Genomic DNA, 144,179 nt, shown 5'->3' with positions numbered 1-144,179 from the left:
ACAACATTTGGAAGGATTAAGAATCTCATCTACTTCTGGCCCTATTTCCCATTTACAATTTTAAGTTGATGTAATGATAATCTAAAAGAAGTTGAAGCAATAAAAAATGCCACTGAAATATTAAGAGACCCACGAGCCAAACCATTTGCCATTAACATAAACAAATCAACTTTTTTCTAGGATTAAAAAGACAAATCCTAACAATGTTGGAGAAAACTACAGCAACAATTTGTTTTTAATTTTTTGGTTGGGAAATGCATCATTAAGCTTCTAATTTAATACCTCACCAATCCCCCAAATCAAAACCTAGTTTTGAGCACTTTCAAAAAATGACCTAAAAAACCCAATACATTTTACCTGTTTTACAAAAAAAAAATCAGATCTGACTTTTTTTCACTTTTTGAGGAAAAGGAAGCCACCACCATGTTTCTAATTATCATGCTCATCGATCTAATAAATCAGAATTGAAATCCCAACACTTTCAAAAATTGACATTTTTGTATCGGCTAGTTTCTTGCCTCCTTACCCAACCCATGACTTGACCTTTCCATTTTCCACCATGTCCACTTGCAAAACACTCTTACCTTATCCCCATGAAGTATCCATAGTGGTCACAACTCCAATAAATGGTGATTTTATGGAGTCTTTGTGACTGCTACAAGAAACTCTATTTCTTGTAGCAACCTTCAAGGGCCCAAAAAAACCACCATTTACCATCACAAATTGAAGGACAAAGGCTAGGAGGGCCTCAACATCACCAAATTGATTGAATAAGGACCCCAACAATGAAAATAAGGTTGGACGGTAATGAAAGAAACATATCTCTAACAATAACCAACCATGAAGATATAGTCTTTGCCTCCATGAAACACCTATAAAACAAGTCTTCAAATCCAAAGCATTGAAACTGTAACTCCATAGGTAAGCAAGGTATGAAAATCAAACCCTTTGGATTCCATGAAACACTATGTAATTTCTCTTGTGTGTGTCTAAGTATCGAGGGTCACTTCTCAACTAAAAAAAGTGTCTATCTACCTCAACTCCCACATGAGGGGACATGAAGAGACAAAATAGGAAATATCATGCAAAAAGGTGTTTGTTGACTTATGTGGTGAGGTGGCATGATCTCATGATCTCGTAATCTCATGATTTTAATTTTAAATTATGAGTGATAGATGAGACAACTACTCTTGCATGTTGAGCCCACCTACCACCTCATATCAACAACTTGAGTTGTCATCTGCCACATGCACCACTAGCTCATCAATCCACTCATGCATGCCAACCTTAGAGTCATCACTAAGAAATGTGTGCTTCAAGTATGTGAGGCTAATATGATGCAATTTTTATGCATGCATGAGATTTTCACTTATGCATGGCTAGTTAGTTAAGGCTAACTCCATCGCATGGTCAGTTTAATTGAGACAAGTGATTTGCTAGATAATAAATTGCTAGTAGTTTGGGTTATTAAGATTAACACTCTTAGAAAAAATCATGTCTCATGCCCCATCGTCACAACATTTGGAAGGATTAAGAATATCATCTACTGTAGGTCCTATTTCCCATTTACAATTTGAAGTTAGTGTATTATTTCTAGGATATGTCTGATCTAGGTGGATATTGGTGGCCACCCGCCTATTGCACCTAGACCTCTAGTTGGTTTCATTTTTTTCCTTGTTTATTCCAGCATTTACTATTTTTAGCAGTTTTTTGGGTCCTGAACTTTCGAAGCAATTATGACCCCCTAAATGGTGTTTTTTTAGGTCCGTAGCAGACCCATAGCTATAGCTAAGAGCCTGTCGTAAATCATGTAGTACTCGAAGAGAATTTTCCAACAAGGTATCATACATGCCAAACAGAAATAATATGACCAAGTTACGACCCTAGGAAGTTGCCTGCCCAACTAACCCCAATGGGGCCCACAAACTCTTGCCATTACATCTCCTAGGGTTAGGGTTTTCGTTATTTATGGTTTTCCCTTGTTGTTCAATAATAAATAGGCCCTTGAGCCTCATTGTAACACAGTTCAGAAGCATGTAGCCGCCACATCTCTTCTCAGAGATAAACTACCATCGTCCGAACTAGTTTATTTACATTCTATTTGTAGGCATATTTCAGTGTTTTGATAATAATGAAATGAAGTGTTATTTTTGTTGTGTCTCTATATTTATGGTTATATCTGTAATTTGTTGCATTCATTTTTAATTTCATATTAGTGGTATCAGAGCGGGCTACTCTTTCTTTGTTTTTCTTTGCATGTCCCCAGTGAGGTCAGGGTATAAGGCGTTAGGGCTCGACCTAATTGAACCTTTGCAAGACTAGCCTCGCAAACCCTGGTGGCCTCCCATGGCAGAAGAAAAGAAAGATGAGGGGGCAGGATATCCTTTCAAAATATTGCTCGAGGAAGCTCTCGAACCACAGAGGAATGCGATGATGGATAACTTTGCCCAGATCCTTCGACGGCTACCCAAAGGCAACACATCTTCATCTAGCAGCCACTCTGGTGGCGCCACTCCTTTTAAGATACAATTTAGCTTTGATATTCCCATATGTGAGGGCAATATAGATGCAAATGTCATAGATAAATGGTTGAATCTATTGCAAGGATATTTTCATTTCATGACTTTTACAATCGGGAAAAGATTAATTTTGCACTTCTCAAAGCCGCACAACACGTACTGGTGGGAAACCTACTATAAACAAAAGGATGAGAGGGAATCCTCATTATTTTCAGCTGCACCCATTTAGGATTCTTTCCGAGATGCCATCAAGGAACAATATTACCCTTTCGGGAGTTATGAAGATAAATACATAAAATGGACCACACTCTAACAAGGAAGGGACCAAGATGTGTCAGAGTTCACAAATGTTTTCCATATCCTCTGCATGAAGTTGGGTATCAAGGATTCCAAGTGGCATTTGGTACTCAAGTATCGTGGTTGTCTGCACAAGTACATCCAGGACGAGATGGAGTTCCTAGACATCTCCTCGCTCGACACGACATACCGATACGTTGTCAAGATTGAGCAGAAGTTTAAATAGAAGAAGCGAGACTTTAGATCTGCGAATCCGAAGCAAGGAAAAGGCACCCCCAACCATAGAGAAAAGGCCAAAGCCAAGGAGGGGTGACCCAAGACAACCCGCCAAAGTCGCAACCAAAGAACAACACCACAAAGACAAAGAAGGACACGGGAAAATCGTGTGAGTTCCATAAGAGCTCCACTCACAACACAAGTGAATGTAGGGCCAAGCAGTCACTGGTGGCTGAATTGAAGGCTTTCAATACAGACGCATGTTCCGACTCTGAGTCAGAACCCGATAAGGAGAATGGAAAAGGGAAGAAGATCATTGACGCGAAGCCAAATGCTACCATGGCCACCACCAAGATCTAGAATAACGAGCTTGAATATCTATAGGAGGGGGAATGGCTCTTCCACTCACGGATGTGGGTGAAGGGTTCTTCGTTGCAGTTCATTATCGACAACGGGAGCCAAAAGAACTTCATTTAGGCAAAGGTCGTGAAGTGGTTGGGCCTACCAATGATAGCACATCCACAATCATACACCATCGGGTGGCTTCACCAAGGATGATATCTCCGTGTCAGCTAGCAATGTTGCCTTCCCTACAACAGTAAGCCCTTCATAGATGAGGTACTGTGTGATTTTTATCCACTTGAAGTTTGTGTTGTATTATTAGGAAAACCATACTTGTGGAAGTGAAATTTTGTATATGAGTCTAGACCTCGCTCTGTGATTATTCTTTTTGGCAATAAGTTGTACAGGATACCAAAGGTAGCCCCGCTTACCGCCCTCTCTTTAATCACTGCAAAGCAATGTAATAAGATCATTTCCCATACAAGGAAATTTTTTTTCCTTATGATTCACCCTCAGGGCAAGAAGAAGGTTGTGCCACAACTTCTAGACATGGCTCCTCCGCATAACAACAACATATGGACAAGGTCGTGGAGGAGTACAGGGACATTTTTGCCTCACCTACAAGAGTGCCTCTGCACTATCAGGTCAAGCACTCCATCGATCCAACCCCGGGCATGCCACTACCCAATGGACCAATCTATCGACGCTCTGTTCTAGATAACAATGAGATCAAGAGGCTAATTTAGGAGTTTTTGCAGAAAGGGCACATCAGGCCAAGCTCATCACCCCATGGGAGCCTGATTATATTGGTAGAAAAGAAGGATGGGACCTTGAGACTCTGTATTGACTATTGGGTGCTAAACGCGATCACTATTTGGAATCAGTACCCAATCCCATGGATTGATGACCTTCTGGACCAACTCAATGGGGACAAATATTTCAGCAAAATTGACTTGAAGTCCGGTTATCACCAGGTGCTTATCAAACCCTCTGATATGTGGAAGACTATCTTCAAATCCAAGGAGGACCTTTTCAAATGGTTGGTCATGCCTTTCGGGTTGACGAATGCCCCCAATGGATGACATCTTGTGAACCTTCATCAATGCCTTTGTGGTGGTGTTTTTAGATGACATCTTGATCTTCAGCCAGAGTTGGGAAGAGCACCTCGACCATATTCATCATGTCCTTCAAACCCTACGACAACACAAGATGTGTGTCAATTTGGATAAATTCACTTTTGGCATGACCCGGGTTCAATATCTGGGGTACATCATTCATGAGCAGGGTGTGCATGTGGACCTAGCCAAGATACAAGTCATTCAGGATTGCCCAACCCCAGCCACTCTAACAGAGCTCCGCAACTTTCTGGGTCTTGCCAATTTCTACCGTAGGTTCGTGTTGGGGTTCTCTCATATAACTTGGCCTTTAAGTTAAGTCACCAAGGGCGAAGCGAAAGCAATGTTTTTTTGGTTCAAAACCCAACATAAGGAATTTGTCGAGTTGAAGCATCGCCTCTGCTCTGCACCAATGCTCACATTACCATACCTGCAACAACCATTTGAGAATGAGACAAATGCCTCTGACTATGTTATTAGTGCAATTCTTACTCAGCAGGGACATCTAGTGGCTTACCACAGTGAGACACTTTCAGACACAGTCTAAAAGTATCCTACTTACAACAAAGAACTGTATTCCATTGTGCAAGCATGTTGTAAATGGAAGCATTACATTTTGGGGAAGGAAACGGTCACCCACGTAGGCCACCGACCCCTGAAGTTCATACAGACACAAGGGAAATTGCAGAATGATTGCCATCAGAAATGGTCCACCTACCTGTAACAGTTCCATTTGAACATTAAGTACTAGAAGGGCAACATCAATAATGTTGCAGATTGCCTCAATCGACCACCAGTCATGGCGTTAATCAATGTGCTCGACTCTTGTGGGCATGAGCCTTTGGGGTGGTCGCATCTTTACCAGAGCAATACAGAATTCTGAAGCACATACCAGACACTTCTAGAAGGGAAGCAAGTTCTAAATTTTCACCTTCAGGATGCACTGTTATGCCACATGGGACACATTTGTGTTCCTTCAAGCGAGCGTGCCAGAAGACCAAAATGGAAATAAACTAGCTCGATATATTTGGTCATCGAAATATTTAAGGGACCCATAGGCCAGACCATCTACTATTAACATAGAAAAATCATTTTTTTTCTTAGGACTAAAAAGACAAATCCTGATAATGTTGGAACTTAAAAGAAGATATTTTGCATGCAGTTTATCTAGGCTTTCCTCTATAACATGGAAGACATATTGCAAAGTATTGAGAGAAATGTTTTTGATAAATTAAGGAATAAATAAACAATGTGGAAGAACAAATCATTATCCCTACTAGCTAGAATGAAAAGTATAAGGTGTCAAAGTATGCATTGTTTCTTCCCTAGCTAATTCACTTCTTTTACTCTCTCCAAAAACAAAAAAGCTTTTTTTTTTAAGGCTACAAATCCATCTTTTTTTCACCTTTTTTATGGAGGAAGGTACCCATAGCTTCAAAAAAAATTCCTACACCACCTCCAAGTGTTTTAAGAAAAAACTATAGCAAGAAGTTTTTTTCACCTATTTGGCTGGGGAATGTGTCATTAAGCTTCTAATTTAATACCTCGTTAATCTCTGGCAAGTCAAAACCGATATCCACCATAAATTTGAACTGAATGCTGCTCTTACTTTCAAGTTCTGAAAAAAATCACTCTTAAGAAATATCTATGCCTACACTACTCCCAGTGCTCACAAACTAAATCCTGTGTACAAGAATACTCTCCAACAAGTGTATGAAAGCCTCCTCATTGGCACGTGCAAAGAATTTATTCAAACAAGATGGTCAAAGTCATTGATATCTTAGAATTGAAGAACATGAGGATTAACCCAGTCTTTATTACCATCGATCCCTTGCGTGATACTCCTTCACAATTGTGTGCATATCTCAAAGAATTTCATGCAAAAATAATGGGGTTGACTGGACCTGTAAGTGCAGTAAGGCAGGTAGCCCAATTGTACCGTGTTTATTTCAAAAAAAACTGATGAAGAAGGATCGGATTACCTTATTGACTGTTCACATAATATGTACATGGAATTTGTAAGAATGTTTGGGCTGGAATATAATGCAAAGCAATTAACTGATGCTATAGCTTATGAACTTATATTTCTAATGACATAATGCGCGTGCGCAAGGAATAATGGATTGAGTAATCAAACACATATAAGACATGGGCAGATTTCTGCTGAGTAGAATTGTGATGGTATCAGAGCCAAATGTTTCTATTCTCGTTACCCCTTCAAGGGATTTTCCAACCTCCATTCCCACTCTTTATCCACCTCGCAAAGCCTCTTGGGATATGGACACACACCCAATCCCATCGGAGCAACGCATCGTTACAGGAACTGCTTAAGTTTACCGGTTTTGCATTTGAATAGTCATGTCTTCAAATATACAACATCATCAAATTCCAAAAAGAATGGAACTGAAACTAACCGTCACTTACTGCAGAATGGCTTGACATCAAGGCCATTGGCATTCAGGCTCGGCATTGTTCCAACAGCATTGTTGGTACTTATCAGTGCAGGCCTTCTGTTACACTACAATGATGAAAGGAGGGCTATACCAAAAAAAGAATCGTTATGCATTCACCATGTCACCGGTTCGAACCCGGTCGGGCCCTCCAACCGCGCCATTGCTGCAATGATATGATCCAGTGGGCCGCGGATAGAACTCTGCCTCTGCATTTAAAGAACCGGCTCAGAACTTGCAAAACCTCGGCAGAGGTCCTCTGGCCTCATCCATTCAACATCTCAGTGATTCTTCCAGTTTTCCAGCTGATCCGGACGAAGCATACGACTGGTTAGTTAATATCCATGACAATATATTCGAACGCGTCGACGTTTCCATGGACAAATTCAAGAGAGGTCGGCAGGAGCATCATAGCGGTAACCTGGTAGTGTGGACGACATAGAGAATGGTTTTCAGTTGGTTTATGGAAGCAGAATAAAATGCAGAGAGCGGAAGTTGGCTCTGGGTGCTAAGGCCACGGCGGCGGAGGGGGATATTTCTGGAGGCGTGAAAGTGCTTTCACGGGATAAGAAAACCAGTGGTGGGCGTAGCCGGGTGCCGTTTCACATTCCCAGCATACCTCGGCCTCAGGACATATACAATATAATTGTGGATAACAGTAACGTGCCTTTCAAGCATCCAGGATTGCAGAAGACTGAAGACGTTGCATTAAATCCCATTTCCAAGTTTCAAAAATGATCTCGAAGCCGGGAGGCGTTCAAAATGGATGCGAATGTCAGGACTGAGTCAATGTCAGGACAGAGGCGTTCAAAATGGATGCGAATGTCAGGACTGAGTCAATGTCAGGACAGAGGCGTTCAAAATGGATGCGAATATCAGGACTGAGTCAATGTCAGGACAGAGGCGTTCCAAAGGCAGCGCTGGAAAGGAATATGGCAGAGGGCCAGGACTGCTCACGACAGAGGAATGGCAGCGCTGTAACAGGTGGCTCACAGAAACAGGTGGCTCACAATGGAGCAGGGCAGGAGATCGCCCGCTCTGATACCATGTTAAACACACATGGATAGCTCAAACATATGAAAGATAAATCAGTGAGTGCATATTTTTATTAACATCAGATATACATTTATAGTACAATGTGTGACTCTTAGGTTTCAGATCCCAAGGTCTCTTGGACTGCTTAGTCTTTTCGGCTTCCACACTAACCCTTTAGGATTAGGTGTCCAACAGTTGCAGCACTTTCATTTACATTATCTTCGACCTTCATATCACTAAATTAGAAAATTTTAATTGCATTAATGTTAGTTATGAGTAAAACATACTCTCCAAGTTGAATCATTCAATTTGGCCTTGAAATGAAGGTTGAACATGCATTTTTGTGAAGCGGGCCAAAATTGCTTTGCTTCACTAAAATGCACATTCAAATTTCATTTCTTGGCCAATCTGATTGATTCAAATTGTATAATATTAAACTAGTAATAATACACACTAATTTGATTCAAGTAAGTTTTCGTTGTTCACAATTGTTGACACTTTTGGGGGGACACTGTGAATTACAATTGTTGCAAGACTTTCATTTACATTAACTTCAACCTTCATATCTCTAAAATAGAAATATTTAATTGCATTAATGTTACTTATTAGTAAAAAAATACTCTCCGAGTTGAATCATTCAATTTGGCCTTGCAATGAAGGCTAAGAGTGCATTTTTGTCAAGGAGGCCAAAATTGCCTTGCTTCACTAAAATGCATGACCATGCTTCATTTTTTGGCCAATTTGATTGATTGAAACCGTATAATATTTAATTAGTAAATTTTACACACAAATTTGCTTCTACTAAGTTTGTATTGTTCACAAATTGTTGGCACTTTTGGGGGGACATTGTGAACTGCGATTGCCTCAACACTTTCATTTACATTAACTTTGACCTTCAAATCAGTAAATTAGAAAAATTCAATTATATTAGTGTTACTTATGAGTAAAAAAAACTCTCCAAGTTTAATCATTCCATTTGGCGCCGAAATGAAAGTTGGGCGTGCATTTTTATGAAGTAGGCCAAAATTGTCTTGCTTCACTAAAATGCAAGCCCACACTTCATTTATCGGCCAATTTGATTGATTTAAATTGTATACTATTTAATTACTAATTTTACACACTATTTTGCTTCCAGTAATTTTTTGTTGTTCACAAAATAATCCTAACGACTATCCTTGTTCTCTCTATTTTCTTATTGGTTCAAATTGTATACCATTTAATTACTAATTTTACACCCTAATTTCTTTCCAGTAAGTTTCAGTTGTTCACAAAATAAGCCCAACGACTTTCTTTATTCCATATATTTTTGTGCGTTGACCCTTGGCTAACCTTCCTACGCAATATCCTTTTGTATAGTGCTCTTCTGCAAAAATCCCAAACATTGTAGCACAAAATCTTGCTCTGACATTAGGTCCGCATATGGCCACTTTTCTTCATCTACTATACATTCCCTACCATTAGGTATCATCTTCTAATTTTAGGAAGTCTATTTTTAATAGTGGATGCCACCTAGGATGATGTGTAGTAGTGAGGCTAGGTAGTGAAACTTTAGATCTGTGAATCTGAAGCAAGGAAAAGGCGCCCCCAACCATAGAGAAAAGTCCAAAGCCAAGGAGGGGTGACCCAGGACAACTCGCCAAAGTCGCAACTAAAGAAAAACACCACAAAGACAAAGAATGACATGAGAAAATCATATGAGTTCCATAAGAGCTCCACTGAGAACACAAGTGATTGTAGGGCCAAGCAGTCACTGGTGGTTGAATTGAAGGCTTTTGATTCGGATGCATGTTCCAAATCTAAGTCAAAACCCAATAAGGAGAATGGAAAAGGGAAGAATATCATTAATGCAGAGCCCAATGCTACCATAGCCACCACCAAGATCCAGAATAACGAGCCTGAATATCTAGAGGAGGGGGAACGCCTCTTCCACTCACGGATGTGGGTGAAGGGTTCTTCGTTGCAGTTCATTATATACAACGGGAGCCAAAATAACTTCATTTCGGCAAAGGTCGTGAAGCGGCTGGGCCTACCAATGACAGCACATCCACAGTCATACACCATCGAGTGGCTTCACCAAGGATGAGATCTCTGCGTCAGCTAGCAGTGTTTCCTTCCCTACAGCATCAAGCCCTTCACAGATGAGGTATTGTGTGATGTTTATCCTCTTGAAGTTTGTGATGTATTATTAGGAAAACCATACTTGTGGAAGCGAAATGTTGTATATGAGTCTAGACCTCACTCTGTGATTATTATTTTTGGCAATAAGTTGTACAGGATACCAGAGGTAGCCCCGCCTACCGCCCTCTCTTTGATCACTGCAAATCAATGCAATAAGATCATTTCCCATACAACGAAATTTGTTTTCCTTATGATTCACCCTCAAGGCAAGAAGAAGGTTGTGGCCACAACTTCTAGACATGGCTCCTCCGTACAACAACAACATATGGACAAGGTTGTGGAGGAGTACAGGGACATTTTCGCCTCACCTACAAGGGTGCCTCTGCACTATCAGGTCAAGCACTCCATCGATCTGATCCTAGGCATTCTGCTACCCAATGGACCCATCTATCGACGCTTTGTTCTGGATAACGATGAGATCAAGAGGTTGATTTAGGAGTTTTTGCAGAAAGGGCACATCAGGCCAAGCTCATCACCCTATGGGAGCCTGATTGTATTGGTACAAAAGAAGGATGGGACCTGGAGACTTTGTATTGACTATCGGATGCTGAACAAGATCACTATTTGGAATCGGTACCCAATCCCATGGATTGATGACCTTCTGGACCAGCTCAAGGGGGACAAATATTTCAGCAAAATTGACTTGAAGTTCGGTTATCACCAGGTGCCTATCGAACCCTCTGATGTGTGGAAGACTATCTTCAAATCCAAGGAGGGCCTTTTCAAATGGTTGGTCATGCCTTTCAGGCTGACGAATTCCCCCACAACCTTCATGAGATTGATGGATGACATCTTGCAACCCTTCATCAATGCCTTTGTGGTGGTGTATTTAGATGACATTTTGATCTTCAGCCAGAGTTGGGAAGAGCACCTCCACCATATTCATCACATCCTTCAAACCCTATGACAACACAATATGTGTGCCAAATTGGATAAATTCACTTTTGGCATGACCCAGGTTCAATATCTGAGGTACATCATTGATGAGCAGGGTGTGCATGTGGACCTAGCCAAGATACAAGTCATTCAGGATTGTCCAACCCCAACTACTCTAACAGAGCTCTGCAGCTTTCTGGGTCTTGCCAATTTCTACCGCAGGTTCGCGTTGGGGTTCTCTCATATCACTTGGCCTTTAAGTAAAGTCACCAAAGGCGAAGTGAAAGCAACATTTTTTTGGTTCGAAACCCAACATAAGGCGTTTGCCTAGTTGAAGCATCGCCTCTGCTCTACACCAATGCTCACATTACCAGACCTGCAACAACCATTCGAGATTGAGACAAATCCCTTCGACTATGCTATCAATGCAGTTCTTATTCAGTAGGGACATACAGTGGCTTACCACAGTGAGACACTTTCAGACACAGTCTGAAAGTATCCTACTTACAACAAAGAACTGTATTCCATTGTGCAAGCATGTCGTCAATGGAAGCATTACATTTTGGGGAAGGAAATGGTCACCCACGTAGACCACTGACCCCTGAAGTTCAAATAGACATAAGGGAAGTTGCAAAATGATTGCCATCAGAAATGGTCCACCTACCTGTAACAGTTCCATTTGAACATTAAGTGCTAGAAGGGCAGCATCAATAATGTTGCAAATTGCCTCAATCGACCACCAGTCATGGCGTTAATCACTGTGCTCGACTCTTGCGGGCACGAGACTTCGAGGTGGTCGCATCTTGACCAAAGCGATACAGAATTCAGAAGCACATACCAGACACTTCTAGAAGGGAAGCAAGTTCTAAATTTTCACCTTCAGGATGCACTGTTATGCCACATGGGACACATTTGTGTTCCTTCAAGCGAGCGTGCCAGAAGACCAGAATGGAAATAAACTAGCTCGAACTATTTGGTCATCAAAATATTTAAGGGACCCGTAGGCCAAACCATCTAATATTAACATAGAAAAATCATTTTTTTCTTGGGACTAAAAAGACAAATCCTGACAATGTTGGAACTTAAAAGAAGATATTTTGCATGTGATTTATCTAGGCTTTCCTCTAGTAGATGGAAGACATATTGCAAAGTATTGAGAGAAATGTTTTTGATAAAATAAGGAATAAATAAGCAATGTGGAAGAACAAATCACTAACCCTATTAGCTAGAATGAAAAGTATGAGGTGTCAAAGTATGCATTGTTTCTTCCCTAGCTAATTCACTTCTTTTACTCCTCCAAAAACAAATTTTTTTTTTTTTTTTAGGCTACAAATCCATCTTTTTTTCACCTTTTTTATGGAGGAAGGTACCCATAGCTTCAAAAAAAATTCCTACACCACCCCCATGTGTTTTAAGAAAAAGCTATAGCAACAAGTTTTTTTCACCTATTTGGCTGGGAAATGTGTCATTAAGCTTCTAATTTAATACCTCGTCAATTTTTGGAAAGTCAAAACCGATATCCAAGCACTTTCAAAAATTGGCCTAAAAAACCCCATACATTTTAGCTTGTTTTACAAAAAAAATCAGATCTGACTTTTTTTCACTTTTTGAGGAAAAGGAAGCCACCACCATGTCTCTAATTATCATCCTCATCGATCCAATCAAGAAAAATTGAAATCCCAACACTTTCAAAAATTGGCATTTCTGTATGGGCTAGTTTCTTGCCTCCTTGCCCAAGCCATGACTTGACCTTTCCATTTTCCACCATGTCCACCTGCAAAACACTCTTACCTGATCCCCATGAAGTATCCATAGTGGTAACAACTCTAAGAAATAGTGATTTTATGGAGTCTTTTTTACTTCTACAAGAAAATTTCTTGTAGCAGGCTTCAAGGGCCCAACAAAGCCACCATTTACCATCACAAATTGAAGGATAGAGGCTAAGAGGGCCTCACCATCAGCAAATTGATTGAAGAAGGACCCCAACAATGAAGAAGGATCCAATCAAGCAGAATTGGAATCATGTCATTTAATTTATGACCTACTTAAAAATTAAAAGAGAATAAAAGCCAAACCCCAAAACAAAAAAGTAAAAAAGGATCCAACCCAAATTTGAGCTAAATTAGATGAGATCCATCCAAGAATCGCAAAAGGAGCACAACCCCTAAGATATCCTATGGTCTCTTTCTCCTTTTGAATAAAGTATTATCTCCTACTCCAAGAAGATCAGATTGTGTTTTCATTAATGGACAAAGATTTGGGAACAAGCAGTCCATAGTCTCCTTGGAACCCACCTGTGTTAAAGAGGTATAAATTAAACTTCGATAATGCTTCTAGGGAAAACTTAAGGGAGGGTATTGGTGGTGGTATCATTAGAAATAATGAAGGCCAAATTATTTTTGATTATCTGAAATTCAAATGGGAAGGTAACAAATAACCAAGTAGAAATGATTGCATGGTCAATGGGGATTAATTTTTGCAAATCCAATATTCTTTGTTCAATAGTAATTGAAGGATATTCTAAAACTATAGTTTATATATTGAATGAAACAAAATCTAGTAAATATTGTTACACAAACTTTCAGACTTTCAAAGATAGCATAACGACACACATACATAATTTGTACACATTCACACTAACCCTCCTTAAATAGATTCACGTGATTTGGGTAGCCTCTCTCCAATGAAAAAATTGGGAGAAATGTATGAAGCCCAAGACTTGCAATTCTTTAATCTCTGAAATTGTAATCTGCAAGTTCCACAACTGAGATGGATCCTTCATTTGTAAATAAAAATTAGCAAAATATTGGCTTCATTGGGCATGTCATACAAAGGAAGCACAACTTTATTCACCTACTTCTAATGGGAGGGGTTTTGTTGCTGAGGATGAAGATTGTGGGTTAGAAATATCGTATCGATGGCCTTCAAGATGAAAAGGCTTCTCTGCAGGAGGAGAATGAATCTTTTATGAGTAAGTTTACTAATTTGGAAAAAAAATAGATGCGCAAGAGATCAACGTCAAATTTGATGGAGGTGCTAAAGGTGATTTGAAAAGGTCATGCTAAAGTCGACACTAAATACAACGCTAAATACGATGCTAAATTTAACGCTAAAGCCAGTTCTAAATCCGACGCTATTTAGCATCGACTTTTGCAATGACTGGCTATGATTAGTGAAAAACACAAAAAATAGCGCCATCCTGGTAGATAATGTCGTTTTTTAAAAAAAGTGGAGAAAAACACACTAAAGAAGTCAGTGGAAGCAAAAAAAGGAGCTAAAGAGGAAGATAATCACAGGGATTTGTTGTAGTGTATGGATATAGATAAAAATAATTATGATTTAACTTTAATATAAAGCAACAGTCATAGTATAATCCAAGCATAACGTAGATGCATTTTAAACCTTCTTGAAATTTTTCTAGAGAATAAAATTCTCAAATTTTATGTTAATATAAATGAAAAGTTATTCTCATTTTATAAAGGTGTTGTAAAGACAACCATTGTGGGTATAATCATGATATCTAACAATCCCATCAACCTATCATAATTTTATCCTGACATGGCCACTCCACAACACCCCCCCCCCCAACCAACCAAAAATAAATTGCCATAAAGACAATGTATGTTTCCCAACTAAAGATTTAAATTAAAATGGAACGGGCAATTGGGCGGTGTAGAGTGTCATGTTAAGCAATGATCAAGATAGTTCTCAGATAGAAAAGAGGGTTCTTATCATTTGGAATTGACCCTAAACCTTCATTATATCCTCAAGATCACTAAGAATTAATTTCTACCTATCATTTCATTGCTTAACCTTTACAAGATAACCTAAAGTGTTATCCACATTTAGGTTATAAAATCTCTCTTTAGTTATTTTAAGGTAAAAAATAGAGATACGCAATAGTGAAATATTACTAAAATCTAGGCTAAGAAGTTGCAAAAAAAAGGTTTAACCTCCACATACCAAGAGTGTTAATAGTTGTATTTGGTCACATGTATGGAAGATTCAAGTGCATGGAAAATATATCTCTTCTTACAAAGACTATCATTATAATGATCAAAGCAACAATGTCAATGTAATAATATAAAACCATGAAGCAATGCTTTGGTGAGAAGAAGGTAAGCCCCAAGTTTTATAAAAGTAATAATATAGTGGATTAATATCTTAAATCCAATAAGTTTAAAAAACATAAAATCAAACTCTTTTTATCATAAGATCAAATTGTTTATTGAATTTTAGTGCATCAATATCATATCCCTATAATAAAGTCAATGATACAACCTTTTAAAATATGTTCAACTCATATTGAACACCTTGAAACTAAAATAAGAGAGAAATTCCCAAGTCTCTGAAGAAGACCTAAAGTAGCACAATTGTTGTTGATTTCATTTTAAAAGCAAAGGTCATACTAAATGTTGTTCTATCTAACAACACAGTTGGATAAATTATATAAAATGTGGTATCATCTTTCTTTTATATAACATGAATACCAATCTATCTAATACACCTACTACCTCACATTGGTTGATAAAATTAGTCTATGGTCAAATATACAACCAAATATATCATGATTCTTATGCCAATTGAAGCAACCACAAAAGAAGTGATACCTCCTATTAATATAATGGTTAATTGGTTGTAAAGTGAGTATGCCTACATTCCTGGCCTAACCTCTACTTTCTTATGTATGCTAAAACAAATAAAAGAACTTGATTGCTAGATCCATTACACACATTTCAAGTGCTTTCCTAAAATATTCTTTTCACATATTCCGTTGAAACAAAATATATATATATATATATATATATATATATATATATATATATATATATATATATATATATATATATATATATATATATATATATATATATATGAACAATAACTATAAACTTTTTATTAGTGAAAGATTGTGCACTAGGTATATCGTATTCTAAATTTTGGAGGATAAAATTCTCTTAGATAATTCACAGAGATCCTAAATTTATATGCCCTTTTGCACCAAAATTCTACTGCATATATCTAGAGAATTCTATAGGTGTATTGTTTGTAGAAAATGCCTAAAAACTTAGGACATGTGGTTGGCATAGTCAAAACTTGGAACTAAAACTTGAAAACTAGTCATGAAGAACAATGATGTTGTCAATAGGAACTAACCAATTTAGACTTGGTATTTTGGAATTTATTGATTCGATTGAGTTGGGAGATGAAATTTGGATTTTGGAAACTTGGTCTCCTCCTCACTAGGTTGCATGAACCAAATCCAACCATGAATTTACTATGTTAGTTACCTCACAAAGCAATCACATCTAATTCCTTTGGTTTAGCATTGTCTTCAACATGACATCCATTTGTGTAGATAACCTATCTAATTTAAAACTAAATGAGGCTACCTCCATCTACTTTGTTATTTGCTTGTGATGCTACTCCATCTCAAGGGTTTTTTCACATTCATGCTTGCTCATCATTACTATGGCCACAAACAACATAAGGGGACCTACTAGATTGGAGCGGATAAGCTCTAAAAATGAGAATAAGGATGAGCCTGGAGATTAAGACAATGTAGGAGGAGGATGTGGCGAGTTAATAATCACTTTCACAGTAGCTTTGAGAGGAAAGCCATCCTTGAGGGAAGTGGGAATTGAAAGGCATATTTAAGTTATGATGACTTAGCACCGAACAACATTGCATGAACCCTCACACTCAGCAATTGCCATGAGAGATGTCATCCTATGAAACAAAAGAAGGGCATGGTTGGCGACGTGGAGAAAACCCAATTTTCTCACATGAAAAGAGTCTAAGTGACATCTGAAGACTCATCCTTGAACTATATGGGTTATCCTTTTGCCTGCATCTATCCTTGATTTGCTTGTGAGATGATTCATGGGGAGTTAATAGAAAGATGCACCCACATCCTCAAACACATGAGTTGTGTACATTGCCAATATCGCTTGCATTGCCAACCATGATCAATTTATATATGGAAAGTACATATGATTAACTTAAGGGATAGGGGCTTACCTTATTGAGCCATTAAGCATCAAGCTTCTAAGGGCAAGTGAGACAACATGATTGGCGAGATAATCAACCATAGAGTTTGGATTTATGAGTACATGTTTTGCCTAAACATTCGAAATCAAGGATGAGAAGGATAACATTATTTTAAAAAGATAATTGTTAATGCCCAAATTAAAGTGCCTAATAATATTGTTAGAGTCACTCACAATGTTTAGAGACTTAAAAAATAAAAAAAATTAGCTAGAATTATTCATGGTAGAAAATCATACATTTCCCCTTAATTATGGAAAACTTGATTCAAACTCCAAATCAATATAATTCAATTTATCATAAAAAAAAAACCCATAAAAATAACCTCCACACTTATTGTTGAAATCAATTTTATAACATAAATATATCTCTAAAAAATAATTTATAATATAAAATAAAATCCAATAAATCATATATTTATATTACCAATATTACTCCATTATATTCCTTCACATGCTTTCTTAAAATTACCAATATTTCTCCATTATATTCTTTCACATGCTTTCTTAAAATATCCATTAAAATGACTTTAACCACAAAGAGTTTCCTTGAAGTTGGTGAAAGAGTTTCATTGAAATTGGTGAAGGAAAGTTAGGTGTTATGCTAAGTGTGAGAAGTTTGGAATGATCCCGTGATTGCGGTAGAATCCAATCAATCAAGGTGCGGGACAAGGTATACATTCCAATCTGTCATGTAGCCTTAATAAGAATGCAAACCCCTAAGAGCCACCGGACCTCAAAATATTAGAAAATTCTAAAGCAAAGCATTGCACTTGGTTAAAATAAGAATCTCCTTAGATCCTTCCTTTACATTTGCGTCCTCTATGAGTATCGACGTACCTTTTATATAACTTTTTGTTAAAAATAAAAACAATGAATACCGAAAAGTGAACTGATGGCGATAAAACTTTAAATCAACTACCCCCGGTGGTCAGGCGAATAAGTACAAACGTAGAACATAATTTAACCAAAGTAAACGATAGGGATACTACATAAATAAATCATGTATTAATTTAAGGATTTATAAATGTTGTAGGGCCAGTGAGTAAATCATGTATTAATTTAAGGATTTATAAATTTTGTAGGGTTGGTGAATATCTAGTTGTTACAGGGATGAGATGACCGTAATAAACTTATAAAATTAATATAATAAGATTAATAAATATATTATAATAATAATATAACTAATTTAAAATTATTTTTATAAAATTTTTAATTTTGCAAAGCAAAATATTATATATATATTTTTTATATTAAAGATTTTGTAATATAAAATAAATGGTAATATAAATAATAATAGTTTAATTTTAAGGTTATATAGCCAAATCAGATACCAATGTGGTGTATGAAACTTTTTTTTGTTTGTAGGGGAAGACATCTCTTTCGTGCAATAATTTTGATTGTTAAATCAATTTGGTAATAATAATAATATATTTTTAAGGTCAGGGGTAAACTAAACACCAAATTAGTGTATGAGAAATTTATATATGAAATTTTATTTATTTGAATGTTTAAATTTGTGTTTCTATATTTTTATTATTATTATTATTATTTTAACTCAAATTTATATTAAGAAAAAGATTGAATATAGTATTAAATAACAATAATAATAAAATTGGTGCATGAGAATTTTATATATGAATTTTTATTTATTTGAATATTAAAATTTGTGATTGTATATTTTTGTTATTTTTTTAACCTTTTGGAAAAAAAGTTTATATTAAGAAAAAAGTTGAAGTTGAAGCTTATAATAGAAGCTACAAAAAGTGGTTGCTTGCCATGAAGGTGTGGTTATTTGCTCCATTATTTGTTCCCTGACAAAATTAGTTACAAAATCATGTAAAATAGGATACATGGTCCATTCAAAGATTCTGGTGTGAGTGCTAAAGGGAATGAAACATATATATACTACATGGACCAAACCAAACATGACAAATCTAATGAAAGATCGAACAATGAGAAGAGTTTTAGGTATTGTGTTGCCTTCATTGGTAATCTTCTTTGTGTTAGCTATATGAGAAGGACTCTTATGTTGTTCTCCATCCTTGGCAGGTAATGCTGACACTAGTTGAATTTAGTGTAGGTCTATTGATTATTCATCATGTAGTTTTTTTGGAGTAAATCCTTTTTGGAAATAGAGCTCCCGAAATGCTAATTCTAGAGCATCCAACTATTTTTTATGATGCAAAAACATAGCCTTTAAAATTTCAATCTCAAAGTTGGAGAGTGCTCTTGAAATGTTGAGGAAAGATCTGAATTAAGAATTTAGGGAATTGACCACATCGTCGTGCCCTTATAGAGTGAGTTGTGTTCCCCTTACTTTATTGAACTCCATTGGTTCTGTTTGTGAACTTCCAAGTTTGGAGTTGCAATTTTGAAAGGGAGAGGGTTCCAACTAGAGATGTAATATTAATTGACAAAGGCCAAACTTGTTCATGCTTATTCCTTCTCTTAGGATGGATCCATAGTTAGCGCCTAAGAAGGGAGAATCCAAGTTGAGTTTGATACAAGGAGCCGATGAGAATAATATCTCTGAGTTGGGGATGACAAAAGCCTTACTAGGTGTGCAATGATTGTTAACATTGAGTGAGAGAGGACTAAACTAGAGTGCCATCATAACTCACCAAAACCAAACTCTGCACCCTCCCAAATCTAAAGAAAGGCGATGGATTCCCCTTGAGAAAAAATGCCATAATCCCACCTTGGTTCCTAGTAATTGAAGCTAAGCATTCATTAAAAATTATGGGAGTTAATTTAAATATGTAACATGGATGGACAAGTGTTATCCCTCCTTTCTTGGCTACGTGGGAGTGGTTTGTCATGCTTGGCGCCAAATGCGTTAATGAGTCTATGACATGTAATGAGGAAAATATATTATGGTGTTGTTTGATCATAAGCTCAATCATCGGTCAATATTGTCCCCCACTTTTCTCTGTGATGCATTATGGGCATTTGAATATGTCGTGGCATTGTGTTCTTGAAGAATACAATGCTAATTCCCCACTGCAAAGTCACAACAACACTGGTTGATCCTTTCTAAAAATGAAAGATAGATGTGAATCTATTTGGGTTAGGGTTGTAAAGTGCATGTTTGATGATTAGAAGAAGGCCCCCCATCCTGATCAGATTTTTAATTTGAATATTGTTGGCCAAGGTGTGTCGTTGCAAGAGAATGTAAACTTTAGCTTTGTTATTTGTTATAACGTGAAGACTTCATTCATAAGCAAAAACCCTTTTCCCCTTGGGGCTATAAATAACCCTCCTACATCTACCTCCCTTATATTATATTATTATTCATAATATATAATAAATTTGAATTTAAAATTATTTACATTTAAAAACCAAAAATAATAATAATTAATTTAATATGTCAATATAACTAAGGTGTAATGAATTTGATAAATGAAAAAAAATATATATATATATATATATATATATATATATAATGTGTTATTTTTGTGTTGGGTTGTTGTGATGGAAGTTTTAAAATATAATCATATATATATATATATATATATATACACACACTTCATGAGAATCAATAGACATGTTGTTTGTTATCGAGGAGGTTCAAGTTCAAGTTGGAAAGATTGCCCCCATGCTCCTAAAGTTAACACAACCACTTATAGGTAAGCTATGCTAGTTAATTGAGTTTTGAACTTGGGCGAGGCCCCAATATTGGTCAACAAATGTTTTCGATGCAGGACTACCACTGTGATTACATAAATAGTTTGTATTAAGAGTATTTGAGGGTGTTAAATTTATTTTTATAATAAAAACAACAATTCCTAATAAAACTAAAAATGCATTTTTAGCAAAAAAAAAATACTTAATTTGAAGACAAGACAAAAGATTTCAAATTCATAAAAAAGTTTAGGCTCTTGTTTCTTTCTTTCTTTTTAAACTAGAATGAGAACAAGGTTTCTATTACTTCAATTCAGCAAAGGAGATGCAATTGCTACATTCTTGACACCATACAAAACTTGGGGCATGGACCTAATAGAGTTACCTTTAAATTGTTTTCTCAAAGGACCCATTTTCCCAAATTTTTGGAGGTTTTTTGGCTAACTTTCATACTATACATGTATGCATATATGCGTCAAAAAACTTTTAGAATTAGACACCATTTACAAAGGAACATACTTATAATTTAATGATGGGGACCACCTTTGCTCTTGGTTTCTTCTCATTTGGGAGACTCAATGACATTTAGATATGGTACTAGTTGAGCTATTGTAGATTGCTTGCTATAGGATAAGGTTGGTCCGGTTGGACCTCGATCCATTGTTAACTAGAGGTTTTCAATTTGTTGGTGTAGGCTACACATCTCATCCTCACTTCTTTGGATGATACTCAGTTGTTCAACCAATATGTCCATGACTGATGTTAGTTGTAGGGTGAGAATTTCATCATGTCATTGATTGATTTTATCCAAAAGGTGCTTGATTTAATCACTTATTGAATTAGCCATCTGTACACAAAGTTCAAATCCTCTTGCACACCAATATTTCCATTGTTCAATTCAAATTATAACACTTCCTTAAGCAATGAAAGGAGATTCCTAAGAGGATGGATCCAAGAATCCCCCTTGCTTAGAACCAACTCCCGACATCTAAGTTGGAGATCCCTTGATCTAGGCAAAGATCCCAAATATCCCAACACAACTTAATGCCGATAATATAATAGGTGACTTCCCCCTTTAGCTTCACAAGTTTCCTTTCACCCCTTTGAACACTCCATACTAGGCAACTATAATGGATTAGCGATGAGGGGTTGCTTGCTTGATCCAAAACAGCCCCTAGGAGTTATCCACTTGAATGATCAATGCACAACCAATTAACTATCTCCTACTATTAATTCTCAAAGTAGGAATATAGACATAATTCTCCTGCTCATAAACAAACTTGAAAATAACCCTTCCAACACTGTCTTTGAAGTGGCAGAACACCAACACAAAGCTACTATATTAATCTAAGATATTTATTGTCTTTATATATTTCGACCTTCCTCTATTAAAATTGGGTTCAAGATTTCCAAAATTGTAAGTAAGGGAACTAAGTAAGTGAGAAATACTCCTAGTCTTACCTTGTAAAGGATGCCTATACCACAATGGCCTAGAGGTCTTTGATGAAGTTCAAACTTTTCTCACCTTGCATTTGTTCCCTTTGTACCAATCAAGGATTTGAGTTATCAACGGGGAAAAAGTTAAGCATGTTGAATGGATGTTAATTTATTGTGCCATGATTTTTGGAAGAGCACCCTTAATTGTCTTGGTAGTTCTATGGATTCTCAAGCTAGAAGCTATCTCATTCCACACGAGTTCCCACCTTCATAAGTGATAGTAGTCTTCTACAGACCATATTTGAGCATGCTAAACCTCAAATGACATTGTGCCAACATTCTTCTCAAATGCCATTATCACCTTTGGATGTTGATTCGATGTCATGGAAGTGCACCTCCCCCATGCCAAACAAAGCACTTTGATTCATCATTACCGTGTACTTGTCTAACAAAGGGAGGACACTTAGCTAGTTTTTAGTTTCTATATAAGTGTTCTCTATTGCATGTTATGAGGGAGAGAGGTTTCCATTTGGCTCTCTCCATTTTGGGGAGTATTTCCCCTTAATTTTATATTATTATTCATGGGATAGTGTAAATTGTATTTGTGTTTTTCCTTAATTTTCCAAGGGATAATCCAACTCCTTCATTAGCCAACGAGAATGCAAGTTGATAATGTTGCTTGAGGATGTGATCTATTTCATTTTTATCAAGCCTTGATATAAGCCCCCTTACTTTTTAATGATAACTTTTAAATGAAGGTCTTTTGGAAGTGATTTCTTCTTTAGACTCTAAATGACTATTTGGGAGTCTCCCAAACTAGTTAGCCTTTGGATCACCTACTCTTTTGCTAGCCTCAACCCTTGATACAAAGTATAAACTTCTACATGGTACTTTGATCTTTTGCCAAGCCCTAGGAGAAGGTTAATTCTATCTTTTCATTAGGGCAAAAAATAACCTCTCCCACTCCTGCCACCCCTGTTCAAGCTCTTTTTTTTATGCACAAATAATGAATTGAATTTATATGTTAATGTTACATTTGTGTTGATTTAATATAATTTAGATATTAATGTTCATTGATGGTTAACTTTGTTCCTTGACATTGTAAAAAATATAATATGTAAAAACAAAAAATGGAAGGTGAAAACACATTCTTTTTTCTTTCAACAGAAAAAACCCGATGACCAAGCAAGAGTCGAGATGTCCCGTATTGACCATAAATGGAGTGAAAACTCCCTGGGACTGCTTACTCCTTAACTTAATCAATACAAGCTATAACATGCCTTCAAAAACTTATATCTGAGTGAATAGGATAACAAGCCACAATCCAACCACTCAAACTAAGAACCATTAACAAGTGAAAACACATTTTAAAGGAAAAAAAAACACTTAAAAAACAATAAAAAGTTAAAAAAATGACTCCCTCACTTAAAAAAAAAAATACAAATAAATGAGCAAAATTGCTCATTGTAATTATGATTTTGGTGCCTCATAAATCTATTATGAAATTGGACATTAACCATAAAATAATAAAAGTAAGAAACAATCAACCCAAAACAAATTGGTTTGAGAAATTGACTTTTGATAAATAATCTAGTAAAAATCAAAATAATTAAACATTTGTACTCCTCGCTTACTTTTATTATTCAAAAATATTTAATGGAATTAAAAAACCCACCTCCTAATCTTATATTAACAAAAACATTAAATATAATAATTCTTAACATCAAAATCTAAAAAGCAAATCAAATAAATATAATAATTCCAAGTAATAACCCGGATGTGGGTGATAATTATGCCATTAATGGCGATTAGACGGACGGGCGGCGGGAGGACTGGCCACATGGCTGCTTGCGTCCCCTCTCAAGCCAGCCTGAAAGGAATTCATGGCGCCTTGCAGGTGACATTAATTGGGTGCTCTAGTCGAGATCTCTCCATCATGCTCATAGCAATGGCCTCCACAGACCATAAAACTGTTCTTCCTCCTATGCTCCACAACATTTACCCTCCTTAGGCAGCCGAGCCTTGTTCTCGCACAGTCACGGGAAGTCGCTGTTGGCTGCTCAGCTGCGTAGATCTTGGTAATGGGTATCATTTCTCCCACACCAGGCTCTGCAATTTGACTCCAGCTCAGACTTCCTCCGCCCACTCCCTGCTTAGCCATTCCGTAATCTCCCCACTGGTAGCTCTAAGTCGAATACCACCATGGCTCGCATCCGCCACCGAATGCGTAGCAGATTAATTGTCTTGGTAGTTCTATGGATTCTCAAGCTAGAAGCTATCTCATTCCACACGAGTTCCCACCTTCATAAGTGATAGTAGTCTTCTACAGACCATATTTGAGCATGCTAAACCTCAAATGACATTGTGCCAACATTCTTCTTAGATGCCAATATCACCTTTGGATGTTGATTCGATGTCATGGAAGTGCACCTCCCCCATGCCAAACAAAGCACTTTGATTCATCATTATCGTGTACTTGTCTAACAAAGGGAGGACACTTAGCTAGTTTTTAGTTTCTATATAAGTGTTCTCTATTGCATGTTATGAGGGAGAGAGGTTTCCATTTGGCTCTCTCCATTTTGGGGAGTATTTCCCCTTAATTTTATATTATTATTCATGGGATAGTGTAAATTGTATTTGTGTTTTTCCTTAATTTTCCAAGGGATAATCCAACTCCTTCATTAGCCAACGAGAATGCAAGTTGATAATGTTGCTTGAGGATGTGATCTATTTCATTTTTATCGAGCCTTGATATAAGCCCCCTTACTTTTTAATGATAACTTTTAAATGAAGGTCTTTTGGAAGTGATTTCTTCTTTAGACTCTAAATGACTATTTGGGAGTCTCCCAAACTAGTTAGCCTTTGGATCACCTACTCTTTTGCTAGCCTCAACCCTTGATACAAAGTATAAACTTCTACATGGTACTTTGATCTTTTGCCAAGCCCTAGGAGAAGGTTAATTCTATCTTTTCATTAGGGCAAAAAATAACCTCTCCCACTCCTGCCACCCTTGTTCAAGCTCTTTTTTTTTTATGCACAAATAATGAATTGAATTTATATGTTAATGTTACATTTGTGTTGATTTAATATAATTTAGATATTAATGTTCATTGATGGTTAACTTTGTTCCTTGACATTATAAAAAATATAATATGTAAAAACAAAAAATGGAAGGTGAAAACACATTCTTTTTTCTTTCAACAGAAAAAACCCGATGACCAAGCAAGAGTCGAGATGTCCCGTATTAACCATAAATGGAGTGAAAACTCCCTGGGATTACTTACTCCTTAACTTAATCAATACAAGCTATAACATGCCTTCAAAAACTTATATCTGAGTGAATAGGATAACAAGCCACAATCCAACCACTCAAACTAAGAACCATTAACAAGTGAAAACACATTTTAAAGGAAAAAAAAAAAACTTAAAAAACAACAAAAAGTTAAAAAAATGACTCCATCACTTAAAAAAAAAAAATACAAATAAATGAGCAAAATTGCTCATTGTAATTATGATTTTGGTGCCTCATAAATCTATTATGAAATTGGACATTAACCATAAAATAAGAAAAGTAAGAAACAATCAACCCAAAACAAATTGGTTTGAGAAATTGACTTTTGATAAATAATCTAGTAAAAATCAAAATAATTAAACATTTGTACTCCTCGCTTACTTTTATTATTCAAAAATATTTAATGGAATTAAAAAACCCACCTCCTAATCTTATATTAACAAAAACATTAAATATAATAATTCTTAACATCAAAATCTAAAAAGCAAATCAAATAAATATAATAATTCCAAGTAATAACCCGGATGTGGGTGATAATCATGCCATTAATGGCGATTAGACGGACGGGCGGCGGGAGGACTGGCCACATGGCTGCTTGCGTCCCCTCTCAAGCCAGCCTGAAAGGAATTCATGGCGCCTTGCAGGTGACATTAATTGGGTGCTCTAGTCGAGATCTCTCCATCATGCTCATAGCAATGGCCTCCACAGACCATAACACTGTTCTTCCTCCTCTGCTCCACAACATTTGCCCTCCTTAGGCAGCGGAGCCTTGTTCTCGCATAGTCACGGGAAGCCGCTGTTGGCTGCTCAGCTGCGTAGACCTTGGTAATGGGTATCATTTCTCCCACACCAGGCTCTGCAATCTGACTCCAGCTCAGACTTCCTCCGCCCACTCCCTGCTTAGCCATTCCGCCAATCTCCCCACTGGTAGCTCTACGTCGAATACCACCATGGCTCGCATCTGCCACCGAATGCGTAGCAGAAGAGGGGGCAGTCGTGGTGAAGGCATCCGTCCTCCTGCTACGCCCAGCCCAGAATCTGCCTCCCCCTCCTCTTTTCCTGACATTTCAAATCCTCATAGCTCCTTCTCTAGTCGGTATCCTGATACCCGCAGTGGCAGAGGTCGGGCTCGGCTCCATGGTGCCGGCAGGAGGGACACAACTGTTCATGCGGCCAATTTTCCCCTTCCCCCTCACCCCGCTCCCCACATGACTCAATTTCGTTTCCACAACACCCTGCACAAGCCTGTTATCACCACCACAGTCACCATCACCTTCTCTGAGGAAAACGACTCGCAGGAAGCTCCGCCAGAGAACAATGGTGAGCAGCAGAGGGCCGCTCAAAGGAACAGGAGCACTCGCGACCCAGGCAAGCAACAACTGGTTGAGGATGTTGTCACCCCACATGGAAAGGAGTTGGTTGGCAGTCAGCAGGTTGCTGAAGGCAGAGCTGGAGACACGCAGGCACCAGGAGGCAGAGCGGGAGACACGTCCGGTCCGCATGCAGCAGCAGGGAGCTCTGCTGGCACTCAACCAGCTCGCGAAATTCAGAGCGGCACGTCAACAGAGGAGGAGGAGTGGTACTAGTACGTGTGTCTTATCGAGAAAGAGCCTGCCCCATACGACCTCTAGGATTGACACTTGGCAGCCAGGTGTCGCCCTTCTACTGGCTGGGTGTTCTTTTGCTGACTAGATAATTTCTGTTATGATTTGTTTTGTTAAAACATTCCTAGTTATTTTTTGCAATGTCTGGTATTTTTGGTCAAAACTAGTAACCCCTGGTTTTTTCTGCTTTCATACACTGGTTTCCCCATCAATGGGCAGTCGAGATTAGACAGTTATATTTTTTGATAAATGATGTTCAACACTGCTAAGGCCCGTGCCTCAATATAATTTTATTTTGTTTCATATTAATAGAATAGTTTTACTTAGATTTTTTTTTTTTTTTTTTCCAAATAATACAATCATCTAACCCTATAATATACTTACAAAACTAAAAATTATAAAATATTTATTTATTTTAATATTTGTACCATATATAATAATAGAAAACCATTAAACGAAGAGGAACAATAATCCGTTTTTAAAAGTGGAACAATAATCTAGAATTCTATTATTTTAATATTTTACAATATATATAATGATATTTTTACCGTGTATAATGAGAAACCATTAAACACATGGGAACAATAACTTATTTTTATAAATATAAAGTTTTTAGTGGAATAAAAATAATCAATTTTTAGAAATATAAAACTTTTATATGTATAGTAAAGTATTTAACTCCCTAAAAATTAGTTTTTTATATTTCTAAAGAAAGGTAACATATTCTAAATTAATCTATGTATATAATTTTTATATATCTAAATAACTTAACATATACTAAATTAATCCATTTATATATTAATAACAAAATAGTTTTCGATGGATCGATATTGTTTTACTTAAATAATTATTTCAATATATTTTTAAAAATATACCCTTTATAATTCCAAATCTCCATTATTAATAATAAGTGTAACAAACTGAATATTTTAATTTTAATTTATTATACATGTCTTAGGGTTTCTCCGCTGTATACCTAATATCTCCGGATGTATACATAATGGGTATACGTCTCAAATCTATCCCTTACCTCTGGGTGAGACATTATGTAGAGGTACATGACCCCTGCACGCTACGCAAAGCATTACCTTTGGCATAAAACTAGGCGCAAGCTATCCCTTTTGGAATAAAATAAACTGTTAAACTAACTTGTGCTCTCTAGTTTCTTATCTATAAAAAGTGTGCCACCAAAAGAAACCTCTAAAATAGCACACAATCTAATTGCAAGTATATTCAGCCGTCCGATCTGACCGACATCCGACCGTCCAAATTTTTTCCCTTATATGTTTTCCTCGGAAAAGTTCGTGGCCCGCGTGGTGAAAACCGAGATTTTACCGCAACAGATTGTTTCCGTCGCCGCCACGTAGAGCATCTACGGCACGCCTCTTGGCAAGGCGAAGTTTCCGATTGGTAGCGGCTCGCGGTTTTAATGATGGTTTAAACTGGGCAAAAGTTAGATAAGCGGAATTTGCGTCTAGAGACAGAAGTTTTGGTGCAAACAGATTCACCGTCGCTTGAAACCCTCCTCCGTCGACATTAGAGGCTTTAAATTTGGTCTCCATTTGCATAGATTTGCCTTCAGATTGTGTTCAGTCGATCACTTGGAGCTGTCCGGTTGAGGTGAGTTCTTTTCCTGATGAAGCCGTTGCGAAATTTGGGGTTTTTCTGCTTTCTTTTGAAGTTTATGTCTGTTGACGGGATTTGATCTGTTCTTCCTCTCCAGTCCAGCGATTTGCTCTGTAATCTGCGTAATTACGGCTTCCTTTGTGTTTAAAAGTTCCGGGTCCGAATTTCTATTGGCCCGGTGTCTATTTTGGTCTGGATTGGTAGTTAAGTGGAAAGCTTCGAGTCGGAGGTCTAATATTGTGAAAAGTACCAGGCGATTTGGTTTGACGACAGGTTTGCATTTTAGTTTACGTTAGATCATTCTTCTTTTCCTGAAGATAATAGCGAATCATCGAATTTCTGTTTGCTGATAGAAGCGTAGGTTCAGTTTTTCTCGTTCTTATTCTTAACTCTAGTCTTTTTAAGGCCTTATTCCAGTAAGAAAATAGAAATCTCCTCTGTAGGCAAAAGAGGTTCGGAAAGATTCAGAAATAATGTCTTGGTTAGATTTTCTATTGTTGATTTCGTCTGAGCTTTGTTACATGTGTGGTTATTCTCGGTGTATTCGAAGCTAGTCCTTTTATAATTTGAATATTGTTATATGGAGATGGATTTGCTTTCTAAGGCCATTTCAGCCTGAATCCCGATGAGATAGTGTCTCAATAATTGTTAACCCCGAGTTCCAGTGGCATAGCGGCTGATAAACTATTTCTTGCCCCAATATCGATCTTTTGAAAAGTGCTTAAATGCATCTTCTTTGTGAAAATATTTGGCATCTGCGTCAAGACATGAAATTGCACGAACATCTGTCCGTCGGTCTGTGGTCTAGTGGCAAATTGGAGCAGTTGCCACGATGATGACACAGGGGAGAACCCGGTTGGCATGCTCCTTGTTTGAATAAGAGGTGCGTTGTCTGTGTTAATTTGTAAAGCGCTATTCCCTCTTAGTGGAGGTGATGGAAACCGTGGTTCCCGTGGCAAAGCAGTCTTTGAGGATGAAGTCGGGTTGAAGCCTTGGGTGAATTTGACAGAAGACTTCGCATAGTCGCGATGGTGTAGCCAAATTTCTTTCCGGAATTTCTTATTTTAAAGATGATTATTGTAAGGAGTTCTTTACCCTCTCCTGTCAAAAGAGGTTAATCCGACTAATAAAAAGGCAAGAATTTCTGGCAGGTACCTTTGTTTTGTGATTTTTCCCCTTGACCTGCACTGAATTTGCTCCTCTTGCGCAGTTTTTTGTTTCCAGTTTTTATGAAGGTCAACATTAGCCGGGACTCGATGCACGGTTTTTCAGATTTATATTTGGAGCTGCATTGGAATTTATTCCTTTTCCGCAGTTTTTTGTTTACGGTTCAACATCGACTAACATTCGACAACATCTTATTTATTCTTAAAGAGACATATTTTCAGCTTAATTGCAATAACTGTCACTTAGTAATATCGTATACTTGATTGCTGTGGCAGCCTGCGAAATCCTGGAAGTAGAAAATTGGCTATTTGAAAGAAAGGAAGTATAGTATATTGACAATCAGTCTGCACTATCGTCTAACTAGATAATCGGCAATTTTATAAGAAGAGGAAAATTTAAATGTTTTAAAGTAAATAAACTTCACAGGTTTTACGAGTTGATTTGGAAATCTTTAGAAATTCTAAAAATATCGGAGAAAGGTATATGATTAGCATTATGCCCACTGTCACACTAGTTCAACTTGTAAAGAACGTTGCCCTATTTGTGCCTGCAAACGGAAAATAAAAGTCAAAATATATGCCTTACTTTAACCTTAAATGATCAGTGATTAGGATCATGCCCACTTCAATTATTCTCGTCGTGGAATTGGTAAAGAACACTACTCTATTGATGTTTAAGACATACTTAAATAAACAATCTTGTAACATGCCATTCGGTGAATACAGCGTTGGAGTTATAAATGATATTTTCAAGCATACACGGTTCATAAGAAGCATTACTCCTAATTATAAAGAGAGCTTTTGTAGTTACTTCCCAGACCAAAATACGCATTCCAGATTTCTTTTTGGAATTTTCCTGGTAAGAAACAGTAACCATGTAAATCTGTCCACTATTTTGCAGAGATTTATTCCAAAAATATGGGAACTTGTTTCTCTTTCAGATTAGTTAATGCAAATTCTATTCCCACAGTACGACCTTCGTCTTGGAAGTTGGGGAGGTTTTGTACGCACGAGAATGACCCTAAGTCACAAGATTGTGTTGTTGTACTGCGTGGGTGTAGTCAAATTCAGGAGATTGTCAGTCAAATGTAATTTGTAGCAACCGTAGAAATACTATTTGGATGGTATATGGAGAAGCTGTATGCACAGTCCCAAGAAAGGCTGTTGTTGTCTGGTGGCACTTTTTTTGTTTATGATATTGTTCATTCTAGTCCTTGACTTTTGGGTACAAACATTTGTTTTGCTTCTAACATTCCTAACATTCCCCTAATATGTGTAAATGGGAAATGACACGACGTATTTGTTAAATTTCCCTCTCTTATTACACAGTGCTTTGTTTTTTTGCTCCTTGCGAAAGTTCAGAGAACTATAAAATTTCAAAATCGTCATGTAAAAGGGCTAGTGGAAAATGGACTTTCAAATTTTTCCTTTGCGCCTGACTGTTTTGGACTTCCAATTTTCAGGCGATATTCTATTAGTTTTAACTTTTGTCTATCATGTTCTATTTGTGAAGATCACGGACATCCCAGCCTTATCTTAAAGTATCCACACTTGGTCTTGGTGCATAACATTATAATGCCAGTTTCTCTTACTGCCTCACAAATGTCACATGATTTTGTCTCCGTTGATCCCCAAAAAATACACAGGCTTACAGTTGGCATGCAGATGTGGAACTTTGTGGATGACGGTTAATTTTTTGTTATGTTGATTAGAGAACAGTAAATATGTAAGAGAAGATAGAATACCTTGGATTCTGGAAGTTCTGCTTTTTGCTTTCGAATATCTAATGCAAGTGAATTTGATGTATTCCGTTGTCTTGGCTCTCTGGAATAGGGCACTTTACATGTGAATTCATGGGTAATGTCAGAATTGTTTTTAACAATTCCTATTGTCAACTGCTTGCAATTGCATCTCTAATGGTGCATTCTGAGATCACTCTGTGTACACTTCTTGCAATTTCATTTCTAATGGCACACTCAGAGACCACTGCCGTCCTAAGGCTTAATTAAACACACCTCTGGCTCTAGTTGTGCTTGGGTCCAGAGGTGAGAAGGTGGAAGGACTGTCAACTACCCCCAGAGTGCATTGACCTCTGCTCCCATCTTTCTCAATTCTTCCACTTTCTCCTTAATCAGTGAGGTCTGGCAAGCGTTGTAAGTTGCCCTGTTTCTGTTGACAATTTCATTGTAACTGTAATGGTTTTTCATGCCACTTTTCACTCTGCTCATCTGCTTTTGATTGGAGATGCCTCTTTCCAGTTGGATTGCCCTTTGTCCTTAAGAGAACTGAGTTTTTTCATCTTGCCCGTTTTCTTCCTTTTTGAGGCATTTTCTGTTGAATCTGATGCTGGTTGTCACTTAGGGGGCTTGCTTAATTCCTCAGCCTTTTCCCCATCTCGTATTGTCAAAGTATTCATGCATCATTTGTTGAAAGATTGTGAGTTGCATACCTAATATCACATTTGATAGAAGAGGGACACCTCTTCTGGTTTACTGTCCAATACCTCGGAGATAAAAAAAATTCCATCAAATCATGGCTATTGCTAGCCAGAGGCCATCTTGTCATGGGAACCCCTGCCTTTCTCCTGATTGAGTTGCCTTGATCCTTCCCACCTCTGAATTGTCCTCTCCTTTGCTTGGGAATGGATTGCCTTTACATGGTCCTTCTCCTTCCATTGTCCTTTGTATTGTCTTGCTTATCTTTTTCGTATTTGTCATTATGGCCTTTCTTGGGGGTTGGTTGTAATATTGACTATTGATAACCATTATAATGGACTTGACTGTTGACAATTTTTGAGTTAACATGTTCTTTGCTTAGATCAGTTACTTCATTAATCTATTAGCCCATTATTAATTTCATTAATCCATAGCAATCACATTAACCATTATCATATGACAGCGACTGATGAAAGAACATCAAACATATATGCAGAAGACAAGCCAAGACAAGAGGACACCAGATTTGGCGGATGCTAGGAAAAACCCCAAGATGAGGAATACCCTTTGATCAATTCTTCTTATTATTATATCAAATGTTTAACACAGAGAGAGAGTACAAAAGTCAAAATTGACTTGCCAAATAACAGTCAAAACAACCCTGTCAAATCGTAGTCAACAACAGTTAAATTCTGCCCTAACCAGAAAGTCAATGATAGTCAATGCAGTAGCAAATAGTCCTCTATGGAGCTTGTTCAGAGGCAGTCAAACTCGGCCTTCTGAAGTGGTCAAAGTCAACCCAAAACAATCATGAAAACAATAGTTAAACTTGTTCAAACTCTATGGTCAACTTTATGGTCAGGTCTGTGGTCAACCCTGCGATTGGTTTACGGTCAAAGTCAACAAGATGCCTCGCTTCTTGAGCCAATAGATGCGGCCTACCAAAATTGAAATTTTGGTACAAAAACTGTAGTCAAAGGAGGTCTAACCACCCTTGGTCAATGCTGGTCAAACTTGCAACAGTCTCTGAAATTTTGGCCTTGTAATTTGTCTTGCAATTCGTCCTTTTGCTGCCACACATGTGAGGAAAAGAGATACCCAATAAGTTGTACGAACCAATCAGATGAGGAGAGAGAAGGATGTGTGAGTGAGTGAGGTTCCAAATGAGGTTGGAGGTCTCTCTTATTTATACAAATCGTTGAGGGTGAAGTGACATGCCTCTTGGGCATCATGAACCTACATGAAGATGTGGCCGACCTTGACAATTTGCATGTGTGGGTATAAATTCAAAAACACATTTCTGCTTATCCAAATTTGATGATCTTTGGATCGATTTTGGTCTCCTCGAAAAGAGGAATTCAATGCAATAATCATCTCCATCAAATGAGTTCTCCAATAGTGGAATTTGGCCCTAGTTGCCAATTTTAACAACTGTCTATTCAGTACCTTCATAGATTTGATATTGAAGAATACTGTTAATGCACATCAAAGAAAGGAACAAATGTTGGGCCAAACAACTCAAAAAAAGTTATGCTTACGACTGATGCTATCAATGCTCATGGTAGATCTAATAAGACAATGTTTAAGCTTGAACCAAGCTGTCAATAAGATGTGCAGGTACACAAAATCTAAATGTGTATATCTATCCAATATTATTCACTGCATCTGAATATAATCTAGGTATCATACACACAAGAGATTGAACAGGAATTAGAAATTTGTTAAGGTCAACAAAGAAGTTGGTTGGTCTCTTGTATCTTTGGTGTTTACGATTTTTATTTAAATTGTCAATTGACAGTTCATGCAACTGATAAAATTTCCAGTCAAACAAAAGATGGAGAAGATATCTAAGTAACCAAGAGTACCAATAGGATGGATGTGAAGTGCACAAGAGAAAAAGACCTGTAATAGATTTTGAAACTAATCTGTGCACAAAAGAGGGTTTGCAAGATTTGTATCTTTGCATCTTTAACATCATGAGCAAAATTATAGGGTTGGTTATTGTTTCATTTCTAGCATGAGGAAATTTCCAAGTAATTGCAACAAACAATGCCTAACCACTTAGATTAATGATGATCATTGATGATTTGAATTCAATATTCAATTATCAACCAAAGGAAAAAGATTAGAATGGCTTAGGGTTTAGAGGTTATGGATTATTTGTTGATAGCTGCACATTGTCGAAAAGTAAGTCACATGACATGAGCACATGAGACACAAAAATTGTTAATTTTAGTTAACAATGGTATGTTCTATGCTTAACACAATTTACTTCAATGTTCCTTAGCCCAATAGCAATTTCCAATTTCAATAGCAATCACAATTATCACTTTGACAAGAAAAGTAGATAGAACATAAAATTAAATGTAGAAGACAAGCCAAGACAATAGGACACTAGATTTGGCGGATGCCAGGGAAAAATCCCAATGTGGGGAAAACCCTTTGATCAATTCTTCTTATTATTAAATCAAAAGTTTAGCAGAGAGAGAGAGTCCAAATGTCAAATTGACTTGCCTAATACAAAGTCAAAACAACCTTGTAAATATTTGTAGCCATATGTAGTCAAAGTTTAGCCCTAACCAGAAAGTCAATGCTAGTCAAAATAACACCAAACCATCCTCAAAGCAACTCGGCCTTCCTTAGTCAAACTCGGCCTGATCAAGAGCATAAATTTAGCCCAAAATAGGTCAATCAAACTCAGTCAAAGGAGAGAGAAAACGATTGTAATTTTTCTGTGGTCAAACAACAGTGAACCAATTGGATGGATGGATGGCCTAATTAATGAGTTGAGGATGACTAGCCAATGGGTCAAACAACCCAAAATTTCTTGATTTTTGTGCCCAAAGATGTGGCCTAGAAAAATCAAACCTTTGACCCCAAAAACACAGTCAAACTCGGTTAGCAAGTCCTTGGTCAACACTGGTCAAACTTGTCCCAGAACTCTGAAATGGTCTGCAATTCTGTTTAGAATCTTGGACTCCTTGCTTCCCAATGTTGTACGAACTAATCAGATGAAGAGAGAAGAATGTGTGAGTGATAAATGTGCCAAATGAGGTGTGAGGTCTCTTGTATTTATACAATTCGTTGTGGGTGAAGAGATACATCCATTGGGCTTTTTGAGCCGACATGATGATGAGGCCGACTTGAACAATTGGCACATGTGAGCACATAAATGCAAAATCACATTTTTGCTTGTCCGAATGAGATGATCTTTATATCAACCTTGGACATCTCGAAAAGAGGAATCCAATCCAATCATCATATCCATCAAATGAGCTGTCCCAAGGTGGAATTTGGCCCTAGTTGCCAATTTTAACACTCTCTCTCAATTAGGGAGAATTCCACCTGCCAATCCATCTGTTGACATCATGCCATCCTGTTGTCATTTACCGTCTTTGTCATCTCATGGCTGCTCTGCTGAACCATGAAGTAATAATGAAGAATACAAAAGTCAGTCCAAAGGTAGAACCTCAAATGATCCCAGATCAAGTTGTTGAACACCACGCATCTTAGACATAGGGAGTATGGTAGTATATGATGCGTCCATCGGTAGTGCTATGGTCCTTATCAACATTTCCCAACTCATTGGCCAGATGAGAGTTACTTCCCATGAGTTTTGAATTACATGGGTAGGATGCATGCTGGGGCATTAGCAGGAGAAGGTGAACCACTCATCTTGCCCATATGCCATAGGAGAAGGTGAACCACTCATCCTATGTATATGTCGATCGTAGGGGAAGGTGAACCACTCACCCTACACACGCCACCATGGGGTATCTCAAGGGAAGGTGAACCACTCACCTTGTACACAACACACCATATAGGGAAAGGTGAACCACTCACCCTATGGTTACTCATAGCTCCAAGAAGTAACCCAAGTCCCTAGGAGCTCACAGAGCTCAGTGTCCAACTCAAGCCGACCCTCATGGGAGGGTCTTTCCACGACTCCAAGTCTCTCTCGGAAGGTTAAGAATTTGACCTTCCCCAAATGCTTCAGGAGGATATCTACGATCATTAGTCTTGATGTGTCAGAGCTTTATTGCTCCCCATTGTACCATATCCCGAATAAAGTGGTACCTGCTATCAATGTGCTTGGAGCATTCGTGGAACACAGGATTCTTTGAAAGGCGAATCCCACTCTGGTTGTCGCAGAAGATCACGGTGGTATCTAGCATGTGCTCAAATAGCTCATTAAAGAGCTTCTTCAACCAAACAACTTCACAACAGGCCATATTAGTTGCAATGTATCGTTCTCAACGGTGCTTAGTGCAACCGATTTCTGCTTCATGCTCATCCAAGAAATTGAAGCAGAGCCCAATGAGAAGCAACATCTTGATGTGCTCTTACGATCCATGACACTGCTAGCCCAGTCAGCATTTGAATATCCATGCAACCTCAAATTCCTGACATTGTATCTCAAACCATAAGAGATTGTGCCCCAAGGATATCTTAAGAGATTCTTAGTAGCAATCCAATATATGTGATGAGGTTCGACCATAAATTGACTCAACGTGTTCATGACGAAGCATATATAAGGACGAGAGTTTACCAAGAACATCAGGCCCCCCACAAGTTGTCTATATTTAGAAGGATTTGCCAATTCGGGCCTAGCAACACTTCCACATAGCTTCTTGAAGTTGAGTTCCATTGGAGTAGACATGGACTTGCAACCATCCCACATTTCTCGAGTAGCTTCACAATATATTTTCCTTGAGAAAGGAAAATCTCACTTGGCTTTTGCCATAACTTCAGGCCTAAGAAGTAGTGCATTAGTCCTAGGTCCTTCATCTCGAACTCGGAAGCCAACTCCCTCTTGCATTGATAAATGAGAGGGTCTGCACTTGTCAGAAAGAGATCATCCACATAAAGGACCAGAATGAGACGCATGTTGTTCTCAACCTTTAAATATAGGTTAGGGTCAGGTTCACTCCTTGTGAATCCCAACTTCATAAGATAGCTATCAATCCTCTCATACCAAGCCTTGGGGGCTTGCTTCAACCCATAGAGGACTTCCTTAATTGAGCCATGTCAGAAAGCAGTCTTAACATCCATATGGTGTTGGCTCAATCCTTGAGAGGTAGCAAGAGCAATAATCAAACGGATAGTAGTATATCGGGCAACTGGTGCAAATATCTCATCATAGTCCATCCCTTCCTTTTTGAGAGAAGCCTTGAGCAATGAACTTGGCCTTGTATTTTTCGGCACTCCCATCAGCGCCGTGTTTGATTTTGTAAAGTGTTAAGTTTTGGTATGTTCTATGTTAGAGCAATTTATTTAAATTTTCACAGTTAACAATCACATCAGCATTACGATAAATTGCAGATAGAACATAAATATAAAACACAGAAGACAAGCCAAGACAAGAGGACACAAGATGTGGCGCGAGCCAGGGACAAACCCCACAATGTGTGGGGAAACCCTTTGATCAAATCTTCTTTTATCTTCAAAGTTCAGCAGAGAGAGAGAGAGAGTACATATACATCATAAGTCAAAACTTTGACTTGACAAGATAAGAGAAGAGATCTTCATCATGAAGATGATATAATGAGGTTGCAGATCTGATGACAAGGACTGCAGATCTAAACTTAGGTGACGACATATTTCTTCAAGGTGATTTCATCACCGTACTGCATCCAACCATGCTGCATCCAATCATGCTACATCTTCCAGAATGCTGTCCTTCTCCGGCAGTACTAGCTGTCGCTGCTATATGAGCTGGTGCATCAAACTTCAGTTCTCTTCCTTTATTCAGTCATGCTCCAAGTTGAGGTTTCAGTACTGCCATACTTGCAAGACTGATTTGCGCAACCCTTAACACAATCTATGCTGCTGGCTATGGCCTGTGGCTTAGCCCAGCAGCAAGTAAGGTCTACACATTGACTCAATACACAACAACCTTGCCTCCAAATCTGTTGTCCCACACTGCCCTTGACTGTTCCTGGTTAGGGCACTTTAGCACACTGCAACAACCCTCAAACAGTCCATGAACAATCCTCAAACAGCGTTCAATACCTGCGGCCCACCTTAGTGTGATCCCTCTACTTCTACGCTGGAGATTAGGGCACAATACAGCCCCAAAACAGACCCACGCAAGTGTTTAGCTGTGGTGGTATGGCCTGCGGCCTACCACACAGCCTACCTGCAACTTACGTTCTACCCAAACAGAGTTCTCTTACCCTTTCAACGTGCCACAACAGACCTGCCCTACTCCTTACCTAACTCGGCCTCCCAGCAAGTGAGAACAGACTTCAATACAGCTCCAAAAGGCTCCTACGCTGCCTCTTTCCCACGCTGAAGTGTCCTCTGCCTGAAGCCCAATCTAAGGTAAGAAGTTCGAGTTCCTTTTCTGCGGATTAGGCCTCTTCTTAACAATGATATGACCTGCGTATAAGAGCCTTCAAGAACTGCGTATAAGGTCTCCATGATCAACGTATAAGGTCTAACCATGAACAGCGTATAAGGTCTCTGTTTGCTGTGTGGATCATCCTTATAAGCCTGCGGCTTACTGTGGTTAGGGCATCATCTTTTGCTGCGTATTAGGGTCTCCTCAATGGCTGTGGATCTAGCCTTACCCAAGCCATCCTTTGTTGCGGATAGGGCCTTCCCTTTAGCTGCGTATGCGGCCTCCTTTACTGCGGCCAGATCTTCTTCAACTGCGTACAGGTGTCTCTCCTTTCAACTGCGGCTAAGTGAACTTAGTTGACTGCGTCTAGGGCTCTCATAGAAAACCCTTTCCACTACGTCCTCCTTGAGAGAGGACAACCCAAACAAGTGGAGAAGAGAGATCATATGAAGAGTGTTCTCAAATGACTTCAAATCCTCCTCTATTTATACTAAAAACGAGGAGGTTGAATAGACACGTCGACTGGGCTTCTAGAGCCTACATAAGAACTGGTCGGCTTGACTATAATTACATAAACAAAATAAATTCATATCTCCATAAATACTTATCGGAATCGGATGATCTTTGGATCAATCCTACACCTCTCGACGAAGAGGGATCCAATAAAAATATCAACTGCCATAAATAAGCCGACCCACATGGAGTTTGCCCCTAGTTGCCAATTTAACACCCCCTCTCAACTAGGGAGATCTCCATCCGCTGATCCATGTGTATGACTGTACTGTCTCTGCCATCAGTGCCCTGCACTGTTCTGCCCAACTCTGCTAAGCTTTACTCAGCTCTGCTGGCTTTGCTCTGCTCTGCTCAGCGCTGCTGGCTCTGCTCTGCTCAGCGTTGCTGGCTCTGCTCAGCTCAGCTCTGCTCTGCTCATCTCTGCTGAACTATGAAGAAGAAGAATTGATCGAGAATGAGTCATATCATTCTCCACTGACCTGAAGTCAGTCTCAGAGTGCATACCACTAGTCCCAGACCAGTCTCAACTGACCCGAAGTCAGCTTCATAGTAAGTACCACTCCTACCACTGGTCCCAGACCAGTATCGCAGTCTCAGAGAGTGTACCACTGGTCCCAGACCAGTCTCAACCGACCCGAAGTCAGTGTCATAGTATGTACCACTCTCACTGGTCCCAAACCAGTGCTGCACTGACACGAAGTCAGTCTCGGAGTATGTACCATTGGTCCCAAACCAATCTCAGCCGACCCAAAGTCAGCGTCATAGCATGTACAACTCTTACCACTGGTCCCAGACCAGTATCATTGATCCCAGATCAATGGAGGACATCCTAGCGCAGGGAGTACGGTAGATACAACGATGCGTCCATCGGTATTACTATGGTCCCTAACTTCATTTCCCTGCTCATTGATCAGATGAGAGGTACTTCCCATGAGTCCCAAACTGCATGGGTAGGAAGCCTCGACAGGAGAACTTAATCAATCCTGTCCTCACAGGAGAACACATCAATCTTGCTACAATCGCCATGGAGAACACATCAATCCAGGCTGCCATGGAGAACACATCAATCCAGGCCTCACAGGAGAACACATCAATCCTGCTACACAAGAGAGCGAATCATCTTGTCCCACAAGAGAGCGAATCATCTTGTTTCAGTGCGCACCACCAGGGGAGGGTGAGTCACCCTGTGGTCGTATGTTGCTCCAATAGAACTGGAAGCCCCCCAAAGCTCCTAGAGCTCAATGTATGCAGCATGCAGGACCCTTTTACAAAGGTCTCTCGACGACTCCAAGTCGTACGGGAAAATCACAAATTTGATCTTTCCTTAGGGCTCTGTCCTGTACATCATCTCAGTGTGATGGAGCCTCCTTGATCATCGACTTACCATATCCCAGATAAGGCAGTAATTAATGTCTATCTGTTGGAGCAATTGTCAAATACGGGATTCCTCAATAATCGAATCCCATCTCTGGTTGTCACAGAGATTCACAGTGGTATTCATGATGTGTACAAACAGCTCACTGAAGAGCTTCAGCAACCAGACTGCCTCACAGAAGGCCATACTATCAGCAATGTATTCTGCCTTGGTGGTGCTCAGAGTCACCGACTTCTGCTTCCTGCTCATCCAGGATATCAAGGCAGATTCCATACAGCACTGAGAAGTGCTCTAGTGATCCTCCATACTTCCTGCCCACTCATCATTCGAATAATCATGCGGTTTCATATTTCCGGCAGTGTATCTCAATTCATGAGAGATTGTGCCCTGAAGATATCTTAGAAGATTCTTGGCACCAATCTAGTGAGGCTCAACCAAATATGAGCTCACCATGCTAACTGCAACACAGATGTCCGGACGGAGGTTCTCCAAGAACATCAATGCGAATGAGTTTATGAAACTCAGAGGCATTTCCCAAATCTGGTCCGACATCATTACCATATAACTTCTGAAAGTTAAGATCCCCGAGGCAGTCACAAGCTTGCATCTTATCTTCCCACATTCAGAATCCAACTCCCTCTGTCTCCTATAAATGAGAGGGTCCGCACCTGTCAGACATAGGTGCCGGTATGAGAGGTTTATCATCCACAACCTTCGAGTAATGGTTTGGATCGCTTTCACTCCTAGTGAATCTCAGCTGCATTAGATAGCTATCAATCCTCTCATATTATGCCCGAGGTGTTTTTCTTCAAGCCATAGAGGGACTTCTTCCACCTGTATACATGAGATTCCTTGATCATGATTCTCAAACTCCTCGGGTTGTTCCAAACCTGTGAACCTGCTGCATGAGGGGAATGGTCCCCTTATAATATTTTCCTTCAGTACATGTACCTTCATGCTTCTTTTTGAATTCAGGCATCCTAGTCACCATCTGACTCATAGACCTCCGGTGCTGAGTCAATGGACATGGTCCCCAGTGGACTTCCTGCAACTTGATACAACCCTGAACTCAAAAACATCTTTAAAAGATCTATTTTCAAACACGTACCTTTCCATCGATAAGTGCCACCCTGCAACCTTTGACTTCCATTTCCGAGATGGACATCAGGTTCGATCAGGTACATAAAAGAGATTCAGGGGTTCCTTGCTTTTGAGGAAGAGTCGACCATTTCCTTGATGACCTGCATTACCAGTCATTCTTTTGATCATGGAAGATGTCCCAGGAATGATTGTTATCTTCATCAAGAGATGTGTCTCTGCCATTCAGACACTCCTTCGCATAACGGCTGAACTTATTTCAACAAGGCATCCGCCTTTCCTTCCACCCTTAGATCCGAACTTCCCAATGAAGTGATCTTAAGATGGACCATCAGAATCTTCCACTGCGCCATTCTGATAACATTATCTGCTTTGACTTCACCCTAGGTGAATTATGAGGAACCCATTGTTCCTTCTGTCTTGTCCCAACTGTCTTCGGTGATTGCTCTTTCACTCTTGCTTGGGCATTGTCTTCACCTCAGCTCTGATACCATGTTAAGTTTTGGTATGTTCTATGCTAGAGCAATTTATTTAAATTTTCACAGTTAGCAATCACATCAGCATTACGATAAATTGCAGATAGAACATAAATATAAAACACAGAAGACAAGCCAAGACAAGAGGACACAAGATGTGGCACGAGCCAGGGACAAACCCCACAATGTGTGGGGAAACCCTTTGATCAAATCTTCTTTTATCTTCAAAGTTCAGCAGAGAGAGAGAGAGAGTACATATACATCATAAGTCAAAACTTTGACTTGACAAGATAAGAGAAGAGATCTTCATCATGAAGATGATATAATGAGGTTGCAGATCTGAATCTTTGATGACAAGGACTGCAGATCTAAACTTAGGTGACGACATATTTCTTCAAGGTGATTTCATCACCGTACTGCATCCAATCATGCTACATCTTCCAGAATGATGTCCTTCTCCAGCAGTACTAGCTGTCGTTGCTATATGAGCTGGTGCATCAAACTTCAGTTCTCTTCCTTTATTCAGTCATGCTCCAAGTTGAGGTTTCAGTACTGCCATACTTGCAAGACTGATTTGCGCAACCCTTAACACAATCTATGCTGCTGGCTATGGCCTGTGGCTTAGCCCAACAGCAAGTAAGGTCTACACATTGACTCAATACACAACAACCTTGCCTCCAAATCTGTTGTCCCACACTGCCCTTGACTGTTCCTGGTTAGGGCACTTTAGCACACTGCAACAGCCCTCAAACAGTCCATGAACAGTCCATGAACAGTCCTCAAACAGCCTTCAATACCTGCGGCCCACCTTAGTGTGATCCCTCTACTTCTACGCTGGAGATTAGGGCACAATACAGCCCCAAAACAGACCCACGCAAGTGTTTAGCTGTGGTGGTATGGCCTGCGGCCTACCACACAGCCTACCTGTAACTTACGTTCTGCCCAAACAGAGTTCTCTTACCCTTTCAACGTGCCACAACAGACCTGCCCTACTCCTTACCTAACTCGGCCTCCCAGCAAGTGAGAACAGACTTCAATACAGCTCCAAAAGGCTCCTACGCTGCCTCTTTCCCACGCTGAAGTGTCCTCTGCCTGCAGCCCAATCTAAGGTAAGAAGTTCGAGTTCCTTTTCTGCGGATTAGGCCTCTTCTTAACAATGATATGACCTGCGTATAAGAGCCTTCAAGAACTGCGTATAAGGTCTCCATGATCAACGTATAAGGTCTAACCATGAACAACGTATAAGGTCTCTGTTTGCTGCGTGGATCATCCTTATAAGCCTGCGGCTTACTGTGGTTAGGGCATCATCTTTTGCTGCGTATTAGGGTCTCCTCAATGGCTGTGGATCTAGCCTTACCCAAGCCTTCCTTTGTTGCGGATAGGGCCTTCCCTTTAGCTGCGTATGAAGCCTCCTTTACTGCGGCCAGATCTTCTTCAACTGCGTACAGGTGTCTCTCCTTTCAACTGCGGCTAAGTGACCTTAGTTGACTGCGTCTAGGGCTCTCATAGAAAACCCTTTCCACTACGTCCTCCTTGAGAGAGGACAACCCAAACAAGTGGAGAAGAGAGATCATATGAAGAGTGTTCTCAAATGACTTCAAATCCTCCTCTATTTATACTAAAAACGAGGAGGTTGAATAGACACGTCGACTGGGCTTCTAGAGCCTACATAAGAACTGGTCGGCTTGACTATAATTACATAAACAAAATAAATTCATATCTCCATAAATACTTATCGGAATCGGACGATCTTTGGATCAATCCTACACCTCTCGACGAGAGGGATCCAATAAAAATATCAGCTGCCATAAATAAGCCGACCCACATGGAGTTTGCCCCTAGTTGCTAATTTAACATAAAGCCATTTAGAGGTGACCACAAACTTGTCCATGGGTCTAGGAACTACATCCCAAACATCATTCTTCACGATGGATTTGTACTCCTCATTCATCGCATCTTTCCATACTTGGTATTTCATGGCTTCTTCGAACGTACAAGGCTCAAATTGAACAATAGTACTCATAGCAGCAAGGTAACCTTGATACATGGTGGGCTTCTTACTTTCACGAAATGTCCCTCTTGGAGCAATATGCTTTTTAGCATTTTCGAGAGTGTCTTTGAGCCACAACGATCTTTTTCTTGAGGTAGAGGGATCATTAGGAGGAGGATCAATGGGATCTATCAGAGCTTCAACATCGAGCATAGGCTCATGGGATGAAGGTTAATCCTGCTTTCCTGTAGTATCATCTTTCTCTTTTCTTGAAATGGGGAGATCTCTAGCTTTCCTGAGAGTAGTATCTTCATCAAATGTAACATCATGGCTTACTTCCACATCTTGTTGACCATGCACATAGATTCTATATGCCTTTGAGTTTTCACTATAGCCCACAAAAGTTCCTTCCCGCATGCTCCTATCTTGTTTCTCTTTTCTTTAGGCACAAGAAAATACATGGGACAACCAAATATTGTAAAATGAGAAACATCAGGTTTCTTACCAGTGAAAACTTCTTCAGGAGTTTTGAAATTTAATGCTTGATGTGGACACCTATTTTGAACATATACGACAGTATTTGTAGCTTCTCCCCATAAGAACTTCGGTAGACCTAGATCATGAAGCATGGTATGAGTTGCTTCCATGATCATTCGATTCTTTCTTTGAGCAACTCCATTTTGCTTAGGAGTGTATGCAACGGTTGTCTTCCTCTTAATGCCAACTTCTTTACAAAAGTCATTGAATTCTTTTGATTCATATTCGGTTCCATTGTTGGTCCTTAATATTTTTATCTTCTTCCTTGTTTGATTCTCCACCAAGGCTTCGAAAGCACATAACCATTTGAATACTTAACTTGTCTTCTTCAAGAAATAGATCCATGTTTTATGAGAGAAGTCATCCATAAAGATAGCATAATATAAGTATCCTCCTAATGATGTTACGGGCAACATACTAGATAGGTCAGAATGGATCAGTTGAAGAATATCAGAAGTTTGACTTTTGCTTGAGGGGAATGGTCCCCTTGTAAGTGTCCCAGTTGCACAATCCTGACAAACACCTTCATGATTCATATTGAAATTAGGCATACTTGTGACCTTCTTCCTTACTCGAAGTAAGGCTTTGTAATGAAGGTGGGCAAATCTCTTGTGCCACAATTCGGATTGAAGAGAAGTGTTGCAAGACATGGCTCCCAGCGGATGTCCTCTAACTTGATAAAGACCATCAAACCTAAAGCCAAGTGTAAATGCATCTTTAGGGTTTCTTTGCCGAAGACGCCTTTCCATCAATGAATTCTACCATGAAGCCTTTATCTTCCATTGCAGAAATAGATACTAGGTTCTTCTTCAAATCGGGCACATACAATACTTCTTGTAGATGAATGGTTTGACCTTGATTCAAGTGAAGAGTGACGGTACCTATTCCTTTCACGGGATAGGTGGCATTACCGCCAAGTATGATTTGCAAGTTAGTCCTCCTTTCAACCAAATTTGAGAGGGCCTCATTGTACCCAGTGAAGTGACTTAAGGCTCCACTATCAATCAACCAATGATCCAATGTATCCAGAGGAGAGGCAGTAGATAAAGCAGAGATAAAGATAAAATTCATTTGTGTTTCTACAACATTACTTTCCTCATACTTGGAATTTCTTGATCTTTTGGGAGGACAATCATTTCCATATCGAGCAACGGGAGCATTCCTCTTTCCTTTATTGTTGAACTTGTTGTTCGTTTGATTGCCATTGCCTTTGTAATTGTTGTCATCATCCCTTGGAGTATCCTTCTTGTGAGAACACTCACTAGCGTAGTGACCAAACTTGTTGCAATTGTAGCATCTTCCTTTTCTTCTTGAGTTGAATCCTTGATTTTGTTTCCTTGAACCAACATTGTTCTTCCTCTTAGCATGAGCGAAGAAAGCAGTAGGATCATTTCCATTTGAGGGCTTATCTCTCTCTCCATCATCCTTATTTCTTCTTGACTGCATTTAGCTAATTCATCAAAATCCGAAGTCTTGTCATTGTTGAGGATGGTGGTGTTAAACACATCCCATGCTCTTGTGCAATAAGAGTGAGCTCCCTGTCACCAACAACTTCTCCAATAGATAGAAGATCATTCTTGATTTCAGTAATCCTCATGAAGTAGGATTGAATAGACTCTCCTCTATCCATCTTGTTGTCTTTCAACTTTTTCTTGAGAAAGAGGAATTGATTTGCATTGTTTACTTCGAACATCCCAACCAACTTGTCATACATCTCCTTAGATGTTTCCAAGTTAGAAATATAGGCAACCAAATGCTTTTGGATGGAGTCTACAATGATTTTCTTAGCTTTGACAACACCTTTCTTGTACTTTTCTTTTGCAGCAGCAGGTGCATTTGAAGGAGGCTCCACCACTCTTCCCTTTACATAGTCCATAGCATCATTCTCTTCCAAAGTCAAATCTAAAGTCATCTTCCATGCATGATAGTCAGCTTTTTCCTTGAGCTTGTCCTCAGATTTGAAGTATGATGTAGTCGTCATTGAAGCTAGACCAATGTTCTTGTCCACCAACTTTCCCTTAGTGATTACTTTTCTTTCTCTTGCTTGGGCTTTGTCTTCACCTGGGCTGATACCATGTTAATTTTAGTTAACAATGGTATGTTCTATGCTTAACACAATTTACTTCAATGTTCCTTAGCCCAATAGCAACACAATTATCACATTGACAGTAAAAGCAGATAGAACATAAAATTAAATGCAGAAGACAAGCCAAGACAAGAGGACACCAGATTTGGCAGATGCCAAGGAAAAATCCCAATGTGGGGAAACCCTTTGATCAATTCTTTCTATTATTAAATCAAAAGTTCAACAGAGAGAGAGAGTACAAAAGTCAAATTGACTTGCCTAATACAAAGTCAAAACAACCCAGTAAATTTCTGGCGGTCAACTGCATTCAAACTTCAACCCTAACCAGAAAGTCAATGCTGGTCAAAATAACACCAAACCATCCTCAAAGAAACTCGGGCTTCCTTAGTCAGACTCGGCCTGATCAAGATGATAAATTCAACCCAAAATAGCTCGGTCAAACTCATTCAAAGGAGAGAGAAAATTGCTGTAATTTTTTTGTGGTCAAACAACACTCAACCTTGAAGTTAACGTAGGTCAAACAACCCAAAATTTCTCTGTTTTTTTGCCTAGAGATGTGGCCTAGAAAAATCAAACCTTTAACCCCAAAAACACAGTCAAACTCGGTTAGCAAGTCCTTGGTCAATGTCGTTCAAACGTGTTCGTGAACTCTAAAATTTCGGTCTACAATTCTACCCAGAAACTCGGACTCCTTACCACACATGTGAGAGAGAAGCTTCCCAATGTTGCACGAACCAATCAAATGAAGAGAGAAGAATGTGTGAGTGATTAATGTGCCAAATGAGGTGTGAGGTATTTTTACAATTCGTTGTGGGTGAAGAGTGTAGAAAATCCTGTAGATTCACAAGCTCATGCAATGTACTTAAGCACGAGACAAGAATCTACTTCTACTTTCAACCAACGAAAGCCAATAGATCGATGAAAACAATATGAACGAGAAGAAGATAAATCAATGGCACGTAACACATGTATTTGGGGAAAGCCACTGCTTAAAACCCCTACTATCTATATTGCATGAATCAGAAGATTTGAGAAGAAAATACAAAGCTTGTTCTCACTAGAACAATTCCCGCACAAGTATAATCAACTCTCTGCTCACAAGCTAGCTCAAGCCAACACTTAAGCTTATTTTGCTGCTCTCCAAGCTCCTAATTCCTTGCGCCCTTGGTCAAAGAATTTGGATGAATACAATATGCTCTGCTTAACCTTGAGCTTAACCTGCACAAGTATTTTCTTTCCTCCACTTGATGATTTCCTTTGGCCAATACTTAGCCAAATTTCCAATCCTCCAAGCTTTGCTAGTTCAAGCCAACATTTAGCTTATTTTGCTGCTCTCCAAACCTCTAATTCCTTGCGCCCTTGGTCAAAGATTTTGGATGAATACAATATGCTCTGCTCAACCTTGAGCTTAGCCTGCACAAGTATTTCCTATCCTCCACTTGATGACTTCCTTTGGACAATACTTAGCCAAATTTCCAATCCTCCAAGCTTCTAATTCTTTGCACACTTCCTGAGAGAATTAGCCCGTATTTAAAGGGAAATCCTCACTGCGCAATCCTCAACTGATTGCATGCATGATATTTACAACTCAGTAAATCATACAATTGATAGTACATTGTCCCTGCACTCTAGTCTCAACTAGGTCTTTCTCAGAACTGACATGCATGAGTTTCCGATGAGTGAATCTTCAGTTATCTGGAGTAACACTTGTGGATGCACTAGTGCACCAACTGACTGTTAGTCCTCTATTAGTTCCACAAACAGTTAGAACTAATTTAATTGAACATAACTCAGTAAACTGAGTTATCTAATTACAACTCACAATTAAACTCATCCTGGACCCCTAAAACTTAGGGAGAACATATACATGACTTCAAAAAGACTTCCAACTCGAAATTCCTAAGTTAACTAAGTCAACTTAACTTAGTTAACTATTACAAGTTGCTATGAGAAAATATTAATTCTCAATTTAATTCAAGGACAAATTAAATTCGAATTTCTAGATGTTATTTTTAACATTTCTTGTTTCTATTTTCAACAAAGAGACACATCCATTGGGCTTCTTAAGCCTACATGATGATGAGGCCGACTTGAACAATTTGCACATGTGAGGGCATAAATGAAAAATCACATTTTTGCTTGTCCGAATAAGATGATCTTTATATCAATCTTGGACCTCTTGAGAAGAGGAAGCCAATGCAATCATCATCTCCATCAAATGCGCTGTCCCAAGGTGAAATTTGGCCCTAGTTGCCAATTTTAACAAAAATATAAGTATTTGACATGGGATATGTTAACTTTGTAAAAGAGGACATGAACGCCATGTTATACAAAAATGAATTATAGACATATAGATCCATTTTTTTAGAAAATAGAACATTCACAACATACTTGGAATCCATTCAAATCTTCATTTTATCCTTGACATGCACAAGAGGGACTGTAAAGCTCTTTTGTACAATTGAAAGTGATAATATAGTAATGAAGAAATGTTTTTTATAATAAAAAAGGTAGGATCCATTTAGGGCACATGTTCGACATATGTTTGGCACATCCAGTTTTAGGACACATGCTAAGTGTGTTAGACATATCTCTTAGCTTGTCACATGGATGACATCCAAGATACAAACACGACACCCTTGGGGTCATGCTTGTTACTTTTGTTGAAAGGTAATTTTAGATCCAAAGTGGGAGTGAGGATATGGGCAATCATGCTAATAAGGCTAGTGACATGCAATATTTGGATAGAGCAGAATAGTAGGATTTTTTAAGATACATTAAAATCCCTTAAATAAGTTCAAGAGAAGATATTGAGGACCATGGCTAAGGCCATAACAAAAGTTGAAAGAGGACTTAAAGGATGTAAAAGAAGATGGAGAGAAGTTTACTAGGTTAAAAGGATATAGTGTAACTAAATGGCAAGTAGTACCTTTGTTGTATCGTAAATTGAACATTGATGGAGCCTCAAGGGGAAATTTAGGTAGAGTAGGGAGGTATTACAGGGATTTGTTAGCACCCAAAATGGATTTTTTCTGAAAACCCATTTTGGCATTCAATAGAGGTGGTTCTTGGATACATTATAGGATGGATTGGTTGGTTGGTCCATCTTCCAACATTGATGCTTTTTGAGTTCTAGCGGAGATAAACACATGGTTTTAATTTGAGTCTTATTAGCGGTAAAATATTTTAGGTTGTTTTTAGTAGGGGCCAAAGTTTTGCTTGTTATCTTAAGCATTTTTCTAGATGTTGTTAATTTTCTTGCAAAGCAAGCACTCGATAATCCATTGACCTAGCGAATTTAAGATCTAGGGGTCAAAGCTTTTCTTATCTAAGCAATTTTCTTGCAAAGCTAACACCTGATAATCCATTGACCTAGTGGATTTAAGGTCTACTGAATGGATGCATAATTAATTAATGTTAAATTAGTGGGAGCAAAAATATAACTCATCTTGTGAAAATGACAACGAATCTGGTCCAATTAAATGGGATAATGGCTCAATTGCGGAAATACAAGTATAGCAACTGGATATGATCTAGTTGAGCAAGCCCTCCTTGGCTAATTTGAACTTCCTTCTTGCCCCTTCCTTGGACCCAACACACTAGATTATTGCACTCCTCATTGAGATGCCTCTCAATCTTGTGCTATTGTATGGCGTGTCTTCTCCCTCTCCTTTGCTTATATAACATTTTGTTGACCTAAGTTCCTAATCTTAATCTCCAAGTGGTTGACAGCCGAGATTAGATTTCGCCTCACTTGAGATTCATTGTTGAGATTAAAACATAATTATTTAAGTAAATACTTTACTTTTTATAATGTTTCTTTATCTCAATAAGCCAACATAATAATTATGTGATTTTCCCAAGTTAAAACTTAGGCCAAGTTACAAAAGCAACTTGCTTACACTAGAGCCCTTTCCTTGGCCTATTTCCTAGAAGCCTTTTGCTCTTGAACATCCTATAAGGTCGTCTCTCATACCTAGAGACCTTCTTGACATAATTGGAGGAATGAGTCAACTGCTCCTTCCCTTTTGAACCTGAAGTGATTTTATTTTTCGGTGATTCAGTGTTTATTTGGGTAAATAAATAAATTGTTGGCGATTAAATATATTGCTATGAGAAATAAATATGGTTGGTATTAGAAATTTAACATCTCAAGGATGCATATGGAATCATGCTAAATTGTTTGTTTTGTCATTATGGTACTAATGGGTTGTTGCATATATTAAGGTGTGGTGTTTTGGCAAAAATGTCGTATTTAATTGAATTGCTAAGGGAGCACATTTAAGAGCATTAACCAATGATCATCTCGCATAGTGAAGCATGTCATAGTAAATTGAGAAGATAATATCAATGTGTTTTTTGATCATCTTGAAGCTTATGCTTGACAATATGAGTAGTCAATGGAGTAAAGACATTTGTAGTTTTTGTTATTATTATGATTTATATACTTTCAAATACCTTATGACTTGTCTTGACAATCAACCCAAAGAATGGAAATGGATATAAGGGCCAAGTATGGATTACCTTGGGCACGCTATATCAATTAGTGCCTCCTATAAGTGCCCATCCTAAACAGTGGAAGAAAAGTGCCTTAGGACTTGTCTTGACTTTGCAATGGAGAGACTATCTTTGGACCGATGAAGTGATTCTTGATGGAATGGTGTAAGTTTATTTTCATTTTTCTTCCATTTTGCATGCTATTTTTGAAATTAGGATTTCTATTTTGCTATATTAAAAAGTGCAAAATCTTTAATGAAATCTTGTTTCTATGTGTTATGCAAATTTTTTCATTCAAGAATCCATCAAAGGAACTTGTTGCATGCATCTTCTGATCATAAACCTCCTACTACAAGAAGTCGCTAGGGTTTCTAAGAGCAGATATTTAGTCTTACACCCTCTTCATCGAAGTCTTTCTATCATTGACCTCACCCTCTTTGACTACAAAGCCATAAGCACAATTGAATAGAGAGGCACTATTCTAGTTGTGAGATGACCTTGTAAAATTTCTATTTCCTTTATTTTTGGTTAATTAGGGTTAGGGTTTTCTCTAAATCTATAACTATAGCAATTTTACATCTATATGTTATTGTTCTATCGGTAAGAATTGCATTTAATAAGTTAAAAAAGGAAAAATATTGCATTAGTTGCATGTTTTACCCCTAAAAATAGGGTTGATGTCAGATATTTATTGTTGTTAGATGCATTTCCAGCCATTAAAAACTTAGAGGCCTTCCTTGCTTGCTTCTCTGATAGCCATTAGTCCTTTTTTGATTTTGTTGTTGTTATATGTTGTGAATCTACATACCATAAAAACCTAGCTTTTAACAACTATCCTTTAGTTTATTGGGGTTGGTGAAAGGTGTACTTGAACATTCGTATCTCTTATCCGGGCCTGTATATTGAATGAAATCTAAAATTCTACTTTCTCCATATGAAATCCAATGAGGCCGGAACCACTCTCAAATATCCTGAGTCATTTCATGGTAATGTTAAAAATTTAAGTAAAAGGATGAAAATGAAGATCAAGGAGAATGTCACTTTTACTTTAAGAATTTAACATTATCATGAAATTTGAATAGCATATCAATACTAGGAGAGGGGAATGGACCCCAAATAGCACTTAACCAATTTAGAAAACACCTTGGAGTTCCCAACAATCAGCTAAATGTTAAAAAGTAAAAAAGAAAGAAAGAAAAATAGCTGTTTTTTTGGGTAACTGGCTAGATTTAATGACTCGGACGAGTAGATGCAGAAACGGCCGGGTTGATCGAGTCATGACTGACTGGGCCGAGTCATACAATAATTCGGCCTCACGAACTGGTTTTTCTGCTGGGTCGTAAAATTCTTCAATGACTCGGATCAACTCGGTCGTTTCAGATTCGATTTGGCTGAATTTTAAAACAGTGCTCGATACACCACCATCTGCTCGATGATAGCTCTTGTTGCCTTGCAAGGATGGAACCTACATCAGATGGATGTCAAGACCGTTTTCTTGCATGGTTCAATCAAAAAGGAAGTCTATGTGGAACAACCCACGGGGTTTGAGGTTCATGATCGGGAATCTCATGTATGCAGGTTGAAGAAAGATCTCTATGGATTGAAGCAAGGACCTCGGGCTTGGTATGAGAGGATCGATAGCTATCTGATGAAGTTTGGATTCACTAGAAGTGAAGCCAATTTGAACCTTTACTTTAAGGTTGAAAATGATAAACCTCTCATTTTGGTACTTTATGTGGATGACCTCTTACTGACAAGTGCAACCCTCTCATTCACAAATGTAAGAGGGAGTTGGCTTTTGAATTTGAGATGAAGGATTGAGGATCGATGCACTATTTCCTAGGGTTGGAGGTTTGGCAAAAGCTAGGTGAAAGATATTGGAAAGATTTGGGATGGTGGTTTGCAAGTCTGTGACTACTCCAATGGAACTTAACTTTAAGAAGTTATGTGGTAGTGCTGCTGGACCTGAATTGGGAAATGCTTGTGAGTATTGTCAACTCATAGGAGCACTGATGTTCTTTGTGAACTCTCGTCCGGACATATGTTTTGCAGTTAACACATTGAGCCAATACATGGTTGAGCCTCATCATATAAATTGGATTGTTGCCAAGAATCTTCTAAGATATCTTTGGGGCACAATCACTGATGGACTGAGATACATTGCCAGAAATGTGAGGCTGCATGGTTATTTTGATGCTGATTGGGCTGGCAGTGTGGCGGATCGCAAGAGCACTTATGGATGCTATTTTTCTTTGGGTTCTGCTTTGATATCCTGGATGAGTAAGAAGCAAAAATTGGTTGCCTTGAGCACCGTTGAGGCCGAATACATAGCTGCTAGTATGGCCTACTGTGAAGCCGTCTGTTTGAGGAAGCTCTTCAGTGAGTTGTTTGGACATGTGTTGGATACCACCGTGATCCTTTGCGACAATGAGAGTGGGATCCGATTATCAGAGAATCCCGTGTTTCATGATCGCTCCAAGCATATAGATATCAGGTACCACTTTATCTGGGACATGGTACAAGGAGGAACTATAAGGCGCCATCACATTGGGACTGATCAGCAGGTCGCCGATATTTTGACAAAGCCCCCGGGGAAGGACAAATTCTTGGCCTTCTGAGAACGACTTGGAGTCGTGGAGAGACCCTCTTATGAGTGTCTTGTATGAGATGGACATTGAGCTCTAAGAGCTTCGGGGGGGCTTGGGGTACTTCTTGGAGCGGTGAGCAACCATAGGGGGAGTGGTTCATCCTTCCCCTAGTGGTTTGCTATATACAGGGTGAGTGGCTTAGCCTTCCCCTAGTGGTTTGCTGTGTACAAGGTGAGTGGTTCAGCCTTCCCCTAGTGGTTTGCTGTGTACAGGGTGAGCTCACCGTAGGTGGGATGTTTGACCATACTTTGACTAGGCTAAATTTGACTGTTTTGAGGGCTGTTTTTTCTTTCTGTTTGGAGGCCAAAGTTGACTGAAGTTGACTGATTTGTTGAGGGTCAAATGTGCCCTGTTGACCAGCATTGACTTTTTTGGTTAGGGCTCTTTTGCTGCTGTTATAAATTATTAGATTTGTAAATTGTACTATCTCTCTCTGCTGAACTAGTGAAAACTAAAAGAAGATTTGATCAAGGGTTCCCCACATTGGGGTTTGTCCCTGGCTGGTGCCACATTTTGTGTCCTTGTCTTGGCTTGTCTTCTACGGCTGGTGCCACATTTTGTGTCCTTGTCTTGGCTTGTCTTCTACTATTTATGTTTATGTAGTATCTGCATTTTACTATCATGTTGATGTGATTGCTAATCTAAATATTGATACTAGGCTAATAAAGAAATTGAAGTAAAATTTCTCTAAAGCATAGAACATACCATTGTTGCCTAAAATTAACAGTTTTGCATCATTTATAACTCGTTATACTTGATTTCTATTTTTAAATTTGCATTTCTAAGTTATCAGGGAAAAAACATTTTGTGGGCTAGTTAAATCTTCAATTTTTAAATACTTCTGTTTGTTTCTATGCAGGCGGTCTATATTGCTTTTCAAGAAATACGGTGATTAAGGGTCTGCATATCCCAAAGCTTGCTAGCTTGACATGAACTTCTGAAGCAGGTGCAGTTCTCTGTTTGACGATATCAATATCTGGTCTAAGCATGATTTGATCTTCCTGAACTCTTTTCCTTAAGCATGATATTCCTAGGTTGATTCCACAGAGAGATAAGAAATTCCTTCTTCCTGTCCTACTTTGTGTAGGACTTAAATTTCAAACGAGGTATCGGATTGTAGATACAATACAAAAACAAAGAAGCTTCACACGTGCTGTACTGAACAGCAAAAACCTCAGTCAGAAATAAAGATAAGTAAGATTTAAGTGATATTGAACGAACCATGTATCCAGGCAACAGGATCAATCCGTCGGCTCCACCAAATATGCAAGGGCTTCTAAATTCAGGAATTGCCCCAAATTTCAATACGGGCAATGGCACCAGTCATGGAAGTGGTGTTTTCTATATGAATGACCGACTGATGGCAGGATCTAGCAGTGTAGAACACATGGCTGCTCAGGTATGCAATGCTAAAGATGAAATTGCTAACAGTTTACATGTTTTTGAATTCTAATACATTTCTGTTTTCACATTGTCGTGATAGACAATTGGTGGATGTTGGGTTGTCTTGTTCTTTTCCTAAGGTTTTCTTGGCTTTTCCTGAAAGTGTGGTTGAACAACTTCAATCATGGTCTCTGTTCTGATGTTGCTCCTGTTTAACATGTACCAGACGGGAGTTGGCAGTTTCTGTCCTCATCCAGCTGTACGTGTTGGGCCTGAAGCTGAACACTTGCAGCCTTTTTGTGGAAGTGGAGCAGTAGGTTTGGCTGAGAGCAACTATGGAAGGGCAAATCATTTAACTGATGTTGGAAGAAGAGCATGTAAACGAAAAAATTTAGAAGATATATCAGGGCATTCATCCTATGATGGTCCAGCACATTCTTTTAACTGGGAAGACGGTGTTTCGTCAAGGTTCACGGGTCCCATAAGACATGATATGGGCAGTATATCAAGTTTTTCTGCCTCTGGAGTGACACCTGTTAGGGTTAGAGAATGGGAAGAACTGGTGGTGTCAAGGCCTGGACTTATGGTTGGTTCAAGCAGGGCTGCAGGTTACAGGAACAGTGCTTTATCTGTGACCCCGGCATTGGAAGGTGCTCAAAGGAGTGTCCGAAGCAGGTCTAATCCTACACGTTATCAGGACCCAAATATATTACATTTGCGACCTTCAGGCAATCATGCTCGACATTTTCCGGCAAGAATTCATTCCTCAGTTGAACAGCCTGCAAACATGGACCCAGCTGAGACTGGTGCCAGTGCCATTATGCATGAAACCTGTCAGCTTCCAACCTCATCTGCCTTTCAAAGGAGGAATCTAGTTCTAGGTGGTTGGAATGAAAATATGCCCAGGGCTAGCAGTAATTTCAGCTCCATTTCTATTGAGAGGGACAGGCCAGCTTCTTTGCTTTCTGCAGCCAGCTCAAGCAACACTGTCGCTGGAGTACCTAATCAAGGATGGTATATGCCAGGTGCTGACAACCGGCTGTCAAATGATGATCTATGGACTCCAATGAATAGAAACATGAGTGGTAATACATATACAGCTCAAATATCTGCTGGTTCAGTTCCCAATTCAAGAACAGCTGTTCCGTGGCGTCGTCCACAAAGCCTACGCATGCAAGTTGCTGGGGCAAATTCTGGTCTTGCACAAGAATCTGTGTCTTCTTTGAGGCCTGGACAAAGCAATCATTTTTCTCGGCTTTCTGGGTCTCTTGCTCCTCCACTGGATATGGTTCCCAATCCTGCAGCAGGGTTGCAAGGTCCTCATTACTTAAGATCATTGGTGGAACATCGTGATCAGAATGCTAGACCTATTATACGAAGCATTTTAGATGTTTCCTTTGAAAGACTCCAAACTCTACAGAACGATGATGGTGGGCATAATAGAATCATGCCTGAGGTTTGTCACTTTTGTCCAAACTTTGAGTTTATCTTCATTACTTCATTCATATTTTCTTTTCATGTGTGCATGCTTTATGGTTATGAGGTTCAAAACTCTAAGCTAAATAACTTTAGCTGGGTGTATGCTTATACATGTGATAACTGAGGATGATGGGCATGATAGAAAAATGCCCAAGGTTTGTTATTTCTTTCCAAACTTTACTCTTCTTTTCTTCGTTCACAGCTTTTCATGTAAACCATCTTTACAGTTAAGAGGCTCAAAACTCTAAGCGAAATAACTTAAGCTGGCTGTATGCTTATACATCTTTTGACTGATAAAAGAAATTGGCATTTTATTCCTGTCAGCAGGGTCATATTTGCGGAGCAGATGCACAATGTATAGCTGATTTATCTCTTAGTACAAGTTTTTTTCAGATATACATTTTATTTTTATGGGCAAAACAGATTGAGGGGCTAAAATATCATAATATAGCCCATAGACATGGTCTTCACCGGACATTTCTGGAGTGAATATCTGGTATGGAAGAATAGTTATATTTTGAATGTAGGTTAACTCATTGAGTTGGGGATGAGTTCTGTAGCTTTGTTAGAAGGAATCTGACTCTGTTCGAGCAGTCGAAAGTTTTGGAGTGGCATGAAAAGGGAGTGGCATTCAGTAAATTGAAGTGATCACAGGGAAGGGAAATTTGTTTTTTTTTGGTTATATGTGATGTTCTTGCCGCTTCCTGCTTTGTTGGAATTTGAGTCTCTCTCGTATGTATATTCAGCTATATATTATAATAATAAGTGAATGTGTCCAGTGGATACTTGCATGGTTTGTATCTAACATCACACACATATGTGTGTGATGTTAGGTACAAACCTTGCAAGAAATTATTCTGCAGAGACTCTCTAAGCTCTGTTTTTCACTGCTTAATTCTAAATTTTGCTCAGAGCGATTTGTATTCCTCTACTGTATTGTTCCATCTAAATAATATTAAGCCTTATTTAGAATAGAACAACATTTCACGCATGATTTATTTTTTGTGTTTTCTTGTCTGTCATCTATGGATGATTGTAGATTACTACACTCATGTGACTTGTCTGTCCTGTCACAGACTATTTCCTATTTCCTCCAAATTTTGACTGATACCAAAACCTGCTTTTGATTGCTTTTATAGATGATTCCTTCATTTGGTTGCAAGAATCTGTGTCGGTATGTTTATTCAGCTATATATTATAATAATATGTGAATGTTATCAGAATGTATTTCGGATTAATCACATCTTTGTTTTTGAGTCAATGTTTCGAACCATTTATTTTGGTTCATCCTTGGTTTATTTTGGATTAATCACATCTTTGTTTTTGAGTCAATGTTTCGAACCATTTATTTTGGTTCATCCTTGATTTATTTTGGTTCATCCTCAGGACAAGGATGAACCACAATAGATGGTTCCAAACGTTGATGCGATTAATCTGAAATACATATACATTCTGATAACGATATGGATCACAGAAGTCTGAAATCAATATGTGAATGTGTCTAGTGGATTCTTGCATGGTTTGTACCTATCATATATGTGTGTGGGAGAAAGATATATATATATATATATATATATATAGTATGCCCTAAAACTACTTCTGCTTGGCTAAGAGCTTGTCTTCTTCGGACGTAAGGAAACAGGTTAACGGCCCAGGACTTAGAGGCATTTGGCAGGAGTGAAAGCCTGCCCCTGCATGGACCATCAGTGGGTCATTCCAGGTGGTGTGGTCTTCCTTGAATAATGGTGATGATTCAGCCTGCATTCGCAGATAGCAGCCAGAGATGGCTGTCCTCACTGCTGGTTTGACAACTGAATTATGATGGGTTTTCCCACTGTTGAAATATATATATATATATATATATATATATATCTGTGTGTTTGTATTCTTTCTCTCTCACAAAATTTTGCCAGGAGCGATTTTTTAACCCTGTACTATATTGTGCCATCTAAATAATGTTAAGCCTTATTTAATATATAACAACATTTCAAACATAATTTATTTGTGGTGTTTTCTTGTCATCTATGGATGATTGCAGATTTTGTGTAAGTTTACATTTTACTTTCAGTCCCTAGATGTTACTTTTATTATGTGACTTGTCTGTCCTGTGGAAAAATATTTCCTCCAGTTTTTGACTGTTATCTAAACCTGCTTTTGGTTGCTTTTATAGACAATTCCTTCAAAATATAGTTGCATCATGATATTTTGAGTGTTAGAATAAATGTTGATATATTTAAGTATTCTGTACCTGTGAGCTAGAGCCGGTGTAGATCCATCTCCAACATCCCTTACGCACTAAAAGGGATAAAATGGAAACTGAGGCACAAGCTCTTTAGTGCTTAAGAGATAGGGTTAGGATGGGTCTACACTAGTTTTTCTTATCATTATTTTAATTTTTTTTATTATTATAGTCATTTTTTCATATTTTTATATGATGGATTTAACTTTTCTTTCTTTTTGGTTTATTGCATTAGTCTATTGCATTAGTCTACTCCAATCATTAGTGTGAGCTATGAGTGATTTATCCATATTGCGTTGTAGAGTACAACACTCTTCTCGCAATGGAAGAACATGATGGATGCATTAAACCAATGATATATTAGTTATAATGGTTTATGAAAATGATTGGCTTGCTTTATAATGTTGCTGGTACTTGCAGATTCCAACAGGTTAATATGTGTGTATTGCAAGGCATCCCTCGTGATTAATGTTTAGGCTTGCTTCCTATGCCCTCAAGCTGTTTGATTGATGAGCTTATGCCCAGAAGAATTTTAGCATTAGAGGTCGGAGAAAAATATGGGAGATTTGGTTAAAAAAGTGTTAAAACACAATTAATATTTTGGTGGAACTTTGAATATAACAAAAGAAACGAAAAGAAACGTTCTCGTTGGATTGTTGCTGAGATAAAGATGTGATAATTTAAATGTCCACCAGTAACCAAAGAATAGGTCAATGGGACTAGAAGATACCATTAAAGAACGTTGAAAAGAGGGATTGCCGATGTCGCTCCTAAATGCTAAAAGATTAAAAATACAAAGTACTAAGTACAATTTTAACACGTGTACCTCTTTTTAAGAGGAACAAAGTGGGGCTTGTTTTTGATATAGGCTACTCCAATATGTAGATGTCAATAAAATATGGGAGATTTGGTTCATAAAATGCTTAAACATGGTTAATACTTTCATGGAACTTTGAATATAATGAAAAAACCCAAACTCCAATATGTAGATGTCAATAAAATATGGGAGATTTGGTTCATAAAATGCTTAAACATGGTTAATACTTTGATGGAACTTTGAATATAATGAAAAAACCCAAACATGCATGTTGGATTATTTCTTAGATAAAGATGAGATAATTGTAGTGCTCACTAATGAGCGCTAAATAGGTCAATGGGACTAGAGCATTCTTTCAATGAATATCGAAAAGAAGGATTATCAAGATCACTCCAAAATGCTAAAGGATGAAAAGACGCAAAGTACTCATTAAGGTTTTAACATGTGTACCTCTGTTTAAGAGGAAGTGGCTTGTTTTTTATACAAGCTACTTAGACTGGCAAGAAGGTAGAGTTTTGGTGAGATTGGTGTGTTTCTGGCAAGAAGGTAGAGTTTTGGTGAGATTGGCGTGTTTTCAAAGACATGCACAACAACTTTCTTGTTTTTTATACATGCTACTTAGACGGGCAAGAAGGTAGAGTTTTGGTGAGATTGGTGTGTTTCTGGCAAGAAGGTAGAGTTTTGGTGAGATTGGCGTGTTTTCAAAGACATGCACAACAACTTTCTTGTTGTTGTCAAAGGTTTCCTTGATTTGAAGGACTAACTATATAGGTTTTACAACTCTCCCAAGGGACTGCCTACACTCATAGCTCACACTAATGATTGTAGTAGACTTTGGCATGAACGAATTAGACATCGGAATTTACAAAGCATGAAACCAGTGGTGAAATGCAACATGGTTATTGAACTACAATTTGTTTTCCCCTCATGAGGTATGTGAAGGATATGCTTGGCAAGCATCATGGAAATGCCTTTGAAATAGGTAAAGTTTGGACAACAAAGACTTAGCTAACTTCTTCCAAGAAACCACCACGAACTAGTGCAAGCTATGTGTTGACCTTTGTTGATGACTTTTCTAGGTATATTTGGGTATATTCATTGAAGAATAAGAGTCATGCCTTCCTAAATTTAAGGAATTTAGGCAATTTGTTGAAAAGAAATGCGATTGACCTATATGAAACGTTGAGGATTTATCAATGGAGGAGAATATGTGAGCAATGATTTTGAAAGATACTCTAAGAAATGTTGAGGATTTATGAATGGAGGAGAATACGTGAGCAATGATTTTGAAAGATACTCGTTATAGAATGGTATCTCGTGGTAGAGATCTATACTTTAAACCCCTTAGTAGAATTACATTGTTGAATGAAATAATTGGACTTTGTCCAAAATGTCATGTTGCTTGCTTTAGGCTAGTCGCCAAAGGTCTATTGAAATTTATTGGGGTAGAGGCTATGTATTTCTCAAGTTGTTTGTTAAATCTCATTTTGACTAAATCTTATAGGATGTGAAGTAGAAGGAAACCCTCTTTTGAGCATTTTAAAACTTTTGGATGCATAACACATGCTCATATTCTCGATGATAGAAGGAAGAAATTAAATGCAGAGTCGTGCTTGTATCTTGATGGGTTTCTTTAAAGCTTGGCAATGCTTGACGTTGTCACGTAGGAGACTGTTTACATAACAAATGTTGCCTTTGACGAGAAGAACTCAAATATCATTATGTCGGATTCTTGATTTGGCTTTTTGAGCAGTGATTCTGTAGAATTATAAGGAATTCTGAATCAATTGGCTACTCTATAGAATCGTCAACTGGTTAGATGTCTTCTTTGTCCAACCTGATCTATAGTCAACCTTCTATAGTAGAATCACTATAAGCTTTATGACCCTTCATTAGTCTAGAAATGATGATTTTGATGCAGGAACTCTTTAAACAAATCAACTCTGTCTCCAGATGGGTGACCAAGACACTTGAAGCTGTTGTTGTTGGAGTTGATGCAAGAGACATTTATGAGAAGAAAAAATACAAGTTAGAAACAACGTGGTAGTGCTACTCTAGTGGAGTGTGTGCTAGTGAATCATGATCTAGACACATATATGGATGCACATGCTTGACCTAATGAAAGAATACTATGGGTGACGATTGTCATTGATTTGAAGAATGACATATAGGATATATTTCCTTCACTACAAGGAATAAATGTAGTGAAATGTTAACGGGTCTACAAGATCAGTTCACATATGAAGGTGTTGTTGAAAGACATACGACTTGTTTAGTAGCTAAGAGCTTTTAGCTAGAAGGCATGGACACCACTAAGACATTTGCTTAGGCTGCAATGATGATCTTTGTTTGTGTGATTCTATTACTTATTGCTTATGATGGGAGGCACATCAGAGGGATGTCAAAAGTGCTTTCCTACATGGCAATCTCACTAAAAAGATTATATGGAGCGACCTCTCAGTTATGAGAAGGATGGCAGTGTTGTGGTGACTAAAGAAATCTTTTTATGGTTTGAAATGGGTCCCTATGGCATGGTAAGAGAAGATTGATTGTTTTTTCTCAATCTTGTTTTTAAATGGTGTGTATTGGACTTCAATATCTATGCATTGCATATAAATTGTGAAACATTAATTCTTACATTACTTGTGGATGATGTCATCATTATTGGAACCATTAGTGGTAGAGGTGGTGTAATGTCCCCATCCTCTTAGGAGACACAAGGAAGGGGGTCCATTAGCCTAATAAGGTTCCCGTAGGCTAAGGCGAGAGAACTCTTGAGGCAGAGTCTAGGGTTTTTGGAAACCCTCATTTTGGTTATTGGTTTCAGTGTTGAAACTATAGACCCTAACTAGTGTAGGAACAAGATCACTCAAATTTCATCATTGGGCTTCAATGTTTTCAAAGTAGAAGAAGGTAATGGTTGAGAGGAGATGAATACAAGGTGTTATTAGTTGATTTTATCTTTTGTTATTTGATACTCTATAATCTCTTTGTACACCCTAGATTTGGAATGATATTGCAAGGTTGATATCGTGTCTTTCCTGGGGTTGAAGTCCCTTCTTGCTGGCCAAGTTTGCTAGAGTACTTGGGACGAGTTATTCCCTACCCTTTGTTGGTCGAGTTCAATTTTGTTTTGAGGATGGCAACTGATAGAGAAGTTCGAGTTCACTGTTGGGTGGTGACCCTTCTCATGGGTTATTGTTGTTGAAGGGGATCGTGTTCCTTTCCACATAGATTGAGTGCATTAAGGGTGGACCATGGACAGTTATGAAAGGGTCAAGCATTGTTTAACATGTTGGTCAAATATGCCACTACAACCACTTTTGTTTTGAGACCAAACTTATTCTAAGTGGGTTGAGTTTCTTGTATGGTGAGACTAAGTTAGTGGGCTGTGTAGGAACCTTATCTCTTGGGTCTCCAATCACTTTTGGAGGTCTGCAATATTTCGGAGATTATATCAGTATATTATAGATGTCTTCTACAATGTGTGTGCAAGGGAAAAATCTACGATTCTCATAGCATGTTGTACTTGTCATTCACAACTTGCGTGCCAAGGATAGTTTGTTACTCTCTATTGTTATATCTCTTTAACACCCTAGTGGAAAGCTTAAATCAGCGGTATGTACAGTCCCTAAGCATAATAAAGATATATTTCATTATTTAAAGTTGTTTTCCATCGTATTTATCTAGTTACATGCTTCATGCTTAAAACAAAATACAAAGAAATCACCTACAACCAATAACAAACAAACCATTTGACAAAATGTCACAGAGACCTACCTAAAAAAATTTAGAAATTAAGTGGGAAAATCGAGATATCCCTAGGAGGGTATCTTACAGGTGGTGAGTAAAGAAGAGATGTATGTTCGAAAAGATCCCTTGTGTATATGGCTAGGCATTGCAAGTTTGGTATTTGAAGAATGGAGTTGTGAGACTCCTTGTAAAGGTAATGGTATTGACCTTGGGTCTTGTAATAAATGGAAAATCGAAAAATGAAGTACTCCTCTATCTCATTCTCCTATAGATGGTAGAGTAGGCAAACCTTTCCCCCTCGTGGGATATGGTGATTAGCTTTAATCGACGTTGATGTGAACCAACTCGAAATTGGCCTGGAGGGACCTTGAATGCCTGTATCCAATGATGAAGTGTGTAAGCTAGTCTAATAATAAGGTCGTCCCTCAACTCCATGAAGTGCTCTACATAAAAGTCCATCTTGCATTTGAGCTTGTGAGGTCGATCTGCCCAAGTGACTTAGATGTATTTACTATTGTCTGATCTTGTTTGACTATTGATTTCTCACTAGGAGTTAACCATGAGCATGTAAAGAGTGATGTGTTAATAATGAGAGTTTATTCATTGAGATGGCACAAGCTGTAGTAGGAAAGTACCCTCTACAAACTAGCAATGCCCTTGCTAGGAAGAACTGGTTGAGACAATGACCTCTGAGAAATAATTTGTAAGGTAAGGGTATTTATTTCTATTGACAATTGAAGTATTGAAGCTATGAACCTAGTGAAGTAGTGAAACTAGTCCACAAGTAGTTGTGACTTAGAAGGCATGGACTATGAATTTTTCCTAAACAATGTTCTAGAGAACAATTGTATTGCATTTGATGATGCGGTGAAAGCATGAGAACTTGAACCCTTTCCATGTTGAATTGATCCTCCTATAACAAATTTAGTTTGTAGACCTTAGAGTTGTACAAAACCATGGGCATGATAACATTGTCTAGAAGGTCCTATGTCTTGAAAGTGGTGTTGATGACTCCATCCAAGTATCATCACTTTCATTTAAAGAAAATAAATTTAGCATTGAGATCATGAACTCATCTAGGAAAACATTTATCAAGAGCATCTCAGCCTAAAGCTCCTGTGTGTAAAGATTAGGCCTTTTAAGCTACCCTTTTAGCAAAGACCACTCTGTCATGATAGATACAACCCCCTTCATCTTTGGGTATATTTTTTTCCATTCTTAGTTACATTAAGACAAACATTATATTTATCCTCACTTTTTATGGACTTAAAGGGGTAAATTTTTTGTCTTCTTTTAGAGATCAAATTTTCCATTGCTTATTGTTGAAACATTTCAATAACTATCAATTGTAACTTCTACATGCTTTCTAATGACCTATCAATGCATCGTTTCAATGACATAACAAAAACCTACTACCATTGATCTAGTCTCTCTTTATCAGGGAAAAACTCGACGAGAGAAGTAAATAACTTCAATGTTTGCTTTCATTGCTATACACCTATAAAAATCTTGAAGACAAAAAATATAGCATTGAGATCATGAACTCACCTAGGAAAACATTCATCAAGGGCATCTCATCCTAAAGCTTCCATGTCCAAAGATCAGGTCTTTTAGGCCACGTTTCTAGCAATGACCACCTTGTCATCATCGATACAACTCTCTTCATCTTTAGGGATATTTTTTTTCGATTCGTATTTACATTAAGACAAACATTTTATTTATCCTCAATTTCAATGGACTGAAGGGGGTAGATTTTCCATCTTCTTTCAGAGATCAAATTTTCAATTGCCTATTGTTGAAACATTTCAATAACTATCAATTGTAACTTCTATATGCTTTTCTAATGCCTAAGCCATACATCTTAGTGTTGACACCTAATCTTTAGCGATTAGGAATATATTGTAAATATGAAAATGAGAAGACGAAGAGACATTGGAATATGAATTGACATTGGAATATGAATTCCAATAGTCTCCCTCTCCTTGTATATATTAATGATTTTTCTAATAGAATGCATCAATTTGTGGAGTTAGCAATGCCTAGCCTGACATGGTATCAGAGCACAAGTACACAGGTTTTATTTTAGCCCTGTAACTCTTTCTATTTTTTTGCTCCCACTCAGAGTTGTCCTTGCTTTGTACTCTATCCCTCTACGAAACTTGGAGCATTATTTCTTTGTGCGTTTATTGAAGGTCAGTTCTCTGCGCCTTTAATATCAGTGTCTCTGTAAGTATGTGCGTTGGGTTATACTATGTGTTGAACTGTGAATGATTTGCATTGAGTTTGAATAAAAGAGGTGTTGTATTGAATGATGGAGCGTGCTAAATGTTAAGTGCTATATTGAATGCCTTTGTATTGGCGCTGTTGTTCACTATTAAATCTTTGCATTGAATTAGGAGCACATGAATACTGAGATAGTGCACGTTGAATGAAGCGTAATCTATGCGTTGAATGAAGTAGGTTGTTTAAACAATTCGTTGAATCTTTGTGAAGAAGGTATTACAGTGTGTACATTGGTTGCGAAAGCCAACTTGTAATAACTGACTTGGAATGGTTGGTCACCTGGTTGAACACCGTGAGTGCTGGATGGAGAACTCTTCGTGCACATGGTATCATAGTTTGATTGCCTTGAGTCTCTAGTATGTGCGTTGAATAATCTCTTGTTTCGTGCTCTCTCTATATTTGTTGGCTCTCTATATGTGCCCGTTGATATGCTATTTGTGCTCTACATTGATTCATATGTGCGTTGGCATTGATTCATGTGCGATTTGTGAACTATATTCACATACATTAAATTTGGTGAACTATATGGTTATATCTGCAAAAGGTACATACATTGGTTCATGTGCTCATATTTGATATGAATTATATGGTTGCACTTGCATGCATTGAACGATGATTTATGTGGTTTGACCATTTAATCTTATATGTGCGGTGAAATTCATATGCGTTGGTTGATATTTGCTATGAATTATATTCATATGCGTTGGTTATATGCTAATTAGTTTGGTATATAAGGATTAACATCTGCACATATTGAATCAATTTGTTATATTGGATTGTTATTATAATAGAAGAGTATCAAGAATGTTGTTCAAATATTACAATAACAAAAAAAGATAGAGAGAGTAGGGCCTTGTTTTTGGTCAATAATTGAAGCTTTGTTTTATATAGCCAAAACTTGATGTTGGAATCATTACCATTCACAAAAATTGTCAGCGGATAGTTCCTTTTGAAAATGCATTCACTCATCTCCATAGTTGGAGTAGTTCTCATCGGCAAAGAGAACTACCATGAATGGTCCAGAAAGATAAAGCATACCCTCATTTTCAATGAACTATGGAAAGGTGTTTGTGAAGGAGAAGGTGGCAATTCTCCAAAAAAATCCACTTCAGAGAAAGAGCCATCATATTGCACCATTTACAAATGCTTTTAGTGCTCTAAAGTTTAAAGAAGCTGAAAGACTTACATGACTCACACTTTGAGCTTTAACTAGTCCAATTAATGATTAAACTCGTCAATCTAGAATTGAAAGATGATGATCCCCTTTCCCTAGCCTCTGAAATCAAGCTATTATGCATGATGTAGAAGCCACCGGTGTTAAAATGGATGTTCCTCTCACAACTTTTGTCAAGGCACTATATCCTACATATTCTCATTACCTTGAATCCCTACAAGTTAGTGGCAAATTTAAGGAGATTACCTTTGACTCTATTATGGAGAAGTTTGCAAAAAGAGAAAGCTTTTGGTAAGAGGAAGACAGTTGCTTGGTGTTTTGAAGAAGTTGTGCGCCTTGCGCAGATAGAGAAGAATCAGGCATATGTTTTTTCTAAGGGATGGGGTGGCAGGAGAGGACATGGAAAGAAGAATAACAGAGGCAGGGGGAGCACACATTACCAAGGAGGAAGACCTGATCTTCATTGTATATGTTGCAACAGAAATGGACATGATGCTTCCAATTGCAAGCTCTCTTGGGACAAAATTAGACAAGAAAGGAATGAAGAGAGGCAAATCCCTGAATCTAGGGAAAGGTAAAGCACCTGAATCCGCTCACTATATTGTGGCACGTTGCAATATTGGAGTGATTGAAGACTTGTTTAATGCTTCACTTGCTTCGTGGAAAGCTACTTAGTAGCTTGATTTAGTAGCAACTTGCCACATGACCTTTCGAAGAGATCTTTGAAGAATTCAATGACAATGTAGATGGAGCAGTTTACGTTGTAGACAAATCAAAACTCAAGCCATCCAAACATGGCACCATCAAGCTCAAAGTGCATGGTTTCCCTGACTTTCTCCTACATTATGTTTTACCTCCCAGAGTTGTGGAGAAACTTGCCGTCCTTGGTTCGCATCCGTTAGCAAGGGCACTCCATTCACATGGTTGATCACAAAGTTGAGGTGAGAAAAGCATCAAACAACTCACTTGTCATGACTGGGATAGAAGAAGAAAGACTCTTGAAGCTGTAAGGAACCTCTGCTTGTGCAAAGAGATTTGCATACAATTCTTAGTATGATGAAGGTACACTACTATCTAGTCTCTTATGGCATTCTGGATTTGGACATCTGAACTATGACTGTCTTTGTTTATTGAAGAGAAATGGTGTTACTGGTTTGCCCACAATTCTTAGGAAACTTAAGCAATGTGATGATTGTTGCTTAGGAAAACACAACAAACTGTCATTTCATGATTCTCATTATAGAGCACGTAGAAAGCTTGAGTTGATTCATTATGAATTGTGTGGCCCTATGCCTGTTCCTTCTGCGAATGGAAATAAATATATGATGCCTTTTGTTGATGACTACACCAAAATGTGTTGGGTATATTTGTTGAAGAACAAATCTAAAGCTTTTGAAGCTTTAAAAAACTTTCATGCATGGATTGAAAACAATACACAATCTCATATTGGCTCTATTCGTACCGATATTGGAAAAGAATATACTTCAAATGAATTTGAAAACTATCTTCACTAGCATGAGATTCAACATCAAACAACTGTGCCTTATCATCCTCAACAAAACGGTGTAGTTGAAACTTGAAAGAATGAACAGGACAATCTTAAATATGGTACATTAAATGATGTTTTTCAAAATTGTAAAGCTGATGTTTTGGGCTGATGCAGTGTTATGTGCAGTGCATATTAAAAACATATGTCCACCTCATGCTCTAAAAAACAAGACTCCCTATGAAATGTGGTATGAACACATTCCTTTGGTGAGGCATCTCAGGGTTTTTGGTTCCACCTGTTATGCCTTGATACCTAAGGAACAAAGAAACAAACTTGGTGCAAGAAGTCGAATGTGTATCTTGTTGGGGTACTCAAATATTTCCAAAGCATATCATCTCTATGATGTAATTTTTCTTGAATCTTCCAAGGCTGACAATGTTGTTGAGCGACTACTTGATTGCTTGAACAGATTCGAGCATACAAAATATTTTCAGGAATTTCATAATGAGATTCGACATCTTGAAGGGGGATCTTTATCTTGGATCAATTTGTGGAATCTCCTTTTCAAGCACTCTCTCTCCCTCATGAAGCTCCAACCACCGATCAAGAAGACACTTTGAGTGATGTGATTAAGAGAATTGGAAGGCTAAATCTTGATTTATCCCCATCTTAGTCAACAAAACAACCCGGGCTATCTCAGAAAGGTCCTGCAAAATGGCTCTCCAAGACAATTAAAAGTGTTCATCCTGATGAGGTTGGAAAGACAAGAACAAGTAGCTCTACTAGATAGAATTGAGGTGATGTAGATGATTCCGATTCAACTATTGATATGGATGTTTATTATGATTGTGAATTAAATTTGTCTACAAATTTCGAACCAACTTCCTTAGAGGTTGCTTCTCATGATGAATGGAAAAAAGCAATGCAGTAAGAGTATGATGCACTGATTTGTTGAACAAATTTGGCATGGCTGAATGCATTCCTTTGACCACTTCAATGGAACAAAATTTAAAGCTCATATCCAAAGAAGAAAATGAATTTGAGGATGCAACAAAGTACAAACGGCTCGTAGGAAGTCTTAACTACCTCACTACTACCAAACCAAACATTTCATTTGCTATTGGAATCCTTTTTAGGTTAATGCAAAAACCTTGTGTGTCTGCTGCAAAAAGAGTTTCAAGGTACTTGAAGGGAACTCAAGACATTGGAATCAAGTATATATAGGTGGATGACTTCAACTTGATTGGATACTCTGATTTAGACTTTGATGGAGATAAAGAAAATGGAGTATCTACTTCAGGTTATGTTATGAGTCTTGATTAGGAGTTGTCTCTAGGAGGTCATGCAAACAATCAATTCCAACAAATTCCACAACAGAGGCAGAATATGTGGCAATTGCAGAAGCAATGAAGGGGATTGTGTGGCTTAGGAAAATTCTTGAATATTTGCAGGAGAAACAAGTGCATTCTACTCCTCTTTTGAACCAAGCATATCAATACAAAGTATCATTTGATTCGATATCATGTTGAGGCCAAGACTATTCGCCTATGCCATTGTTTCACAAATGAGAAGATTGCAGACATCTTCACCAAAGTGCTTGTAAAAGAAAAGTTTGGAAGATTCAGAATGATGCTTGGACTCACCAACATCCCTCTTCAGATTAAGAGTGGGGGGGATGTAGACACCTAATCTTTATGTTGACACCTAATCTTTAGGGATTAGGAAAATATTGTAAATACGAAAATGAGAAGATGAAGAGACATTGGAATATGAATTCCAATAGTCTCCCTCTCCTTGTATATATTAATGATTTTCCTAATAGAATGCATCAATTCGTGGAGTTACCAATGCTTCGCCTGACACTTAGTTTCAATGACATAACAAAAACCTTCTACCATTGATCTAGTCTCTCTTTATCAAGGAAAAACTCGACGAGAGAAGTAAATAAATTCAATGTTTGCTTTCATTGCAATACACCTATAAAAATCTCGATGGCATAATCTCTCCTATGCATCATAGTTTGATTATGTGATGTAGTTGATATTCTTTGAAGTTTTGCATCATAAATGTGCGCTAGACAACAACTCGATTTCCTTGATTAGTTTGACTTCTATTTTTTTTTAAATGGGTATTTGCCCTCATTTTTGCAATTTTCCTTAAAATCATGTGTGCAGTTGGAACACCTTTGTCCACAATATCTATTGAACATTCTTTGCGCTTTTGACATGATATGTCGTTCTACCCATCACAACTTCATTAAAAGTGCAAGAGTTCATGCATTAGAAGGCATTTCTCTGGTTGTCAAAGGTTATAAATGCTTCCATGGGCCTTGATGTGTAATGTTTGAATGCCACATGCTTGTGCAAGTGCCTTTCCCTTCTTGTTTCAAATTTGCAAGTTTCATAGTGGTTGCAGATATGACAATGTTTGTCAAAGAATCTCATTTCTCCTTGTATAAGTTGTCTCAGCCTTAACATTTTAGACCGTGCAAGTGTATGGTCATTGCCAAATTTTCACACAAGAACCTTTGTTTGATTATGAAATTTGTTAGTACCTTACATTCTTTTGGAAAAGAACGTAAAAACCTTTGCTAGACATCTCCTGGCATTAGGTGTATGCCATATTCTTTATCTTATAGGTCTCTATAATCATTGGCTTGCAATTATTATTCTCTTTAGACCTAGTGTCTCAATGTGTTGTTTGCAATTGTGCTTCTCTTTAGACTTTGCATCTCCATGTGTCGTTTGCAATTTTGTTGACTGCCTTCTCATGGCTTCGTTTATTTCATTCTTCTGCAGAAACTTAGAAGATTTCGAAGATGGTGGGATTCAAACTTTGAATCCTTCGTGATTCCTTGCTTCAACATCCCTTTAATCTACATTGCTCCTTGTTTCCATTGGTATGGTTGTTGCCATTAAGATCACCTTTATTTCCTTGTCTAGATTTGTTATGTATATCTATTATATATTATTCCAAACATTAAAATTTCAACCTTATACATAATTAAAAATGATAGTATCAAGTTGCCTTGACGATGTGGCATTTGTTAAATAAACTTGTCTTTCATGGTCTCCCAATTTGGTTCTCCTTTTGACACCGTAATAGAATGCACATACAATGGACACCAAGATTGAGAGGAAACTTATTATTTGATACATCTCTCACACCTATAGAGTCTCTCACCATACATTTATACCACCCATAAGAACTCGTGATGATGTAATCACTATGAACCATAGTTTTAGAACTTGGACCGATTTGACTTCGAATCGATCAAAACAATTGAGTTCATAAAATATTAATAATAGTAACTTTGAAAACATCATTGGCCTTTCCACTGGTTATAATGCATATAGTTTCGATTGCTACTTTAGAAAACTATAATAGTAAATAATGTGGGTTTCGTACAATCATATAATTGTTGCACCTATAATAATGCTAAAAACCACATTTTTAATTTTGTGCATAATGCAACTGCCATTTTATTGTTGATCCTCACTATCCATATTGTAGCCATTACACTTTGTAGCACATTTGTTGTTAAATAAATTTGTCTTTCATGGTCTCCCAATTTGGTTCTCCTTTTGACACCGTAGTAGAATGCACATACAATGGACACCTAGGTTGAGAGGAACTTGTTATTTGATACATCTCTCACACTAATAGAATCTCTAACCATACATTTATACCACCCATAGGAAGCCATGATGATGTAATCACTATAAACTATAGTTTTAGAACTTGGACCGATTCGACTTCGAATCGATCAAAACATCATTGGCCTTTCCACTCATTATAATGCATATAGTTTCTATTGCTACTTGAGAAAACTATAATAGTAAATAATGTTTGTTTCGTACAATCATATAATTGTTGCACCTATAATAATGCTAAAAGCCATAATTTTAATTTTGTGCATAATGCAACTGCCCTTTTTTTGTTGATCCTCGCTATCCATATTGTAGCCATTACACTTTGTAGCACATTCATTAGTCTATGTAGTTGCCACTCCCTCCATCACACCATGGTTTCCATAGCTCATCCACCAAATTATTTCAAGTGTAGAATCAGAGCTTTAGTAAGCACACAAATGATTTTTTCTTTGCTACTATTAAAATCATAAAATCTTGGTGAAATGATGAGCTAATGCCTCTTTGGGTGAATTGTAATCTGCACTTACCGTAGATAAAGGTTAACATTTTAGTTAAAGGTTTATTTTAGTTAAGTAAATATACTTGTAAAGGAATTTCAATTAAGTTCAAAAGGGGGATAAGTTACAAGTGGAGAATATTGTATGTGAAATAAATGAAAGTTGAGTAGGCAGTGGGTGTCATACCAACTATAGATTTAAGTACCATGGAATCTACTTACAAACAATTGAAGTAGTGAGTGCTAAAGAGGCAATAAATCAAACTAGGATATTGGTTCTCTTATGCATCGGTATTAAGAAATCTTAAAAGATTTGGTCAACTGAATCTTCCATTAAAGCAATCATTTAATAGAATGGGAAGTGGTAGTTCGAATTAGTAAGATGGCACAAGTAGTAGAAATAACATTAATCATAAGATTAATATTAAAATAGAACATTCAAAACTCAATTTAAATAATTAATTAATAGCCAAAAATTGGGTAAGCAGGATCAAAGAATACTTCCAAATTAACCCAACCAATTCATATAATGAAGTAGTCATAATTGTTGTTCTACACCAAAAGAATTCCTAAAGAATCATATATTGGTAGATAAAAATATGATATAGGAAATGAATTAAGATTCCATCTTATACAAGATCTTTTACAAGCAATGCAAAAATGGTGGTCGAACATAAGATTGTTAATTGACAATTGCAGCTATTTTGTTCTATGGAACTAGTTATACCACTAAAATTCTATATATGCCAGCTTACCAAATTCAAAAAATTGAGTCGATCGTGTCTTTCACATATGATGTTTGAAAAGGAAATTGGGAAATCAATGCCATTACATGTAGAGTTACCAATCTTCGATAGAGAATGCATACCCATCCTTAAACTTGATTACATTCTATCAACATGTTCAAAATCCTTGTGATCCAAATACTCCATACTATGCTCCCATGGTAGACTTGTGTAGCCTTATTCTTGGCTTGAATATGATGAAAAAAATTGGATAGCTTGTATAGCGTTTCTTGGATGTTTTAGGAAAATCTCTTGTTTAATGTCTTGTTTCAATCCACTCATGTAAGATTCCAATAAATGTTCATCAATTATGTTATCCACCATTGTGGCCAATACCTGAGATAATCTCAAAATATCACCAAATTACTTGATTCTTGTCATTTGACTGAAGTAGTCTCGTTCCCAAGCTTTGCCATATTGTGTGTGCTTCTATGTCTCTTGTAAATAAAACCCAAGTATAATGATATCAATTTTGCATCCTTTTAAGTACTCATTGATACCATTGATCGGGTATTATCTCAAAATTCAAAGTTGCTATGTGAATCCTCTAGTTATCGCCCATAGTATTATAGAATTTAAAATATTGCTCTATTTGGTGCTCCCAGGTAAAGACCTATGTTCCATCAAACATCTTTTATTCAACTTTGGGAATGTTCACTCCCTTGGGAAACCAACCATGAGTAGCTCCATTATTTGAGTTATGTCCACTTGAAAATTCTTATTATTGGCAAATTGTTCAACTTGAATTGTATCTTTATTTTCATGAGCTTCGCCAGACACATTATCATTTTTAAGGAGCCTCCCTTCTATTGCTTTTGTAATTTTTTGTTCCATCTATTTCATCTTCTTATCCATTTCTTCCTTATTTTCATACATATCGCTTTTAACTAATTCTTGCTTTTGTGACAAATCAACCTTCATAGTATTACTTATTTCTTTTGCTTGACTCTCAGTGCATGTGTTCCATTTGTTCATGAGCCATGGACGAGCTTTTTGGAGGTTTATGTGGTGAAGCATCTTTTGAAGTACTATTATGAGCCATGATATTGCTCTTCTATTTCCTTTTTATCACAAATTTTGAATCACCAAAAATAGATCTTCCAATCAAAAGTTATGACAATTGTAAGTTATGTACATTTCAAAACCCCAATTTGTAGACTATCTCGATGGCTTATCGTTGCCCTAATTTATCTTTGAAATTTGAGCCCTTCTAAATTTGAAATTTCGTCTTGTAGGATTTTGATATGTATTATCTACAATTCCATAGGTTTGTCCAAAATTTGATGTGCCAAGTGAAAGTTATGGTAACTTTCTCAAAACCTTGCTAATATTTGGCCTCTTCCAAAGAACAAATTTGTATAGCGTAGTACATGCACACTTTTTTAAACAAGATTATGAAATTTTTACTTGAGGTGCCTCAGCATGTCTCCTTAGATACCTGAAAATTTCTCGTTTAGAAACTTTTTTGAGGGAAAGTTACAAAAAATTTGCAATATCACTCGTTTGAACTGATTTTAGCACTATTCATAGGTCCTAATTTCCATAGGGTACATCTCCGAACTTGCAGTGAACTAGAATCCAAAATTTTTACTAGATGTATCATCAGATCTCTCCCCAGTCTCTTAAAAATTTCACGGCCTGAAGTGTCCCAAAAAGAAGATATAGCATAATGAAGAAGATCACTCGATTGAAATAGATTGAAGGACCTGTTACCGCTCAATTTAGCAGAGGGTCCTAGGAGGGGTTCCAAAGGGACTATCGCTAGATGAAGTGGTAACAATGGGACAAGGACCCACTGTTAACTCTGTTGATGTCCCTTGCTCTTTACAGATTTTCACTGATGTGACTTTCCATGGAAAACCCCTTGAGAGAATACTATAAGAGACTAATGTTTGAGAGATATACCATGGTAAAGGCTCATCCAATGATCACCTGTAGTTAAGAGAAAAGGTTTTGAATGATGAACTACAAAGTGTAAACCTTCATGAAATCCCCAAGTGAAAGCAACTTCAAGGGTTCTTTCTTGGTGTGATAGCTAGGGCATCAATTTGTTTGAAATTTCATTGTCAGAATTCATTCAAAACTAGAGAATGCCTAGAGGAGATATAAATGAAGAACTTATTTGGACAAAATCCTAAAATTCCTCCTTCCTAAATTTTCGCACCAAGCCCTAGAAAATCTCCTTATCCTTAGGGGATGAGGAAAAGAGGTGAAAGAATGATATTTCATTAAGTTAATGTGATCACCAAGGATCTCGGACCAATGCCTGGCTATTGGGAAGATTGGAGTCAAAATGTTTAAGATTTAGGAACTTCACTCTTTAAGGAGTAAAGAAGCAGCTGCACTCTTTGTGGATGTAGTTTGACAACAACTTTAGACTTCTATACTCTAATATGCAATATTTGATGGAGTTTCAAGGTAAAAGGTGCACAACCTACTCCTAGGAAAATTCGTTCTTCTTGCCAAGATGAATAACATATGCAACGAGCCAAGCTTACAAGTGTTTCATAAATTCGCATTAATTATTAGGGCACAAGCAACATCAAAGCATACCGTTCCATACATTAGACATAAAACACGAAAAGTTCGCATGAAAAGAGACATGACAAAAAGAGTATATCCATCCATAAACTTGCCAAATAGAAGCTCCAAGAGAGATAGCAAAAATTTTCCACACATCAAAATGCATTTAATCAGCCAAATCATTCCACAAATTGCAAGTCCAAAATCTTTAGAAAGATATATCCCAAGTCCAAGTGATGATGAGGAATGAAATGAACCTCTCATCGATTGATATGATCCTCTAAGGGATTCAAATTGCCTAATTAGGTCTAATGATGCCCCTAATAATAAAATAATGTACAAATAACAACCTTTTGGTGACAAGCCCACCAAATAGATCCATAATATGAAAAATAAGCCTCTTAAGAGGGCCGAAATGATAGACAAGTAGCTAGGAGGGCATTTGGGATGCCAAATGGAGTCCAACATGTGCCAAAATGTGTAAAAGGGCTCTAAAAACATGGGCTCTAAAAACAGTGATGAAGGGGATTACCCCTTGATATCCAAGTAAATGACCTGTGTTACCCCTAAGTGGCTGTGGGGGCACAAAATCATCCTCATGGGTCTTCAATTGAATCGAATAAGCATGTATTCCATTTGCAAGGGATGGAACAATGATTTAGGCCCTCCCTTTGTCTCCCATGCTTATTTCATTTGCAAGGGATGGAACAATGATTTAGGCCCTCCCTTTGTCTCCCATGGTGAGACACAACTCCATCTGGGCCTCGAGTTAGCTGCCAAGTGTGTGGTGCAAGAGTGTAGCCGACAGGGCAAGGTGTTTCAGGTGCATCATCTTCGTCAAATAAATGGAACATGAGCAAGCAATGAGTGGAACTGAAGGATCCCATGACGTGGCAATCTACTTTCTGCTATGGTGGAGGCCCATGGCTCTCAATGCTCAGTCTACAAATGCCATTATGAACCTCTGGAGGGTAGGCTTGGATCCTGTATAGGGCGACCAAACCCAAGATGAAGACCCACCTTGCAATTCTGTATAAGATCTAATGCATCCCCTCACCTTCCAGTACAACAAATCATTAACGCAATTGAGTAATTAAGCTTACAAATCATGGAACAAAGTGGACACTTCATAGTGGCATGCCCTTCCATAATGGGCTTTGGAACATGCAAGTGTCTCCAAGTTCAAGACGAAGATTAACCTCCAAGGGGATTGACATTTCCATGGTACATCCATCAAATGGCAGGTGGCATGTGATACAATGATGGAACAGAGTGGGGCATTAGGGGAAGGCTCAAAGCCACATGCCATAGCACAAGGGTAACTACAATGAGGGAAGGACGGGATTGACATGTCCATGGTACATCCATCAAATGGTAGGTGGCATGTGATACAATGATGGAACAGAGTGGGGCATCAGGGGAAGGCTCAAAGCCACATGACATAGTACAAGGGTAACTATAATGAGGGAAGCCAACACTTGGGTGTATGAATGTAGGAGGGAGCAATCATGGTACATGAGTTACCCGGACCTTTGTTTTTCCACCCTTATTCATATGCCTTTTGCCCTTTATTGATTTTTCCTTTTGTAACTACTTGGGGCTCTGGGGGATGAGGGCATGACGTGTATGATATAGCAGTGAATACTCCCTTAAGGTTGGGCAGTTCATCACCCATCAGGGGTTCGGACAATCATGGGTTTCTTAGTAATTTAGGGCGGCTCATATAGGGGCCCTAGGAACTAGGGTGATGATCATAATGACAGGGGATCAAAATCATGTTGGCTTTTGCCCACACGCTAAATTTGTATATCCCAACATTCTTTTGCATTTTATGGTACCTTTCATGTTGTGAGGTGGCCAAATTATGCTTTTAGCTTTCTTTTCAGCTACATCAACCTCTAGAGCATCGTTCCAGGCTCAACCTAGAGTGTGGACAAGGGGAGGGGAAGGCTGACTCCTTGTGGACACAATGGACAAATTTGGACTCGAATTGGAAATATGTGAAAAGGGGTTATAATGAGCAGAGAGGAGTGTTGTATGTGGTGTTGGGAAGCGGGACAGCACAACCAAAATCGGGACTCCCATTCAGTGGCACTCCTAAAGCTAGTAGCCAATAAAGGAGACCCCACGGGGTTAGGATACAATGTTAACCACCAAATTGGACAAGGGGACAAGAGTACAAACCAAGCCCATTCTTTCCGCCGAATCCCCCCACTAATCCATGTCTAGGAGTGTCCATGATAAGTAAGCAAAGATACCCAACTACATAATGAAAAGCCATACCTTCGGGGTTGGAAGGGCCACCTTCAAACATATGATCATAACAGATGGGCGAGGAATCATAATGGTCCGCTCAGGTGGAGGAGATGGTGGCACATTGAGCTATCTGGTGGCTTCAAGGGGTTGTTGGCTTTCGGTTGAGGACCATCTAGGAGAAGAAATTCTCCTATGGATGTCACCCACAAGTGGTGGGTACATTGAGCTATCTGGTGGCTTCAAGGGGTTGTTGGCTTCCGGCTGAGGACCATCTAGGAGAAATTTTTTTCCTATGGGTGTCATCCACAAGTGGTGGGTAACAAGACCATTCACAAATCCTAACATCCATAGGGTGCATCCTCGAAAGTATAGCAAAACAAGATCTGAAATTTTGATGAGATGTACTTCAAGGTCTTTCCTTAATCTTCCCAAAGTTTCACAGTTTGAAGCTTCCTTGAAAAAAATTTATAGTGAAAATTCCACAATGACTTGTTTAAATTAGTAAAACCTTATGTTCAAATGCTTTGGTACCAAATGTTCCGAACCATGCACCTAAAAAATGATATGAAGCCAATGGTTACAATCTAGTACGAGGGGGAACCTCCTTTTTACGATGAATACAATGTATGAGACAAGATATGATTGCAAGACTAACTCTCCTTGGTGTTTGTGTATATACACACACATGCACACACCAAGGAGAGAGTCTTACAATCATATATATATATATATATATATATAGAGAGAGAGAGAGAGAGAGAGAGAGAGAGAGGGCTCACTTCTTATACCTGAAGACAAGTTCCTACCTTGCAAGGAGAAAGACCAAAAGCTCACTTCTCATACCTGAAGACAAGTTCCTACCATGCAAGGAGAACCACGATACAAATAGATAAAGTCTAGGGAAGTGACTGGTCTATGGATAAGGAAATGGATCAACTTCTCAGTGTTGGCTTAAATGAGTAAAACTCTCTCTTGGGCTATATGAGATCCCGTCTAAGTGATAATTTTACCTTGTGTAGTTTTGCACCATTAGAATTATGAATAACAATACCACGTAAAGTTTTGAGAAAAATTAGAAATAGCCATGATATAAAGATTTTGACCCCAAAGTGATAAACGAACCTCCTTTCCATAATAAGAGGTGCCAAAGAAATAGTAGTTGTTAAAGAATATAAACAAAATGGAAAGCGTGATCAATAGAATGGAAAATATGCCTCAGAATATTTAATAGCTTAATTTATGCATGGGTGAAAACCTAACATATGAAATCCAACTATAGCAACAAAAGAATGCCCTTGAAAGATCAAAAGTATCCAACCATCAATTCTCCAAGGGAGAGGAACTTAATGGCAAGAATGAAGAACCGGGTGTAATCTTCCTAAAATATTTTACATTCTAAACAACATATTTAGATGAGTAAACTTAGAATGTAGTAATTATCGAGGTCCTTATTTCTATATCCAGGCCTCCAAAATGAAAAAAAATTATAATCCAAATTACAAGGATTAAAAAAGTTAAAAAGAAATAAAGAACAACATAAGAGCTAGCTAAACCCCAACAGCCTTGCATGGAAATTTGGCGTCAATGAGGACAATTTGTCTCCTAAAGAGGAGAGAGCAATTCTGGCCTTATAATGAGAGGAGTCCTGTAAAGACACGAATAATCTTGTGCTTTCTTAATGCAGTAAATGATAGCCTACATTGAAAATGAGAAATTTTGGTGTGAAAAATAGGTGGACTCAAATATAGAAGTCTGATGTTGGTGCACCTGCAGCAGGTCCACAACATAAGTTGCAGGCCAATCAAGGCCATACAGTAGATTATTGGGCATACCTTGACAAGAATACTTGACCAATATAAATAGGGGACAAGTAGGCTTCATATTCACATATTATAAAGATGACTTTCCTCATTTATTACGCACTTCTCCTTTACTTTTTATAGAATATGAAAGCCCACTAAGATTTTTAACCTGCAACTTTGAACAGGCATAACTTTCACTTATGAATTTGAAAGTTTGTCATATGATCCATGATATTGGCGTCCTGTGAGAAAACCCATCGATTGGTGCAAGGAGAATTTGATTATGGCTTCTCTTTTGCAAGATACAATGTTCTGCATCTTATTGAGGTACTTCATCTGTCCTTTGAAATATTCTGCAAGGGTACATTTATTATTCTACATTAGGAGATATCCTTTGTTAGTAAATTAATAATATTTGGATTTCGGTTTGGTCTTGGAATTAGTATTCATAAGCTATATTAGCTATGCCTCTATATTTTTGAATAATGTGGGTAGCAATACCTTTTAGTGGGTTACCAGTATCACCTTTGATGGTAAACGATATTCATTTTTATTTGTATTACTCTTAGTAGAGAGATCTTTACTATTTGTTGGTTGCACTGGGGCATAACATCTTTTTAGTCGGTTGCCATGGGATCAACAACCTTCATTATTCTTTCACCATTTTTCATTATAATCAAGTGATGACAGATTTGTCACGTTGGAGCTGTAACCTCGTGAGTGGAGGCCATTTGTCACTTTTGTCACATGATGAATGGTAATGAATGTTAAACGACACTGACCATGGGAAACTCTATTCTCTCATTTGATGTACCTAGTAAGATGAACGTCTCACTGGTATCTGCATAGAGCATTTGTTTCGTTGCATGCTAACATATCTTCTTCTAGACATATATAGAGTTGTGTTGCAGGGTGTGGGGAGGCTGGTCTGCGACAATACAATTAAATTTGTCCTATAATAGCTTTCTACTCCATGAAAGATAAAAAAAATCCCCGATTATAGGTACAATATTTGCAATGGCAATTCAGGTGAGCAAAGACATTCCATATTCAATGGTATATTAAAGTACTTTAAATACTTAATTGAAAGGTCCATTTGTTTAGACGAATTTCAGTTTCTCTAATAGACCGTTCTAACTTCTAAGTTCCACCCATGCAAGTTACTACTATGTTTTTTTTAGATAAGCATGTAAATGTAGTAAATGTTTAAGTTGATTTAGTTTAAACAGATTCAAGGCAAACATTATGTTGTCCATCAGGTTCAGGGAGCTATTTGAAAAGGAAATCACAAGTGGATCTAGAATGTGATGTTTAAATCCCTAATTTTGACACTGAAAGTCAAATACACAGATTGTCAAATGTAATGTGCTATTGGTGGTTCCACCAACTAATGCAAGAAGCCACTAGTAATCTTACCAGATTTTCTGTATCGAACAAGCAGCGAATCTGATAGGGCCAAACTCTGTGCACATAAACACATTATGATTAAATCTCTACAAAATTTTTAATGTTCCAAAACTTAACAAATTTGTTACAATGAAGTTAGTGATGTTAAGGGTGATAGCATTGTTTGGGACAGACCTTTGATGCAGATATGTCATCCTAATGCTATATTTAAGAACTGCTATTACTCAATATTGTTATCGTAGCAGTTAAAGGTATGCCTTTTTTTGGTTGGTAAATGTGATGCCTTCTAATGTTGGTTTCCATGGGAAAATTTATATAAAAAATTATGCCTCTTTGTAAAAGCCATTCGTTTCTTTCACCTTTCGACAAAATCTAAGGTGAAAAATTCATGTAATGGCTCAGGATGTAGTCACTATTGTGCATATTATTCATGGCTTGTGAGTTTACGAGCAGCATCAAGATCCTCTGAGATCTATTAAAGCATCATTGTTAAGACATAACTCTCATATTATAGGAATCTATGTCTCCCTAATGATGTTTGTATTCTAACGTAGTTGTCAGTCAAAACCAAATACATGGAGAAACCTTGCTTGAACCAGGAAATGCTGATGGACCATATGGTGGTTTTATCATGGGAAAATATCAGAACATTAGTATTTCTAGGTGCCTAAAGGACCCAGTAAAGCTAGCAGAATTCACTGGCAGTTGTATGCATGGCAATTTTTGTGGTTCTTTTAGGCACCCATCATCATTACAAATTCATCACCGTTGTAATTCAAACATTCAGGCCTAAGATGCTTGATCTAGGATGGGGATGAATGCATTTGATCAAGAAGGAAATAAGCTTCAGCATGGTGCTTAATAGTTGACATCAGTAGCATGGAAACATGTATGCTTCTACAAAAGTGAACTTCTAATGTCCATATGATGGTTTTATATCATGGCATGCATATATGCCATGTTTTAACTTTTAAGAAAGCCTGTTTGAAGTTTGACGTAGGAGATTCAAGTAATTTGTCTTTGAATAATTTACAAAACATATAGAATGCTTGAATCATTGAATGTGCTCCAAAAGAATGCCTTCTGTAAAAAGTCTTCTAGTAATGGTAGTCCTGTTGTGAATCATTTCAAAGCTTTTCACAATATGAATAGTCTGCTTGCCATATGAAGGCCACTGCTGTGGAGAGTTGATGCAGGGAATCTAAGAAGAGCTAATCAATTTTAATTGATATGAAGATATGTCTGCTGAATGCAACCAGTCTGCAGAAAAGCACATATGCTTTTAACCCTGCAAGACAAAATATTGAATATATATCTGCTAAAGACGGCAAGCGTGCAAGAAGCCACATGTGCTTTTAATCTTGCATGACCAAAGAATGCTTGATGATTCAACCGATGTACAAGGTTCTTGCAAGGGAGTCATGCTATTACTGAATTAGCCAAGAGTCCCATGAGAGTTTTTCAATACTTATGAATAACATCGAAAATATTGGACAGGAAAAGGACAAATTGCAATGCACAGATAATTCGTTGAAAGTCATTTAGCACTGAGTTATTGCCCATTGTATATTGTGTTTGAGAATTTTGTGAACTAGCAAGTGGCTAGCAATAAGGTGCTTTCTTCCTGCCCAGTAAGAAGTTAAGTGAGGGATGGTGGGAATTCTCTTGGTTTTTACTGCTTGCTCTTTTTTTTGTTGATTGTATTTTGACCATGGAAACATAAACTATTTTGTCTTAAGCTGCAGCTGCTTCTATGTTTCCACAATCTGGATTTGAATTCTAATCTCAATTGGAAATTTCTACTCTCTTGTGCGGATGAGCAATTGTCTGTATGGCTGAAGGTTGTAAGTTGAACCTGTTATGGCTCTTTCAATTGCCTGCGCCAATTGTACCAATATTCTTCTTTATATACCATGGACTACTTTTATGACATTCTTACTTTGCTCCTCTATTTCTTCAATTGAAGTCTTTGATTAATTACTCAATCAAATAAATGCTTCAGGGCTCATAACCATACTAATATTTAAATGATGGTCACTTGACTTTTGAGCAGCATTCAGAGATCCTAACAAGATAGTTAGCCATCTGAGACAAATGATTATGTGGGAAATACTGAAGATAGTCTTGTCACCAGAATTTTGTGGACGCTATGTTTATGCTGATTCTTGTTTCAATTATTTTTGGTGATTCTCTGCCAAAAGTTATTTACAAATCTGCGGTTCATCACTTACTGTTTGGCTGGCATTATATGTACAGTCACAACTACAGCTTGACTATTTCCCATGAATCTTTCAGGTTGGATGCCTAGAGTCACAATGATATTGATTGTGTTGTAACGTGCACATCTGTTATGTCAGTCCCGAGCATGCATGCATTATATTCTTTAATAGTCTAATTTTGTTGTTTTCATAACAGAAACTTAGTCACTTCAGTAGTCTTGGTGTGTGGTTTTTTTATTTTATTTTCTGTTCTGTTGATTGAAGAACACTCATATATAGTGTCTCTGTGTATCCACTGTGAAATTCATTTTGTACACTGATATTATTGTGTAAGTTTTCTTGAACCTTTCACCAGTTTAAATGGATGCTTCCCCAAAGACACTTATAGCAAGTCCAAATTTCTTTCCTTCAACATAGTCCATGGCAATGCTCATTGAAAATCTGAACTGGCTCTGCTATCTAACCTCTCTTTTTTGTGAGCTGGCTTGAATATGCCTGCAGGATGTGCGAGTTGCTGGGATGGTCTATTATTCCCCTTACGTACCTTTTGGTCAGTGCATGTTGTCAACAGTGCCCTTGTATACTTTTTGATCACTGTATGTTGTCAATAGTACTCTTGTATACTTTTTGATCACTGCATGTTTAAAATAGTTGGGTCTACCTCAGACTCTTTACATCATGCTATTGAATTCAATACCATGCTATCATATTGAACCCTAAACATTTTTGGCACTTAAGTTTGTTATGGCTGTAATATGTTTGCACATTGAATTATCTATGTCGTTCTTGGACATGAGAAATGTATCTTGTGTAGAAGCCCAATGAGAGAAGCTATAAATGTTTTGTAATGGCGCAACTGCCTGTTTTCCTTCTGGCATCAAATGAGATGGCTACCTTTTTAAATACAAAGACAGAGATACATATGATTTGGTTCTGGAGACAAAGCCGTTACTATATCTTACAGAGCTTGTCTCAGCAAACAAGTTGCAGGTGCTGTCCAGTAGCAAAAATGGTTTTAGATCATGACAAACCCAGATGTCATTAAAGACCATCAGCTCACAATAAATGCTTTTGGAATGCATAGTCTTGGAAGCTTTAGATATTACTGGCAACACTTGCTATGGAAGATTGATTTCTTCCAATCTATGTTTAGAAAGCCTATCAAAACAAAGTTCGCTCTTCATGGCTTGTTTTTCAGGAAACAGTGAACAATGCATTTAAAGGCTGTATTTTCTTCGTTGGTCTTACCTTCAGGAGTGCCAGATGGCATTGTCTTGCAGTGTGAGGTTCTTAACTGATTTAATCTCGCCGTTTCTCATTTATCTCTAATACTGGAATCTTACAAGTGGCATAGGAAATGCATGTCATGACAGCAAAGTCATGGAATGTTCACTTCTCGTGTTCAGGAGGTATTCAGGAGGTATTCGGATAATATCCCAAACCATTCATTTTTACATTTCAGGAATTTTAGATCTATACCATCTCAGTTCCTTATTGCATTCGGAGATGCGTAAAAATGCAAATATATAACTGATCTTAGTTTCATTTGAGAATTCTTTTTGCTTTGAATTTATTTCTTTAATTCCAGCTGGTGTAGAGTTAAATCATGTTGTTCTATCAGTGCAAGCTTGCAAGGTTTAATTCTTCTACATTGTTCAATACTTTCACAATTATGGATAATTTTCTTATTTGTTGTGAACATTGGGATTAGTTGGCAATTATAACTTCATACAGACAATTGGGCATTTGCAATGATAGTTTTGAGATCCTGGTATGTATTCTTCTGCAGTTGTTTACCTATTAAGTTCTTTAATCATCCTTTTTTGTTGGTCATATTAATATGTAGTTGTATATATATATACCGGTATATATATGTACATATATACCGGTATATATATGTATATGCATACATGCACATGGAAATTTGTCTGATGGTGATCTACCTTGCTATGCAACTTTTGTGGTATTTGTTTCGATGGTGGAAGTATGTTCCATCACAAGATGGAGGGAAACATGAACACAGGACTAGGTTAAGTTACTGAAGTAACCGAAACTGAAGAATGCTACTTTTAGTTTCATATTTTTGGAGGGATGAGAAAGACGTAGTATGGGAGTAACTTCAAGTGCAGGACATGACGTATAACTGAGAACATTTAAGATATCATTGTAGAAAATAGTTCACACATGACCAGTCATTGGCTGTTGTCCTGGACCTCCTATATTAGATTTTGTATTATCATACAAATATGACTTTTGTTCCAGATAATCATGGCTTGGTAATGAGCTTGATTGTCACAAATATTGTGGCGAAAGGTTTTTCTCAACTTTTCAAGATTGGTAAGATAGGATTTATCTAGAGCATGACCAAACTTTATGGTTGTTTGAAGCAGAAAGGGGTTTAGCTATTCTACTTTTTCCAGTTGTCAGAGGGTTGCTGAATGTTTTTACATCTAGTTCAGGTTTTGGCTAGAGTGATTTACAGTATGATGAGGAAATGTGGCTTTCTCTAAATGAGCGAGAGATCTGTAGAGTTGTGTCATTCTGCAAAGGTTGTGAATTATCAGATGCTTACTACAGAGTTTCTCAGATATAGCACACTTCAGATGGATTGAAAACTCTTTATGCAGGGACACTCCTTGTGGCATACAAGGGATACTAAGATTGTGCAAGAATGAAGCTCGGAGTCCTGTTTTAACTGGAAAATGGTGTTTGATGGCAGACCTTGATAGGTCTGATTTAGGAAAGGATTAATGATTTTCTACGGAGATGAAGGAAATAGGAAAATTTCCCTATGTGATGTTTCTATAGATAGAGTAAGAGATGAAATAGCAAGAGTTGTCTGTAAAAAATGCAAGTACTGAACTTCGAGAGAGAATCCTGCTTTAACTGGAAGATGAGAGTTTGGAATAGACAGATCTTGAGAAGATCGACTTATGTTACAGTTATAAGATCCTTCGACTTATGTTACAATTGTAAGAGCCTCTTGTAGAAACGATGATGACCTCACTGGAATGGCCTTTCTATGGAGGAGTTGGAAAGTGGAAGGTTCTAGAATAGGGTTTCCAAATTGATATGAAAGCCAAATTGTTGTGTGGTAAAGGGTAAAAATGGGTGAGAATTTTTTTATTTTTTATTTTATTTTTATTTTTATTTACTAAGGATCAATCAGCAAAACTTTTCAAGATAGTTTATTCATATAATCCAATAATTTAGGCAGGACTAAATATTTGTAAGAACAATAAATTATGTAGAATCCCACGGTTGTTATTCAGAAAATAAAAAACTAGATTTTGTAGAGCTGAATTAATGAAGTTTATTGTCACTATGGTCGTTTGTTTCTTCTGTCTCAGGATGTTACAGTTGAAATATTTCACTGCCTTTTCCGTTCTGCGCCTGCATGAGGTACAACCTGTAGTGTGTATGACATGGAGGGGCTAAATTCTATTGCACGAAACAGTGTGGATAGTTTGGGCTATCAAACTATAAGTCAGGATATGGAGGTTCGCACATGGTGTGGATAAGCTGTTCACTTTGCACAAGCCTATCTTTTATGGACCCGTGTCCAGAAGATCCAACAAATGGAGGAGCAACAATGTATGCAGGATCTGTGGAAGATATGTTTCTGTCAGGCTAAAGTTGCAATAAATTCTTTGCCATAACATCTAATGTGGTTTCTTTCTTGACTGTTTAAAATGTTGCACTAGTTTGTATTGTTTATGTGCTGGATATAGTTGCATTTTGTAGATCAGTAGTTCAGTTGCCTTGCATAATAATTCTTGATCCTGGGGGTGGCCAGAAAGTTTTCTGGTTAAAATGCATGCCTATTTAGGGAGGAGCTCTTCGAAGAACCATTTTTATAAACTTAGCCAATATGCTTAAATATTTAGAGTAACAACATGCTTCCAGCTTCAAGCATTATTTTTAGAAGTTTTGTCTTGGTCGATGGCCGGCTAGTGATTAGAACTGTCTAACAAAGAGAGTATGGATCTGTCATATGATTTCAAATTGGCTAGTTTCATAGCTTATTCACCTTTTTTTAAAGATCTTTTCATTTTTTATTTCAATAGTTTTACCATAAATATGATTTATCCAGCACAATGCCCTTCAACATTCCATTGAAATTCCAGGGGAAGGCGTGAGAAAAGTTGAGGATGAAGTAATATGGGATAATATCATGCATCCTTTGACCTGTTGTTTGCTCCAACTCCAAATAACGTTCTAGAAAGTTTAAAAGCTATACATGCTAGTTGTATGATAATTACCAAGGCAATAGGTGGATGTAATCTTGAGTCATTTGGTATTCTGGAATAGTACAACTATGGGGTTGTCTGATTTTTTGGTATTCTTCCTCTTTTTGCCTTTGTCCATCACCATCACTTGCACAGGTATAGACTAATATTTTCCTCCCAAACAGTGTTTGAATATATTCAAGCTTGTGGGAAGAGGCGACAAGATAAGATTCAAAGTTAGTTTCAAAGTTAGTTTTTGAACTGTGTTTGTCCGTATTTTTTCCTCCACAGTTATTGTGGAATCATGAGAACAAACAAATAAATATAGACCTTACTCGCCTCACAATTGTGGAAAATTTAGCTGCCATGATATACATGTCATAATTCAAGTAATGATTAACAAAAATAAATTAACCATCACTGCACAAGTAGCTAATGTGGTGTTCAAAGTTCAAACTAGTATTTTATACTTTTGATAAAATAAAAATGGGCCACATTAGAGTTGGAAAATGTCCCTGACATTATATTCAAGAACCCTCTCAAGGGCAATTGATGATATTACTTTATGCTGGCAAGGCCAACTCGGAGGGCATTGTCTTAATAGATGCATGCCAACTTCGGAGTGTACAATTTTTTTATTTCATTTGATAAAAAAATTCTTCTCAACGTGAAAGAGCGTTGTATTGTGCATAAAGAAAGAGGGCTGATCATGATTGTCTTAATGTTACACTTTATTAGATTCATAACGTTAGAATGTAACACTATGACCCCTAAGAATTAGTCGTTATAAGATAACTGTTACATTGTCTAGCACTTCTCAATGTTTATTTTTCATGCTACTGCTAAATTCTAATAGACCTATAAACTTTAAATTTCTCTAACTTTACTTAAGTGCCTAGGTGAAAAAATATGCTACTTGATCTTGTAGTGTACAAAAAATCAAATTTTTATTTTTATTTTGTATGTGTGCTCTCTAATGTGCTGATGATGTACATTTTGTGAGCTGTATTTGAATGAATAATTCGATTTCTTGATATTTTATCGTACCCTCATTGTTACACTTTCAAATTGTTGGCTGCTTCTGTTGTAGGATTCAGATCATTCAATATCTTGCGTAAGCAAAGTGTTTCACAAGAATTTTTGACTACTGCTTTATACTTTTCTTTTGTCAACGAAAAAGAAACTGAAGCCTGGATCTTACTTACCAAAGAAATTAACTTACTTTCAAGATTGAAAGCATAACTTGATGTTGATTTTTTTCCATCAAACTTTTCCCAGGCAATTTGCATATTGCAATTGACTCAACTAGAAATTTTCATTCTTTTCAAATGCAATTGCAGAATGCAAAATATTGATGATACATACATTCTTTGTTGCATTCCAATGCACCATTCTCGGACAATTCAAAATTCTTGACAACATACCAATTGTAAAATTCATCTTAGGTTTGGTTGTAAGAGAAATCAAAATCCCTAAAAGTTTCACTTGCTTCTTCACCAATGCTTTGAAATGTTTAAAATTCAAAACCTTGTGATTTATTCTTCTTGGAGGACATCATCCACATGTGCATCAACCCTTTCATTGTGATTGTTGGCCTTCATGAAGAGCCTACTTCCTTGTCCCATTAATTGGTCTCGACAGGGAACTCTAACATGCCTTGACATCATATTTTCTTTATTGCACCTAATTTTAACTCTGGTATTTATCATATACTTGTACATTCTTGTTTTGTTTCTTTTAACCAGATGCCTAGATCCTTCTCCGTTTTTGATAGCATTTTACCTAGACCCTTATCCTTGCCCGTTTTTGATAGCATTGGTATAGGATTTGCTTTTGCACTCCCACTTTGGACTTGTGTTGGGTCACAGATGTAACTCATTTAGTTCCATACAACTACATTTTTTTGGTCATTTTTTGGACATGAATAAAATAAAATCATCTCATCTTATCTTCAAAAAATAAACCTAAATATCTCATGAAAAATTATTAAGAAACATGAAAACATATTTTGCCCTACCAAGGGATATAGTTATCGTAGGACCATGAAGACCACTATGACCAATTAGAGTACCTTTGTTGCCCTTGTTTTTCTGATTTCAAAATTAAGTTGGTATTGCATCCTCGTGGAAGATGATCTCGTAAACATCTTTCTCCTCTTGTATAGGAAACCAAGTTAGAAAGGCTTCAATTGGCCATAGCCCATGTGCCAAAGCTAGTTCCCTGAATTGGAACTTTTCAATGAAGCTAAATTCTTGCTTGTAATTTGTTCAAATCCGTACATATCATTTTTGCATATAGCTTTGATCACAATACTCTTATTCTCTTTGATCAAACACCATTTCTTATCCAAAACAACATTGCAATTTTCATTTGCAATATTTCTAAGAGAACGACAATTTACAATAGACTAGGCATATAAGGAATATTTTTAATGCTTTTAGCTTCACTGCATCCATTGATTCTCACAGTTGTGCTTTTCATTTATTTTGAGGTTGATATATTCAATTATCTCCTAATATAATCAATTCATTTTACTAAAAAACTGCTTTGTTCTCAGTCATGTTTCTTCAGCTCCAGAATCAAGTATATTAAACACAATGAGAAGTTGACATTTCTTAGTGTGTGACCAGAAAATATAGTCTGTTCTAGGATCCACTTAGACAAATGTCATTAGTTTTTGCAAAATTGCACTGGCTTAGGGTTTTTATATATAAGTAAATGCAGTGTAAGAAAAGTCACCTTGTATACACAGTGCTACATGATTATGGCTTTTACCTTCTCGGGTAAGGGTCTTTGAGGCACTAACACAATATGCTTTGTGCTTGTAGATATATGGCGGGGATAGAAATTTAGAAGGGATAGTGATCACTACATGGTGCAAAGTTTTGGAAGATAGGCGACAACTAGGAGGTTGAGTAAACAAGTTAGAGGATTGCCTACTTGAGATTGAGTAAACAAGATAGAGAATTGCCTACTTGATAAAAATTGCATGACTTGAACAGTGCACATTTATGGTTGATTGAGTAGGATTGTTAGTGTGGGAAATGTATTTATAATAATGGGATTAGGAGTGTTGTTTACTACAAGAAGTTCACTATAATGAGAGACTTGATGAAGAAAGTAATCATGGGGCGACACTTGAAAATCAATGCAAGAACGTAAGGGTATCAATTTTCAAAGGACTTCCCTTCGGAGGGGCATCAGCTACACACAAAACTGATCTCTGGAAAAATTCAATAGCACCATTATGAAGTTCAACTTTTATAGTCAATATTTGTGATAGCATGTCTTTTTTGTTGGTTGAGTAAACAAGATATAGGATTGACTACTTGATAAACATTGCATGACTTGAACAGTACACATTTATGGTTGATTGAGTAGGGTTGTTAGTGTTGAAGATCCATTTATAATAATGGTATTAGAATTGTTGTTTACTATAAGGTAGTTCACTATAATGAGAAATGTGATGAAGAAAGTAATCATGGGGCGGCGCTTGAAAACCAATGCAAGAACGTAAGGGTATCAATTTTCAAAGGGTTTCCCTTCGGAGGGGGCATCCAGTAAGATTGTCAGCTACACACAAAACTGGTCTCTGGCAAAATTCAATAGCACCATTATGAAGTTCCACTTTTATGGTCAAGGTTTGTGATAGCATATCTTTTTTGTTGGTTTAGTTGAGGAAGATATAATTACGTTAATGGTGTTAACATTTTTATTGGAAGGCACTGTTTATAGAAAATTACAGTTCCGATTGGCTTTGTCGTCATACTTTGATCGACATATCTATTTCATGCCTAGTACTTGAACTTGGATTTATCTGCAACTAGTTGTGGGTTTGAAGTCATGTTTTTGCATTAATAGAAGCCTAATTAGCTCGTTGCTCATTGTTAGACCACAATTCCATGGGCTAATGATGGTAACATTAAAAGCTCCTACAACATGTCTTTAAGTAGTTAAACCCGTTTAGATCCATCTTAAACTCGAACCTATCAAGCATCAAGAGAGATCTGATTTCTGATTTCCTAAGGCGTAAATATTTTTTTTCCTAAGTTACCAGGATTCGGATCCGGATTCGGATACCGATCCGCCAGTTTTTTGAAAAACCAGGATCCGGAAACGTCAAGGAAACGGCAAGTACATGCAAATATAAAATATTTTAAAATTTTTAAAATTTAAAGTTATATTAAAAAAAAAAACATACGCTAATTTTTAAATATATAATTTTTACATACAGTAAATAATTATTATATAAATAATTTCAAACTTAATATATCATTTATAAATATTAATTAAATTTAAAAAAAAATTATATGTGAATTTTTAAATATATAACTCCAATATAATACTTTAAAAATAATTATTAATTTAATCATAATAGAATTAATACATTATTTATATATTATTTAAACATTAATTATTAGTTATAATATTTATATCAAGCAAATTATTAAACTTAATTTTAAAACTTGAAAAAAAAAACTTCAAAATTGATTAAAATAAAAATTATTTTTAAACTTTATAATATCTAAATAACTTCTTACTTTTTAAACTTTAAAAATATCTAAATAAAAATTTAGATTTTAAACTTTAGAAATATGTAAATAAAAATTTAGATTTTAAATTTCAAAATAAACTTTAAAATATCTGAATAAATGTGAGTGGATTATAAACTTCACGTAACCTCGTGCCGAAAAAAAAGAACTTCACGTAACCTGCATTAAACTTTAAGGTTTATAATGTTTTGTATTAAACCTTATAATATGGTCAAATAACATAAAATAATAAATTGGCAGACTCCCTAGTTTATTTTCGCGAACGTGGATTCATTAATCCGTTTCTGATCATTCCTTAATTGGCTTGCGCGGATGATTAAATTTTCTGTTTTGGAATTTTGTTTTGACATTTGCTGCAGATTTGTGCATTGACCTTGACTATTTTTTACCAGAGAGACGCTGGACCGAATGGAAGTTTATTCGCAGACGCCAATTCATTAATCCATTTCTTATCATTCCTTAATTGGCTTGTGCCTGGATGATTAAATTTTCTGTTTTCGAATTTTGTTTTGACATTTGCTGCAAATTTGTGCGTTGACGTTGATGGTTTTTTACCCGAGAAGAGCTGGACGGAACGGATCTTTGCGGATCCGGATCCGGATCCGTCTCTGATCCGGGGATCCGCTGATCCATCCATTAGCCCTGACGGATCCGGTAACATAGTTTTTTTCAGTTAATTCCCTGTATGTTTTAATTCCTTAATATTGAATTTTAAAATAATCACATCTTAAGAAATTTGATCCCGCTGGATGTTTGATAGATCCAGGTTTAATATGGATTTACATTGGTGTAATTTTTTTGCTCGTCACACACATGTATTTATGTACGTGAATAATTTTTTATTTTTATTTACTTTTTTTCTTTCTATCATGCAACATAACGTAATGTTACATGATAACATCTCCCCCATATTGTGCTGTAAAACACCTTTCTATAAGCTTGGTGCAATAGCAAGATAGAATAACACACAAAGATAAAAGGTTAGAGACATGGAAATAAGTGTTAATTTTCCTAACCCCAGCTACTGGCAATTTATCACCTAGTAAATCACTTGCTGTTAATTTAATTAACTGCAGATTATTGAATAAAAGCACTTCTGGAATTTTTAACGTGTAAATAAAATATAAAACGGTGGAAGCAAAATAATGCCAATTTCATACACGTGCACACACATAAATTATGCCCTAAAAATCTGCTGTTTTTTTAATAAATTATCTTCAACATATAAGGGCTTTCCCAACTGGGAAGTAAATGCACATTGAGGAGCAAAAGCTTGAAATTCTTTTCCAGCTGATAAAACTCTCAAAACTTGTCCTTTGATCTTGTTGGCTGTTGGATCCTTCTCCCTTGCTGCCCCATGTTCTCTTCCTTTGGAATCTTCACACTTGGATGAATGACCTTCTCCACCCAATCACTGAGAGATCCTCACCATCTCACTGCATGGTGTTGACTTGATGTGTCTTTTTCTTTAGTCTAGCCTTCTTTTCACAAGTTTGAGTTATTGATGGAATCCACAACCCTAATCTCCAAAATCATTGATGGTTGAGATTATATTTCAACTTCACTTGAGATCAAAGTTCTAAGATTCATCTAATTTACCAATGCAAATAACCTTTTCTTTTCATTAGATTAACTCACTTTTTCTTATAAAAGGAAATTACTTTAATATTCCTTTAATTAAAGTAATTTGCTAAAGGCTAAATGTCCTTTGGTCGACCTCTACATATCTAGACACTTAAACCTGTGTTGAAGTCCCTGATTGATGCTACTATCATCAACACTCCCTTTTAGCAAGGAAGGTACTTCTTGAAGAGCCACTTGCAATTGGGTTTCTCACCAGTCTCCCTTGCTGCCCCTTGTTCTCTTCCTTTGGAATCTGCACACTTGGATGAATGTCCTTCTCCACCCAATCACTGAGAGATTCTCACCATCTCACTGCATGGTCTTGACTTGATGTGTCAGTTTCATTAGTCTAGCCTTCCTTTCACAAGTTTGAGTTATTGATGGAATCCACAACCCTAATCTCCAAAACGATTGATAGTTGAGATTATATTTCAACTTCACTTGAGATCGAAGTTCAAGATTCATCTAATTTACCAATGCAAATAACCTTTTCTTTTCATTAGATTAACTCACTTTTTCTTATAAAAGGAAATTACTTTAATATTACTTTGGTCGACCTCTACATATCTAGACACTTAGACTTGTCCTGAAGTACCTGTTTGATGCTACTATCATCAACACTCCCTTTTACCAAGGAAGGTACTTGAAGAGCCACTTGCAATTGGTTTTCTCACCAGCCTTGGCACAATGTCCCAAGCATCATTCTTTACCATGACTTTCCTCTAAACCTCTTTCTCTTCAATGATGCTACTCATCATTGCCATGTAGTTTGGAAACTTCTTCGTACGTTTATTCTCCCGATGTGCTCCTACAATCTTCCATATGTTCATGAGCATCCCTCAATGTTTGTTCAAACCATAAGGCCTTTTGACAAAACTGGAAGGAGTTATTGACTCATCCCCACTTGAAGGTTGAATTCGTGAATTGGAAGTTTGTACCTGTTGCTGGCCCTTTGGAGCTTCTTGCTCCTTGCCCTTTGTCATTGCTGGGGTCAACTCATGAGATTGCCTAGATGCCATGTTCTCCTCGAACTTAATCTCTCTGCTTAGATCTGTCTTCCTTTGCATTGGTGAGAAGATCCCATAAGCTTTTGAGGTTTTGCTGGATCCAACTAATATCCCCTTCTTCCTGGAAGGCTCCATCTTCTTCCTCTTCTCCGTAGGCACATGGATGTATACTGGACAACCAAAGATCCTCAAGTGTCCTATCTTTGCCTTATCAAGTGTCCCATTTCCAACATCCTGTGAGGACTCCTATTCTTTAAATATACTATAGCGTTATATGCCTCTACAAAAAGAAACATAGGCAGATCTTGGTCATGTAGCATACCAGGGTAGAACTGATGATGGGCTGATTTTCTCTCTGCAACCCCATTCTGCTAAATTTTTTATGAGACTATCAACTCCATCTTGATCCTTGCATCCTTGCAAAAATCATTGAAGTCATTGGAGGCATACTCTTCCCCATTGTTCGACTTGAAGACCTTGATCTTGTTACTTGTCTAGTTTTCGACCTCGGCCTTGAACTCTTAGAATCGATTGAAGACCTCATCCTTGGCTGTCATGAAGAACATTCCATGTTTTCTCAGAATAGTCATAAATGAACGCGAGATAATATAGCTCTCCTTGCACTGATGCCATTGACATCGGTCCACACACATCTGAATGAATGAGATTCAAGATTCCACATTTGAATAAATGAGATTCAAGATTCCCTTCGACATACTCTTCCTGCTCAGAAAAGCAACGTTGGCATTCTTCTTGCCATGTGCACACCTTCTACACTTGCCTTGCTACTCAATATTGAAATCTGGGAGACCAATGGCAATTTTCCTCAAGATCGGCAATGCCCTATAGTGCGGGTGTCCCAAACTCTCGTGCCACAACTCGCATAGGTTTTCATTGTCATGTACCAAACTTGAACAAGCTTTCCCTTCAACTAGTGCAAGTTTTCCTCTCTAACTGCAATGGATACTACTTTGTTTGGGCTAGTATCTTCTGGATGAATGAGAACTTGCCTGTTCTTAAACATGACATCATATCCTTTGTCATAAGTAAATCCATGTCATGTAACATAGCCTTGGTAGAACTAATGATGGGCTAATTTCCTCCTTGCAACCCCATTTTGCTAAGGTTTTATGAGACTGTTATCTCCCTCTTGATCCTTGCCTCCTTGCAGAAATCATTGAAGTCATCGGAGGTGTACTCTTCCCCATTGTTGACCTCAAGACCTTGATCTTCTTGCTTGTTTGGCTCTCCACATGGGCCTTGAAATCCTAGAACCGATTGAAGGCTTCATCCTTCTTCTTCTTGAAGAAGATCTATGTTTTCTTAGAATAGTCATCAATGAATGTGAAATAGCATAGCTCTCCTTGCATTGATGCCTCTGACGTTGGGCCACACATATTTGAATGGATGAGATTCAAGATTCCCTTGGACCTATACTCTCTCCTTGAAAAAACAACATTGGCATTCTTGCCATGTGCACGCCTTCTGCACATGCCTTACTACTCTACTGAAATTTGGGAGACTAGTGACAATTTCTCTTGAGATCGACAATGCCCTATAGTGCATGTTTTTCAACCTCTTGTGCCACAACTCATATAGGTTGTCATTTGTCATGTACCAAAACTTAAATAAGTTTTCCCTTCAACTTTTACAAGTTTCCCTCTTTAACTTTATCGGACGCTGTTGTGTTTGGGCTAGCATCCTCTGGTTGAAAGAGCACTTGCCCATTCTTGAACATGACCTCATATCCTTGTCCTCCATCGCTGAGACTAACAGCAAGTTCTTCTTCAGTCTTGCAAACAACATGCCCTTGGCTTCCAAAGTTCCTCTTGACTTGAGTTGGAACTTAATGGTTCCGTCTCCCTTTATGCATACTTGGCATCATTATCAAGTTCCACATGCAACCTTGAATCTTTTTCCATTAAATTGCTAAGCAAATCCTATGCCTATTTTATATGGCGTGATGCACCACTGTCCAAGTACCAAGCACTCTTAGTGATGTTGCTGGTAGATAGATAGGAGTCCAATGAGAAGTCCTCAAACTTTGTTGCATACACATCAAGTTGCACCTTTGTTGATGCTGTTGACTACTACATCTTCCACTTCCCCTTCTTCAGACACTGTGATACATAGTGCCTATTCTTGTGGCAAATGAAGCACTTGAGCTTGCTCAAGACCTACTTCCTTGGCTGTGATCCTTCATCATTACCCTTGGAACCATTCACTTTTTTGTTCTTGGCCATATTGACAAGGGCCATGTTCGACTTTGCATCTCCTTGCTTGTTGGCCTTAGACTCCTCTTAAGCCTCTTCTTGGATGCAATCATCCTAAAGCCTCTCCCATTTGTGAAGTTTCTCCAGAGCGTAGACTCCCTTGACAAATGGTTCCCATGGCTTGGTGAACCTATTTAGTGCCAGATTGACGATTGTCCCATCTACTTTCCCCCTGATGGTTGCAAGTTGATCCCACATCTGGGTGATCATCAAGAATTAATTGGTAACATGATTAGACCTTGAAATCTGGATGGGTTTGAGCTTGTTTCTCAAGATCAACTTTTTGTTCAAGTTATCACTTTGGAGTAGGTCCACTAGAGCCTTAAACATATCTCTAGTCCACTGCTTCTCTCCCAAGTGCAAGATCAAATGATCCTTAATGACATGCATGATCATTCTGTAGGTTCTGATCTCCTCCTCCTCATGAGCTAGCTTGAGTGTTGCATTTGTTGGTATAAGAATAGTCTTCTCTGTAGTTTCCCATAGCTCAGCCTTGCTTTCCAGGATAAGATGTTCGATGCCCCACCCAACCGGTATTCAAACCTGAGAATAACTATTGCCATTACTAAATCTGATAATTTTCAGCCTTGTTCTAAGTCTTAGCACTCACAAGAATAATAATGTTTTTGGTTTATAAATTTGCTAAGATCTCGCGTCGATCTATGTTTTTGGCCTTTTAAAACACAAAACAATTTAGTTTATGTTAAACCCTTGATTGTTACAACCTCCCCCTCTCCTTCTGATCTGTGCAAAACTTAGAAATAAGCATCCCTCTTAGAATCTGATCTCTAGTGCGATGTTAATTTTCCTAACCACAACCACTGGCAATATATCACTTGTTATTTTTTTTTTGTGTAAGCTTGCCAATATTTTCTCTTTCTATTAATCATATATACGCAGGTAACAAAAATGTCTGGTGGCCTCCACCTGCCTGAGGGAAACCAAGTCTGTTGGCCACCGATCAACATCATATGCCGTCCAAAATTTAAATTGTTTGAGAATATACATCCATGCTAAATACACAACTATATCTACTATATGTTTAATCCTTCTACTATCAAAGTAAATGCTATCCGACCAGATCATTATAGTAACAAAAAACATTACTTTTATCTAATCTACTTTCAGTCATCTGATGATTCAATAGGAGTCGGGTCCTTAGCACTCGACTCGGGCACTTCATTCTGCAACAAGCTTTGAATTTGTTTCTCCATTCGGCCAAAATGGACATTTTGATGATATTGTTGCACCGTACAGCCTGAATCTCCCTTTGAATATCCTTTAAGCTTGGCCCCTCTTGTCGTGTTTGCAGTGGTTCTTCCAGGTCCCTGTTTTCTGTCTAAATAACGTTTGTTGGCCTCGGGTGTGTCCCAAATCTATGAGCAAGGGATCCCATTCCTCCGTTGGAAGCGGTTTTACTGCTGCCTTGGTGTTTAGCTCTGCCTCCCATGTTGAAATTATGGCCTTAACCTGTGTTGGAGTTCCTCCATGGTATGCATGCATGAGGTTCTGCATGTTTTCCTCTCCAGTTTTCCTGCCCCTCTTCCGTTGGGTCTTGCTAGTCGAGGCCACCAATGTTTTCTTTTTCTTGTCTGTCTGTTTGCAAGCATGTCGACCCCCTCTTCTTCCCGGTCCCGCTTTTGCCTTCACCATTCTGCTTTCACTCAGAATTTCTTCCAGCCACCACCACTCTCTAATTCTTTCCTTATCCCAGAGCAGGAGCGCCGGAGTCAGAAGGGGAGGAAAATTAAATAAACCTGTAAGAGTAGCATAAGCACAAACATTATAACCAAACCATATGTCAATATTGGCCTCTGGCCATTCCATGTGAAGCACCATTACAAAGTCTTGAATTCGGGTTTGATGGATATGACTCGAGTTCCCCCCAGTCCCTTCCCGTCTTTCCTTCAGCCTCACTGTGCTCAACGGTAAGTGGTACTCAACCCTCAACCACTTAATTCCCCCCTTGGAGCAGTCGACCCACTGGGTTCTAGGCTTAGGCGCAATGATAACCAAGTTGACGGACAAGCAGGGTTTGGGGTATTCAGGAAAAGGAATGCAAGAGGTTGACCCCGTTCTAACTGATATTACAAGCCCGCTGAGGTCTGGAGCCCTCGGTTCCTCCCTCCTACCCCTCTGGTCATTGAAACTACCCTGCAACCTGACTTTAACTGAATTGGCTGAGAGAATGGTGAAGAACATACCCAGAACCCCCTCCCCCCCGGTCAGTCATATGGCCCTCTACCCTGCCATGTCTCCAATTTCACCGGATTGAACTCGCAATGGCGTAATCACTAGCCGCATTGAGGTTTGAGTCCCCCAACTCCCAATTATTGCCCCTTTGCTCCACAGGATTACTAGGAAATCAAGCTGCGGCCGATTGGTTGAGCTTACCAACTTTGTGGTGTCCCAACACCCCGTTCCTATCCCACTATGTCTGAAAGTCTCCCAAGAACCAGACTAAGCTAGACTAGACAAATATGCAAGCATTGCGAATCCTAGAACCCCCTCCCATTCCTCTTCGGTTTTGAAGATTGCTAGATGATTGCAGGCCCTCAGGGGAGGCTCGACTCCTTCTTTGTCCTAGACTTCTCGTTTCGATGAGGGTAGGAGCAAATTTCACTACCCAAGAGCCAAGAGCCACCCCTAACCCTCCATGGATCCCCTTATTCCCCAACAAGGTACCATACATTGCAGAAAGTAAAATACTAGACATCAACAATAGAGAACTGAACCAAATTTCTTTTGAAACATTCGAAACCACCACCATTCGTTGCCAGACCAACCTCCATTCTTGCAGCATTGACTCCATATCAAGACTAAGGCAGGCCTGAATTACATACCAGTTTCCTTCCGAGGCGTTGAAGGGGTTTTCCTGGTGGTGGCGACAAATCCCTCCTCCCATAGGCAAGGTCCTCCCCCCGACTTCCAATGTCGTTGAAGGGGTTTTCCTGGTGGTGGCGACAAATCCTTCCTCCCATAGGCAAGGTCCTCCCCCCGACTTCCAGTCTCGTCTCCCGCTGCCCGATATCAATTGTTAATTTAGTCAATTGCAGATTACTGAATAAAAGCACTACCTAAATTTTTAAGAGGTAAATAAATTTGAAAATGACAAAATAAAAATAATACCAATGTCAGACAACAAAAGTTGGAAAAATTTCCAGTTGATAAAACCCCTTAAAACCTGTCCTTTGAACTTATTGGTTGTGGGATCCTTATCCTCTGTTGCTTGTAGTTCTCTTCCTTTGGAACGTGCACAATTGAATGAATGTCCTCCACCAAATCACCGAGATCCTTATTATCTCACTGTCTTTTGCTCACTTGATGTGTCTTTTTCCTTGGCTTAGCCTTCGTTTTATAAGTTTAAGGTGTTGACTAAATCCGTAAACCTAATCTTCAAAGTGATTGACAATTGAGATTAGATCTCAACTTCACTTGAGATCAACGATTGAGATTCATCTTTTTGATTAATGCAAATAACCTTTGCATTTCCTTGGATTAGCTCACTCTTTCTTATAAAAGGAAATTACTTCAATAATTCTTTTAATTTAAGTAGTTTTCTAAGGTTAACGATCCTTTGGACGATTTCCACATGGACACTTAGATTCATCTTTTTGATTAATGCAAATAACCTTTGCATTTCCTTGGATTAGCTCACTCTTTCTTATAAAAGGAAATTACTTCAATAATTCTTTTAATTTAAGTAGTTTTCTAAGGTTAATGATCCTTTGGACGACTTCCACATGGACACTTAAACCTGGATGCTCCTATCATCAACAATAAGCATTAAAAGACCATTAGTGAGAAATAAGCTAGAAGCCTAGAACTAATAAGAGGTAATAACTTGATTTCAAATTCTCATTTATGATATCATACAATTTGATCCTTAGATAAGATTGTGGTCTAGCAACTAGTAGGGAGGTGATTGTGCTTCTCTTAGTGCAAAGTTGAAAACTTCTTGACTCGATGTAGATGAGGTTGGGTGCAAGTTGGGGGACTTTGATATCATATATGCATCCCTCTTTGTGTGTTAGCTTAGCCAAAGGGATTCTATAAGTAGTTCCACCCGCTAAGAAAAAAACTATTGTGCAATAATTTTGTTCATCATGATGAATTGGCACATGCTTAGGAATTACAACATTTCAAAGAGAAAGGTTTTGAGAAATTGCAATAGGTCTTCCCCTCAATATGATTTTCCCTCAAAGGAGGAAATTTTAGAATATGCATTTAATGTTTGTAATTGTGTCCTTTTTATCTGATGAGGCAATGGGTAATTGTGTGATAGCAAAAAATCTTCTTGTTGATTTCTAAGATTACTTGTGCTTGAAGAACTCTAACTTGAACTCTTGAAGAACTGTAACTTGAACTCTTCATCTCTAGTTAGTAAATTAATGGGTGTGCTAAATTGGAATCTAGCTCTTTCTTTGCATAAGAAACATGAAACACACATTCCATTTGAGAGGTAGATGATAAATTAAGAACATAAACCTCTATAGAGATGTTAAATTGAGAGCATAAACCACTATACCAATCATCCTTGTGATTTGGTAAATTGAAGCAAGGAAAACATGAATTTACTTTGCTCTTGTCTAGCATGTTTATATTGTTGGAGCCACACATATATCCAATCATTAACATCAAGTTCTTAATGAGACTAGTGTTGATTTACAAACTATTTCATCGTGTTGGAGCATGGTGTAATGCTTTTTATTTTCCTTTGAGATTCTAATTTTGTAAAAGTTGAAGTCTCGAGTTGTCGAAGATTGGAAAGGAGTTCTGAGGAATGTAATCTTTCTTGATGGAGAATTGCCAGATAGAGCGATTATGGACAACATACCAATGTGAATTATGAGTGTTATTATGTAAATATCTACTAAGTGAAGCTTCTGGGGTGATGCTATTTTTAGCTATCTCAAAACATATATGTCAAGAAATCCTGTGTAGCTCTTCTAAACAACTTTCGTTTATAATTGAGATACATATGGTAATAATGTTAATTAACGTTAAACTTAGTATCGACTAATTGAAAAACATCTACAATCTCTTTAATAACTTAGGTATTCAATGTCAAAGAATTTTCTATAAAATTACATGCATCTTATAAACTTATTTCATGTAGACTTTGGGCTAATTGTGATGTTGAAAGGGTGGCATAACATAGCATGAAGTGGGGTTATTTTATGAGGTTTATCAACAAAGTAGAAAATGGGACCATTACTGTTGAAATGTAGGCAATTTTGTAATAAGGTCCAAGGAGACATTTTCCCATTTATATGTCACGATTGGGAGTGATTGCAATAACACAAGGGACTTAATAACTCTAGAATTTGACATTGAGATAGTTCATAATGTTGAATGAACTACTTGATGTTAACTTCTATATGTATTAATAAATTCTCAATTCTCTATGGTGTTCTTAAGGGACCTTATGTTTGAAATTGGAAGCAAGTGGAAGAAAGTGCAATTTTGGTAAATTATTGCCTTAGCCTTTCTTATGGTGGAGCCTTAGCCTTAGCCTTGCGTCCAATACAATTGTTGTAATTGGTATTGCCATGTCATTGTTCATATCAATGGACCATGGTGTTAAAGGTAGACGCGACTTAATATTAGTACAAGAGAAAGTAAATAACTTAAGTATTCTTGCTTGGGGTATATGTGATGTCCTTACATAAGATACTTTTACTAATTTCTAGAAATGTCCTAAAAGGTAGGTCCAAATTACTCAAAGTTACAATTTGATAGTATAGTGGCATACTGTGGGAGTTCAAAACAACTAATGTATGGCAAAAGTAACGGAATACATAAAGCTAGTTGCAACATGATAAAGGGATATACAGTGTTAGAAGTAGCTATAGAATGAGCAGGGGGAGAGGAGCCACGTACAACCACATTAATAATTAGAGGTGGAAATAAAGGAAAAAGAGGAACAAGATGTCCCCTTTGTATGTAAACCATATAAAGGCACTAATTATTTGATATTGTTAGACAATAAAAAGTAGTGGAGGCTATGATGATTAGGTTGTATTGGGAATTTGTACCCAAGAATGTACCTTCGATGATTGGCCAACACATGCAATATAGAATAGATTTCTTTGTCAGGGTTGCTTTTGCTACACCGCTTAGGATTTAGCTTTCTTTCTTTGATATGCTAAAATGTTGCTATCTTGAGGGAGAATAATACCCCAACGTTGCACATGAAGCATCATGTTCAATCACAAAAGAACTTTAGAAATTTGAAGATCCAAGAGGGTAAGGTAAGATAAGATAATCTTATTAATGTCCAACAAATGTTCAGAAAATGAGGTCAGCAGGGCTAAAATAGTACAAGAGTCCAAAGTTACAATATGGAAGTGCAAAAACATCTCTTATAAAAGCAAGAAACATAGGTACACTCTGTAAAAGAGCATGTAAAGTAAAAGATAGTGCAACAAGATAACATGGGTTAAGATATAAGAGACAAAGATGTAGGTTGAGAACCAACCATCACCAAAATAAGTGAAGCCAAAGTACAAAGCAAACTAAAGATGTCAAAGTGTCTCAAAGTTGATGGTCAAAGACAATGGGAAGGGTTGAAGGATGTTCTCCTCATAGGATCCTCAATATAGAGAAATAATTGATTCACATGGATGATATCCTCTAGCATATGGCTAGGGCTAATGAGGTTTTGTTGAATGCTCTTGGGGGCTCTAGGAGTGAGAGAGCTCTTCTCTCATAACTTAGGTTGACACATAATTGATGCACATGTGGATGATGCACTTTTCCATATTGCTAGGGCTTGTGATTTTTGGTAGAATGATCTTTAGGAGAGAGCCCTACTCATAACGTTAGAGGTCAAGGAGAAGCTATGGATGGATATTTGGTATTTGGATGTGGGGTGTTTACTACTAAGGTAGTATGGATTTGAGGTTGTTTGGATTGGAATTGTCTGCTAGTGTGTTTGAAGGCTTGTTTGTTGCACACCACGAGGTCAATTTGGTTCCCAAGAGCTAGGGAAGGATTTGGATCGCCTACTATGTTTCTATTTAGAAAAAGGTAGCTTGCCACTGATGTTTGGATGATCTTGTCTGCTTGTTTGTAAGAAATTTGGCTTGGTAATGTGTCTGAGGTCTCTAGAGAGGGCGGCTTGCCCCTTGTGTTCACGCCTATCTACAATGAGAAGTGATGCTATTATCAGTGTGTTTCATGGTGACCCTAGTTGTTGGGAATACTAGAAAGACGTAATCCACTGAGTGGGCTTTGGTTTAGGAGGAGGCTAGAGAATATGGGCACAAAATTTGAGGTTCTATTGCATATAAAGGGACAAGCATATTTGCTCTAATTACTAGAAGTAACTAGATCTCCCTAAACAAACAATCGAATCTCTGACGGATCTCATAATAAATGGGGCAATGAAATATGAAGTGCTCCTCTATGTCAACCCCATGAATATGGTGGAACTGGGATATCCTCTTTGCCCATATACTGAGGTGATCTGTTTTAACTTCTATGTGAGCCCACTTGGAATTGGCCTAGGGGTACAGAAAGAGAGTGCGCCCATTGACAAGAATTATATGTGGGTTGGATAATGAGAGTCCATCCCTCACTTTTATGAAGTGTTGAGCGTAAGAGGTCATCTTCGGATGTAACTTGCCTTGAGGGTTTGTTCAAGTGACCTACATAGTGTCTGTATATGTCATCTAGAAGGATCCTCTTCAATTCTTGTCTAGTATGTAGGAGGTGGCCAGGTGCATCCATGGAGTATTTGAAAGGAAGAAGTCGATCCATCGAAGTATAAGTGGACTCCAGAAGGTTTGAGACCCTTATAAACCAACACTTGGTGCAACCATGAGGGCAAGATAAGGCAATGAACTCTAATGAGCAATAGGCCAAGTATGGGTACCGGTCTTGACTTGCCATTGTGTAGAGTAGACTCTTGAATACAATGCAAAAGCGAAATTGGTGGAAAACAATCTAGAGTCAAAAGGGGCAAGCACCAAACTCTGTAAGGATGATGTGGGAATTGCCTATTTCCATTTGAGAATGTGTTGAAGGAGAATTGTTTGTACTCTCTCAATTGAAGTCCAATCAACCTCTAATACACAAGGTTCCCAATACTTTGAACCATAGAGCATTGTGCGTCAAATAAGAGAATACATAATAGACATCTTGGTTGGAATATTTTGAAAACATTAATGAAACACTGTCTCTCAAGAGCAGATAAGTATCCATAGCCTTTGTTTATGGATGGTTGACAAGCTAAGGATCCATGACAGAGTTGAAAGCTTTCCGGAAGTCTACATAGCAATAATAGACTTTTGAAGTGTGAGGTCGCACCTCCCCAATGGTGGTTCGAAGTGTAAAGATGTGATCAATGGTTTGATGTCTACTTGTCCCTTAGCTCTGTGGAGTTTCCTTTGAAGCTCCTTATGTGAAAGTATATAACATAGTGATCCAAGAAGGTGTGGCCCACCATGATGGTTCTATAGATATTTGGATGGACATTGGGATTTGATTTATGGATTGGTGAATAGTGTGATGTGACCAAGCTTGTGGAAACCCTGTACAAACATGGCTAAATAAGTCAGCTTAATGGGAATCCAGGGACTAAATATTGTGATTGAAGAACTCTGCTTGGAACCCTTCCTCACTCGCACTTTGTTGGTAGTCATCTTCCAAACAACCTTCTAGATATCTCGATATGAAAATAAGTATTGAGAAGGGGATGGGGAGAGATGACTTGAATTAGGTCCTGTAGAGGGACATCATAAAGAATGGAGGTATGAGAAAACAATATGGATCAAAATTTATCAGGAGAGGGGAGTGGCAAGAGAAGGTGTCTTGAATTTTTTTTGGGTTATAAAGAAGAGAAGCATTCAATTCATGTCTTATTTGCGAGATGAATAGGCATTTCACATGGCAGAGGAGGCACGGTAGGAAGATTTAATGCTAGTATGCAAATGACAATCACAGGGGAGGGCATGTATATGTTGGCAATGGAGAGCTCTGCAATTTCCACCATACCATTGGTTAATGTGGTTTGAGCCAATTTTTAGGAAAAGAGAGGTGGATAAGTTGATGTTGGGTAGGATTTGAGGGTTGCTTATTGAATGGAAAGGGAAAGACAATTAAAAATCCCTCAATGTATGCATACAATTCCCTTCTCTTTATTTTCTAGTTGGATAGAATTTGGTAGCAAATTGAAAGATGGAGTTTCATAGGATGTGAAAGAAAGGTGGTGTAAGCATTGCTAATATGTTTGGAATATTATGATTTGTTTGAAATAATGAGTGAAAGGTTGGATAACAATCAATTGTATTTGGCTATGAGAGCTAACTTGCATAGATTGTCTTTGGTGGATAGTTGATTTGTAATTTGTGATAAAGAGGAAAGTTGAGACACTAAAGCATATTTCTTAGAATTGTAAAGTGGCAAACTTCTCTTGGGGATGGGTCAAGCTTTCTATAGTTGGACCGAGGTAGAAATTCAATCCTCTTTGAGTGTACTTTGAGTTGGGCAATGTTTTTCTTATAAATAGTTAGATGTGTAGGTTTTCCTATTGTAGTGTTACTTTCAATCTTCTTTGTCACTTGGAAATATCACTAGAATTTTCCTCAAGCTTTCATGTACAAAAACATCAATGGGCCTTCTTTATGACTTATCTTCCACTTGAAAACTAGTTGTGTTTTTTCATTCTTGGATTTCTTTTGCTAGAAATTAATTACATGCCTTCCTCTCTTTTCACTAAGTATGTAAACCTATCCATTGTTTACACATGGTGTCTAGAATTATTGTTTACCTGCAAACACTATCATAAGTTTACTTCTGCAATGTTTTTTCTATCGTTGTTGTGTGCCCAAAATTTCGCCCTTGTCGCAAGTTTTGTGTTCACTTGAAAGATTGTCACATTCCGTTGTCATCAAACAACATTTCAGTTTTATGCCAATTAAGGAACCATTGAAAGTAGTTGTTTTCCATCTGACCACTCCAAAGGTATTTTCTAGTCTTGAATCTCATTTTCTTGTAGAGTTTGTGTGAAGCTACCAAAATCAAGTCAGACTTGTCATGCTACTTGCGAATTTGTGTGTTCTATGCACGTGCTTTATGTGGCCTTGAAATTTGTGTGGTGTGTTCGATTGTTGCTTTTTGTTGTCACAATTAATTTGCTCAACTTTATTTTCCTAAAGATTTAAACTTAAGGTCATATGTGTGTATGTGTGTTTTCTGTTGTTTTTCCAGAATACTGGAGTCTAGGTTAGAAGCTTACAATCATTGACGCTACCAATCCAAGTATCACAACAAACTACTTTGCACAGCAGAACAATAAACAACAGTAAATCAACATGAGCACAAATATAGACAACTTCTTACAATTTAACTACCGAACTTTGTTATATTAACAAACAGATAATACAATTGTCTAGGGCTCACGTACCAGGGATAATGGCCCTCATAAATTAACTGATGCAAGAATACAACTGGGACTTGGTGTCAACAACTATGACAACCAAACTACCCAAACAAGATACATTGACCGTCTGGGTGATGTAGAACTCTCTCTTAGCTCCCCTCAGTCGTACCCTGAACACACCGACCCGGTCCTTTGGTTCTGATCTGCAGTAACTCCAACTTGCCTCTATCAATGAACCAACTCCATTAGGTCACTGAACACAGCTCCAGCTACTCTCTAGATTATTTTTAGTCCTTCAACGCATCAACACATCGAGACTCTTGTTGAGTTCACAACTCCGTTTGTGAACAACTCTCAACTGGCCACTGTTGCTCCTTAGCTCCTTTGGGACTTCTTGCCTACGAGCTGCTCCTTTGTACTTCAAGGACACAATTCTTCGGGACTTCTTCCCACCAGTGCTAACCTGTGCTCCTTAGCTCCTTTGGGACTTCTTGCCCATGAGCTGCTCCTTTGTCCTTCAAGGAGACAACTCTTAGGGACTTCTTCCCACTAGTGCCAACCTGTGCTGCCTGATGAAGACACACTTAGTGCATGGAGGGCTGCCACCTATTGCTGTCAAATGTCCTTCTCCAACAATGAACTTGGGTTGACCTCCTTTCTTCGTCCTTCAAGAATCAGTCTTGAGCTCATCCAATTTTGCCTCTTCTAACAGTCCTTGTAGTCCTTCAAGAAGTTGTAATTGGGGCTTGGAGCAAGCCACTATAGCCCTCCTAACTCCTGCTCTTTTGGTTGCTCCGCCACTGTCCTAAACTAGGACCATCACCCTACCATATTCATTAACTTAAAGAGACAACTTTACCTCGGCAAGATACCTTCTACATTGTGCTTGTGCTGTCTTCTTCTGCAACTTTGGCTCTCTTGTTAGGGATGCTTTTAGCAACTGCTACAACCAAACCAAGCATTGCCTCTACTGCTAAAAAATAACACACAGATCTGCCTTCTATTCTGCCTGCATTCTTCCCTTAACTCGACCTTCTCTAGACGTCAAGAGCGACTCTTCTTGCTTTTGAACTTAGCTTCTTAAGAGCTTGCGACTACCTCAGACGGATGCCTCTTTTCTATGATGAACAATAGCTCTTGGTGATCCAATCCACTTTCTAATCTTGGATCCTATTCATTAGCAACAACATCAATACAAGAGAACAACCATACTTGATTTACCCATGTTTTGTTGTCCTTTTTGTCCTCGACCTTTGTGCAAATTTGAGTTCTGGTTAGGGTTACAACAATCCTCCTAATCGGCTCCAAACCCTCTGTTCCTTCCTCTATTTAGGCCTCCATAAACATCAGTGTCCTTCCTTGAAGTTGCAACCTGAATTAGGTTTGTTTCTCGGCCTCTTAACCCTCCCACAAGGTATGTCGTCTAGTTGCAATCCTCATTGACATTTTTGTGGCCCAAACAGAGATAGAAAACACTTCCACGTTACACAAAAGTCTACCAAGAATATCCTCCCTTCCATGCTTGCAGCTTCTTTTGAATTTGATCTCGCTGTCATGAGAAAATTAGACCTAAAACTACCCTCGTTCTCTTCTTAGGCCTTCTTAATGTCAATTTGACCCTTCATCTTGTGCCACATTTGCCCACACATAACATTCAAAGATTATTTTCTCCATTTTTACAAGGCATCTCATGATGCTTGAAATGGCTCCTTGCTCCTTTAAGGATGCCCTACATCCTCCATGTGCCAAGTCATCGATTCCCGTCATGCTTTTGGCTCCACATCTTTGGGTACAAAACCGCAACCTTGGGTTCTAAGCCCACAAATCATATTTGTGTGCCCATCCCTCTAAAACCCCTAGCCTAGGGTTTGGAGTACCTCCCAAGCTACAAATGTCAACATTTTCCCCAAGGAAAACCACATGGGGAAACCCATGGGATGCTTTCTTGCTTTTGTGGAAGGCCTGTCAAACTCTCGACAATAGAAGAGGGAAAGGGGAGCAAATGAGATTTCTTAGATTTCTATGGAGGTTGGTCACTTTATTCCATTTTATGGGAGACTTGAAACGTGTCTTATCTAAAGATTATTGAGCGCTGAAATATGCGCTGAAGCACGATTTGAGAGTTCGAGTAAACTCGTTAGCATGGATTAGTGTGCCTAAGCTAGGAGGATTCTAACCAGGCACTTGTTGGCTTGGAACTAGCCAAGCGCCCAACAACATTGGCAACATGCAGTTGATCAAACCTCGTGGGCTATTTAATTTATTAAAATACTTTAATATGTCTTTTTTGGGTATAAGGGGAAACCAATAACTAGAACACACTATCTTCTTTGCTACCAGAGGTTGCATTGTACTATTGCCCCTATAACCGATTGGTTCGATATAATACCTTGTAAACCATATTAGGTAGTTTATCCAGAATTTGAATAGAGGTGGGCAACATTAGCACCTTTAGTCGCAACCACTTGGGCTACCCCCAATAGGCAAAATGCTTTAATATGTTAAAGTAATAAGCAAAACTTGCTTGTAGTTGCGATTAACCAATTTGTTGCTTTGATTTTTACTTTTTATGTGATTTGCTTTTACACAAATGTTTGTTGTGGCCTTTGAATTGCCAAAATGTGTCTTGATTCAAATTCCCTTCTATTTTTCCTAAATGCCCTGGAACCATGGTTTGATACCATATAAGATTCTATCACTACGTACACGCATGAAACCAAATGCAAGTCATGCTTGAGAGAAAAATATATTCTATGTATTATTAATAATGTTGCAAAAGACATGGTTGAGAGAAAAATATATTCTATGCATAGTAATATTGATGCAATAGTTGAGGTAGCTTACTCATTGAATTCATGTACTGCCCACTTATCGCATCGTACAATACATTATTTTTAGTAACATAAGACTGTGAGGGTGGTTTAAATGCTTAACTATACTTCAATCTAATTGTTGTCATCTTACTCACATGGTCACTTAATACATAACATATTAATAATTATCATTAACATTGGGGCTCATTGTTTACTCCTTGGAGAGTTCCTTGATTAAAATTGTGTAAGTGTTGTTCCAAAATTTGTAGCATTGCGTAGGTTCAGTGACAACATTTGGTTCTAGTGTTAGGATTGAGGAGACAATCAAGAGACTATTGATTGGTGATAACACTGGTAGTTTGGTAGAGGAGGACTTTCTTTGTAATGGGTGACAAGAATTAGGTTGGGATAAGCATAAGCATGTGAAGACTTGAAGATGTGTTTTTACTTTAACCTAGATCAAGTGCACATGTCTTTGAGATGATGAGGGGAAATTGGATGTGATTGCAAAGCACATTGAATAATTTAGACTTACGTTGAACATCATTTGAATACTTGTTTTGATTTGTGGATTTCCTTTATTGATAAGATAATACTTTGTTGTATGCCAAGGAAGAAGTGTAAACAAGATAGGGGGTCACATTGGCACATGTTTTGTTGTAACCCAACCCACGCTCTCATATTTTCATTGTACATGTGGCTTGACCACTTTATTTTAATGATGTGTTAGTTTACTTGATGTTAGGAGGGAGTTAGATTTAGTTTGTTTTAGCTAGATATAAGGAATTAATTCAAATAATTATAGTAAATTTACCATTAGGTCATTTATTTCAGAAGAAGCATCAATTATCAACTTCTCTTGCTTCATGTTTTCAATTAGCTTTTACAAGATCTCCTGCTCTTGGCTTTGGTTATCATCCAATATGCGTAAGGCCTTCAAAAGTATGGAATGTCATTGCATACATCAATGATATCGTGATCTTCAGATGTATTTGGGAGGACCATCTACAACATCTATAGAGTGTTGATTTTCTTCAACTACATCATCACAACTTGAAGTTCAAGAAATGTGCTTTCATCAATTGTCTATAACTCGGTTTGGTTAGAATTCTTAGGGAGGCCATGTAGGCCCCAGAAAGTTATAAATTTTAGTCAGTAGCCCACTTAGAAACTCTAGGGTTGAAAAATATCTTAAAATATGAACGTTTGAGAAAGTACATGCACTATTTTTCTACCATTGCTCATTCCCTTATTGAGCTCATTAAAGCCAAACATGTATTAAGGTAAGGGCCTGAACTAGGTAAAAGCATTCCAATGCCTAAAGGATGCTTGATATTGACACCTACACTTGTTGTTGTGGAACAAGTTGAACAAACTTTTGTGACTTTTCTGATTTAGGGTTCTCAATTTGCAGGAGTCATTATAGAGTTGGAGGGCATTCTAAATCATAATATTATTCTGAAGGATTCTTCCAAGTCAAGATATACTACAATGCATGATAAAGAGTTCTATGCAATTTTCCAAGCATTCAAATAATAACAAAATTTCCTTCTTGTCAAGGAAAAGACTTTTCATATTGATCATTAGTCCTTGTTCTTGCAAAACTCAGAAACCCAAGATTTAAGGTCAATTCCACATGAAATGGACCTTATATTTTAGGAGCTATCATTAGTTATCAAATATATGGAGGGAGCCTCTTCTTTAGTCAACATCCTCCCTTTTACTCTTGTTATATTTGACTTCGTTGTAGCAAATTCTGGAGGGTAGGACAATATCCATCCAACCGACCCCGTACTTCATGGCCATTATATTAGGCTTGCAACATCCAAGATGGAATACTATATTAAATCAGTGTGCATCTGGCATTGCCCCTTGGAAATTGCTCAAGCATGCTCATAGCTTTTCTTAAAAAGGACCTTCATGGCCATTATATTAGGCTTGCAACATCCAAGATGGAATACTATATAAAATCAGTGTGCATCTGGCATTGCCCCTTGGCAATTGCTCAAGCATGCTCATAGCTTTTCTTAAAAAGGACTTGTAGCAATTTCCAGATCTCCGTATCTACATTAGCCAACCTTGTGTGGCATGTTGATGACTGCATCCCATGGAAACTCGTATACAGTGAAGTCTAAACCACCTTGTGTGGCATGTTGATGACTGCATCCCATGGAAACTCGTATACAGTGAAGTCTAAACCATTCTTTCAAAGACTTGGTATCAGCATCTACATGTGCCAACACCTCTGTCAGAGTGCTTTAGTCGTGAGGATGAAAGGTGGTAGAAAAATAGTGCCAGATCATTTAGCTGGTAGCATAGCTACAACACAGCACCATGTGTCTATAGGCTGTTTCCCTTTTGAAATTTGTTATTTTTTCTAACACATGCCCCTTGTGAACTCAGTTGCTCTGTCCTGCCCTCTGTAGCCATAGAGGATGTGAAAAAGGTATGAAGAAATTACCTTGGTACAACACTTGTTGCACATGAATGTCACAGTTAGAGACATATCTATCAAAACACTAGCCAGACGTAACGCTTGACAAAAATTTGGTGGATGGTTGATTTCTGGTGGGAGGTCATCTGGATACATCTAGACAAACAAGTTTTCAAACATGATCACCATTTCTGTCTGGTATGACCATGAACAATTTCTAAAGCAAGTGGACTGAATGCTATCTACTTTGGTTTGCCAACTCATCCTGCAGTATATAATGTAGAGCCGTTAGCAATCTCAAACTCTATGGCTTGTCACATTATAAGATGAGAGATGCAGAATGCTCATCTATAGGACCAAATTTGATATTTCCGATCTCCACTTCTGGAAGATACACTGTATACTTCCTGACACCAAGATTTGAACTACAAGATGGCAGTAAATTACACTTGGTTGGCAAGAAAGGAAACTTACCTTTACAAGTTAAATCGGTCTCCTAACCTTCATTGAGCAAAAAATTCTCATTTACTGCGAAAGTCAGAACAATTTATACTAAGCAGGGAAGAAATGATTTATGTATATATATTAATGTTTTCTATATAAATACCAAACTTAACAATATTAGGCATCCTAAAGCAAGAACACATTATAAATATCATATCATATCGTACCAGATTTAAATATCTCTGGCGGTGAGCCTTCCTCTAATGGAGGAATACATCTTTTTTCGCAAAAGAAGCATTTGTTTTAATTTTTTATATCCTAAATTCGAACAGACCCTAGCTCTGTTATTTGCGCTATTGGAAACTTCGAATATCTTTTTGAGGATTGTTATCTATATTGCCATTAATAATTGATCACAGTTCTTCAGTGTTCTGATTATCAGGCCATTGGAGTAGAGATTTTGTCCCAGTTTTGTAAAATTATTTCAGGGGAGTGGCTTTCAAGTTATATTGGCCTTTATTGTATTCCAGAAACTGACCAACCGCTGATCATAAAATAGCACAGAGATTAGACATTTGTCATTTTCTGATTGTATGTTGTGATGCTTAGCACTTTATAGTATATACCGTAGTTTTAAAAATCAGATGGTTTGAACCAGAAACCGGTCAAACTGGCCAGTGAGGCCACCTTCATCCTGCTAACTTGCAGACAAATCCAATCCAAGGACTGGTTGGTACTGGTTAGGTACCAAACTGGCTGGGTCCGCAAAAAACCGACTTGGTTTGCTCAACATGCACGTGGTGAGGAGCTGGGACCTGTGGTTGGGTTTTAAGGTGATTTTTTGGCAAACCATGGGAAGGTTCCCTTCTAAATATAACCCCCCAAGCATATAAAAGTATTCCCAAGCTCTTATTTTCCTCACATATCTCATTTCTAGTGTTTGTGAGCATATTAGAGCGGAGAGTATTGCAGCAGCATTGGGTTTTGGAGTAACGACAACAAAGTTTGGAGGTTTTTTGTCATTTTGGAGGTGGTTTGGAGCTGTCTAGTGGAGTTGGCATCTATGGGAGGAGGCTTTAGCAGCTGGTTTTTATTCACAGGTATGATTTCTCTCTTGAGAATTTCTTAGATTTGATTGCCGTCCCTTTTTTTTAACACACCCTCACCCCCCTTCTTTTTTTCAAGTAAAAAACAGGCCCTCTTTGTATGATAAATTTGTTTCTTTTTTCTGTTTTCAAATTTTTCATAGGTTTTGCATTTTACTTGGATGTTTTTTTATTGTTTCTATTTGCAGATGTCTTTCCCTTCAAATATTAAATTTATTTATCCACCATTGCCCCAAAAGCTAAAGATGTTGAATGGTTTCATTGTGATGTTGTTGGCAAAATGTTGTGCAAATATTGCAAGTACCCAATGGAAGTGGGGGAGGGGTAGGGGGGTGAGGTGGTATTTACAAGTTAAAATCACGCTAAACTGGTATAAGAGGCCAAATAAACCCTTTTGATAGGGCCTGTTAGGGCAGAATACCCTTGACAAGTTTGAGAAGTTTGAGGAGGCAAACGCTAGGGAAAAGGCTATGCAAACAAAAATTGCAAGGGAGAAGGAACTTGCAGAAGCTATGGCTAGGAGAGAAACAAGTGGGTTTGATGATTTTGACTTTGAAGACTCCTCTATCGCTTCCACCAATCTCCTTACTCCTTCCGTTATGTTGCTCCCCCTCTTGGGCCTTAGATTCAAGCTAAAGGTAAAATGAGGATGAAGTTTAAGAGCTATTTCAGAGCTTCTTCCACTTCTTCCTCCCCCTCTTGGGCCTTAGATTCAAGCTAAAGGTAAAATGAGGATGGAGATTAAGAGCTATTTCAGAGCTTCTTCCACTTCTGCTTTTTAGTGGCACTGCCTCCCAACCAAGTTTAACTCAACCCATGTTAGATATTCATTGGAAAAAGGAATGCAAAGAAGTTGCCATTACATTGCTGGTTGGTGGTATGATTTATATATCCCCTTTAATGCTGCACTCTCACCTTATTACCAACCTATGTTGGACTCTATTATCCCTAGTATGCAATGACTCGAGGGGAACTCTTTCGTAAAAAGAAGTTTTGTATATTTGACTATCTTTAAAGAGTCATGGACCATAACAGGTTGTTCCATCATGTCTGATGGATGAAATGATGGAAAAGCCACATTGTTATGGATTTCCTTGTCTCTCCTCCTTAAGGAACCATGTTTTTGAAATTAGTTGATGCATTTGATAGGGTGAAAGATGCCAAAATATTATTTGAGATTTTGAATGAGATGATTAGGATAGTGGGGGAGGTGAATGTTGTGCAAGTCATCATAGATAATGCCTCAAACTATGTTCTTGCTAGGAAGATGCTAGAGTCCAAATATAGGACCATATTTTGGACGCCATGTGCTACACATTGTGTAGACCTCATGTTTGAGGACATAGTCCAAGTGGAGCAGGTAAAGAACACTGTAGAACATGTCAAGTGTATCACAAATCACATCTACAATCTCTCATGGGTATTGAGCACAATGAAGAAAAGCACATCTACAATCTCTCATGGGTATTGAGCATAATGAGGAAAAACACTGGGGCAAGGAGCTTGTTAGGCATGCCATCACGAGATTTGCAATTCACTTCCTCACATAGCAATCTTTCACTTCCCAACGACAAAACTTATAGAAAATCTTTTCTAGTGATGATTGGAATGCATCTCGATTTAGTTGGTAGAGTAAATGGAAAAGGCACCAAAAAGAAGGTTTTGACAGTACTTTTTGGAAAAAAGCAACAAAGTTGGTGAAAATTGGTGAGACCCTTGTTAAGGTGCTGCATTTGGTGGATGTGGAATAATTGGCCATGAGCTACATCAATGAGACTATGTATCAGGGAAAGGAGTAGATACAAGCAACTTACATGAATAGAGTAGGTAAATATGAGTTTATTGTGAGATCATTGATAATAGATGGAACAATCAACTTCATTGTTCTATAAATGTAGCCAGGTATTTCCTGAACCTAAGGTATCATTATAGAGCTTGGTTAGGAGAAGATAGTCAAAGATGGGTTGTAGGAGTGCTTGGAGCACATAGTCTCGGAAGAGTTTGAGCAATTGGAAATACATTGACAGATCAATACTTTCACTAGGACCGTAGGTAAATTTGGAAAAAAACCCGACAATGATTGCAAGAGATGTGGATCAACTAGGTAAGCTATTCCATTTTTGAAAAATATTTTGAAAGTTCATTTTTTATTTAATTCAAATTGTAAACACTTACCTTTTTAGCAAAACTTACCATCTAAATTGTTGAACTAACTTTAGTCTAACTGTAGCCTTTGTTTTTGCAGCGCATTGGTGGGAGTCATTTGGAAGCCAATGTTCTCAATTGCAAAAGTGTGCAGTTAGAGTTTGTAGCCAAACTTGCAGTGCTTTTGGGTGTGAGTGCAATTGGTCTATTTTTGAACGGATTCACACGAAGAAGAGAAATCGTTTGGAATAAAAATGGTTAAATGATCTTGTCTTTGTGCAGTACAACCTTGGATTAAGGCAACCATTTGCTGAATAGAAGGCATGATATAGATCCCATTGTGCTGGACGATATTGATCCAACATCAGAATGGGTGGAGACTCAACTAGTTGAGTTTGATCCTGATTTTGATATTGATGCCATGGAGTTGGGGATGTTGATCCCAATGTAGATTTGGTAGTCAAACCAGGAATTGGAGGAAGCGAGCCACCAAGGCCAATCATGGCAAATGGTGAGGGAAGTAGTAGTCGTCCAACTTGGTGAACTTGTGCTTCTAGTTCTGCTAGGCCTAGTATTGTTGCTACTGCTAGTACTACTACTGAGGTTGGAGAGGAGCTTGAGGAGTCCTCAAACTCTGACCCAGATGATGTTTATGTAGCTTCTAGTGATGATCCTACCTGTAGTAGTGGTGATGAGTTTAATGAGTGATCATGTTGGTCAGCGATTTGTATTAGGCATTTAGACTCTGGAGGCCATTTAGAGTCTCATTGGTTATTTATTTTGTGGATGATATGTATTGCACTTGGTGCCATTTTAATATATGCAACCTTACGTGGTATATAGATGAGTAGACTTCGCATATTTTGTCTCTGGAATCGTGGTTTGAATCCAGTTCAATTCGGTTTGATCCAGTTCCAATTCGAATCCTGGTTTGATAGGTGGCCTAGTTCAAAACCCAGTTCTGGTTTTTAAAACTATGCTTTATATTGCTATTATCTATGACATTATTAGGTGTTTTCCCTTGAGGTCAAGGACTGGAGTTTTACGAAGATGTGGGGTCATTTTTGGTTTTTTCCTTTGCTCCACTTTGGAAATATGTGGGCTACATCTGAGCTAAGGAGCTCAGAGATTGAAAGAAGACCAATTTCTTGAGTCTTTTGTCCTGTGCTTGAGCAAGTAGTCTAGATCCCATACTTTCCCTTCAATGGCAAAGAAAATATAAAACAGAGATTGATTGTATTTTTTTCATATTTAGTCTGTTATGTCTTATAGGCAGATACTGTTGTGCTTTTTCGGGAATGACTCACTTTCTACCTTGATAAATAGGACCCAATACGGATAGGCCTGTTGATTCGAGAGATCAATTGTAGCTATCATCGTTGGCTTTATTATTGGCATGGAACATATTGGGTCCTGGGTTACTAGTTTTCCTTGCTAGATTACAACAACACTGGATGAAAGGAGCGACAAAGTTAATCTGAGATCCACAAGATGTGACCTTTCATCTCAAATTAGTACACAACATTCCCAGGTATACTGCAGCTTTGCTAAGCTGCTTGGTAGTGATCGATTAGGTCAACTGATCAGGGTGGATTGACATTGGATCTATGTTACTGAATCCACGGGGTCTGGATGCTAGAGTTGCGGAACAGATACGGATATGGATCCACCCAGATCCACGTAGGATCTGCGACATAAACGGATGTCTTCAAACCCGGAAACGGAGCCCATTCTATTGAAACGGATCCTGTGTCAACTAGCTCTCACACACTGAATCCCAAGCAAATAACATAAGATATTTTGCTTGTTTGTTTGTTTGTTTTTATTTATTATTTATTTTTAAATGATATTTGCCACCTATTTAAAACCCTAAAAAGCAAATATTCTATTTAGATGTTTAGTAACTAGTTTGATCACTTATTAGTCATTTTTAGGCTGTAGTTGTATATGCTATTAAATACCTATAGGCTGTATAGCACATGATAATGCTACCAGGAAAGGTTTGACACATCAAAATGTCGATTTTTAATTTTTGATAAGGTTAACAAGAAAGCTTTAAGACAATATATAGATAATAAGATAGTGTACAAAGGATGGTTGTGACACAATATATAGATATTAGATCAATTCCATCCAACTCTAGGTGAAGAGTCCTCTTAGAACAATATGATACATAGACTATATCATGTTCTCAAACAATGTACAATATTCATTTACCACTATAACTAGATGGGAATTTTTAGATTTTAAGTCAAATGTCAAGGAAGATGACAGGTTGCTTAAGATTTAGAGTTGAAATATTTAATTGGTCAGCATATAGAGCCATTTTTTGACATGTAGTTAGACCTACCCTATCATATCAATAGGGTGATCGGTGATGAGACACTCAATCTTGTATTAACAGTTATCCTTTTTGCATAAAGCATGGTGCATCATGATTTCAATATTCAGATTTATGAATTAACTAATGATTTCAATTCTAATGTTGTCATTCATGAATGGTTTTGATTTTTAACGTTGAATATGTTTTATAAAATTAAAAAAGAATATTAGTGTATTTTGGATATGTGGTGTTACCCCACCGTATCCCAATCCTGGCTTTTCAAAAATCTAGTGGATCTGAATCCGGATCCATATCCCTTTCCGTTTCCTGGTAACTTAGCTTTGGATCTTAGGAGGGGCACTGTTACTTCCTCATTCACTTCTTCATACCAGTTTTTCATGTATACATCCCCGTGATTATGAAGTTATACATGTACCTTTTCGTTTAATCTGGCCTCGAGTTTGTCAGGGCTGTTATGATATTTTCCTTATTTTGAGAGTTGTTTAGCACTGCTATACTGCAAAGTTATTTTGCTCTCTATATTTTCCTCTAACCTGGAGGTGCCTCATGCACTCCATTCTTTCATGTTTTATATGTTCAATGCTACACATTTCCATTATGGTTTGAGCATTAATGGTTTTCCCTTTTCACGTATGCCTAACAAAATGGACTCTGCAATTATGTAATACCCTGAAACAAAGAAGCTAACATTGCAATTAAATTTCACGTGTTCTTTCCACAATAGTCCAAATAATCTTTATTCAAGGAGGCCCTGTTATAACTATGTCTCTCTTACATAGGTGGGTCTAGGCTATATTAAATATTGGTTAATGAGGCTTACCCAAACATGTACAGAGCTTGCATGAAACTGAAAGCCATGCACACAACATTATCAAGGTAAACATGTGTAGGTTGTACAACGTCCGATTGCCCAGGATCTACATGTTATAATTTCTTAACACATCCCTCTTGATTGTTTCTTTGGTTTCCTAAAAATAGTATAGTGCTAGATTGGTCTTAAATCTGATTTATTGAAATTCGTTCTGGTTGCAGGACGTCTTGGTCTTTGAACGGTCAGCATATTATGGTTCTGTTGACTTATATGATCGGCATAGGGATATGCGACTAGATGTGGATAACATGACCTATGAGGTAGTATCCATGAATTATTCTTTGGGACGTATAGTACCTTAGCTATTCAAGATTTCAACCAAGTCATTTGTTCTGTTCTATGCATCTCAGGAATTATTGGCCTTGGAGGAACGCATTGGTAATGTGAGTACAGGGCTCACTGATGAATCTTTTGCAAAGTGTCTGAAGATAAGAACATATTCTTCAAGCACAGAATCATCTGCTGCAGACGAAACCTCTCAAAAGTGCAGTATATGTCAGGTATAATATTTGTAGGTTAATGCACCGATACGTTATAAAGGCATTTATGTTACATGCATTTTGTTGAAAAGTCCTGTTTGCTCAGTACTACGTTGCAGTAAGGGTCTGAAAGGTCCCATTTTAAGTCAACCCTTCTAATCTTTTTGATGGTTGTTATGATCGTTTTATTTCATTGAACTTGTATGACTGAAGATAATGTTAAACTGGACGATGTAATTTGTGGTCGTGTCCCTTGTTACTGTTTAGGCCCAAGTTATATGTCTTTTTTTTGTAATGGCTGTAGGAAGAATACGAGGACAAGGATGAGCTTGGAACTCTTCAATGTGGACATGATCACCATACAAAATGCATCAAGCAATGGTTGTTGCAGAAAAACGAGTGTCCGATTTGCAAGGCACCAGCTTTGAAGAAATAATTGTGGGGATAAATGGAGGGCTAACTACAACTGGGTCCATATTCTTTCTCTAAGCAGCAGTTCATTCTTTTCAAAACAGCAGTCAAGCAGTTTCATTATAATTCAACAACAGATGTTGAAGTTCATTCATGTATCTCATGTTATTTATCGATCTTACGGACACTCTGTACAGATAGGCAACAGTTGTCCATTTATCTCATTTCAGTTTAGCAAGTTAAACTGGCATGTATAGTTAATCTGGCTTCCCCACTTCTGAACAATCTGGGAAGCCTTTTACATGTCAGCCATGTAAATGTTCGTTCATTTTGTGCAAAGCAAAGGTTTTGCTTTCAGATGTCAGTCATGTAAATATTTGTTCATTTTATTCAAAGCACGTTTGTTTAATACATCCATGACCTTTGTGTATTCTCTTAAAGAGACAAGATTGCACAGGAACTGTACAATCTTGTCATAGGAACTATATGGCAGTTTCAAGGCCATCATTCTCCTCTGCAAATTGGTGAATTCTCTCTCCTAAAATTGAAAAATGGTTTACAGCAGTTAATGAATTTTGAGCTCTATCCAAACAGAAAGTCGTCGGAAAACAAAATCTGGGTTTTGGCAAAAATCTGCCTTTCTTCAGGTAGAAGATCTGACTGCCATGACTAAGAATGAACTTCTCTGCAGATTCTGTTTGAAATGGGCCGATCTTAGAGCTCAGTGTCTGATCTCTTAAAGTTCCGAGGGGAGTTGCTAGCACTTCTTCGAAATAGGCCCAGCTTAAATCGATGGGGCTGTCACAGGGATTACCTTGATTTTATCAAGTCTGGTCTCTTAAAGTTCCGAGGGGAGTTGCTAGCACTTGTTCGACATAGGCCCAGCTTAAATCTATGGGGTTGTGATCTAATCTTTTGTGGTTGTCGTTGATTTTATCAATCAGGCATTCAATATGAAACGTTCAAATACATAGGCCCAGAGGCTCAGTCGTCAAATGGTTTGCTAACTTGCTCTTTACTAAGCAGGCAAACATACTTTTACGCAAGGAATAGAAATCCAACTTTCTGAGACATTGTTCTGTGCTAACAAATGTACTTTGTTTCATGCTTGAGTAGCTCTTAACATTCTGAAAGCCAGAAGTATTGGCTTTACAAAATTCCAATTGCACTCTTGCTACGAACTGCCCTCCTATATGGCATGAATTACAGAGACGAGCTTCAGGTTCATGTTCTGCGTAGTTTTGGCAAAATCTACACCTTTAGCAACTAATATGCTTAAGGAAGTCCATTATTTGCGGTGCATCGCCTAGCATGTTTCTTGGGGTACTTATTTAAAAAAATTGATGTATGTGAACTGTTCAATTACACTCCCTTTTGCACTAGACACAATCCTACTTGAAATGAAAGTTTACTAGTCAAATATAGGAAAAGCTATCCTTGGTTGCTTTTGTCATTGAACAATAATACTCTATGCTCCCAAAGATTCGAGATTCCAAAGAACATGCGGAGCCTGTAAAATTATATCTCCCAGGGAGCTTGGTTTTATGCATTAAACCTCTGGGGTTAAGGTACTTTTTTACTTCGGGTTCAAGTCCGGTAGAGAGGGAATTATATCTTTGCTAAGTGGAACTATAAACCCGTGTTAAAATATTAATCCATATGCTTCAATGTATTGATAGGAGCTTATGCAAATATATGAGAAAACTGCTCAGCAACAACCCAGGAAAATTCATCCTTTCATCTAAATCTTAAAACAAGATCCAACCATTTTTAATCGAGGTTCAAAAGTTCAAACATAGTAGTCCAATTAGCTATTGTAAAATACGAGATCAAACTTTGTAACCCTTCTTCACTGGTCCTCCTTTTTTTTTTCTCGTCATGGAATGCTCCATGTCTCTTGCCTATGTTTATTTCTTACGTTGATTGGTCGACAAGATTTGCATTGCGTTGCGTGACACTGAAACGGATGTATTGTTATTACATGGCTATCTCCTGCATGAAAAGCTGGGCTTCAAGGAGTCGACTATAGGCGGTCAACCATTTTGTAAGTGATCTGGCCATCCTGTATCAACAAGAGTTATGTCTGTCAGAGATATTAGTAATCGACAAACAACTCTGAATTGCGAAGGCTTTAGCAAGGGGCCATCCACTTTACTTACGCACTCAATTTAGCTAAATATTTTCTCAAATGAGATTCAATTCATGTTTTGTCAAAGCAAGAGCTTTACATCTGGATCAGCTTGAAGCTGGTCTCCCAACTCTAGGCATGCTTTTGGTTGCTATTTTTATGAAAACAAATGAGGCTTCCTAATGGGTAGGGGCATTTGCTATTGTGCTTTCTTTACAGCCCACATATTAGAGCTTTAGAGGTATTTATATTTCATCGTCAAAAGGAGACACCAATTTGGAGCATGCTGTGCGGGACAGTTTATTTTCACATACAGTGGCTACTGCAGACATTCCTAGTCGGAGAGAGTGGCATTCTAAATGACCTTCAAATGGTTCAAATCCCTTGTGAACATCAAATTCAAAATGGTTGGAACCTCTTCTGAGCATCCGATTATTGTTTTATTATTTTGTTTGTCAGCATTTTAACTAAACAAACAATTGAACATGCAATCGTCCGCTAGGTTTTACACAAAACATTGGTTGAAGTTAGTCACGGTCTCTTACTGAACACCTACCCTGAACAGTTTGGATGGGACGAGTGAAACAACTGACAGCGTAGTCATGGGCAATTCAATAAAAGGCCGCCTGTGCATTTTTACAGAGTGGTTTGTATCGAGATCATCGCGACCAATATGCCACTTGCCTTCAATCAGATGGAAGACATCAGATAACTAATTTTAATGTTTTTGTACCTTCCATTGGAGCAATTCATGCACATGTTAAATTTAGTGCTTTTCTACTTTGAATTAGAAGCGATTCCTGTAGAGAAATTAAGTAGAAATAAGTAGAAAAACAGAGTATTCGTACCTTGGCGAATGTCTCGGTTTAATGATATTTGCTCCATTTAAAAACTATAAAACTAAAACTAAGCACGTCAGTGGAATGGGAAAAACATTCATAAAACTAAAACTAAGCACGTCAGTGGAATGGGAAAAACATTCATAAAACTAAAACTAAGCACGTCAGTGGAATGGAAAAACATTCATTTTAGTCTTAAGCTCATCTCTTCTCTATTCTGCATTGGCTTTTTCTTGTTATTTGTTTGGTCCAATGCGTGGCCATGCCTGCGTATTGATTTTAACCGTGCATTTTCTTTATAGATTTTTCTATTTTTCAGTCGGTGTTTGTTGATTTTATTTATTTTTGGTTTGATGCGGGAGCAGAAGAGATATCACGCATGATTTTTGGATTTCTATGAAGGATAACCACTGGAGCAGGGTTTTAGGTTTTCAGACAAAGGTCATTGGGATTTCAATAGGAGAGTATTTCCAGGAACTGCTGTCCCTGAAGACAAAATGAGTGAAGAAGATTTACATTTCTGAACTATCTTGGATGCGAAATTGGCGGGTTTTTCGTGTTTCATTTTGGCATAGTCTTCATTTTCGCTTAAGATATACAGGGTTCTGCTTTCACTTGGGTCCACACTGTCATAAGACCTCACAGGAGAGTAGAGCAGGGCAGGGAAAGGATTGGGATTCGGTGACTCGGCGAGCAACAACAGATTCAGGAACATTCGGAAGATTTTCATTGCACGGTGCACATTGCAGATTTGGAGCGGGGTATTAGATTTTGAGCGGGGTTCTAGTTTCGAAAATTGGAAACAAGCCATTTGTAGAAATTGAACAGTGTTGTGCCTTAACCACGCTGGGATCGTTGAGGAGCGAGGGTTAAGAAGGATGGATGCTGAGCTCTGGGTCGCCTGATTGGCTGTTGCTTTTATCTTTGAAGTTTTATGTTGACGAGCAGCGTGGACAATAGTGTGAGCAACATGGTCAGCAGTGAGAGTAGTGAGCAATGAACAGTGAGCAGTGTGAGAGCAGAGAGCTTTTATGCAGCAGAAGTATCAAGAAGCGAGCAGGGAGCAACCTGTAGCCTAAGCAGGGAGCAACGATAACTTGAAAAACAGGGAGCAATGCGAAGTAATCTTGGCAATCTTGGCATTTTATAAACCTACATCTTTCTCGAAACAGGTTGGACGACAAATACATTCAAACATGACAACGGAACAAGAAATTTCAGAACATGTGGAGACAAATGATTTAGGACAAGTGAAAATCGCCTCATCTGCCAAAGTTGGGAAGTGGGTTTGGGTCAATGCCAAACAATATTGGGGCATTTTAAAATGAAGACTAGGCCGTCTAAAATGGGAGTAGATAAGGAAAAATGGTTTAAAAAGGAAAGTACTTGAGCCCTTCTCAAGTAGCACTCAAACAAGTCCCCTCTACAAGCATGTGGCAACAAAAAGTCTAGAGGAAATGTCATTGATGATCCTGCTTTATATAGTCTCACATTCACACCTCTCACTTGGTTATCTGATTTTTATGTGAAAGAATTGTTAAATGCAAAACAAAGGTGGAAGGTTTTGGAAAGAGATCATAAAATTCATATAATAACAACGGAGAACAAGGTTTAGCAGAAGGCGATAAAGTTTTAAAAGAACAAGTGACATGGCTACAGGAAGCTCTCTTGATAGGGAAGACAAACTGGCAACGCATGAAGGCGGATGTGCAAAACATAAAAAAATATGTAGTGGAAAGTATAGAGGTGGTGAATTTGAAATCAACTTAGGGTAAAAGGAAAATGATTGCCCAAATAGACAACTATGAAGATAAAGCAAGAGAAGAAAGGAAAGGAGATTCCTTCAAAGTTTTCAAAACTTGGGCTCAAGTTATTAGCGATTTCGCTAATAAGGAAGGAGAAACAAACATTCAGGTTGACAACATGCAAGATAGAGAAGGCAAGAAAAGACAAATAGAGCAGCAAACATAATTATTAAAGGGGTGAAAGACTATGGGGAAAATGAATGTACTCTTGACCTTGCAAGATAACTTTTTCAAAAACTAGTTGCTATGGCAAGGACAAATATGCCAAGCATGGAGGGTGGGAAAGTTTAACAGTGAGAGAGCCAGAGCCATAAAAGTCGTCATGTCTAGCTTGCATGATAAATATATCATTCTAAGCAAGAAGCATCTCTTGAGGGGAGCAATTTTGTTAATAAAGAAAGGATAAACAAACATTCAGGTTGACAACATGCAAGATAGAGAAGGCAAGGAAAGACAAAATAGAGCAGCAAACATAATTATTAAAGGGGTGAAAGACTATGGGGAAAATGAATGTAATCTTGACCTTGCAAGAGACTTTTTGAAAGACAAGTTGCCATGGCAAGGGCAAATATGCCAAGCATGGATGGTGGGAAAGTTTAATGGTGAGAGATCCAGACCCATAAAAGTCATCATGCCTAGCTTGTGTGATAAATATATCATTCTAAGCAAGAAGCATCTCTTGAGGGGTTCTCGTTTTTTTCTAGAAGAAGATCTAACTGTAAAACAATAGGAGGAAAGGATGGAGGAAATGTTAAAGGTTAGGGCAACAAGATATTAAGGCAAGAGAGCATGGATTATAAAGGAAAAGTTGTGATAACGCGATTTGGACCTCCTTCCAAAACAGAGCAATGAGGAGAAGACAGAGGAAATGTTAAAGGTTAGGGTAGTAAGAGATGAAGGCAAGAGAGCATGGATTTATAAAGGCAAAGTTGTGATAACGCGATTTGGACCTCCTTCCAAAACAGAGCAGCAAGATGGTAATAAAGAAGAGGCAACAAACTCTTCAACAGGAAATTCGGAAGCAAGGTCATGGGAAAGCAGGGACAAAGACTCAAACGCAATCAAGTCACACCTAAGTTTCCTTAAGATTAGTTTGTTGGAACTGCATAAGTTACCCATGGAGACGAGGACTTGAGTTGGGGCCTATTGCGGAAGATAGAGACATAATTTTCCTCATAGAAACACATGAGCATGAAGGGTGCAAGACACCTCTGTTTGAAGGACACTGGAAGATGGCAGTGTGGAACAAGGCAGCAGGGAATGACAAAGGGCAGGAGGGTATCATGGTTTTAGTAAGGGAGAAAGAAGGTTGTCTCATTCAGTTAGAAAAAGAAGACTCAAATAAGCAATTCATTTGGTTTAAAATATCAAAAAATGAAAACCACATCAGAATTGCCACATGCTATTTTGCGCCGCAAGTTTAAAAATCTACAATTGTAGAGGGCTTGACCACAAAGATCCATTCACAGTGTTAAATGCGGATATTGCAACAAATTCACAGCTAGGTGAAGTCCTTATAGTGAGTGATTTCAATGTTAGGATTGCAAGTGAGCAAGCTAGCATTCTTTGCTGTAAAGATGATTGTGACCCTATTTGGCTTACAGAAAAGTAATCATCAGTGGGAAAGAATTTTAGAGGACAAGGGCTGCAATTTCTTTGGTGAACAATTGCTTACTCTATGCAGGGCCTTTGATTTAGTCATCTGTAATGGCTTGATTAGATGGGAAAAGTTCGGTATTTTCACTTGCAATACTTACAATGGAGCAAGTGTTATTTGCTTGCATGTTTTGTGTGAAGAAATGGAGGAAGTTTTGATTGGAGATCAGTGGGACTTAAAATCAGATCACAAACGAATTTATTTATGTTTCTCTTGGACTAGAAAGAAACAATTAGAGTAAAAAATTCAGCGTGTCCAACAAAATATCCCACAGGGCATAATTCTTTTGACTCTAGAAAATTGTAATACCTTCAAAATGACGCTAGAGAGGCTCTTTGAGAAGGAGAAGATCACAATTCATGGTCTTCATAGTTATGAATTAACACATTTAATTCAATGTGCACTTGCAAAGTGCAAAAGAGCAAAAATTAAATGGAAATAGTTAAACAAGGATAACATAAAACTCAAATCTTACAAACAGTTATTAATGCCGATTTCATGGTTTCAAGAAGGGAAGAACTAATCTTCCTTGGGAAAAATAATCCGAGATTATGTTGGAAGAAGCTCCAACCAAAAAAGATACAAATTGGAAATAGTATTACAACTTCTAAATGGTTTGACTATGCACGACAACTCTATGAGCAGGATTCCAAGGTTGACCCTACCGCTTTTGTGAACACTGATATTGAACTCTTCACGGTGCAAGAGGTAGAGATGGGTATCAAGAAGTTGGGTGTTGGAAAAGCAAAAGACTTGACTGAACTCCAAGCAGAATATCTAAAGTGGGGCTCAAAGATCCTTGCACTTCACATTACAAAAATTTTCAACATCAATACAATAGGGGCTGCCTACAGATTGAACAACTAATCTGACAATACCTCTTTTCAAGAGCGGTGACGTCAGTATCCCTCTAATTATAGGACCATTTTGATAAACCATTTGTTTGCAAAGCTATTTGGAAGCATGCTAGAAAATAAAATTAGCAAGTGAGCGGAAGAAAGAGATAAGTGTGCTAAAGGGCATGCAAGTTTTAGACCTAAACATTCCACAATGGATCATTGTATAACTTAAAGACACATCATTGAAAAAGTTTGGGAGAAAAAGGAAGAAGTCTTTTGTTGTTTCTTTGATTTCAAAAAGAAAATGTTTGACTTGGTTCCTAGGGATAATCTTTGGTATAGAATGGAGGAACTTGGGGTTCCTAAACATTTGAGAGCAGTGGTGCATAAGTTGTATGAAGAGGTGAAAGTCAAAATTAGAACTTTAGCAGGTATTTCTGAAAGTTTTAGAAGCGATATCGGGGTCAAGCAAGGTTGCCCACTGTCTTTTAGCCTTTTTGGTTTATATATCGATAAGCTTGAGGTATGGTTAAAGTCGCAAGGGGGTGATGATCTCTATTTGGGCAAGTTTGTTATAAGACTTCTTTTGTATGCAGATGACATTATTCTGATCGCTAAATCGACTTTTGGTTTCCAAGAGCACTTACTATCCCTTGAGCATTTTTGTAGAAGTGTGGGGATACAAGTCAATATCAGCGAAACGAAAGTAGTGGTTTTCTCTAAGAAAATAAAACATAACCAGCATAAGTTCTATTTTGATGGCAACATTCTAGAAGAAGTCGCGGATTACAAATACCGCAGAGTTGACTTCAACAAAAGTCTAAGTTGGGATGGTTGTAGAAAGAAAAGAACTTTTAGGGGTTGGAAAACATTTTATGCTCTTCAAAATAGGTGTAGAGAGGTTATGAGCTTCTAGTGATTCTGGTGATTCCTTATGGTTGTGGACTATGGGCCAACAGTGCATCCGACATGCAATGGAGACAAATTGAGAAAATTCAGAAGCGTTTGATTACAAACAAATTCAAGATTAAAGGTGTAGTTTGTTATGCTATCTTGTTAAGTGAAACAAAGACTGCTCCTATTGAAGCAATTGCTATGGTGAAAGTCATATGGTATTTAAAAAAAATTGAGCAAATGGAAGAGTGTAGATGGCTTAAGGTTGTTTTTAATGACAGATTGTGCAACAAAAAAAAACTTGGATGCAACAAAATAACAAATGGTTTAGTAAATGGGGTATTTGCTTGAACATGTGTCCCATAAACAACAAAAAGATAAAAACTTTTGTTATGGATAAGTAACGCAAGCATACTTGGGATAAAGAGCTAGGAAGAAAGAAAAAGTATTATATTGAAGTGTTTAATCCCACTCATAGTGATCAACCAAAAACATACATAGAGGCCAATATCTCTTGGAGAGCCAAATTTCTTATTGCTCAATTAAGGACTAATTTTCATCAACTCTGTCATGAAAAAGGGCGCTGGAAAATGTCAAAAGAAGTGTGGGAGGAAAGAGTGCATTTTTTTGTTTTTCCGGAAAAGTGGAAACAGAAAAACATTTCATTTTACACTGTGAGGCCTTCAAAGAGAATAGGGAACGTTATGCAGATACACTAACAACTAGTTCTTGGGATAATCTATTTAGCGAGGGGTTTGTCGAGAAGCTCGGAGCATTTATTGTGAAGTTTCACAGAAAATCGCTGAATACATCAAGCAAATGAAGAAACGATCTGTTCCATAAGCTATCTTTAGCCTCTAGACGTTAAAATAATTCATTCTTTTTACCTAAAACATTCGAAATTACGTTCGCATTAGAAAAGCTTACTGTAATGGCCTTACATATCTCTGACAAATTTGGTGTTAGAATGATCAGGAAAAATATAAATAAAGCATATTCTTTGATTTATAAGTTCAGAGTGTTGGATTATTGAAGTTACTTCGAAGCAAACGGATATTATATGCATCACAATGTTCACATTTTTTGTTATTGCTAGAAATCGTTTGATTTATAATTTCAGAGTGTTGGATGATCGAAGTTAGTTCGAAGCAAACGGATATTATATGCATCACATTGTTGCATGTTTTAAATAAAAAATGATTGGTTGCATGTTTTATGATAAAAACGACGGTTAATTTTTTCATTGGCTATAAGTTTACTTAAAAGTTAAGGGAATAATAACCGAAAGTGGAGCAATTTATTATAAATGTGAATAAGAAGAAAATATTCAGGGGATAAGATCCAAATGTCAGCAATTTGAATTGAATTATACCAGTGAAAGAAAATATTGTAATGGAGAAATGATTGCACCACTACTCTTTGTGATATAAGTCTTTTATTGGTTTATATATATTTTATGGTGCATTTGTTAAAAGTTAATTATGTACAGTTTTAGGACAAGGTTAGGCGACAAGGTTAGGCCGCTGGATGAAAAATAATTAATTATAATTAATTTATGGTGTAGTTTTTGGAAAATTTAATTATGAAAAAACATTTATCAATTCATTATGTAGTTAGGAAGTGGTTATGATTTGGATTTTTTTAGTAATGATAAATAACAATGGAGTCTTACCTATGGAGTATGGTGTAGGGTATATTATATTTGGAGCTTCACTCATTCAGGGTATAGCATACTCACCCCCTAATGTTTGGTTAAGGCTACAAAGTATCCAAATCTAATTATTAGGTCACCTTAAGGAGACGGGTTATAAATATTCTTCTTCCCGCAATTACCTTGAAACTTATTTCTGATCATTGACAACGTTCCAATGATATAAATTTCTTTTCAATTCGATCCTCATACAACGGGCATCAAAAGGTTTGTCCTTTTATGCCATCTTGTCAGTTGTACTGTCCACATACTGCAACCCTAATGGATTACGTTAGTTTGTTACCATGCCATGTCAACACCATGCTAATGCCATGTTAGCATGCCACATCATCCGTAACCTTTTTTTATGCCACATTATCATGACATGTTAGTTTCCATGTGGTAAATCAGCATTGGTCTATGTCATTTTGCATGTCAATTGTGATTAGAGATGCCACATCAAACTAGTATTGGGCAAGGCCCTAATGATTGCATTATGCCCTACTGGACATCCATTATAAAACTTTGGTCTCCGGATTCCATTGTATTTAGATAATGGGTTCAACAGACCATCGAGGTTCCTTAGCATAGGGGGTTCACACTTGAGGGATCACCAGGTAGCTAATGTCCAACAAATGATGGGAGGATTTACCATCAGTCAATTGGCTATTAGGGAATAGTTAGTATTGAGGGTTCACAAGGAGAGATTGATGATTTACTCTCTACGCGAGGCTTGACAGCTTGATACTCTACTTCTTATGTCACAAAGGCTTGACTGTTAACTGGTGCACTATTATCCCATTAATTGGCGTCCTATTAGATCTTGTTAGTATCAAGAGTTTGTGGAGTGGCTGTCATGGGATAATCCCAATGTTCAACTCCCAACATCTTGATTACTTGATACTCACAACAGGTCTTAAGCACCTTTTAACTTAGGTGCTTGGTCATTGTTCTCACTAGACCATGTGATTAAGAGTTGGGGTAATAACTTCCAATCCTAGAATTTTTGAAATCTTCAAACAAAGGGTGATGAGAAAAGAAAAGGGCATCCTCGAATTACCAAATCTCCAAATGGTGCTCTTCATTGTTTCGAGGCTAAAAGAGAGATAAAAGCATGGAATTAACTATCCAAATGTTATGCAATCAACTCACAAAATAGAAGAAAGAGATAGATCAGCGAATTCAAAAGTAGCCTCTTCAAGGGGGCAACCTCTTTTACATTACACAAATGAACAATTCTTGAATGATACAAATGACAAGACCTCCTTTCTATATATAAGAGTCTAAGGGGTTACAATATAATCAAAGCCGACATAACAATAATAATGTAAGGACACAACAATAACAATAGTGGGCTTCTATGGGGCACAATAATAACCATATGGGGACAACATGGGCACACTAATAACAATAAAGGGCTACAATGACAATAATAATAAGAGAATACACTAGTATTATAGGGACCCAACATGACCCTCCTTCAAAAAAGTGTTGTCCTCAACGCTTGAGTTGCTTTGGATGCTTTTGTATAAAATTCTCATCCTCCCGCGTGGAATTCTTAGTAGGTAAGTTCTTTCACTTGGTGAGATACTCTGAAATTGATCAATTTCGTAGTTGTAGAGTTCTTGTTCCTGTGACTGCTTCAGGGTCCAATATGATTTTTCCTTCCTCGTCAAGTTCTGGAAATATTGTTTGAACTGGGAGCTTGTTACCTATAACCTTCTTTAAGCACGAAACATGGAAAACTAGGTGCACTTGGGAAGATGCAGGAAGTTCCAATTTGTATGCCAGAGTACCAATCTTTTGCAACACCTTGTACGAACCATAATACTTTGGTGATAATTTATTATCCTTCTTAGCTTGATTGAGGGACATTTGTTTGTATGGTTGTAATTGTAGAAATACCCAATCACCTACATCAAAACTTTCACCGCGATGTTGATCTGTCTGTTTTCATTCTATTCTGCACCAAAGTGAGGTTATCCTTTAAGAGTTGGAGAACTTTTTGTTGATGCTCGATGTGATGTTCCACTGCTTGAACCTTAGAACTTTATCTTAAATATGGTGTGATGGACGGTGGATGATATCCATAAAGTGCCATAAATGGGGTCATTTTAGCTGCAGTATGGAAGGAAGTGTTATACCACCTTTCAACCAGAGGTAACCATTTGACCCATTGTGTCTGTTTATCAGATACGAAGCAACGAAGATATCCTTATAAACATTTTTTCACTATCTCAGTTTGCTCATCAGATTGAGGATGATAAGATGAGCTATGAGCTAACTGAGTAGCCAGACAAGAAAATAATTCTGTCAAAAAATTTCCAGTGAAAATAGGATCTCCGTCGCTTACAATAATCTTTGGGTTTTCATGTAGCTTTTGAATTGTTTCCATAAATGCAGCAACTGTACTGGCTTTAAATGGATGAGATAATGCACAAAAGTGTGCATACTTGGGAAGTCTATCAACTACCACCATGATGACATTCTTTCCTTCGGACTTGGGTAAACCTGTGATAAAATCCATTGAAACCTCCTCCCAACGTTGACTAGGAATGAATAAAGGTTGTAATAGACCTAGGGTCTTAATTGTCTCAACTTTATTTTTTTGGCAAACCAAACATATCGCCCCAAACTTTTGAATATCAGGTTTAAGGCCATAAAAAAAAGTCATTCTTAACCCTGTGGTGTGGTAAGTTTTTAAATTTTTTGAATGTCCTCCCGAGGGAGAGGTGTGCAATTCCAGAAGAATTTTTTGTTTGAGTTGGGAATTCTTACGGAGGTATAAGCGATCTTTGTACCATAACAAACCATTTTTCCAGCTAAATGTATTAGAGGTACTAGGATCTCACTGCAACTTTTGAATGAGTGCCCACTCTTCTTCGTCATTCTTGCATTCATCCCCTGCTTCATTTATCCAATCTGGTTGGATAATAAAAGTGGCACAAAACAATGCTTCCACATTCTCATCCTTTCTTGAGAGTGCATATGCAACAACATTTTGCTTCCCTTTTTCGTAGATGATTTCAAAGTCATAACCCAACATCTTTGTGATCCATTTTTGCTCCTCTTCTGAAGATAATATTTGTTCTAAAAAGTATTAAGATTATCATGCTTTGTTTTTAACTTGATGTGTCTTCCCATTAGGTAAAGTCGCCATTTTTTAAGTGCATGTAGTATTGCCAACATTTTCTTCTCATAAATAGCTTTGTGTAAATACTTTCGTTTGATTGGACGACTTTCAAAAGCAATGAGTCTTCCTTCTTGCATTAAAACAACACCAATTCCATTACCTGAGGTATCAATTTCCACAATAAAGGTTTTTGTGAAGTCTGGCATGGTTTAGATTGGTGCTAGACACATTGTCTCTTTAAGATATTCAAAGCCATTCGTTGCTTCTGGAGTCCAAGAAAATGCATCTTTCTTCAGTAATGTTGTTAGAGGTGCTGCTATTCTCCCATAATTCTTAACAAACTTGCAATAATATCCTATCAACTCGGGAAATCCTCACAGATGATTTATGGATGTGGGGATTTCCATTTCTTAATGACTTTAATTTTTCTAGGGTCTGCCTTAGCACCTTCATGAGATACAATATGACCCAAATATTCCACCTCTTGTACTCCAAATAAATATTTGGAGTTTTTTGCATATAATTGTTCTTCCAATAGGTTGAGCACTCTGTCAACATGTTGAACATGATCATTCCAAAGCTTGTTGTAGATTAATATGTCATCAAAAAATACTAATACAATTTTTCTAAGGGTGGGTTTGAAAATGGAATTCATCAAACCTTGAAATGTAGAAGATGCATTGGTAAGGCAAAAAGGCATGACCAAAAATTCATAATGAACCTCATGAGTTCTAAATGTTGTTTTTGGAATGTCTTCAGTCTTCATTCTGATTTGTTGATATGCTGAACGAAGGTCCAACTTGGTGAAGTAAATTGCTCCATGCAATTCATCCAATAATTCATCAATGACAAGAATGGGAAATTTATCTTTAATAATGAGCTTGTTGAGCTCCCTATAATCCAGACGCATGTGCCATGATCCATCCTTCTTGTGTACCGATACCACTAGAGCAGAGAAAGAACTTTGACTAGGTTGTATTATACAAGTCTCTAGCGTTTCTGCAACCATACGTTCAATTTCACTCTTTGGGCATAGGGATATATGTAAAGCCTGATGTTTGGAGGAACAATTTTTGGAATCAAATGAATAGCATGATCATGATCATGAATAGGTGGGAGGCCTTTGGGAGTCTCAAATGCCTTGGAATGATTGTCCAACACTTTTTGGAGATATGGAGAAATAAATGCTTTTGATGTGGGAACCTCTAGCGAACATTATTGTGCAATTACGCCTCATTGTTCTTTCTTTAGAAGCTTTGTCATGCCGTTATAGCTGATTATCTTTCTCGGTTTCCCTGCGATACCCCTTAATTCAACTTCCTTTCCTTCTGAAAAAATTTCAAGAAATGTTCTTGAAAATTAAAAGCTATCATACTCAAAGATTGTAGCCATTGGACTACTAGTACAACATCAACACCACCTATTGGAATGGAAAGCATTGGACTATTCAACACATTCTCCCATGGATAGCTTGATATTATGGCACTTTCCAGAGAATTTATGGTTTTTCCATTTGCAACTATCACTTGACACTCTAGTGCTGGATATATGAAGCAATTCAATTCCTTGGCTATCTTAGAATGAATAAAATTATGGGTATTACCCGATTCAATCAACACTATTACCTTTTTCTTCTTGATGTGTCCTTCTATCTTGATAGTTTGAGGAGTGGTAATTTCGACCAATGCATTACAAGATATGGTTAGGTTCATTTCTTCTTTCTTCAAGGTTTGTTCCTGGTATGTATCCTCTTATTTTTATGTTTCTTATTCATTTTCTTCCTCTTCTTCACAATTTATGTAAAATAATTTCTTCTCAGCACACTTATGACTTTTAATGTATTTTCTATCACAACTGTAACAAAGCTCTTTTGCTCTTTTTTCTTCCTATTGTTGTGATACCAACCTTGTAGGTTGTGGAAGGCTAGGGGCAACAACATTTCCATCTTTATAGTTGTAAGTGGTAGGCTTCTTTGTTGCCATAATTTTGTTTTCAATTTTTCTTGCCAACCTGAATGCCTTCTTTAATAAATCAGATTCCCAAAAGCGAACCTCATGTTGGATATTATCCTTTAAAGTCCCTATGAACACATCAATCCTATGCTCCTCTGGAATATCTTTTACCCTTATATTCAATTTTTGGAAGTACTCAATGTGCTCCAACATTGAACCCTTTCGTTTGAGATTTATCAATTGGCCAAAAAAAGTATTGTCTTTTGTATCCTCATAATGTGCTATCATTTATTGCGTAAAAATTTCTCAAGTGACAATTTGTTTATGAGAGCAAAGCCATCGATACCATCCAAACTGATTGGGTTCCAAATATAAAGTTGCAATGCATATCTTTGTGTGTTTTGCACATTATGGAGATCGAGATATTGCTCCATCTGTAGTATCCATGTTACGGGATCCTTGCCATCAAACTTCCTCATATCAATTTTTGGAATATGGTGGGTCTTCAATCCAACGTTAGAGTCTATGAAATCATAACTAACATTTCTTTTGTTCTCATCATGAGTTTCCTTTACTACCCTTTCACCATTAATAAGCATTCCTTGTAGCAACTTTGTCAAATCTATCTTCAAATCTTCCATGTTGCCTTAAGTTTTGCTTTTATACCATCCATTTTCGCGTCCATGGCATTCTTTAAATCGTCCATCTTCGCTTTAGTTACTTTTTGTGAGAGCGAAATTTGTTGCAATTGGTCTCGTAATTTTGATATATCATGTTGCATTTCTTCCTCTTCTTCATGTGTCATATTAGAGATTTCAAGTTGCTTATTAGGTGTTTCCATTTTCTTTCTTTGGGTCATCAATTAATGATAATTATGCATCACAATCCCTTTTGAATCACTTCAAACTACTTTCTTAAACAAAACTCATGCAAATTAAAAAAAAACTACACACTTTTTATTTTTTATTTTCCGCTTTGTATGAGCTCGATCTTGAAACTCTTGTAACTTTGTAATTTCAGATCTCCAAGTTCTCAAATTTCGGCTTGTGATAACCCTCTGCATTTTCTTTCAAACCCCACAAGTATGATCGCAATTGGGTTCTCCATGAAAGAGTTATGCCCAATCTCTTGAGATAACCTAATGATAGGCTACAATGCACTTGTTTTTGTTATTGGCTACTTGGCATTAGTTACTTTGGTATGCAGATACGAGAACACCTTATTGGTTAATGTAGGATGCCTTGGACTCTTCTCTATCCCTCCTTGTTTAATTACTTTGTCACAAATTTCCTAACTCTAGGTCATTTGAACTTCTTGCAAGCTAATGAGTATTCATAACCCATTTCTAGTCTTTGTCTTCCTTGGATTGGTCCTCCCCTTAAATATCCTTTTGAGAATTCATAACCCCTTATTTCTCTCCACCCCCCTTAAATTGGGGTTTTCTTCTTATTATTTCGTTTTCATTACCCTTGTACAGTAGATTAAGAATTTCTAGACTCCCAAGATGACTTTCTAGTGTTTGCTTGTTCACAATTTTTCATCTATTTTCCTTTAAATCTACTTTCTTTGATAATAAGTTTACCGCCATATTGTCATAGTTGCTCCTTTGGGGTGTAATGGGGCACCAATAAACCCATTATAGTAATAATAGTTGAGGTCATTCAATGTGAAGTGGACTAGGTATTATTAAACTTCGATACACTATGGTAGTTAGTATGAAATGTATGTACCATGGTTTCATTAGAGAAGGTCCACTAATTAGTTAGGAGGTGATTTGATTAGGATTCTCTAGCAGTTGCAAATAACGATGGGGTCCTTATGGAGCATGATGTGGAGTATATTAGATTTGGAGTTTTACTCATTGAGAGATTGTTGTGGAGTATATTAGATTTGGAGTTTTACTCATTGAGAGATTGCTCAACTTTAAGGGCAGGGGAAAATGATTATTGTAAGATGTTGTTCTACTTGAAGGGTATTTTTAAAATAAAGTGTGGAGCATTTTTTATATCTTTATTCTGATTCAATTTTTTGGGTCAAAGATCAAACACATGGTATTAGAGATTTTTCTTGGGTTTGAAATGGAGTTTTGTTTTTTTTTTTGAAATTTTATTTAAAACAAATTTGTAGGGTTTTCATAAAGAAAAGAAGGGATGGAATTTGGATCAATTCTTGTAGTTTTTTGGATCGAGTTTGTCAAAGCCAATTGCAGAGTTGAGTTTCTTTCAAGAAAACATCAAGATTCAAAAAAATATCCTTCAAATCAAAGTACGAAAAGTGAATATATCATTGGGTTAAAATTAATTATTTTAAGCTTTCCCAAAGATGATTGTGTGGATCAGAGAGCGTACATATTTTGATAGAATGCCTAGATTTCAGCTAGATCTGATTGTGTGGATCATAGAGCATACATATTTTGATAGAATGCCTAGATTTCAGCTAGATCAATGCCATTGGATATGAGATTTTCAGGGATTTCATTTGGTATAGTATATGATATACTCCTGATTAATCTTCAATGCACAAATTTTTGCCCCCAAACCCTTACAAAACCACAAAATGGAAATAAACAAGGCACATTACAGATGGGAATGCATAATACATTTGACAAGTGTTAACAATTGATGAAGGATGCATTCCATGAATTTAAGGAGAGTTATGTCATTGGCGTGAAGTATCCTATCATTCAAAGGAACAATACTAATGACATAAATACCTGTTATGGGTAAGAGGATGCTTGTGATGATTGGTATGTGGATAGTTATCATTTTTGGAGTGACTATATTTATCTCATAATTGAGCCTCAACTCCTATAGAGAAACATCACTGAGGCCATTTTGGCAAGTTAAGAGAAGATTATGACTACTAGTGTTCGACTTACGTGTTTTCCATTTGTAGTATCACTTATAGATCTACACGACTTTTTGTAGCTATATGGATGAATTTATAGAAATGGAGGTTCCCCTTTATTTAGATCCACATAACCATGCTAGGTTTTGAGCACAATACTCATTCATTTGTCGAGCTTCGCTCTCATCAAAGTTCAACGTCAAGAATTTAGACATGAGTCTTAGTTGTATGGGTGAGATTCGTGGAATTTTAAGTTTTACAATGAGCATTTCTACATTGGTTCTATAAACTGGTTCAACATTGATACATGGGACTTGAGTTTATGGTGGAGCTACTTTGACTACTTTAGTATGGTGGCTAGTAGTTGTACATGGGGCCTTGGTTCTCTTAGCTTGCTTCAACTTGGAAGTTGGCACTCATCTATGAGACCTTCGTTTATGGCCATACCTCCTTACTAAAAGTGTCGAGGGAAACAATTTTCCAAGGGGAGTTGGAGTGTTGGGATCCTCTTTAGGGCATTAATGGGAGGCAAAGGGCTCATTACAAAGATAATAATGAATTTCATTCAATTTAAGGTGGACTACGGTCATTATGTTTGTTACTATTAAATAAAACATATTATGGTAGTTAGTATGGAATAAATGTAATATGGTCTCATTAGTGAAGATCCACTAGTAGTTAGAAGGCGGTTATGATTAGGAGCATGGTGTGGAATATATTGTATTTGGAGCTTAACTCATCGAGAAATTTCCCTACCTTAAGAGGCAAATGAACATGAGTTATTTGTTTCCATAAAAGGACATTGTAAGGTTTTTCCCTGCCTTATGGATATTTTGGTTAAGACATTGTGGAGCATTTTTTTATATCCTTTTTTGATTTAATTTCTTAGGTTAAGGATCATGAAAAAGCTTCTTGTAAGGATGACTTATATTTCACTAAAATTTGGAGTAGTTCTCCAATCTCAATAAGAAGAGTGCCAATTCTCCTGTGAGTGAAACTTAATGATTAGTGGGATGGTTCATCAAGTTCTCAAACCTTTTCCATTATCAAAGATGTGTCCTCTTCAATTAAATTGTTCAAATTCTCACTAGATAGCTAGCTTTACCCCCTTTTTTGCATACATGAATCCCATTTCATTTATAGTGGTTTCTGGTGTGTTTTAATTGTTGTAGGGCATGCCTTCATTATGGTTATTTCTAATTACTCAGATTATGTCCACACATCCTAGGTTTTCTCAAGAAGCACTATCAAATTTTAATTTAAATCTATTTTTGGTGAATGTTTTTTGTTCTATTCTTTATAAAAAATGTATCTACATAAGTACCATATGAAATTTATTGTTGATTTAGCTTAGGGGGATCAAGAGCTATAATACCTTAGAGATGACATTGAAAAAAATTGCAAGATTTTGGGCAACAACTTTTGGTGTGTTTATGGTGCATAAACTATGACTTTTGTTTTCATGATCGCTGATGGTTTCCATAGGATGTCATCAACCTTGACATGAATTGTTCTTGCAATTGAGATGCTTTATTTCTCATTGACAAGGTAATAGTACAATTATATATATAGATCGATGTGGAAACCATGTTAAGGCACCATAATTTGAATATAGGGAGTTAGTAATGCATGTGAATATGCTATATGCATTGTCAGGTTAGGAGGGTAACTCCACGAATAACTTGTTTATTGCATTAGTCAAATCACTCATATATATATATATATATATATATATATATATATATATGAGTGAAGAAACTTTTGGGATTCCAATTCCAAGGTCTCTTGGTTTTATCTAATGCATAACTAAAACTATTTACAATAATCCCAATCCTTTCGGATTAGGTATCAACACTCCCCCCCTTAATCTGAAACGATGTTGGTGAGTCCAAGCATCATTCTGAATATTTCAAACTTTTCTCTTCCAAGCGCTTTGGTGAATATGTCTGCAATCTACTCATTTATGGAACAATTTCGTAGATGGATAGTCTTGGCTTCAACATGATGTCGAATCAAATGATATTTTGTATTAGTGTGCTTGGTTCGATCATGGAACTTTGGGTTCTTGGCCAACTTTATTGCAGAAGTGTTGTTAATAAAAAAAGGAGTTGGATGCACTTGTTTCTACTGCAAATCTTCCATAATTTTCTCGAGCCACACAATTTCCTTTGTTGTTTTAGCTGCTGCCACATATTCTGCCTCAGTTGTGGAATCTGCTAGAACTGATTGTTTGCATGACCTCCAGGAGACCGCTCATGATCTAAGATTCATAACATAACCTGAAGTAAATACTCCAGTTTCTTTATCTCCATTGAAATCTGAATCAGAGTATCCAATCAAGCTGAAATCACCGACTTATGTATACTTGGGTCCAAAGTCTTGAGTTCCCTTCAAGTACTTTAGAACTCTTTTTACAACAGACCAATGACCCTCACAAGGATTTTGCATAAAATTAGAGAGGATTCCAACAACAAATGAAATGTATGGTCTAGTAGTAGTCAGGTAGTTGAGACTTCCTACGAGCTGTTCATACTTTGTTGCATCCTCAAATTCTTTTCCTTCAGTGGATGTGAGCTTTAAGTTCTGTTCCATAGGAGTAGTCAAAGGATCGCACTCAACCATACCAAACCTGTTCAACAAATCTCCAATGTATTTATTCTGAGAGAGGGATATAAGCTTCGAATATTGGGTTGCTTCAATACCAAGATAGTAGTGAACATAGCCCAAATATGTCATTTCAAAACCTTTCCTCAGTTCTTTCTTTATGGATGCAATGTAGTTCTCATTGTTCCCTGTCATCAAAATATCATCTACATTCACCACAAGATATAACTATTTTTCCAACTTTCTTGACAAACAAAGTTGCATCATCAAGATCATAATGTTTGAAATTGAGTTTGAGAAGATGCTCATTCAATTTCTCGTACCAGACTCACGATGCTTGCTTGAGGCCAAACAAGCATTTTACAAGCTTGCATCCTTTCTGTTCTTTACCCTTCACAAAAAATACTTCTGGTTGGGACATAAAAGCATTCTCTTTCAAATCTCCATTTAAGAAAGTAGTTTTTACATCCATTTGATGGAATTTCCAACCGTTCTGAGTTGCCAAGGAAAGGGTGTCTTGATGGTAGCCCATTTTGTTGCGGGGGAAAAAGTATCATCATAATCGATCCCTTCCTTGTGTGCAAAACCTTTTGCCACAAACTTGGCTTTGTGCTTGTCAAGTGAGCCATCTGCTTTATACTTATTTTTGAAGACCCACTTGCAACCTATTGGTTTGGTTTCCAATGGAGGATCAACCAACTTCCAGGTGCCATTCTTGATCAAAGCATCACATTCTTTTTGCAATCGCTTCTTTCCATTCATCATGAGAAACAACTTATTTGAAGGAAATTTGTTCAAACTCTATAGACAAATTCAATTCACAATCATAAGAAACATCCATATCAACAGGTGAATCAAGATCATCTATAGGTGAAGTTTCTAAGTTTACTTAATTTAGAAACTCTTCATGCACTTTTTCTGATTTATTCCTACCTACTTGTTATTTTTTCTTTAACAAGTTATTTACAAAGTAAATACTGAAAATAAACACTAGTGCATGCTCAAGATATTACAGATCAACAACTAAAAGAAACAAGAACAAACACACCACATGACACCATTTTTTTTGGACCAATGTCCCTGGAAAAACCCAATGCAGGAAAACCGATGCAACTATTTGAGGGTTTTATTATTAAGCAATATCAGAGTACAAGCTGGGTGCCGAAACTAGCCTACCCAAGAGAGAATTCCCTTAGTAGCTATACCTCACAGTTTAAGAGAAATCTCCTAGTTGAAACCCTGGAAAACCCTTCCGGCAGTTCCTCAGCACAAAATTGCTCTACAACCCCATCGTCTGCTTAATCTGGACTGCGTCAGCCACTCCTAGCCCAGCACTGGGCTTGTGTCAGCCTTCCTTGGCTTGTGTCAGCCCTAGGAGGCCCTGTGTCAGCTCTGGGAGCCTCTGCATCAGCTACGCTAGCCCCTATGGTGCTTTGTGCAGCACTTGGCTGCCTCTGCATGGCCCTGCGTGAGCCCTTGCTAGCTCTGCATCACCCTCCTTCGCTTCTGTGCTGATCTCTTGGCAAAATCTCTAGTTTCTATGTTTCTCTATACTTAATGCCCCTCAGTTGCTCTCCCGATCACTGATTCTATCTCTCTTAGCAAACCCCGCTCTAGAGAATAGAATGAATGATCATCTGGTGTGCTCTCCAAGTGACCCTCAAGCCTTTTCTTATACTTTTCCTGTTGACATCTCAACGTCTGAGATTAAGTCCCTAATCAATGGCTAATATTAGATCTGGCTTGATCCATCTCTTTTGGATCATTCTAACATAGATTCATATTAATACATATTAATATTTTTTTTCCCTAAGTTTAGACTTAGGGACGCCATTAAAAATATTAATTATTTTAACATCTCATGATTTGTTTAGAATCTGCCCAAATCCTTTCTGGGTATTGGAGATAACATGTGCCCCAACCTCTCCACCAAATTTCATGGCTAGAGCACATCCGATGCTACCCCAAATCAACACTTCAACCACCTCTTTCTCTAGAAGATTTTTTTGCATGATTCTTCTATTTATGTGCAAGCCACACAACTTATTTAGAAGATTGAGGATTTGTCTTCTTCCAAAAATCCTTCTCCCTTTCAAAAAACTTCTTATCAAGGAAGTCAAAGGAAATCTCCTTAAGTTTGCCACTTGCTTGCAATGACTCAAGATACTGTGAATAAGTGGGATATAGTGCCTTAACATAAGCTATGAGAGGAATATATATTTCAATACTAATGGATTTTATGTCATGCATAATGGATCTTACTTCTGATTCTAAGGCAAGAGAGTCATTATTTTTTAAGTCAAGATTGAACAACTTGATCATAAGTTGAAAAAATTCAAGTTCAGAGTGTGAGTCATATAATTCCTTCAACTTCTTTAAGGCTTCAAAATTATTTGAAAATGGTGAAATATGAGGAATCACTCTTCATTTACTGATGCTGCAATCAAGGCATATGCCTTGTTTTCTTGTTTTCTGAGATGGAAAGCTCCTTATCTTTGTTCTTCTTGTTTTCACAATGCGGCTTCCACATACTAAATTCATGTCGGATTCACCAAACTCTTCTCTTAACACCATCCATCACAGCACATGCATAATTTAATTAGTCAAACACATAGCCAACGCTCCTCCAAATTCATCGATTTCCAGGTTTGATGAGGTTTAACTCGTAGTCCTTGAGAAAAAGAAACAAATCATTCTTCAAAAAAGGAATATGAACCCTTCAACAGAGGAATGCGACCCCTTCTTCCATAGAGATTTGTGTCTTGATATGAGATTGGTTACCATACACATTTTTCAAGAAATAAAAGGCTCATACACAGTCATTTCAATGCTTCATTTTACAAGCCAATCTCCCATACACTTTCAATGCACAACATAACAAAAAAAAAACTAGCGCTCACAGTGGATGTTCAACGCAACTCCAAGAGATTTTAATGCACAAAATCTTGCAGAAAACATGACAGAGAACATAGAGACAAAATATGGAAGAAAAATGATATGCGTTTCAACACACAATCTAATTTTGGGCGCTGGCTATGATACCTTGTCAGGCCAGGAGGGTAACTCCATGAATAACTTGTTTTACATAAGAA

The 144,179-nt window shown here is 37.6% G+C and overlaps 1 protein-coding gene and 1 long non-coding RNA gene across 12 annotated transcripts; one reads left to right on the top strand and one right to left on the bottom strand.

Moving 5' to 3' along the window:
* Positions 1-28,381: 28,381 nt before the first annotated feature.
* LOC149160209 (E3 ubiquitin-protein ligase MBR1-like) lies at positions 28,382-121,112 on the top strand. 11 transcript variants are annotated; one of them, XR_016261790.1, is made up of 9 exons: positions 28,387-28,931; positions 54,682-54,768; positions 54,910-55,221; positions 55,432-56,661; positions 71,238-71,338; positions 80,140-80,281; positions 86,931-87,174; positions 119,718-119,814; positions 119,971-120,061. XR_016261790.1 is itself a non-coding variant. In XM_089436668.1 (8 exons), the coding sequence occupies exons 4-8, from the start codon at positions 55,045-55,047 to the stop codon at positions 120,722-120,724; spliced, it is 1,788 nt and encodes a 595-aa protein (XP_089292794.1). In that variant the 5' UTR covers positions 28,442-28,652; positions 28,756-28,931; positions 54,682-54,768; positions 54,910-55,044; the 3' UTR covers positions 120,725-121,112. The 11 variants fall into 11 exon arrangements, 6 of the variants coding, with proteins under 6 accessions (XP_089292797.1, XP_089292798.1, XP_089292796.1 ...); XR_016261792.1 differs by lacking the exon at positions 86,931-87,174; XR_016261789.1 differs by lacking the exon at positions 119,718-119,814.
* On the bottom strand, positions 59,155-68,906 carry LOC149160210 (uncharacterized). Its single transcript, XR_016261794.1, has 2 exons — positions 68,650-68,906; positions 59,155-60,190 (listed from the first exon to the last, which is right to left on the bottom strand). It is a non-coding gene; the product is annotated as an uncharacterized LOC149160210 (long non-coding RNA).
* Positions 121,113-144,179: the final 23,067 nt, after the last annotated feature.

The sequence above is a fragment of the Pinus tabuliformis genome, chromosome 5_2 (genome assembly GCF_031772625.1).
Source record: "Pinus tabuliformis cultivar Carrire ecotype Pingquan chromosome 5_2, CPIR1, whole genome shotgun sequence".
In the NCBI taxonomy this organism is placed as follows: domain Eukaryota; kingdom Viridiplantae; phylum Streptophyta; class Pinopsida; order Pinales; family Pinaceae; genus Pinus; species Pinus tabuliformis.
The sequence above is the reverse complement of the archived record's forward strand: the minus strand, read 5'-3'. Positions and strand labels throughout refer to the sequence as shown.

What these genes read in the sequence shown, in the direction of transcription:
- LOC149160209 (XM_089436669.1), top strand. Translation starts at nt 55,045, where the DNA reads ATGTATCCAGGCAACAGGATCAATCCGTCGGCTCCACCAAATATGCAA. An exon ending in TGGATAACATGACCTATGAG is followed by an intron (nt 120,070 to 120,159) that starts GTAGTATCCATG and finishes TATGCATCTCAG; the next exon opens with GAATTATTGGCCTTGGAGGA. An exon ending in AAAAGTGCAGTATATGTCAG is followed by an intron (nt 120,310 to 120,592) that starts GTATAATATTTG and finishes TAATGGCTGTAG; the next exon opens with GAAGAATACGAGGACAAGGA.